Genomic DNA, 144179 nt, shown 5'->3' on the forward strand with positions numbered 1-144179 from the left:
AATTATATATTCAAAATAAATATTAAATAATGTAAATGCGTATAAAAAATATATATACAAAGTACATATAAAATAATGTAAATTCGTATCAATATAAATCAACAAAATACCAATAAAATAATATATATTTGAATGAAAATAGATTTACAAAATACACATAACATAACTAAAATTTGTATTGAAATATATACAAAAATACATAAAAATAATTTGAGTTTGTATGAAAATAGATATTCAAAATACACATAAAACTAGGTAAATTTCTTTTGAAATATATATACAAAATACCCATAAAATATTGTAAATTTGTGTCAAAATATATAAACAAATACACATAAAATAACTTAAAATAACGTAAATATGTATCAAATATATATACAAAAAACACATTAAATAATGTAAATATGTATAAAAAAATATATACAAAACACAAATAAAATATTGTAAAATAGTATCAATATAAATACAGAAAATATTAATAAAATAATGTAAATTTGTGTGAAAATTAAGATGCAAAATACCTATAAAATAACGCATTTTTATAAAAATATATATACGAAAAACATAAAATATTTGATTTTGTATTAAAATAAATAGATATACAAAATACACATAAAATAAGCTAAATTTTAATTGAAATATAAATACAAAATACATAAAATAAATTAAATGTTTATAAAAATAATTATACAAATACACATATAATAACGTAAATTTGTATGAAATATATAAACAAAATACACATTAAATAATGTAAATACGTATAAAAATGTACAAAATACACAAATAATCATGTAATTCGTATCAAAATAAATAGACAAAGTACCAATAAAATAATATAAATTTCTGAGAAAACATATACATAATACATAAATAACGCAAATATCAATAAAATTATATATAATATAATATATTTTATACATATTTAAAATATTTAATGTATATTTTGTATATATATTTTATCAAATTTACGTTATTTTATATGTATTTATTGATATATTTTCATACAAATTTACATTATTTTATGTGAGTTTTGTATATGTATTCAATACAAATTTGCCTAACTTTATGTGTATTTTGCATATTATTTTCAAACAAATTTAAATTATTTTTGTGTATTTTTTGTATATATTTTTATACAAACTTTAGTTATTTTATTTGTTTTTTATATATATATTTTCCTACAAATATACATTTTTTTATTGGAATTTTGTGTATTTAATTTTTACAATTTACATTATTTTATGTGTATTTTGTATATATATTTTCGACATTTAAAATATTTTATGTGTATTTTATATATACATTTTCATAAATATTTACGTTATTTTATTGTGTGTATTCGTATATATTTTGAAACAAATTTTATACAAATTCATGTTATTTTATGTGTATTTGCATATATATTTTCACACAAATTTATATTATTTTATATGTATTCTTACATATATTTTATTACAAATTTACCTTATTTTATGTTTATATTGTATATTTTTTTCATTAAATTTTAATTTATTTTATGTGTTTTTTGTATTTGTATTTATGTTATATTAGTTTATCTTTAGGTTACATAATTTTATGTTTATTTTGTATAAATATTTCAATCAATTATCAATTATTTTATGTGTATATTTGTATTTGTATTTATTTTATATGTATTTTGTATATATATTTTCATCCAAAATTACATTATTTTATTGGTATTTCTTAATTTAATTCGATACAATTTAGATTATTTCATAGGTATTTTGTATACATATTTTTATACTCATTTACATTATCTAAAGTGTGTTTTGTATATATATTTTTATGCAAATTTATTTTAAGTTCATTTTTGTACATATATTTTTATAGAAATTTGCGTTATTTTATGTATATAGTTTTATATAAATTTACGTTATTTTATGTGCATTTTGTATATTTATATTTATACAAATATACATTCTTTTATTGGTATATTGTTTATTTACATTAATACGAACTTACATTATTTTATGTGTATTTTGTATACATTTTTTTATTCGTATTTACTTAATATTATGTGTATTTTGTATATGTATTTTTATAGAAATCTACGTTATTTTATGTGTATTCGTATATATATTTTGAAACAAATTTACATTATTTTATATGTATTTTGCATATCTATTTCAATACAAATCTACCTTATTGTATGTGCATTTTGTATATTTATTTAATACAAATTCAAATATTTTATATATATTTTGGTATCAATAATTTTATAAAAAATGCGTTATTTTATAGGTATTTTGCATCTTAATTTTCATACAAATTTACATTATTTTATTAATATTCTGTGTATATATTTTGATACGATTTTACATTATTCTATTTGTGTTTTGTATATATATTTTTATACATATTTACATTATTTAATGTGTATTTTGAATATATATTTCATACAAATTTACGTTATTATATGTGTATTTGTTTATATATTTTCTTTCAAATTTACATTATTTTATGTGTATTTTGTATATGTATTTCAATACAAATTAACATAATTTTATGTGTATTTTGTGTATTCCTTTTCATACAAATTTAAATTATTTTTGTGTATTTTTGTATATAGTTTTATACAAATTTAAGTTATTTTATGTACGCATTTACATTATTTAATGTGTGTTTTGTATATATATTTTTGTCCAAAGTTACTTTATTTTACGTTCATTTTTGGACATATATTTTTATAGAAATTAGCGTTATTTTATATGTATTTGTATATGTTTTCTCATACAAATTTACATTTTTTATTGATATTTTGTTTATTTAGTTTGATACAATTACATGATTATATGTGTATTTTGTACATATTTTTATACGTATTTACATTACTTAATCAGTATTTTGTTTATATATTTTTAAACAAATTTACGTTATTATATGTATTTTTATAAATATTTTGATACAAATTTACATTATTTTATGTATTTTGTATATACATTTCAATTCAAATTTAGCTTATTTTATCCGTATTTTGTATATCTATTTTCATACAATTTAATTACTTCTGTGTATTTTGTATATAGTTTTATACAAATTTACGTTATTTATGTGTATTTTGTATATTTATATTTATACAAATACACATTCTTTTATAATATTTTGTTTATTTATTTTGATACAATTTACATTATTTTATGTGTATTTTGTATACATTTTCTTATACGTATTTACTTCATTTTATGTGTATTTTGTATATATATTTTTATACAAATCTACGTTATTTTATGTGTATTCGTATATATATTTTGAAACAAATTTACATTGTTTTATATGTATTTTGCATATCTATTTCAATACAGATTTACCTTATTGTATGTGTATTTTGTATATTTATTTTAATACAAATAAATTTTTCATGTGTATTTTGGTATATATATTTTTATAAAAAATGCGTTATTTATTTGGTATTTGCATCTTTATTTTCATATAAATTTACTTTGTTTTATTAATATTCTGTGAATTTATTTTGATACGATTTTACATTATTGTGTTTTTATATATGTTAATTTTTTGATAAATTTACATTATTTTATGTATTATTTTGTATATATATTTCAATACAAATTTAGTTTATGTATATTTTGTATATCTATTTTCATTCGTATCAAAATAAATAAACAAAATAGCAATAAAATAATGTAAATTTGTATGAAAACATATACAAATACACATAAAATAACATAAATTTCTAAAAAAATATATGTACAAAATGCACATAAAATAAAGTAAATTTGCATAAATATATATACAAAACACATTAAATAATGTAAATGCGTACATAAAATAACCTAAATTTGTATAAAACTATATACAAAAATACACAAAATATTTAAAATTTGTGAAAAGAAATATACAAAATACTCATAAAATTAAATAAATATGTGTTGAAATACATATACAAAATACATAAAATAATGTAAATTTGAATGAAAATATATAAATACATAAAAATAACGTAAATTTATTATAAAATATATGCAAGATACACATTAAATAATGTAAATGTGTATAAAAAAATATATACAAAAAAGAAATAGAATAATGTAAAATCTATCAATATAAATACACAGAATATCAATAAAATAATGTAAATTTGTATGAAAAGAAAGATGCAAAATCCCATAAAATAGCGCATTTTAAAAATATATATACCAAAATACACAAAAATATTTAAATTTGTATTGAAATAAATATACAAAATGCATATACAATGGTAAATATGTATTGAAGAGATATTCAAAATACATATAAAACAAAGTAAATTTGTTTCAAAATATATATACGAATACACATAAAATAAGTAGATTTCTATAAATATATATACAAAATACCCATGAAATTATGTAAATACGTATAAAATATATATACAAAATACATATCTAGGTAAATTCGTGTCAAAATAAATAAACAAAATGTCATGAAAAGAATGTGTATTTGTATGAAAATAAATAATAGTAATAAATTTGTGTGAAATATATATGCAAGATACACATTAAATAATGTAAATATGTATAAAAAATATACAAAAACAAATAGAATAATGTGAAATCGTATCAAAATAAATACACCGAATATTAATAAAATAATGTAAATTTGTATGAAATAAAGATGCAAAATTCCCATTAAATAGCGCATTTCTTAAAAAAATATATATACCAAAATACACATAAAATATTTAAATTTGTATTGAAATAAATATACAAAATGCACATACAAAAAGGTAAACTTGTATTGAAAGAGATATGCAAAAATACATATAAAACAATGTAAATTTATTTCAAAATATATACGAATACATAAAATAACGTGGATTTCTATAAAAATATATACAAAATACATAAAATTAAGTAAATACGTATAAAAATAGATATACAAAATACACAGAATAATGTAAAATTGTTTAAAAAAAAATAAACAGAATATATATAAAATAATGTAAACTTGAATGAAAATAAAAATGCAAAATACCCATAAAATAAAGCATATTTTTATAAAAATACATATACAAAATACATACAGCATAATTAAATTTGTATTAAAATTAATATACAAATTCATATACAATAAAGTAGATTTGTATTGAAAAATATGCAAAATACATAAAACAGTGTAAATTTATTTCCAAAATCTATATACGAATACTCATAAGTCAACGTAGATTTCTATGAAATATATATACAAATACACATCAAATGATGTAATACGTATAAAATATATATATAAATACACATTAAATAATGTAAATTCGCATCAAAATAAATAAACAAAATATCAATAAAAGAATATGTATTTTGTGTATGAAAATAGATATACAATATACCCATAAAATAATGTAAATTTGAATGAAAATATATAAACAAATACACTTAAAATAACGTAAATTTGTATTAAATATATATAAAATACACATTAAATAATGTAAATATGTATAAAAATATATACAAAACACAAAAGAATAATATAAAATCGTATCAAAATAAATACAGAATATTAATAAAATAATGTAAATTTGTTATGAAAATTAAGATGCAAAATACCCATAAAATAACGCATTTTTTATAAAAATATATATATAAGACACACATAAAAATATTTGAATTTGTATTAAAATAAATATACAAAATGCACATACAATAAGGTAAATTTGTATTGAAATAGATATGCAAAATACATATAAATCCATGTAAATTTTTTCAAAATATATATACGAATACATAAAATAACGTAGTTTTCTATGAAAATAAATATACAAAACACATAAAATGAGTAAATACGTATAAAAAAGGTATAAAATACACATAAAATAATGTAAACTAGTATGAAAATAAATAAAGAAAATACTAATAAAAGAATGTGTTGTATAAATATAAATATACAAAATACAAATAAAATAACGTAAATTTATATAAAACTATATGCAAAAATACACAAAACTAATTAAATTTGTGTAATAGATATACAAAATACCTTGTATTTTAGCCTTATTTATTTTCATACAGAGAATGAGAGTATTTTGTTTATTTTTATATATTTTCAAACAAATTTTCATTATTTTTATGTGTATTTTATATTCAATACACTACAAATACACTTTTGCATCTTAATTTTGTTTATTAATTTAAACAATTTACCTTATTTTTTGTATATCTATCTTCATAGAAATAAAAATACTTCTGTGTATTTTGTATATGAATTTTATATAAATTTACGTTATTTTATGTGTATTTTGTATATACAAATACACACATTCTTATTAATTTTTTGTATATTATTTATTTAATGCAATTATTTTATGTGTATTTTGTATACATTTTATATTTACTTCATTTATATATTTTGTATATATTTTTATAGAAATCTACGTTATTTGTAATATATTCAATATATATATTTTTGAAACATTACATTGTTTCTATGTATTTTGCATATCTATTCAATACAAATTTACCTTATTAATGTGTGTTTTTTCTTTTATTCCATTAATTTTTATGTGTATTTTAGTATATATATTTTATAATTAAAAAAAATGCGTTATTTTATGGGTATTTTTGCCTCTTTGACCTCGCCACAAATTTACGTATTTATTAATATTCTGTATTTATTTGATACGATTACATTATTCTATTTGTGTTTTTTGTATATTTTTTTTTTTACAAATTTTACGTTATTTTAAGTGTATTTGTTTATGTCTTTCATTCAAATTTATTTTGTATGTATTTTTATATGTATTTCAATACAAATTTACCTAATTTATGTATTTTGTATATTTATTTTCATACAAATTTAAAATATTTTGTATTTTTGTATATAGTTTTATACAAATTTAGGATTTATTTATGTACGCATTTACATCATTTATTATTATTGTTTTGTATATATATTTTTTTATCCACCAGTTTTTCTTTATTTACCTTCATTTTTTTGGACATATATTTTATGAGAAATTAGCGTTATTTTATATGTGTTAGCATATGTTTTCTCCTTACAAATTTACATTATTTTATTGCTATTTGTTTATTTAGTTTGATACAATTACATGATTATATGTGTATTTTGTACATATTTTTTATACGTATTTACATTACTTAATGTATGTTTTATTTATATATTTTAAACAAATTACGTTATATATATATTTTTATAAATATTTGATAAAAATTTACATTATTTTATGTATTTTGTATATATTTCAATTCAAATTGTATCTGTATTTGTATTTTTTTTTTTACAGCAAGAACCAGTTCAAGGCTTTCAAAAACAAGCATTAATAAAAAAAAAGCCCGCTACTCACTGCTCTAAAAAGAATCCAAGAATTGGCCGAAAGATGAGGTCAGTTTCGGGAGGAGAGGTGTCCTGTTCACCCTCCTCTTGAAAGTTTAAATTGTAGAGCCGGAGGAAATACCAGATGAAGGAAGAGAGTGTTCCCAGGATTTACCGGCGTGGGGATGAAAGAGTGAAGATGCTGGTTAACTCTTACATAAAGAGGTTTGGACAGTATAGGGATGACATAGTAGAAAGTCAGGTGCAGCGGGGCGCAGGAGGGGGAGGCATGCGAGTTAGCAAGTTCAGGGGAGCGATTCAGCGTGGAAATATCGATAGAGATAGAAAGAGAGGCAACATTGCAGGCGGAATTTAAGAGGTAGAAGACTATCAGTATGAGGAGGAAACGTGATGAGACGACATAGCCTCCACTCTGTCAGAAGAGCTGTGTGAGTGGAGCCCCACACATAGGGATGCATACTTACTCCATACGAGGGCGGACAAAGGCCCCTGTATATAGGACAGCAACTTCTGGGGAAGAACTGGCGGAGACAGTGGTGCCAGCCTCAGGGAAGCGTTAGTAAGAGATGAGATATAGGAAATTTCAGTTGAGATTTGCAGGTTAGAGGATAACAGACCGAGAATGTTTAGTGTTGAGGAAGGTGATAGCTGGGTGTTGTCAAAGAATAGGGGATAGTTGTTTGGAAGATTGTGTCAGTGGATAGATGGGCTTGTGTTTGAGGCGTTGAAGGACACCAGGTTCTTCTTGCCCCAATCGGAAATAATAGTAGGGGAGCTGAAGGCTGAAAGCGTTCTGCAGTCTCCAGCCTTGAGTCGATGGATTCTGAATTGGGTCTTCTATTAAAAAGGGATTCGAATAATGCAGAGTGGAATCATCCAGCGTGGGAATGGATAGGACAGTTCGTTTTTGGAAAGAGATCGTGGTGAACAACAGAAAAAGAGTGGGGGATGGGACAGAACACCAGCAGGACACCACTGTTAATAGATTTGGGGAAGAACAGTGACCGTCTACCGAAAAGCAGAAATAGAACGGTCCAGGAAACTACGGAATAAAGGTACTGCAGAAGGATAGAAACCAAAGCCAGGAGGGTAGTTTAAGCAAAAGATTTGTGCCAGACCCTATCAGCTTTTGATATGTCCCAGCGCAATAACAAAAAGGATTTCTGAAACGGCTAAGAGGATGACCAAGAGTCAGTTAAGAAGGCTAGGAGATCTTAGTGAACGCCTCTTGCGGAACCCATACGTCCAGATAGAAAGGTCAGAAGTGGAAAGGTGCTTTTGAATCTTCCGGTTAAGTTGATTCAAAAGCTTTTAGATCAAACAAGAAGAGTAAAGCAATAGGACAGTGGTTGAAGGTTGGGCAGTCGCCTTCTTGAGTACCAGGCTGTATGAGGAAAGCATACTTCCCAGCAGAGAAGGTAGATGTTGACAGGCAGAAGGCGAAAGTTTACGACCAGGCAGGGTGACAGCACGGAGGCACAGTTTTTAATGACAATAGGCACTCCATCGGGTCCATAAACCTTCTGAGTTGAGGCAGAGAAGACGCAAAACATCATTTTGAAGAATCTTTATAACCAGGCATAAAGGAGTCAGGGAGGATGAGTGGGAGGAATATGCCCAGAATCGTCCAGAGTGGAGTTTTTGAAAAAGTTTGAGAGAAAAGAGTTCAGCCTTAGAGACTATAGATGAGACGGCAGGTGTTGCCGTCAGGACTGAGTGGGGAAAGATGAAGGAAGTGAAGTTGGAGGAGATGTTTTGGCTAGATGCCAGAAGTCACAGGGAAGAGTTAGAGAAAGCAAGGTTTTGACATTTTCAATGTGAAAAGATTTTTGGTTAGTCGGAGAATAGATTTGGCACGATTTCATTTGAAATGTAAAGTTCATAATTAGCATTAGTTTGAAGACTCTGGTACCTTTTGCAGCTACCTCTCTATCATTGACAGCACGAGAACAAGCGTGCAATTCTAAACCAAGGCTTTTTGGCATTGAGGAGTAGAAGGAAAGAACGAGGAATGTATGCACTCCATTCCAGAGACAATCACACTCTGTGATGCATGAGCACACACAGAGGTCTCTATCCTGGAAGCAATAATCATTCCACGGGAAATCGGAAAAAGTACATCCTATAGGTCGTCCCACCGAGCTTTAAGCAAAATGCCAGAAGCATCATACTCTTCAAGTGGGTCAGAGGTGTACAGGCGATAGGACAGGATGCAGAAATAAAGATTGTGATCGGAGAGGAGCCCAACGGAGAAGAACAGTTTGACAAGGAATAAGCAGAAAGGAGTTTGAGGTGAGGAAGGAAAGAGGTCTAGAATGTTGGGCCGATCTCCAAGACGGATCCAAGAACCACGTGTAGGGTGCTGGACCAACTCGCTCTAGGTCGTTGAGGATAGCAAAGTTGTGAAACTTGTTCACCAGGATGAATCAGTGAAACAGGATGAAATCAAAGCTGGTGGGTGAACATTAAATCTCCTAGGATGGAGATTTCAGCAGCGAAGGAAGAGATGGTCAATATCCACTTTAGAATTCAAATAGTCAAGAATTTTACATAGTTGGTGCAAGGAGTTGGGTGAGATAAACAGCACAGATAACATTTAGTAATAGAATGACAGTGAAGTCTTAGCCAGATGGTGGAAAATTCAGAGAGTCAGGTCGTGGGCACGAGAGCAAGTGATGTCGTTGCGCACGTAAACAACATCCAGCTTTGGTTAAATGCAGGATAGAGATAGTAGGAGAACAAGTGAGATTGCTGTCAGTAGCCCTCAGAAACTGTGTTTCGGTAAGGAAGAAGGTGAGGTTTAGGGAGGAAGGACTCTATGTACATGACACTACTACTTACTATACCCTTGTTCTACTCTACTTATCAAGTCTTCTCTCTCTTGACTTTTAACATACATATCCGCTTTCCTTTACGTCCTCCTCTCGTTTCCTCTTTTCTACTTATTCTCTACACTTCCTTTATGTGTTCCCATTTTGACTATTACAATTTAATACTAAGTCACTATATGTTCACTTATCCGCATATGCTCACACATCATTTGTTCATTCTTCTTCTTATTATTATTTTGACCTTTCAAGCTTTGCCTGAACTAGGGAATTCTCCTTCTCAAGACTTATACTACTTCACCCATGCTACCTACTTCCATTGCACACAGGGGTGGCTTATACATTTCATCCTACTCCAGCCTAGGTGTTTTTTCTTTTCTTTTTTCCCGTGATTTTGCTTTTCTATGCACTTTTGTAATGGCAGTGCACTATTGCAGAGCGTTGTAAGCAGCAACATAGTTGCCAGATACCATCTGACTGGTTGTGTCTAGTATAGGGATGGAGGATCGGCTTGTTGAATGATAGTAAATATAACGACAGCAACAGCGTTATGGATGTCAAAAGATGTTTAGAAACAGTGACAACCTTTAATCAACCTCTAACTGTATCCCCACTACAGCAAGCGCGCTTCCATTGTGTACTTATATGATTTTTACCTGTGAATATTTATCACTCCTTATACTATATATCTTATTTATTTCTTCTACCTTTATGCCTCTAATTTGATGATGTTTATAAGATATTAATGTTATATACTGTCCTTTTTTTATCACAGAAAAATATATCTTCCTAAAAGATATGAACCATTAAAACAGATCAAAATAACATTTTAGTTGGAGAACCAACTGCACTAGGTCTACTTTAATAATAATAATAATAATAATAATAATAATAATAATAATAATAATAACTACAAGAAATGACAATATTAAACAAAAATAAAGAAATTATTGCACCGTGGAACCGTAGCAGCGGAGACCCACCAAATACTTTCCACAAATACCATTGGCCCACTAAGTAGTAGTAGCAGTAGTAGTAGTAGTAGTAGTAGTAGTAGTAGTAGTAGTAGTAGTAGCAGCAGTAGTAGTAATAGTAGGGGTGATGGTGGTGGTGATGGTTGTGGTGCTGGTAGAAGCAGTAGAAAAGAAAGTAACAGCAGTAGTGGCTGATTTGTAGTAATGGTAGCACTAGTTGTGTTGGTGTTGGTAGTGAAGTGAGAGCTTCACCAGTAGGGGAACAGTTCACAAGAAGAAAAGCAAGATCATAACTGTTAGTGTGAGGCAGCGCATTACCCACCAGGGCCCCGGGCGAAGAAGACACCCTTCATGTCCTGCTCATCGGGGTTGTAGCCGTGGGCACCTATATACACGAAGTCGTCATTGCGGGGCGGCAGCTGCTTATCGGAGTGTGAGGCCAAGACAAAGTTTCCTGTTGGGAGGCGGGACAGTCAAGGGCTATAGGTTGACGGAAGAGCACTGAATCTCGCCTTTAATTAAATATGACCGAAATTGGTTGACAAAATGTATACTTAACAGATGGTTGTATGTGAGTGTATATACATGTGTATGTGTTAATGTGTATTAAGTGAATACAAAAGTTGCTTCAAATTTCTAAGAATAGGAATGCGAATACGAATTCCATGAAATACTAGGAACTCGAGTCTAAATTCGAATTCCTATTGAAATTCTTCATGAATACATTAATGAACTTTTTTACTTTTTAAAAAATATTTGGTCCGACATCTTGGAAAAGTAATACTTATCCTGTCAACAATATAGGCAGAATTCATCCGTCTAACTCAAAGCGTGAGTTGCTGCTTGTAGCTAAGTTCACAATTTCACGCTCCAAATCCTAACTCTGGAATTCCATTAGCTCACTCACTTAAATGTTCAAGGCAAAGCTGACACAACTATCAATCTGTGGGTGACAGAGGACTTAAAACGAGAAGACAGTCGCTGATCCGTCCGTATTCGGGACAGTAAAACAGACCATTACCGACGAGTACTGGACCCGCTGAGTGAGCAGAACCATAATGTTATATTTCTCTCTGCGTCCTATCTGAAGGTAACACTTTGCAGCCAAATGATTATTTTTTTCTGCTGGTGAATTTATGATTATTCGTCACGGTACCTGAAGAATAAAATACTTCGCCCAAGTATTCGAATACGAATGAGAACATATTTATTTATGATAAGAATAATTCGAATACGAAAACCAATACCTCCGAATACTGGAACTCGAATACGAATACCGAATACGAATACTTCGCCCCTGCCATAATATCTGTGCTGGCTGAATATAATGATTCTGGCTTTGGTGATTTGTAGCGGTTTCGATAGAAAGGCGTACAGCGGTGCAGTTTACTGGACAAACGGCCGTTTTCTTAAACAGTGTAAACCTAGGATACCATATTGTTAGTTAGCTAGACACCCACAAATGGATTTCATAAACGCATCTGACGCCGTTCTGTGTACGGGTAGAATCCAACATTATTGGAACATTCGTATGCTGACCTACCACACAACATGGGGCGACCATACCCATCCGAAAGAGACGAAATGTAAGAAATGTATTAATTATATTTAAAAAAAACATGAATAATCAATAAATGTTATTATTCTGCTTCTGTTATTATTTCACTTCTCGATCTTTTTCAATCAGTAACTCTGTAATCACAACAAGTACAAGATTTTAAAACAACATGCGTGGTCGCGCGTGTATTGAAGTAAGAAGTCGATTATAACTACAGTTTATTATGATTAAGATGAATGAGATCACTACCTTTGGATGAATTCTTCCTCTGTGAGGTACGTCATTGGGTCCCTGCGATCCCGTAAAACTGTGCGGGGTAATCTAATCCGTCGAATTTCTTCAATTTGTTCATCATCAAGCTCTTATGAGGTGAATGACTACACGAGAAAGTTCCAAGGCCTGAAATATTTACCGGTGATACATGATAATCGAGTACTTACACACGTACCTATTTGTAATATATAATAGCTGAAATGATGCATTCAGGCCTTGATATACAGACTATTTAGCTGAAAAGCGCCGAGTTGTGAAAGTCTCTCTCGTGATCGAGGCTCAAGACAAGCGATTGGTCTTTGAGGCGTTTTCAAGACCCTGTGGGAGCGAACTCCCGGTGTTGGAGGCATCTAACACAGCAGTGTCTAATTTCCATGCACAATTTTTATCCAATTCAATGTATGGTCACAATTTGAGTTATTTCGAAAGCGCTTTTAGTATTTGCCCAAACTGTTAACTCGCTTAAATTTCTAACAATGCCTTCTAACCTTAAGTATGGCGTCTGTCCTGGACGATTTGCAGCTCAATACTTCCAGCTGAGTAGAACTTGCCGCCTCTGCGTTCAAAGATTACAACTTCAGAAGGCTGTGACTGAATGGAAAGTCAAACATAATGATCTTGAAAAGAAATTTGAAGCCCTTCAAGAATTTGTTGCAAGCAATGTGGCAGTGACTCCACCATCGATGGTGGAGAGGCCCTCCGCCGAGACTGTGCCCTCTCCAGACGAATCTCCTGCTTCACGGGAGGACGTGTTACCTGCCTCACATGTTGACTCCCAGCCTGTCTTACAGGCTAACCCCCAGCCTGACTCACAGGCTAATCCCCAGCCTGCCTCACAGGCTAACCCCCAGCCTGCCTCACAAGCTAACCCCCAGCCTGCCTCACAGGCTAACCCCCAGCCTGCCTCACAGGACAACCGCCAGTCTGCCTCACAGGCTGACCCCCAGCCTGCTTCACAGGTTAACCCCCAGCCTGCTTCACAGGCTAACTCCCAGCCTGCCTCACAGTACAACTTCCAGCCTGCCCCACTTAACGCTTCTCTTCCTGCTTCACAGGACGTCGGGTTCCAACCTGTAAGGAATGGAGCGAAACTGAAGCAGGGACGCAAGGATTTACTGACCCCCACTACCTTCAATAGGTTCCAGGTGCTGGTAGACACCATGGAGGATGAGTTTGAGACTCGCTTAGTTGGGGACTCCATGTGCGTGGCCAGCTGGTTGAGTTCTGTGGTCGTTCATCAAACGGCCGCAGAAAACGTTACTGCTATCCAGGTGCCAGACTGGACGACATCACCGCAGCATGCGATGATGTCACGAGAAATGCCGACCCAAACACCCTCTTTGTCATTATCCCTGGGACAAATGACGTAAAGACAACCCGTTCTGAGGAACTGTTTGAGAAATACCGCCGCATGATCAAGCAGTATAAACGTAAAACGGATGCCAGTAACATTATAATCTCAGGAATCCTCCCGAGAGTCGGTGCCGAATCAGCTTTTACGGTAAGGCCTTCAACACAAACAACAGACTTCAGTCCTTTTGCTCACAAGAAAACGTCTAGTTCGCTAACTTGTGGAATAGTTTTTACTACGATTCAGACTTGTTCCTTGCTGATGGCATCCACTTAAACCCTGTTGGAGCAGCCCGTTTCGGGAGGCTGCTCTGTGACCAAGTGGCTCTTCGAAAGCCAAAAAACGCGGAGGCGAGAACACCAGCAGCTCCACCGTAAGGGAGCACTCAACCCGCGAAACCCCCGACTCGAATCACATTAAAGCTTGCTATGTAAACGCTCGCAGCCTACGTAACAAATTTGAAGACTTAGAAGTCCTCGCAGCTACAAATCATTATCACATCATCGGAGTCACAGAATCTTGGATAGACACTTCAAATAGAGATTTCATCGCGGAATATAGATTACCGGGTTATACCATCTTTAGTCATGAAAGAGAGAATAGACAGGGTGGAGGCGTTATCTTTTATATCCACAACTCTCTCCATCAAGTATCCGTGAAAACAGATATTATAATCAATGTAGACACGGTCTTCACTGAAATCAAAAATAAATCTTGTAAAATAGTAATTGGACTTATCTACAGTACAGACCGCCAAGGCAGACTCTTGATATCGACCACGCATTAAGTGAATTATTATTAGAAACAAGTAGCAATTGCGAGGCAGTAATTGTTGGGGACTTTAACTTGCCAGTGAAAAGATGGGGTGAACCGTTGAACTTTCATACAGGGCTCGACCTGTACGCAAATTTACTAGAAAGTGATTTACATCAACACGTTCAAGAACCGACTCGAGAAAATAATATACTTGACCTTATCTTTTCAACGACAGCTGATCTAGTTAACGAGGTAAATGTTGGTCCAATTTTTAGTTCTAGCGATCACCGAACAATCACATTCACCATCAATATGAAAGAAAGTAAAGTAACTTGGGCTGGAGTAGGTAGGAAGACACCTACCGAACGGGCGCAAGCCACTCCCGGTGAGAAGGAGGTGAGAAGGGAGCTGAAGCCCTCCAAAGACCCTTCCCATGTCCTCACTAACCGTTTCCCTATTGTCTCACCAACACCGGAGAGTAGTTCAGCATGCTCTCTAAAGACAGATCCTCTCTTTATCCACACCACACTACATTCACACAACATATACACCTTTTCCCAAAATTAAAATTTCAAAATGGCGCACATACACCAAGCCTCGGAGTCCCCGCCTGGGGGGGGGACCACAAATTCCCCCAGGGAGGACTCCCCTTCTGGCTGCCGACCCGAGAGGTGTCTTGATAACTCCTCGAACCTCTTTCTTCTCAATTTCTGCAACATTCGCGGTCTTCGCTCTAATTTTCATTCTGTGGAACATCATCTCTCCTCTAAACCTCACCTTCTCTTCCTTACCGAAACACAGGTTTCTGAGGCTACTGACAGCAATCTCTACTCTGTTCCCTCCTACTATCTCTATCCTAAATTTCAATCCAAAGCTGGATGTTGCGCCTACGTGCGCAACGACATCACTTGCTCTCGTGCCCACAACCTTGACTCTTCTGAATTTTCCACCATCTGGCTAAGACTTCATTGTCATTCTATTACTAAATACATCTGTGCTGTTTATCTCTCACCTAACTCTACCAACTATGTAAAATTCTTTGACTATTTGAATTCTAAAGTGGAGCACATCTTGACCCACTCTCCCTTCGCTGACATCTCCATCCTAGGAGATTTCAATGTTCACCACCAGCTTTGGCTTTCATCCTCTTTCACTGACCATCCTGGTGAACAAGCCTACAACTATGCTATCCTCAACGACCTAGAGCAGTTGGTCCAGCACCCTACACGTATTCCCGACCGTCTTGGAGACCGGCCCAACATTCTAGACCTCTTCCTTACCTCAAACCCTTCTGCTTATTCTGTCAAACTGTTCTCTCCGTTGGGCTCCTCCGATCATAATCTTATTTCTGCATCCTGTCCTATCGCTCCTGTTCACCCCCTGGACCCACCGAAGAGGCGATGCTTCTGGCATTTTGCTTCAGCTCGGTGGGACGACCTGAGGATGTACTTTTCCGATTTCCCGTGGAATGATTATTGCTTCCAGGATAGAGACTCATCTGTGTGTGCTCAGCGCATCACAGAGGTGATTGTCTCTGGAATGGAGGCATACATTCCTCGTTCTTTCTCTACTCCTCACGCTAAAAAGCCTTGGTTTAATCACGCTTGTTCTCGTGCTGTCAATGATAGAGAGGTAGCTCACAAAAGGTACCAGAGCCTTCAAACTAATGCTAATTATGAACTTTACATTTCTGCCCGAAATCGTGCCAAATCTATTCTCTGACTAACCAAAAATTCTTTCATTAATAGAAAATGTCAAAACCTTGCTTTCTCTAACTCTTCCCGTGACTTCTGGCATCTAGCCAAAAACATCTCCTCCAACTTCACTTCTTCATCTTTCCCTCCACTCATCAGTCCTGACGGCAACACTGCCGTCTCATCTATCTCTAAGACTGAACTCTTCTCTCAAACTTTTCTAAAAACTCCACTCTGGACGATTCTGGGCATATTCCTCCTACTCATCCCCCCTCTGACTCCTTTATGCCTGTTATAAAGATTCTTCAAAATGATGTTTTCTATGCCCTCTCTGGCCTCAATCCTCAGAAGGCTTATGGACCTGATGGAGTGCCTCCTATTGTCCTTAAAAACTGTGCCTCCGTGCTGTCACCCTACCTGGTCAAACTCTTTCGCCTCTGCCTGTCAACATCCACCTTTCCTTCTTGCTGGAAGTATGCCTTCATACAGCCTGTGCCTAAGAAGGGTGACCGCTCCAATCCCTCAAACTATCGTCCTATAGCTTTACTTTCTTGTCTATCTAAAGCTTTTGAATCAATCCTTAACCGGAAGATTCAAAAGCACCTTTCCACTTCTGACCTTCTATCTGATCGCCAGTATGGGTTCCGCAAGGGGCGTTCTACTGGTGATCTCCTAGCCTTCTTAACTGACTCTTGGTCATCCTCTCTTAGCCGTTTCGGTGAAACTTTTGCTATTGCGCTGGACATATCAAAAGCTTTTGATAGGGTCTGGCACAAATCTTTGCTTTCTAAACTACCCTCCTACGGTTTCTATCCTTCTCTCTGTACCTTTATCTCCAGTTTCCTTTCTGACCGTTCTATTTCTGCCGTGGTAGACAGTCACTGTTCTTCCCCTAAATCTATTAACAGTGGTGTCCCACAGGGTTCTGTCCTATCTCCCACTCTTTTTCTGTTGTTCATTGATGATCTTCTTTCCAAAACGAACTGTCCTATCCATTCCTACGCCGATGATTCCACTCTGCATTATTCAACTTCTTTTAGACCCACCCTTCAGGAACTTAACGACTCAAGGCTGGAGGCTGCAGAACGCTTAGCCTCAGACCTTACTATTATTTCCGATTGGGGCAAGAAGAACCTGGTGTCCTTCAACGCCTCAAAAACACAGATTCTCCACCTATCCACTCGACACAATCTTCCAAACAACTATCCCTATTCTTTGACAACACCCAGCTATCACCTTCCTCAACACTAAACATCCTCGGTCTATCCTTAACTCAAAATCTCAACTGGAAACTTCATATCTCATCTCTTACTAAATCAGCTTCCTCGAGGCTGGGCGTTCTGTACCGTCTCCGCCAGTTCTTCTCCCCTGCACAGTTGCTGTCCATATACAGGGGCCTTGTCCGCCCTCGTATGGAGTATGCATCTCATGTGTGGGGGGGCTCCACTCACACAGCTCTTCTGGACAGAGTGGAGGCTAAGGCTCTTCGTCTCATCAGCTCTCCTCCTCATACTGATAGTCTTCTACCTCTTAAATTCCTCCGCAATGTTGCCTCTCTTTCTATCTTCTATCGATATTTCCACGCTGACTGCTCTTCTGAACTTGCTAACTGCATGCCTCCCCCCCTCCCGCGGCCCCGCTGCACTCGACTCTCTACTCATGCTCATCCCTATACTGTCCAAACCCCTTATGCAAGAGTTAACCAGCATCTTCACTCTTTCATCCCTCACACTGGTAAACTCTGGAACAATCTTCCTTCATCTGTATTTCCTCCTGCCTACGACTTGAACTCTTTCAAGAGGAGGGTATCAGGACACCTCTCCTCCTGTATTTGATCTTCCTTTCGGCCACCTCTTTTGTTTTACTTTAGGAGCAGCGAGTAGCGGGCTTTTTTTTTATTGTTGTTTTCTTTTTTTGTTGCCCTTGAGCTGCCTCCTTTGTTGTAAAAAAAAAAAAAAAAAAAAAAAGTCCTAGTAAAGAAAAGGTGCCTGATTATCAGAGAGCGAGTTTCGTAAGACTCCGATCAATTCTAAATAATTCTGACTGGACTGAAATCTCGGCGGAAACAGAAATTGATAAATTTTGGGGGGTCTTCACCACAATATTGAACAATGCCATAAGTATATGCGTACCCTATCGTAACAGACGTTCAGCTTTTAAGAAGAAACCCAAATGGTGGAATAACGAAATTCAAAATAGCCTATCTCTTAAAAAACGCGTATACAGTAGATACATATCAACTAAGAGTGAGACTTACAAACTAGAGTTGGACAGAATTCGCCGCGAAACCAAGAAATTAATAAAACGAAGCAAGAAAAATCTTGAAGAATATAAAGTGGAAACGAGTAAATCTAATCCTAAAGAATTTTTTAGCTATGTAAATAATAAAAAGTCACTCACTTGTGGTATCGGACCGCTTGCTAATGATAATGGTAACCACACGAACGATGAAAATGAAATGGCTACAATCCTAAACAACTTTTTCGCATCCGTATTTACCGACGAAGATTGTTTATCACCTCAACCGCCGGAGGTTAGAAGGACCGAAAAGATGTTAAGTGGCGTGCTCATCGTAGAAAGTGACATTTTACGCACAATTGAAAAGATTAAAGTAAGCAAAGCTCCTGGTCCAGACAAAATTACCCCTAGGGTCTTAAAAGAAATCAAACATCAAATTTGTAAACCGCTCTCCATCATATTCAATAAATCTTTAACAGCTGGAAAAGTTCCGTCGGATTGGATACTTGCAAATGTCAAACAAATTTTCAAAAAGAGGGACAAGTCTCATCCAGCAAACTATCGACCAATTAGCCTGACATCTATTTTTTGTAAGTTAATGGAGACTATCATTCGCGACAATATGGTGAAATTCTTCGAAGAAAATAATATAATAAATAATTCGCAACATGGCTTCCGTAGTAAACGTTCGTGTTTAACTAACTTACTTGACTTTTTTCATTCTATTTTTGAGGTGTTTGATGAAAGCAGATCAGTAAATATCATATATCTGGATTTTCAATAGGCATTTGATAAGGTCCCCCACCAACGATTGCTCAGCAAACTATTGGCGCACGGTATCTCGGGTAACATTCACAATTGGCTTTTGGACAGGCTCTCTGAGCGGAAACAGAGAGTAGTTCTAAACGGTGTTACATCTAACTGGCTCGATGTCAGAAGCAGCGTACCTCAAGGATCAGTGCTTGGCCCCATGCTCTTCCTAATTTATGTTAATGATATCGATGATGGCTCACTTGCAAAGTATCAAAATTTGCTGATGACACAAAAATTGCTAGTAAAGTAACTGCGACACTCAACGAAGAAGCTTTACAATAAGATCTAGATCGACTCGCACTTTCGGCCAATCAATGGCAAATGAAATTTAACGTTGACAAATGTAAAGTGTTGCACATCGAAAAAAATAACAATCGCGTTCGGTACGTAATGAATGGAAGACAACTTTCTGCAGTAAGTAAAGAAAAGGATCTTGGAGTCACTATATCAAGTGATTTAAAGCCCGGTCAGCATTGTTCAGAGGTAGTTAAAACTGCAAACAAATTGGTTGGCCTCATCGGACGAGTCTTTAATATTAAATCGGAAAAAGTAATATAAAAACTGCATAATTCGTTGGTTCGACCCCGTCTAGAGTACTGTGTACAGTTTTGGTCTCCCTATTATAGAAAAGACATAGAAACATTGGAACGGGTTCAACGAAGAATAACAAAGATGATTCCTAGGTTGAAAAATTTATCATATGAACAAAGGATTAAAGAAGTAAATTTATTCAGACTATCAAAACGAAGAATGCGAGGCGATCTAATAGGAGTGTTTAAAATGTTTAAAGGATTCAGTGATATTAATGCGGAAGATTACTTTACAATTGATCGATCAAATAGAACAAGAAGAAATCACAATTTGAAGATAAGTGGTAAAAGATTCTCATCGCACGAAGCTAAACACTTCTTCTTCAATCGAGTTGTTAATGTTTGGAACTCTCTACCCTGTGATGTCGTTGATAGTGCAACAGTTACGGCCTTCAAGAATAGATTAGACAAGTATTTTGAATCCAACCAGCAACTAAGATATTACTCATTGTCGTAATAACGTTAAGTTCTTTCGAATACTGGTGTCCTTGTCCGCTTTTATCGCCCGGTTAGTGGTAGCAGTAATGGTAGTTCTTTCCTCTTTCCTACATAATTTCCATGCAGCTTTTCCATGCTGCATGGTTCTTTTTCCTTTCCTGCCAGCTTTGGCTGGAGGGATGGGGGTGGGGAGGAGCCTTCGCCTTTGCTGTCCTTCATCTTCCACCTTTGATTAGATAGTTAGTGAAGCTTGTCACAAACAGCCTCGTAAGGACCAGCAGGTCTGCTGTTGTTTGTTCTTCCTTTGTGTGTTCTTTGTATTTCATACATTCTTTTCTTTTCTTTCTACTCAAAGATTTATACAGCTGGAAATCAGTAATGTCGATCTAGTAAAACTCTAGTTTAACGCCACACTCGGGCAAATCATTTGTAGGTCAGCAGCGGGGAAATGGGTATATTTTACTTTATTCTCCGTCTCACAGCGGTACTTGTCACATTTCTCATCGGTTAAATGTCATTATTCTATGCATTTTGAGCCCCATATATAGGCCTATGCGTCACAAATTGCTAGAATCGCCCTAGCGATTTAAAAAAAAAGTTAGTGGGTTTCTTATTGGCGCCTCGGGGCGCCATGCGGGAGAACGTAACGTGTTGGTATTTCACGGGTAACTGACTCATAATTAGGTTAGGTTAGGATTTCCCATGCTGTTTTTCGTGCTAAAACAGCATTGTAGTCGGATGGTTTCCTGTGCACGACCGGATTGTCTCTTATCTGCTTCACTAGAAACAGTTTTTGTGCATAAGAAAGCGGGGAGGTCTTGTTTCTTGTAGCCATTTTCAAAGACTGCGGCGCTATATTAACATCAGCTGCCACACAGGCCAGCCAACCTACTAGGGCGGGAGCTACCAACCTTTGCGAATCTTCCGCAATTCTGTGGTATGTTAGGTCACGAGTGTGGTTGTCTAGCTAACAACACACTGCTGGGTGTGCGAGTGTTTAAGAAATCGAAACATAACTTCGGGTACTAGTACACCACAGTGGTGTGTTGACCTACGAAACGAAATTTTAGAAGTTTAAGAAAACGGGGGAAAGTGTACAAGGAGATGGTGTGGACGTACTGGCGGTGAAGTGGATTCTGCTCCAACCCGCGGCGCGGCTCAGCGGGTGGGCTGACTCGTGTGCTCGAGCTCCGTGGCAGTGTACCGAGACCTCGGTGGTGAGAGCTCGAGCTTGGTGAGCGACGGGTCGGAACCTCAGTGATGTGAGCCGCCACAGATTATTTTTTTCTACACTGATAGGCAACCGGTATTACCTGCACGATAATGGTAGCAATCTCTGTCTGTAGTCCTGTTGTTTTTAATATATGGGCCTGACAGCTAAGAAGGTGAAAACATATACGCGCTACGCGGTACAATGTTGATATATATATATATATATATATATATATATATATATATATATATATATATATATATATATATATATATATATATATATATATATATATGAGCAACAATCTTTGCTAGTTTTTTGTGCCAGAAAGTTTTCAGGCTTATACTCATATCTTAGAAGCACCTTCGCCAGCTGAGAACCCGGAGTATGTGCATTGTCAGTGGCATTATTAGTAGAGTTTTATATGGCATAATGTTAGGTGCCATGGCATTACACTTTGCCGATGTATGTTCTCGTCCTAAGTCTCCTAGGCGTTCGTATATGTGTTGCAGAATACCATGTGTATTTTAGACATGAAATGTAAGGACTAGTTAGATATGGTCGAGCACTATACTTTTTCGCTCTCTTTACTATTATTCATTTTCCTTTATTTTCCTTCCCAACTGGGCGCATACTAGGGTGACCAGTCGATACTAAAGGATTTGGATAAGCCTTCAATAGATATGGCCTGCTAATTAAAGGTGACATATTTAGGCAAAATATCTTTCAACACATGTATTCATGAGTGTGTGGGAATTTCTTTGATCAGCCAATACGAGCATGCATGGCGGGGGTGTTGCCTCGTCCTCTTTACGACACCTAACCCCAGGAATCTCTCCGAGCAAGTCTCCGTGCAGGCCCCCTTTTAATCCTAAGAACCTCATAGCAAAATCCATCGACTTCCTCATGCTACCAGCTTTGTGGGTATCCCACTGGCCTCTTCCACTCCGGGTTGTCTCTCACAGAAACAACCCGGTGAGCAGACTCGATTTCTGGGCAGCGTGCTACATGCCCATACAGCAGGAGTTGGAATTCACGGAATATGCAGTTCAGAAGCCTCGATTCAGTCTCATTAAGTAATCGCCGAGTCGACACAAAGTAATTCCTATGATTCTTCTTTGGTACTTATAACCGAAAACATTTATCCACCCCTTGAAATCACTATTTGGTTTCCTTGTCTCACAGCCATTGAGAGCACAAGCGACTCGAAGCAGCGGATCTTTGTCCTTCTGCACAGGTATCGAGAATGTCATACTCCTGCTGAGTGTGTCTATATGCCAAGTCAATTCATTGTAAGACTTCTTGACGATTCGTTATTCTGCACTACGCTATAAAGATATGAGAGAATTTCCAAGATATCAATATCTTTGCCACACGCAGGAACGGACTATAATGTTTATTCTAGTAAGCATTCAAACACCTCTACCTTGGTCTTGGGGCCGTATTCTTAAATCAAACTTCTGTAACCACAGTCCCCACACATCCGACAATGATATTCTTAAACAACCATCGTGCCCGTGGCTACCACAGTTCCGACAGTCACGAAGGGTGTATTCTTATACGCCACCTCTGGGACCGTGGTACCGATCAGAGCACCAAATTGTCGGGAGACTTTGTCGGGTCCGTCACCCCTTCTCACAAATATTGTGGGGCGTGTTATTTTGTGCCTGATTTGCATGTTCACAACGTCTTTGAGGATACTAAACGTTCAGAACACTTACGCTACTCTCCCCGAAGTGTTAAGAGCAAGTTGAGGAAAAAGCAGTGCCTCATATTCATCAAAACAAGCAAAGAAGAGAGATCGTCTTCGCTGCCCCACCAGGGGGCGCAAGCCCTCCCTGGACCCCCCACGGATCCCAACGGGATACTAATCATCTATGCTCCGCCGGTAAAACTACACAAGTACAACAGTATATGAGACATTAGAAAGAAAATTATTCTCTTGGGGTTAAAACTAAATAAATAGTGATGAGTTGAAGTTAAATAATCATTCCGTAATGTTTATAACACATTTTACATATAGCTACCATTTGCAGAGGCTATGAAATGAGTACTAAAATAAACAATTCCATCTTGTAGAGAAAAACCTCCTGAACACGATGGTGTATACAGATTTTTCATAAAACGCCAAATAAGCGAAGCACGGAACTATTTATAAAAACATATCGCATTATCCCTCGTTGGCTCCGACGGGGGTGGGTGCGAGGCTATACTGGTTTGCGGCAGTTTGCGGGCCTCGTTGCCATGACAACTCTCGCCTCGCCTTGCTTTTCGTGTGGCCACAGAAACTCCCCTTGCCGCTCTCGCTAGCTTTCTCCCTCCCTGTGTGGCCGCGGCCTCATCAGCCAGTGCCATTGTAGAGTGATGCTATAGTTCCCAAGCCTCCTTTTTCTTTTTTATCATTGCATGAATCGTTCTTTTGTCAAGTACTACTGCTTGGTGTCTCTACAAGCTCCAGAAGTAGAGCAACTTCATTTTGGGATGAATATCCGCTTAGTTTCCTCCATTGTTGACTTGAACACAGCGCGCAGGGTATCAGGTGCAGTCGGCGTTTTGACCGTCAAAACGTTGAGATGGACCAAACAACAAGGGACATTGTTACCAATTAAATTTTCTCGCGCAGCCAGTGTTACCACATCCCACCCGACAAATCCGAGTGTTTAAAAATATGCAAATTGTGACAACCCGAACATTGGTGTGCGTGGGGACTGTCGTTGTCGTTGCCGATTTCATGAGATTTATGAATACGGCCCTTGGTCCAGGAAACCTGGTGTCCCAAAAGCTTCGCTTCCTCGTGCAGTGCCGTGCAGTGCAGAGACATTACCAGTACCTCCAGGGACTTCACGAGGATTATTGCGTCAGCATAATCGAAAGATCGGCCTCGGCAAAAACTAGGTCAGTAACCTTGGTATTGTCGACAGATGCGCCACAGTGATTATGATCTACGACTCTGAATAGTACCCGGCCATACAAGTGTTGAAAAATGATGGAGCAAGAACACAGCCTTGCCTTATTTCCGAGTTTACATAAACGAAGCGGGACCACACACACACACACACACACACACACACACACACACACAGCGCTCCGATAGCTCAGTCAGTTAAAGCGCTGCGCTGCCAGGCTTCGCGACGTGGCAGGCAGAGGTTCGAGCCCCACTCAGGCCGGTTTTATTCCGCTGAGAAGGAGTGGTTAATGTCCCCCCTTAATCAAGGGAAAGGAGTGTGTGGTGTGTAAGGTCCTGTGATAGCACCTAGAAATCGACTAATGAGCCTTGCTCTAATCGGGAGGGTACTTGCTGGCGATTGCGAGTCGAACTCGTGATCAGGCGGTGTTGAAATACATACACTTCACAGCCGTCTCAGTTTCAAAGCCAGGCAATAGACCAACGGTCTTTGTAGAAATCCCACGGAATTCTAGAGGAGATCCCAGATTGCCCCGCGATGCACTGATCAAAAGTCTACTTGAGATCGACATGGCTGCAAGGTTCCGCAGTGGAAACTGACGACGGCGCTTCCCTATTACGTGAATCACTAGGATTCGGTTATTTTGTAACGTACCAGGTGTCACCTCGGACTGCTCACGTATCTACAGCCTCAGTAGGCAATAGCTGGGCAAGCACCTTGCCTGGCACACTGAGCAGTGTAACATCGCATTAGTTATTGCAGTCCTGCCGCTCCCCTTTCCCTTTGCACATAGGGACAACCAGGCCCCTCTTCCAGTAAAGAGGAATGGCACCAGATTGCCATACTGCAGTCTATTCTACAACACTCGGATCATATCGGGTCCTCTTGCTTTGAGCAGTTCTGCACGATTCTTACAAATACTAGCTGCATTTCCACCCCTCAACCTTGCCATAGGCCATCTGACCTCGTCAGAAGAGGGTGGGCTTTCGTCAATTGGTGGATCAGCATTTACGTACCACCTACAACCCAGCAACTGGAGGCTGCCCGCTCGGAGGGTCCGCCGTGTCCATCTGCTCAAAGCACTCATCCCAACGAGCCCTCTGCCCATTCGTGTCTGACACGATAGAGGGTTGATTCACACAATATGTAACGTGACCAGCACGTAACGTACGTACCTTGCCGGACCGACAAAATATTGTTCAGTGATAAGCACATTGTTGTATCCATATTGCAGCGGCCCGGTACGTCACTGCTGACAATTTTCAATCATCGTCGAGTGGTGGAAGATTACCTACATGCTGCACAGATCTTTAGCCAACCCTACTTCAGTGAATCTGTTCAAGTGGAGCATCGGGGGCGGTATGGGCCAAGCAAGTCATACATCACGGCAGCCACTATAAATAAAATTCGCCAGCTGAAGTATCGGGCTGGGGGCCTCCAAGAGACCCTTCAAGAGAACCTACCGGAGGTAGAGGCAGCATCTAAAAAAAGAAAAGATCGCTGGCGAGAATACTTTGGTGGTCCTTGTCGATTTTGGCCCGGTCCGGATCCTGTTTGTATTGGTATAGTGTGAAAATGGTTCCGTTACCAACCGAAATCAGCACAGAAGTTACCTTAGTTGAGATCCAACTCTAGTACGATGCAGTACTAGTATATTTTTGATGGAGATGAATTAGTTTTTCTCGTGTAGAGCATTACACACAAGACCTCTTCCTTACCTCTAACCCTTCTGCTTACTCTGTCAAATTGTTCTCTCCGTTGGGCTTCGCCGATCACAACCTTAATTCTGTATCCTGTCCTATCGCTCCTGTACACCCTCTGGACCCACCGAAGAGGCGATGCTCCTGGCATTTTGCCTCAGCTCGGTGGGACGACCTGAGGATGTACTTTTCCGATTTCCCGTGGAATGATTACTACTTCCAAGAGCGAGACCCTCTGTGTGTACCCAGCGCATCACAGAGGTGATTGTCTTTGGAATGGAGGCATACATTCCACGTACTTTCTCTACTCCCCATGCTAAAAAGCCTTGGTTTAATCACGCTTGTTCTCGTGCTGTCAAAGATAGAGAGGCAACTCACAAAAGGTACCACAGCCTTCGCACTCCCACTAACCATGATCTTTACATTTCTGCCCAGAATCTGCCAGATCTATTCTCCAACTTACCAAAAACTCCTTCATTAATAGAAAATGCCAAAACCTTGCTTTTTTCTAATTCTTCCCGGGACTTCTGGCATCTAGCCAAAAACATCTCCCCAACTTCACTTCTTCATCTTTCCCTTCTCTCCTTAGTCCCGCCGTTTCATCTATCTCTAAGGCAGAACTCTTCTCTCGAACTTTCTGTAACAACTCCACTCTGGACGATTCTGGGCATATTCCTCCTACTCATCCCCTCTCTGACTCCTTTATGCCTGTCATTAAGATTCTTAAGAATGATGTTTTCTATGCCCTATCTGGCCTCAATCCTCAGAAGGCTTATGGACCTGATGGAGTGCCTCCTATTGTCCTTAAAAACTGTGCTTCCGTGCTGATACCTTGCCTGGTCAAACTCTTTCGCCTCTGCCTGTCAACATTTACCTTTCCTTCCTGCTGGAAGTATGCCTTCATACAGCCTGTGCCTAAGAAGGGAGACCGTTCCAATCCCTCAAACTACCGTCCTATAGCTTTACTTTCTTGTCTATCTAAAGCTTTTGAATCAATCCTTAACCGGAAGATTCAACAGCACCTTTCCTCTTCTGACCTTCTATCTGATCGCCAGTATGGGTTCCACAAGGGGCGTTCTACTGGTGATGTCATTGCGTTCCTAACTGACTCTTGGTCATCCTCTCTTAGCAGTTTCGGTGAAACCTTTGCTATTGCGCTGGACATATCAAAAGCTTTTGATAGGGTCTGGAACAAATCTTTGCTTTCCAAACTACCCTCCTACGGTTTCTATCCTTCTCTCTGTACCTTTATCTCCAGTTTCCTTTCCGACCGTTCTATTTCTGCAGTGTTAGAGGGTCACTGTTCTTCCCCTAAACCTATTAACAGTGGTGTCCCGCAGGGTTCTGTCCTATCTCCCACTCTTTCTGTTGTTCATTAATGATCTTTCCAAAACGAACTGTCCTATGCATTCTTACGCCGATGCCTCCACTCTGCATTACTCAACTTCTTTTAATAGAAGACCCACCCTTCAGGAACTAAACGATTCCAGGCTGGAGGCTGCAGAACGCTTAGCCTCAGACCTTAATATTATTTCCGATTGGGGCAAGAAGAACCTGGTGTCCTTCAACGCCTCAAAAACACAGTTTCTCCTTCTTTCCACTCGACACAATCTTCCAGATATCTATCCCCTATTCTTCGACAACACTCAGCTATCACCTTCTTCAACACTAAAACTCCTCGGTCTATCCTTAACTCAAAATCTCAACTGGAAACTTCATATCTCCTCTTTCACTAAATCAGCTTCCTCGAGGCTGGGCCTTCTGTACCGTCTCCGCCAGTTTTCCTCCCCCGCACAGATGCTCTCCATTTATAGGGGCCTTGTCCGCCCTTGTATGGAGTATGCATCTCACGTGTGGGGGGGCTCCACTCAGACAGCTCTTCTAGACAGAGTAGAGTCTATGGCTCTTCTTCTCATCAGCTCTCCTCCTCTTACTGATAGTCTTCTACCTCTTAAATTCCGCCGCCATGTTACCTCTCTTTCTATCTTCTATCGATATTTTCATGCTGACTGCTCTCCTGAACTTGCTAACTGCATGCCTCCCCCGCTCCAGCGGCCCCGCTGCACACGACTTTCTACTCATGCTCATCCCTATATTGTCCAAACCCCTTATGCAAGTGTTAACCAGCATCTCCATCCTTTCATCACCTTCACTGATAAACTATGGAACAGTCTTCCTTCGTCTGTATATCCTCGTGCCTATGACTTGACCTCTTTCAAGAAGAGTGTATCAAGACACCTCTCCACCCGGAATTGACCTCTCTTTTGACTACTCTTTACTTTTACCTTTTATAGGAGCGGCGAGTGGCGGGCTTTTTTTTGTACTCTTTTTATTGCCCTTGAGCCGTGTCCTCTGATGTAAAAAAAAAGTGTTTTGTATGACATATCCCACAGACATTGCAGAACTAATGTAAAGGAGAGAATCTGGGTTGCTTTGTAATCTTGAAAAATTGATGGATTATTTTTTTCATCCTGCAGTTCTTCTTAAAGTAGGGTCGTAGTTCCTGGGGGGATACGGGGACTATAGCCCTCCAATTTTCTCTATATCGGTCTAAAAATGCCCTAAAAGTGCTTATTTAGAAGAAAAAAAAACTTTCCCACCTGCGCATGCTCGCTTCGCTCGCCACCCTCCCTCCGACCTCGAATCCATGATGCTCCCTAGCTCCCCCCCCCCCAAAAAAAAAAAAAAATCTTCCAAAACTACGGGCCTGTAAATTGCAGTCTTGTTTTTTCTTCTCTTTAAGGATTTGTGTACCTAAAGTCGCCAATTGTTTTTATTTTCAACTTCTTAATTTTCATCTTCCAGAAGAAGTGCTGTTACTGCCAAGTCATGTACACTAAATTCTTTAACATAGGTAGCACCGAGATGTTATCTTTTCGGGTGCAAGGACAGAATCGTGCTGTGACCGTCACCGTACTGCCGGAGACCAGACGGTGGCCATGCTGTCTGCTGCTGAACGGTCCGGTCACGGTCCATTTACGTGCTGGTACGTATGTAGTGTTAATCAATTAACCCATAATCGTCCGATGTTCGAATAACGCTGCCGTGAGCGAGGCTCGGAGCGATGAGTGTTCAGAGCTCAGTAGGAGGATCGGAGGTCAACTGTAGGGAGTAGGCAGGTATACGTCTTCCGAAACGGGCGTAAGCCACTCCCGGTGAGTTATACACAGGAGGCGATGATATACTGCAAGCCTATCAAAGTCCTCTCCATGCCCTAACCTTTCCTTTCACTGTTGGGTCACTAACACTAGAGAACAGTTCAGCATGCTCTCTAAACACATATTCTCTTACTTTTCACATCAAATCACTTACACACGACATACACATCATGGTTCCTTGACGTTTTTCCGACGGAATTTTGTCGGCAGACATTTCGCCAACGTCTATGCCTATAGCACCGGTAGGCTTGCTTAAGGGGCCTGGGCCGAGATTCAGAGAGCTGTTAGCAGCCTTGCTAACCGATTAACAACGTTGGTATGCGCAATAGCAATGGTTTCGGCATGCAGAGAGCCAAACGGTGACGTCACGAGGTTGCTAGAATAGCAACTGCCTCGGGGCAGTTGTTAATATAGCAAGGTTTCATACCTTCACGTTTTTTAAACTTAAAACAACTCAAGAGTATAGAAAGCATATCTATAAAAAAAACTTTGGTATGTCATTCGCAAACACGAGTAAATAACAAGAGATGGGGCAATTTAATTAATTAATTTCTTGCCTTCCGGGAGGGAGGAGGCGGCGGCGGCCCGATGTTGCCAGACTGTCGTACTCAGCCTCCTATGATTGCCAATTTCCAACTCCAAAACTGTCTCCTTGACCCCTATAACTGCCTTCAAATATGGTTATCGTTAAAATGGTTAATTATTGGTGCGTTTTTGGCAAAAGTTATGGGTATGGCTCAAAAACCGGTAAATACGAGGCTCTGAGTACGACAATCTGGTAACGGTGGGGAGGAGAAGGGGTTCGTGTCATCCTCCATACACGCAGATACAACTGACAGCGATTTTTGAAACTTAGTGGGCTTTTTGCGGGCGCCTCGGGAGGCAATGTTGGGGCTGGGAGGGAGAGCGTAACACCCAGGGAGATCGAATTCAAAACAAGCTGAAACTACCAGAAAAAAATAGTTTCCTTCGGAATAGACACTGGTGAAAGACCGAAAATTACCATTTTATGTGTGTGGAAGAACAACAATTTATCCCAACCAAGTAGTATAATTTATTTCTTGTAACATAAATAGGGTATACCCATTGCAGGGTTTTCTCCCACAGCCCGCTGGATGTCACTACAAGGGATGGCATGGAGTTTGGAGGAAGAATACAAGGAGAGGGCATGACTGCAGTTTTTTGGCCTTCTGTGACGTCATGCCCTTTCCTTGTATTCTTCCTCCGTGGGCGAGACAATGTAAACACAGCTGAGACGAGACAGCCTTGTGATTGGCGCAGCTCGCTGTAAAACTCACTGTGATTGGTTGTTGACTTCCCGCCAGTTGCCTTTCCGTCAAAGCAAGGTATTAACAACGTTGCTATGACTCTTTTCTGAATCCCGAGTTTAGCAAGGTTGTCGAGCAACAACGCTGTAAGTGTTAGCAAGTTTTTTTAGCAATGTTTTCTCTGCATCTCGCCACTAGATGGTGTTCGGCCCCAGCCCGTCATGGCGCAGGGTTGATGGGTGGTCTTCAGGACAGTATGTGGGTAGTTTTAAGCCACTCGGCGGTGACTGAAAAATCCGAGGTGGTAGCGTGGGGATTCGAATTCGCGTCGTCCATCACGTGGTGAATGTGGGCCCAGCACGCTACCACTCAGCCACTGCCTACCCCTTTAATTGTCACCGAATATTACCGAATGGACGCTTCGACGAATGACACTTTTTTTTTTTGCCGAATGAACTTTTCGTCGAGTCTTTATCACTCGCACATTATGCCGAACGGACATTTTGTGAATGAACAACACAATGAAAATGAGATGAGATATCTGATTTTTAAAGCTCATACTAAAACTGACAATTATATTTATTTAATCATAATCCTCTTTATTATGTAAAATGAGAAGGTTGTATGGTGAAATACCAAAAAAATACATATCAAGTCTTGAAAAAATAAACTATTTATGCCTGAATTAGTTACTGTATCTTTATTGTACTATTACATCTTCGTGGAACAAAAAAGATAATTATAAGGTGTTTCAATTTCAGTGCGCTTAATTTTACTGATGTGGAAGCAATTCAGATGCAAGCCCAGCCGTTACATCTGTCTTTAAAGATGGACTCTTCCCTCAAACTTTCTCTGAAAATTTCAGACTGGGCAATTCACAGCATATTCCTCTCACGCATGCCCCGTCTGTTATTAATTTTTTAATGATGATATTTTCCATGCTCTTTCTGGGCGGAATCCTCAGAAGCTTTATGGATCTGATAAAGTGCCTCGTATAGTCCTTGAGGACTGTGCTTCCGTGATGACACACTGCCTGGTGAATTTTTTCCTCCCTGCCTTTCAACATCTATCTTTTCCTCCTACAGGAAGCACACCTACATACTAATGTGCCTAAGAAGGGAGACTTCTCTATTCCTTCAAACTATTCTTATAATTTTGCTTTCTTGCCTTTCGAAAGATTCAGAGAAAAAGCTTTAAGAGGAAGCTGCAGTTGAGTGGTCAGCGCGCTAACGTGGTGATCTCAAGGACTTGGGTTCAAGTCCCACAGCAATAGACTGACAATTTTCAAATATCACCGAATGGCGGAAGATTACCTACATGTTGCCCAGATCTCCATTCAACCATAACTTCAGCGACTTCGGTCAAGAGGAGCAGTTGGGGGCAGCATGGGCCAACCAAGTCATACATCGCGGCAGCCACTCGAAAAAAAAAATTCACCTGCGCCACTAACAGGCTGTGGTCTTCAACCACGCCAGCCTACTAGAGCTATAGGCAGCGCAAAAGAAAAAGAATTAACAGAAAAGTTTTGGGACATCTATCAACTTCAGACCAGGACGGATTCACTATGGACGTTCTATTATTGATCTTCTTGCCTTTCTAGCTGACTCCTGATCATTATCTCTTAGCCCGATGAAACTTTTGTTGTTGCCTTAGGCATCTCAAAAGCTTTGGACAGACTCTGGCACATATCTTTGCTTTTTTTAAACTATCCAAAGGATTATATCTATCTTTCCAGTTTCCTTTTATGAGAATCTGTCTCTGCTGTAGCAGACGGTCACTGTTCTACCCCGTCTATCCTTATCTGGATTAAAGAATTCTTCTACTAAACACTGTTTGCAAAGTAATTGCCATTGCGCCCTTTTTGTTTTATCTTTTTTCGCTCCCTTGAGCCATATCCTTTTCCGTAAAAATAAGAAAACCCCCGCAGGGCAATGTTCTATCTTTCACTCGCTTTCCACTATCTTCCACTCGTTTTGTTGTTTTCAATACAAACGGTTTTATCCACTCTCATGCCGATAAGTCTACTCTGCATAACTCTACTTCGTTCAGCAAAAAGCCTTCCCACTGGAAATACAGGACTCGAGGATGGACGGTACAGAACACTTAACCTCTAGCTATGCTATCAGTAAAATTTTATGAATGGAACAGAAGGAACTAACTCCCCTATAATGTCTCGAAAACTCAGTATCTCCACCTGTCAACGCTAAACAATCTTGTAAACACCTGCCCTCTATCCTTCAACAATACTCAACATTTCTCTTCTTTTACATTAAATATTTTCAAGTGGATGTTTCATGTTCGATCAACTTCCTCGAGGTTTGGCGTCCTGTAACGTCTCCGCCACTTCTTTTCTCCCTCTCAGATAAAATCCATATAAACGGGCCTTCTCCACCCGCGTGTATAGTATGAACCTCGTGTGTGTGTGTGTGTATGTGTGTGTGAAGGGGATATTCCACACACAAAGCCTTTTTGAAGAGAGTAGAGTGAAAGGGTCTTCGTCTTATGAACTCTTTTCCTCTTCCTGACAGTCTTGTATTACAGCCGTTGTCACTTTTACACTTTTGGTTGGGCAGGAGGCAGATTTCCACTTCCTCAGCCTTTCTCTTGAAGTTCGCTCTGACCCTGCCACCGCGACCCCACCCCATCCCATGCACCCTTCCCTTCCTACACACACCTGCACATCCCAGGAGACAATAGGAGGAGTGTAGATTAAGAAGGGGAGGCTTGAGAGAGAGAGAGAGAGAGAGAGAGAGAGAGAGAGAGAGAGAGAGAGAGAGAGAGAGAGAGAGAGAGAGAGAGAGAGAGAGAGAGAGAGAGAGAGAGAGAGAGAGAGAGAGAGAGAGAGAGAGAAGAAATTTTGGGGCTGTCAAGACGGGGCCGAGGAGGGGCGGGTAAGGCAGTTAGGAGGAGAGTGAGGTGGCTATGGACGATGAATTGGTAAAAGAAATTAAAAAATAGAAAAAGTTTCGTTTAGTCGGCGCAACATCTGTGGTCATATGCCGGAGAGAGACAGACGGGGAAGGAATAATAGGAGAAGGGAACAGATCCCAGGAGACGGGACACAACCCCCGATTAATACCTGGTACCCATTCCCTGCTGGGTGAACAGGGGCGTAGGGTATTGGAAAAGCCGCCCAAATTTTTCCACTCCGCCCGGGAATCGAACCCGGGCTTTCTCGGTTGTGAGCCGAGTGTTCTACCCACTGCACCACGAAGCCCCGAAAAAAAAAAAAATAGAAAGATAGAGATCCCAGCTCAGGTGTAAAAGGGACAACGGCTGTGACTTACCTGTAAATTGCCCCACAATGTTGCCTCTATCTTCTATCGATATTTTTATGTTGCAGACTGCTCTTTAGAACTTGATAATTACATACTTCTACCCCTACCGTGGACCCACTCCAAACGACTTTCAACTCTAACTCACTCTTGGAAACATGGAAACATGGAAATGCAGGCAACAGAAAGCTTATTGGCTCATTACGAGGTCGCCCGCTTGGGGCTTGAGGAGCAGATGAAAGCACCTCGATATTGAGGAGCAGATGAAAGCACTTAGTTATTCAGTTTACTCCCGACGCAGCGAAATGACGGTCGATTCTATATTTGTAGGAGTTGATGGTATTTGCATTTACTACTTCTGAGGGAAGATTGTTCCAGTGGCGGATGACTCGGTTTGAAAAGAAACTCCTCTTAAACTCAATCTTAAACTATCCAAGTCCCTTATGTAATAGTAAACCAGCATCATTATTTCAAGCACTTCCTCTGGTAAAATATGGACCAACCTTCCTTTGTCTGCATATCCTCCTGCCTACGACATGAACTCTTTCAAGAGCAGAATATTAAGACATTTTTCCAGTGGGAACTAACCTCTCTTTTAGCAACTCGCTTCTTTTTTTGTTTGTTTGTTTGAACATCACTTAGTGGGCTTTTTTGTCTTTTATATATTTGGTATCCTTTTCTTTTGTCTTGAGCTGTTTCAGTTACTGTAAAAAATAATCGCGTTGAAATGACCTCCGACATCCTCAGTGAGACGTTGTCTTTCCTCAGGTGAGATTTAGTTCAACGCGATGGAGTCCTATATAGGCTCAGATTCTTGACCACTCTTCGATCCTCCTCGATCTCAGGCGTTTTCCACTTCACTCCATTGCAGCTTGAGGAGTTTACGTCTGAATGTATCACATAAATCTGTTGGGTCTTCAAGGGTGCTGACTGCGCTCAACCGATTTCAAACTGCCACTGCATACTCATGAACACACATATCAACAAGTAAAAGAAAAGCGAATCCAATTAAAAAGTGTGTGCGAAATCTTAAAACTGTGTATCTGACGACGAGGACGATCGGTGGGCGGGAGTGTTGTGAGCCATGCCATCAGTTACTCAGCGGCGAGGGAGAGACAGAAAGCGTCAGTGTAAGAACCATGACACGAGGAAAACTTCAGGAGGAAAGACAAACACGGCAGGTAGCTGAGAGGTGACAAGTAGGTTTCTTAACTTTGCTTGCACGGATGCGACCGAAAAAAGGTTCAAGCTACTGTTATTTGGTGGAGGTTCCCCGTTCCTGTTTTGACTCGAGACAACAACTGTGGCAAATGACCTCACACTTCTTCTCTAACAAACTGATGCTTCCCCAGCAAAACCTGCCATGCCAAGTCTTTCAGTCTCTCGAAATGGAACACAGTGCGGTTCTGGAGGATCCTCGAACGAGTTCTTTCAAGCATGTGGTCAGTCTCAGCTTCTCCTCCATCATTGTTATACAAAGTACATGCAACGGTGCAGTTTTTTTTTTTTTTTACCTTTCGGCCTATGGTGCCAGCAGGCTTTCTTGGTGGGGTCTGATGGTCAGCCCCAGCCTGTTATGGTGCAGGCAAGTGTTTATAGTGGCGCCATCTTGCTTGGTTCATGTTGCTCCCCGGAGCTCATCTTTGAACCTCTCTTTAAAGAATCTACAGCTCGGGTTGACAGATGGTCTTCAGGACAGCATGTGGGTAGTCTCAGGCCACTCGGCGGTGACTATATAAAATCCCAGCCGCGGCGGCGGGCAGGACTCAAAACTGCGTCCTTCTGGACGCGGTGTCAACACGCTAACCAGACACCGCCTCACCAACTTCACGATACTAAAAACTGTGATTTTCAACCTTCTGGATCTTGCAAAATTCGGAAAGAGAGAGCTGTTAGTGTTCTTAGTACCAGAACCACAGGTACCAACACATATCTCATTGCCAATCCAGTGTCAACAGTAGCATTAAGGTCTGCCATAACGATGAATATGTCCCGGTGCGGGCAATGGTCTAATGAGGCGAGTTTGGCGTAGAACCTCTCCTTTTCAGTTTCACACATTTCAGTAGGAGTGCACACTGCTTCAGCCTCACTCGCATTATACACTCATCAACCGGAGCAACCTCAACCACAAATGGCAGCAGTTGGCTGGAGATGCCTATGGCTACTCCCTTTAGGTGGGCCCTATTGCTCATGCCGTATTAGTATTAGGTGTATCCCGCACTACTGATTTTCCCACGGCAAGGCCTATTCGCCTCAGAGTCATACTATATGTTCACCTTCAGCCTTCTGAGCTTATTCGTTATAAGGAGAGCTGTTGGTGATCCTCTGAGAAACTTGGGTTCTCCATCTGCTACATCTGCCCCACCCCGACCACTTCCAAAAACAAAAAGAGGGGGTAAGGAGCCATTCATCCTTCGAAATGCACCCGTCTTAGACGTTAAGCTCACACGATGTTGATACATCGAGGAAGTTTGCTGCGCGGCCAGGTTCCCTAGCAGAACCGGATTGGGGTCGAGGCACACGCCGCGACTCAGACCTCTCCTTTTTAACTTGTTTTTAGCGAGGATAGGTTTCACTAAGAGGGATTGCAGGCCTCTCCCGAATCAACAAAGGCTGGAGTGACTGCTAGTCGTGAGGGAATAAAGAAAAACTTAAACGGGAAGGAGAGGAAATGAAAGAAGCAGCTCGGGAAGGTTGAGAACGCTGCACTTCTCATCCAGATAGACCAGAGTTTATTTATCTTGTACTCTTTAGCTACCTCCACTGTTGTGATGAAATATATCTCAAATAATTATTAACATTTTGAATCATGAGACGAGTTACCCCATAATACCCCTTGGTCTTCCTTCACATGCCCACACTTAGGCTGCGTTTCCACCAAGCGAATCGAATCGATTCAATTCATGTAGAATCAAGACGATTCATGATTCGTCCTGATTCGCTACACTAATTTCAATGTAATCGTTTCCACCAAGGGATGCCATAGCTGCTCTGTGGATCCAGTTAACTCCACCAACATTTTGAATTGTTCTGTAGTCATCCTAAAGAATTCATAAAACTTTTCTGGATTATTTACCAAATCTGGGAACAGATGTACAAAGCTCCCAAATTCAGGTCTTTTAATATTGATTTCATGGACCCAAACACTTTGCTGACGCCTACGCCGACGCTGCCTCAGCCACAGCAACGCTGCTATATCAGCGACAGCGTTTTTTTGTTTGTTTTTTACGTTGTTGCCTATTGCGCCGGTAGGCATCTTCCCGGTGGGGCCTGATGGTCGGCCCAAGGCTTCTTCCAGGTGGGGCCTGATGGTCGGCCCAGCCCGTTCTGGCGCTGGCGAGTGTTTATAGTGGCGCCATCTTGCATTGGCTCATGCTGCCCCCCGGAACTCGTTCTTGATTCGCTTGGACGGCTTCCTCTAGAGTCTGGGTTGATGGGTGGTCTTCAGGACAGCATGTGGGTAGTTTTAAGCCACTCGGCGGTGACTGAAAAATCCGAGTGGTAGCGTGAGGATTCGAACCCGCGTCGTCCATCACGCGGTGAATGTGGGTCCAGTATGCTACCAGTTCGGCCACCGTCCATTCTCGTGAAAGCCAGGCTTGGTACTGCCTTTTGAATGTTGATTCAGACTCACCTGAGTCAGTCAGTTGGAACGATGCTGATTCAAAATGAATCGAGTCAAATGATTCTTCATGAATTGAATTGATTCGATTCGCTTGGTGGAAATGCAGCCTTACCCTCTCACTCTTTCCTCTGTAGTTATAATATTCTCTACCGGAGACACTTAAACAATGAATGCTAAATTTAAACCTTTTTTCCGTTCATAAACTGACAAATCAGTATTTTGAATGTTGCGAATCGGATATGCGTTTTCTTGCAGCTCTGTAAATTTTCCATTCCTTTAATAATATACCCTGTTCAGCTATTTTCACTAGAATAATCTATTTACTGATACAGTTTATATTTGCTCGCACTCTTAACCCGTGCAGTGTTTAGTATGTACAAGTACCTACAGTGTTTAGTACGTACTTGTGCGTTTGCTGTTTTAACAGCTAAGCTGCAGTCATTTATGTGTTTTACCTTTGATTTATCACTCCAGGAGTATTAAAGAATACACTGGAAATAAATGCAATGTTTTTCATATATATGCCTAGTTATTAAGAAAATTCATGTAAATCTGCCGCAACGTTTCAAGCATATGTTGCGTGTGCTATATTCATATTTCTACATATACGGTTATACTACTAGTACAAACTATAATGAGTAGAGCCTCCGAATATAGATATTAGACTTCAAAATAATCGGGAATGAGAACAGGTAATTGGAGACTGCATATAGAATGAATTTTTCAGCTCCGCCTTGCCCCGTCCACTGTTGCCGACTGAACATCTAACCATTTTATGATAAATTATTTTCCATATATTTCTATGTATTTGTTGTGTAAAATATTATTATATTATTTGATCGAAGTCTATAAATGGAAGAAGGGATTTAATAAAGGGGATGTCAATAAGATTTTGATAGTAAAAGAGCCGGGTAGGACGCGTAGCAATGGTTTTAAATTAGACAAATTCAGATTTAACAAAGACATAGGCAAGAATTGGTTCACCAATAGAATGGTGGACGAATGGAACAGGCTTGGGGGCCATGTTGTGGGTGCCAATACCGTAGATACATTCAAGAAGAGGTTAGATAAAGCCATGGATGGTGAGGTAAGGTGGGGTTGAGTGTACAGGAGCTGCCTTGTATAGGCCAATCGGTCTCTTGCAGACTCCTTACGTCCTTATGTTCTTATGTTATCATATTTACCATGTACATAAAGAAAGTGTGCAAAAGAAGCATAATAGCAGCATACAAAACTCTAAAAATAAATTTCGGATTTTTATGTGATATCTTGACCTCCGAGAAAGGAGAAAATAATGCATATGGGGTAGGCGGTGGCTGAGTCGGCAGCGTGACGGTACCGCGTTCAGGACGACGCGAGTTCAATCCCCGCCCGGTGCCACCAAGCTGAGATTTTTCAGCCGCCGCCGAGTGGCTTAAAACTACCCACATGCTGTCCAGAAGACCACGTATCAACCCGGACTCTGGATTCTACGATTAAAGATGAGCTCCGGGATAGCAGCATGAGCCAATGCAAGATGGCGCCACTATAAAACACTGGCCTGCGCCACAACGAGTTGGGCCATATCATTAGGCCCCTCCAAAAACAAGCTTACCGGCGCCACAGACGAGGATGTAAAAAAAAAATGAAAAAAATAAAAAATCTCAATGAAGCGACACCTCGAGAAATCACCTGAAAACGATACATACACTAATAGATTTGTAATTTTCTGAAGACTTTTGGAGGTAATTAAAACCAATACGAAAAAATGCAACCTGCCATGACCCATTTCTTTACCCAAAGTTGACACCAAAGTGTTAAGGTGAATCTTGTGCTTTGAACTTTTTTTTTTTTTTACGTCGTGGCCTATTGCGCCGGTAGGCTTCTTCCCGGTGGATCCTGATGGTCGGCCCAAGGCTTCTTCCCGGTGGATCCTGATGGTCGGCCCAAGGCTTCTTCCCGGTGGATTCTGATGGTCGGCCCAAGGCTTCTTCCCGGTGGATTCTGATGGTCGGCCCAGCCCGTTCTGGGGCAGGCCAGTGTTTATAGTGGCGCCATCTTGCATTGGCTCATGCTGCCCTCCTGGAGCTCATCTTTAATCCTAGAGTCCGGGTTGATAGGTGGTCTTCTGGACAGCATGTGGGTAGTTTTAAGCCACTCGGCGGCGGCTGAAAAATCTCAGCTTGGTGGCACCGGGCAGGATTGAACTCGCGTCGTCCTGAACGCGGCGCCGTCACGCCATCCATTCAGCTACCGCTTCCTCTAAACTAAAGAACATGTGAGCCGTTACACTTACCCTTGTCGGCGAGAAGGATGACGTCGTGGATGTACGGACTGTCCTTGTAGTGAAAGCTGTCAGGGATGTCGACGTGTTTGTACGCCCTCACCCCGGGGATCTGGGACACTTGGGCGTACACCTGCCGGGAAGGACACACACACACACACACACACACACACACACACACACACACACACAAAACATACACACACACACACACACACACACAGACACACACACAATCTTGATATGTCATATTGTATAGCAACATGTATATTTTACATATTCTCAGTCACTTCTGTACTATGTTCATATTGTTTTCTCATAATCTTAACTTCAACTACTACTTCTTCTACTACTACTACTACTACTACTACTACTACTACTACTACTGCCACTACTAATGATTATAATAATAATAATAATAATAATAATAATAATAATAATAATAATAATAATAATAATAATAATAATAATAATAATAATACCACTACTACTACTACTACTACTACTACTACTACTACTACTACTACTACTACTACTACTACTACTACTACTACTACTACTACTACTACCCTATTCCACCTCGGGTGACACCAAATATGAAGAAACTTCATTAAAATATGGAAGCTCTGTTGGGGGGTCCGTTTAGCAGTATAAACCCCGTTCACACTGTGCCGACTCTGGGCCACGACAACCCAGCGACTTTTCCATTTGACAAGTTGGTTCCCACGCTCCAAGAAGGGGGGGGGGGGGAGGTTTCATTGGGGTCTTGGTGTCGCCAACTAGTTGCCAGCATGTCGTGCTAACCCTCACGACTCCAGGCTCCTATCACGACGTCGGCGCAATATTCGGCAACAGTCTCAAGACCTCTTTCAAGACACGCCCGACCCTTTCACATCAACACCCAAGACCTCGTGTACCCTAGAGTCGTGGGTAGTCGTGGCCCAGAGTCGGCATAGTGTGAACGGGGCTTAAACACCTCATACACTTTATTCACTCCTTCACTGTGTTCTATCCCTTCTCTTGTCATTCCAAGTACTTCCTCCACTTTCCTCCTATACATCTCCCTGCGGCCACTGTCACGCAGTTTCTCACTTGCTAGTTCCTTCCTTCCTTTTCCCTCTTCCCACTCCCTCTAAATTCCCATTTCTCTTTCATTCTAGTTTTGGCAACTACCGTAAAGTGATCAAATCCATTAAACATTCCTCTCACAACTTTTGCATCTACTATATCCTGTCTCAACCTCTTATCCACAGCTATATAATCTATTACATTCCTCATGTCACCCCTTGCCCATGTGTACCTGTAAACTAGCTAGTGCTGGAAGAAGGTGTTTGCCAAGAACAGACCCCTCTCAGCACAGACATCCACAAGGTATTGTCCATTCTCGCTCACTCCATCCACATCCCACTACCCAACCACACCACCAATCTCCCTGTTTCCAGCTTTTGCAATCATGTCCCTTAACACAAGAAGTCTCCTTTCACTTCCAAAGATTTTTAAACTTTTTAAACACTATGTTTAGTCCTCCCAGAATGCCAAGGAGTTGGCAGACGGCCTTCTCAACGATCTTCGCAACCGTCTTGGTGGCAGCCTTGCAAACTGTCGCCGAATTCTATCCAGTATTTTAAAAGGATATTTTAGCCGTAGACATTGGCGCGAGTGTTCTCTCTTTACTATCTGTACTCTTTACCTCTACCACTACTACTGCAGGAGGCGGGAGGCGGTGGCTGAATGGCTACCGTGACGGCCCCGCGTTCAGGAGCTCCAGGGGGGACGCGGGTACGAATCCTAGCCGCCGCACAGCTGAGGTTTTTCAGTCACTGCCGAGTGGCCTAAGACTACCCACATGCTGGCCTGAAGACCACCCATCAACCTGGGCTCTAGATAATCTCTCCAAAGAGAGGCTCAAAGATGAGTTCCGGGGGGCAGCATGAGCCAACACAAGATGGCGCCACTATAAACACTCGCCTGCGCCAGAACGGGCTGGGCCGACCATCACGCCCCACCGGGAAGAAGCCTACCGGCGCAATAGGCCGCGACGTAAAAAAAAAAAAAAATACTGCAACTACTACTACTACTACTACTACTACTATTACCACCACCACTACTACTACGACTTCAGCAACATTGACAGTTACTACTTGTACCACAAGAGGTACTCACCACGTCCACATTACCCGCCGTCACTTTGATGTTTGTGAAGGCGCCCTTGTCTGCCACGTTCTCGACCAGGCTAGTGTCCAGGTAGTTGTCGATCTCGTGACGCTCAATATTGCCGGGTGCAGTGTTGGTCATGCCATGGTCACTCACTATCACGATGTTCACTGTAAAAGGGGAGCATAAAGACACCTTTCAAACTCACTTTAACGGGGGTCACCGTAAGAAAGGATCATCAAGACACTTTTTGGACTGAATGGATAGCGTGACGGCGCCGCGTTTAGGACGACGCGAGTTTAATCCTCGACCGGTGCCACCAAACTGGGATTTTTCAGCCGCCGCCGAGTGGCTTAAAACTACCCACATGCTGTCCAGAAGACCATCTATCAACCCGGACTCTAGATTCTAGGAATAAAGATGAGCTCCGGGAGGGCAGCATGAGCCAATGCAAGATGACGCCACTATAAACACTCGCCTGCGCCAGAACGGGTTGGGCCGACCAGAAGTCTGGCCAGGAAGTCTTACGGCGGATTGGTCTGGCCCACGGTGTTATGGACTCGCTCAACACGAGTATATGGCGTTGTCGGTACCTGTGCAGAAGGACAAAGATCCGGATCTTCAAGTCCCTTGTGCTCCCTGTCTTACTCTATGGTTGTGAGACATGGGCACTAAATGGGGACTTGGAGAGGCGGATTGATGCCTTTGGTAATAAGGGTCTACGCAGAATCATAGGATATCGCTGGAATGACTTTGTGTCAAACCGGCGACTACTCCGTGAGACGGATTCGACATATGTTACCTGCATAGTCCGTCAACGCCAACTCCGGCTATACGGGCACGTGGCACGTTTTCCGGAAGCTGATCCTCCTCATCAGGTTGTCTCTGTAAGAGACAATCCTGAGTGTAGGAGGCCAAGGGGACGCCCACGGAGTTCGCATTATGCACCTGTTCGGGTGCCCTGCGCATTATTCGTCCAGATCCAGATAGATCCTGCCGGGAGGTACTCGGGTTGGGAAGGGGGCCTGCATGGAGACGCACGGAGGGTCCCCCGGGCTTGGCGTCGTAGGGTGGGCGAGGCGACGCGCCCCCCGGCGTATGCCCCCATTGATTGATTGATTGAAGCTTTATCTAATAAAATGGATTTTCAATATGAAAAGAGAAAAAAATAAGAGATTAAAAAAAAAAAAACCTAATAGTCAGGCAACAGACGTTTACTAAAATAAGTTGTTAAAGTGAAATGACTGCAGAAGTGTGTTCTTAAAACCAAAGAAAAATAAAAGAGTAGTGATATGGTAGATTGCAACTAAACTTTCTGACCCTATACTTCAGCTCATTGGGACGATCTAAGGATATACTTTTCCGCATATCCATTTTTTTTTTTTTTTTTTTTTTACGTCGTGGCCTATTGCACCGGAAGGCTTCTTCCCGGTGGATCCTGATGGTCGGCCCAAAGCTTCTTCCCGGTGGTCGGTCCAACCCGTTCTGGCGCAGGCGAGTGTTTATAGTGGCGCCATCTTGCATTGGCTCATGCTGCCCTCCCGGAGCTCATCTTTAATCCAAGAATCTAGAGTCCGGGTTGATAGGTGGTCTTCTGGACAGCATGTGGGTAGTTTTAAGCCACTCGGCGGCGGCTGAAAAATCACAGCTTGGTGGCACCGGGCGGGGATTGAGCTCGCGTCGTCCCGAACGCGGCGCCGTCACGCTATGCATTCAGCCACCGCCTCCCCCATGGAACGATACCGTGTCCAGGTCAGTGACACTTCTGTGCGTGGTCAGAGCATTAAGGAGGTGATTGCCTCTGGGATGGAGGAACACATTCCACACACTTTCTCTACTCCTCATACAAAGGAGCCCTGATCAACTCACGCTTGTTCTATAGTGCTCTCTAAGACAGAGAGGCAGCTCAAAAATGATACTTAAGCCATTGAACTCATGCTAACTGGAAATATGCCAAATCTCTTCTTCGACATACCGAAAACTCTTTCATTAATAGACAGGGTAAAATCTTGCCAACTCTAATTGTGCCAGGACTAATGGCATCTAGTAAAGAATACATCCGACAGTAATATTACTATTACTCCTTCCAAACTCCATAATCCTTAGGACACTACAGTCATCAATTCTGTCTCTAAAGCAGAACTCTTCGTTCAAATCTCTTATGAAAATTTTATTCGCGAAGATTCAGGGCATATTCTTCCTACTCATCACCCCTTCGACTTCTCTGTGCCTTTTATCAACATTCCTAAGAATGTTGCTTTCTATGCCCTCTCTCCTATTAATCCTGGGAAGGCTTATAAACACTATGTAGTTCCCAAGAGTCTTCCAATTGTCCTCAAAAAATGTGTTGCCTTGCTGGCGAAACTTTTAAGTGTCTGTCTTTCAACATCTATTTTTCTTTCCTGCTGGAATTATTCCTTCAGACAACCTGTGCCTAAGAAGTTTGGCTGTTATACTTTGCTTTCGTGTCTTTCTAAAGCTTTTGAACCAATACCAATAAGTTCTTAATTAAGCATTTATCAACTTATAACCTACTCTATAATCACCAGTGCTGATTCCGCAAGGGTAGTTCTTCAGGTGCTCTTCTTCCCATCCTAACTGATTCCTGGTCATCCTTTCTTAGCCGTTTCGGTGAAAGTTTCCTAGTTGCCTTATTTAGACGTCAAGAAAGCTTTTGAGAGTTTGGCACAAATTCCTGCTTTTGAGAGTGCGGCACAAATTTCTGCTTTTGAGAGTCTGGCACAAATTTCTGCTTTTGAGAGTCTGGCACAAATTTCTGCTTTTGAGAGTCTGGCACAAATTTCTGCTTTTGAGAGTCTGGCACAAATTTCTGCTTTTGAGAGTCTGGCACAAATTTCTGCTTTTGAGAGTCTGGCACAAATTTCTGCTTTTGAGAGTCTGGCACAAATTTCTGCTTTTGAGAGTGCGGCACAAATTTCTGCTTTTGAGAGTCTGGCACAAATTTCTGCTTTCCAAAAAACCCTCCCACGGATTCCAGCCCTCTCTGTACTCTAAACTCAAGTTTCATTTTCGGCTGATCTATCTACGCTCTGGCACTCCCTGTCCTACTTCTTAATCTATTAATGATGTTCCTGATGACTCCATTCTATCTCCCGCCCTTTTTCTTTCATTAATTATCTTCTTTCCAAAACAAACTATCATTCTCTCATATGCCGGGATTCTATCCTGCATTACTGAAAAATTATATATAGTACAAAAGACCTTTCCAGCAGAAATTACAAGACTCAGTGCTGGACGTTAAAGAACGCTTAAACTTTGACCTTACAATTATTTATGATTCGGGCGAAAGGAAATAGTTTCCTTCAATGCTTCAAATAATCAATATCTCCAACTACCAAATCGACACAATCTTCCAGACGTCTATCCGCAATTCTTCGATAACACAACTGTCACTTTGTTCTAAGTATAACAGGTCTGTCCGTCTGTCTCAGCCAGAAACTTCGTATTTCTTTCAGCTACATACACTGACAGTTATTTGCAGGACCATTGCGAGCAGGCTTTTATTCGCTTTTAGCTTTATTTCGCATTTGAGCTATCTCCTTTACTCGAAAAATGATACCCACCGCTGTCGACGAGGCCCCTCTCCTCCAGCCCTGCCATGAGCTGAACCAACACGTCGTCCAGGTCACGGACCGCCTGCCGCACCTCTTCAGACTCGGGACCAAAGTTGTGTCCCGTGTTGTCGGCGTGCTCCGTGTACACCTGAAGGACAAACAACAGAAACAATGAGAGACAGCGCAACTACTGCTTTTATGTTTTCATTTTAGGGACATTAAGTTCTCTCTCTCTCTCTCTCTCTCTCTCTCTCTCTCTCTCTCTCTCTCTCTCTCTCTCTCTCTCTCTCTCTCTCTCTCTCTCTCTCTCTCTCTCTCTCTCTCTCTCATCCAAAACAAATGACGTGCGGGGTAAGCAGTTTGACTGAAGGAGTTAAGTTGTTAAATTGGATGGCAAATATGTTCACGTGAATAATAAACAATCAGTTGACAGTCACTCGTACTATGATTCGGCTGTTACAGCCTCTACTTAAGGTATGAGTGTTCCTCCACAACAGGAAGTTGTTACACCTTCTTGTGCTGCTGTGATCAGTGTTCAAGACAACCTGGAGCAGGATAGTTGTAGTGCATTTTGAAAAGCTGATTAGATAAGGAAAGTTATTGTGTGAGAACAGAGAAACTGGACAAAAACACCGAGAAGGGTATATTTAAAAAAAAAAAAATAACTTGTTTTCCTCGATGGACTAGTCAAAGAGGCCAATAACAATGGCAAATACATGACAACCATGAACACTGCAATGAGAAGTACTACTCAGTGACACTGGTCATGGCTGTAAAAAGGAAACTGCCGAGCATTGTCAAAACAGTACGGCAGCATTCCAAACTCGCTTATACAAGAGTACATCACCAAGAAAGAAAAAGATGGCGCCACTATAAACACCTGCCTGCGCCAATACGGGCTGGGGCCGACTACCATCCAGGCCCCTCAAGCAAGCCTACCGGCGCCATACGTAGACGTAAAAATAAAAAAAATCAAGCGATATGTAAGGTATACAGAGAGAGAAAAAAAGGAGGGAAAACAGCTTGAGGAGTTGCTGTTTGCCCGCTCATTGTAAATGACCATGACTTTTCACAAGTAGATTTGATCAATATGCAGAATATGAAAGATGGTACTTACCGTTTTTAAATTCATTGCATGGCATATTTCTCTAAATTTTTATCATTCGCCCAGTGAAAACCAAAACAGCGTTAGAAGTAGCCCATGAACTCCTGAAAATATTCCTTGAATTTGGTGCTTCCCATGTTTTACAATCAGATAATGGTAAAGAATTCACTTCTCAAGTAACACATGATTTGCCATTGGTGTGGCCAGAACTCGTGTTGGTAAATGGCGTCCCAGGCATCCTTAGCGTCGGGGTTCCGTTGAACAAGATAATGCAGATTAAAAAATGGTTTATGATCCTGACGCGCGGCTCTATTATGCACTGGATAATGAAAATCAGCACCACTTGCTTATAAACCTGGCACTCTGTGAAGCCTCAGCGGGAAATAAACCACGATGCGATCTAAAAACTAAGCTTCCAGCGGAAATGTTCATGAAGGGTAGGCGGTGGCCAAAGTGATAGCGTACTGGACCCACATTTGCCGCGTGATGGACGACGTGGGTTCGAATCCTCACGCTACCACTCGGATTTTTCGGTCACCGCCGAGTGGCTTAAAACTACCCACATGCTGTCCTGAAGACCACCCATCAACCCGGACTCTAGAGGAAGCCGTCCAAGCGAATCAAGTACGAGTTCCGGGGGGCAGCATGAGCCAATGCAAGATGGCGCCACTATAAACACTCGCCTGCGCCAGAACGGGCTGGGCCGACCATCAGGCCCTACCTGGAAGAAGCCTTGGGCCGACCATCAGGCCCCACCGGGAAGATGCCTACCGGCGCAATAGGCAACAACGTAAAAAAAAACAAAAAAAAAAAACAGGGGTAGAAGAAGACGAGCTTGAGTGTCTTCCCGACGATACTTCAGAGACCGCTGACCCTCAGACTCCCATAGGAGGTGATCCAGATGAGCCTACACTACCATCATGTCCATAGGTAGTGGGGTATATTCAGAGTTGCCAGCCAGCGGGTGTCGCCAGCGAATAGGTTATCGTGCCCCCAAAAGCTTGAAACGTTTTTATCAAATATCGTAAAATACCTGTGCTTCTCTGTAACTTGTAACAATTAGACTTTAGTTCAATAAGTGACACTGGTTTTAATAAAAATGTAGCTGATCATTCTCGTTGCTTTATCTATTGGCAAACGTGAGATAATAAATGCCGTGCGGAAGTCTATCCTCATCAAAAATCGTTCTTGCATGAAAGCCCTGCGAAATTAAGCAAAAAAGGTCTTTTTTTTTAATTATATTTAGATTACAATATTTGCTGAGTACCTGATGGGTGTATCAGTGTCGCCTTCGGGGAAATTTATTATAAAAAAATTAGGGTGTCACGCATCTCGACAACCCCCCACCCCCACCCCCAACACAAGGAAGTCTCCATGTGTCTCCGAGAGGTCAGCGGCATCCACTCCCAGCATATTATACTCAGGCTTCAACTGACTGCTGGTTGTTGTGTGAGATGAACCAAGAACTTGGGTGGATGCCTGCCGTTACCAGGAGCGTGGGCTGATCAAAGGTGGTGGCGTTTAAGGCCAGGAGTTGAGGGCGGAGTGAGGGCGGAAGCCAATGTCGCACACGGACATCAAACAATGGAAGCTGCGCTTTCTGTCGATATGCTTGACGCCCCAATGTTTTTGTTAAATTTCGCCGAAGGCGACACTGATACACAGCAAATATAGTAATGTAAATATAATTTTTTAAAGCCCTTTTCTGTTTGATTTTGCTGGGCTTTTATGTAAGAACGATTTTTGATGAGGATAGGCTTCCGCACGTCATTTATTTTCTCTCGTTTACCAATTAATAAAACAACGAGAATGATCATCTGTGTTTTTAAATACAAAGGCACGTATTGTACTGAAGTGTAATTGTTACAACTCCCAGAAAAACACAGATAATTCACGATAATTAATGGAACATTTCAAGCTTTTTGAGGCACAATAACCTATTCGCTGACAACACCTGACAATTCTGAATATATCCCATTGTGAAATTATTATATTCTTAATAGAGCTACATTACTTGACGACTTTTTTTTCAGCCACAACGACAAACTACTTATTCTACTCAATGAGTTAACCTTTACCTTTTCATGGCTAAGAGTGGTTTTGTGAAATGACAGATCATCAGTCTGTAAGTGTACTCAAGCTTATCCCTTTACTCTCCAAATCCCTTACGCGAGAGTTAACCAGCATCTTCACTCTTTCATCCCTCACGCTGGTAAACTCTGGAACACTCTTCCTTCATCTGTATTTCCTCCTGCCTACGACTTGAACTCTTTCAAGAGGAGGGTATCAGGACACCTCTCCTCCCGAAATTGACCTATCTTTCGGCCACTCCTCTAACTCTTTTTAGGAGTAGTGAGTAGCGGGCTTTTTTTAACATTTGTTACCTTTTTTTATGCCCTTGAACTGACTCCTCTGCTGTAAAATAAAAATATCTAATAATAAGCCTCACCATCTTCCTGCGAATACATTTACTGAAACCAAGCAGCGAGCAGCTGAAATACAGTCAGCCTTTCAGACAATTGATACTAAGCTTCCTTGCCAGGTGGTCCTTTTTTTTTTTTTTTTTTGCGTCGTGGCCTATTGCGCCGGTAGGCTTCTGGTCGGCCCAGCCCGTTCTGGCGCAGGCGAGTGTTTATAGTGGCGCCATCTTGCATTGGCTCATGCTGCCCTCCAGGAGCTCATCTTTAATCCTAGAATCTAGAGTCCGGGTTGATAGGTGGTCTTCTGGACAGCATGTGGGTAGTTTTAAGCCACTCGGCGGCGGCTGAAAAATCCCAGCTTGGTGGCACCGGGCGGGGATTGAACTCGCGTCGTCCTGAACGTGGCGCCGTCACGCTATTCATTCGGCCACCGCCTCCCCTACACGACCAAAATGACCACAGATAAAATAATTATGGACGTAGTATTTTCTTCGTAATGCTGCGTCACCTTTGTTCATGAGTCCTAAGTATTATTATTAGTTAATATTATTATATTTTTTTGATTTTTATTAATTTATATATTTTTCCACAGTTAAAGGAAGCAGTTCAAGGGCAAAAAACAAAACAAAACAAAAAAGAGGCCCACTAGTACTGCTCCTATAAAAGAGAGTAGAGAAAAGTGGCAAAAAAAAAAAAAGGGTAGTTTCGGGTAGAGAGGTGTCTTGATACTCCTCTCTTTATGTGGGTCAAGTCGTAGGCAGGAAGAAGTACAGACGAAGATAGGGTGTTCCAGAGGTTAATATACTTAGTAAAAGGGATGAAAGAATGAAGATGCTGGTTAACTCTTGCATAAGGTCCTTGGGCAGTATATAGGGATGCACAAGAGTAGAAAGTCGTGTGCAGTGGGGCCGCTTGCAGTGTTAGCAAGTTCAGAAGAATAGTCAGCATGAAGATATCGATTGTAGATAGAAAAAGAAGGAACATTGCGTCGGAATTTAATAGATTGAAGACTGCCAGTATATAAGAGGAAAGGAACTGACGAGACGAAGAGCCTTTGACTCTAGGCGGTGGCTGGAGGAGGCGGTGACTGACTGGTCAGCGTGCGGGCGCCGCGTCCAGGAAGACGGGGGTCGGCGTCTTGCCCGCCGCTACAAGCTGACAATTTTCAGTCATTACCGAGTGGCCTTAGACTACCCATGCTGTCTTGAAGACCACTTCTGGATTCTCTCTACGTAAAAGAGGATCAAAGATGAGCTCCGGTGAGCAGCAAGAGCCAAGCAAGAGGGCGCCTCTATAAACACTTGCCTGGGCCATAACGGGCTGGTGCAGCCCATCAGACCCCACTAAGAGAGCCTACCAGCGCATAATCGGGACGTAAAAAAATGTCCAAAAGGGCTGCGTATGTGGAACTCTCCAAACATGAGATGCTACTCCCATAAAAGGCGGACAAGGTCAGTGTATAATTATGAAAAGCATCTGTGAAGGGAAACAAATGGTGGAGTTGAGTCTGGGTTGCAGCCTGGTAAGTCGACAACTGAGCGTATCCAAGCGCTTCGTGTACTGGTGGAGCGTCGACGTGAGTTTCAACAGGGGCTGTTTGCAGCCTATGTCGATCTCAAAAAGGCGTTTGACTCAGTGCATTGCAAGGTACTCTGGGATCTTCTGCGACTCCGTGGGATTACTGCAAGGTTTGCTGACTGGCCTGTGTTCTGGGGCTGTGAACAGTGTGAAGTGTGGAGTAGGTTTGTCCAGTTTTCCCGTGAATGCAGGAATGAGACAGGGCTGTGTCTTTGCCACATCGGTTTTCACCACTTGTATGGACTGGGTACAGAACGGAGTTGTGGAGCAGTCATTGTGGAGCATCCATTGTCAATACCAGGGTCACAGACCTTGTTCTTGCCGACGATGCATTAATCCTTGCGGAGTCGCTTGAGGATTTGGTGATGGCTCTCGAGGTACTGCACGAGACGGCGAAGCCTTTGGAACTTCGGGTCTCCGTGGCCAAGACCAACGTATATCGACTCCAATGGCCTCGAGAACACCAACTCGAGCTGTCATTCACGGAGACATGATATGGCAGCGGCGCTCTTCCTCCCCATTGTAGGTCCCCTGCATAGGTGTGCCGACTGCCAAGCGTCTTTAAATAGTTTCCAGATGTGTGTGTGTGTGTTGAGAGAGAGAGAGAGAGAGAGAGAGAGAGAGAGAGTGTGTGTGTGTGTGTGTGTGTGTGTGTGTGTGTGTGTGTGTGTGTGTGTGTGTATGGAGAAAGAGCCTCTCTCTCTCTCTCTCTCTCTCTCTCTCATATTCAGTTACACCTTGTGTGCAAAGGGAAGGGATCGGCAAGGACGAATGTAGGGCGTAAAAGAGATGGAGAAATAGATGTGTGTGTGTGTGTCTGTGTGTGTGTGTGTGTGTGTGTGTGTGTGTGAGAGAGAGAGAGAGAGAGAGAGAGAGAGAGAGAGAGAGAGAGAGAGAGAGAGAGAGAGAGAGAGAGAGAGAGAGAGAGAGAGAGAGAGAGAGAGAGATTTACATAGAAAATCAGACCACAGAGACCCCATGGTCCAGACTAGGTGGTCCGTCCTTAACATTTCTATGACGTTAGTGTGATAACATATGTCAAACTTACTTTTGCACATAATTTGAAATAGAGTAAAAATGTCCTTTTCCCACTAGAAAAGAACCAATTTCAAAACATGCATAGTTTCCCTCCTAATGGAATAACTCACCGCAGGATGACTTCTCTCTAACAGCGTGTACTACTCTACTCTGTTCAGGAGCAGTAAGTAGCGGGATTTTTTTTTCATTATTGTTTTTTTTTTTTACGCCCTTGCACTGTCTCCCTTGCTGTAAAAAAAAAAAAAAAAAATCCTACCTGTACGAAATCAAATCCCTCGTCGAATTTCTCCAGTGCTCTTTGAATGTTTGTTTCGAAAATTTCTTTGCCAGGGATTTTGACAAACGGCTCACAGAACTCCGTGATGACGCCATCCATGGGTACGTCGCAGCGGGACCACAGGAATTGAGCTGTTCTCAGGCCGGCCTTCTCGGCGGTCGTCCAGATAGGCTCAGACGTCCACCACTGGCAGAGAAAGAGAGAGATTTACATATATTTACATAGAAAATCAGACCACACAGACCCCAATGTCCAGACTTGGTGGTCTGTCCTTAAACCTAAGTGATTTTACATTAATCAGAAGGCTCCAAAACGTTGCATTTCTACTCTAGTTGATATTAAGTTGAGGGAAGTGACGGTCGAGCTTATTTTTGAAGGAGTCAATCGTGTTACACTGGACCACTGATGGTGGAAGCTTATTCCATTCTCGCACTACAACGTTGGTGAAAAAAAATTTGGTGCAGTCTGAATTTACTTGTCTACATCTGAGTTTTACGCCATTGTTCCTCGTGCGCAAAGTGTCATCGATCATAAACAATGTTGATCTGTCTACATTCGTGAAACCATTAAGTATTTTAAAACATTCGATCAGTTTTCCTCGTAGGCGACGTTTCTCAAGAGAGAACATGTTAAAGGTAGAAAGCCTTTCTTCGTAGGATTTGTTGCGCAAGGAAGGGATCATTTTCGTTGCCCGACGCTGAACACCTTCTAATTTAGCAATATCCTTTGCATGGTGGGGAGACCAAAACTGTACCGCATATTCTAAGTGGGGTCTGACTAAACTATTGTAGAGCGGGAGTATTACATCTTTATTCTTGAATAAAAAGTTTCTTTTAATGAAGCCCAACATTCTGTTCGCTTTATTTGCTGCATCGATGCATTTCTGTGAGAATTTGAGGTTTGACGCGATTTTGACCCCCAAGTCCTTGACGCATTGAATGCTTTTGAGTTTAACGCCGCGCATTTCGTAATCGAACTTCTTATTCCTCGTTCCAACTTGAAGGACCTGGCACTTGTCTACGTTAAAGGGCATCTCCCATCTATCCGACCAAGCTGAAATTTTGTGCAAATCCTCTTGGAGGCTTTGCCTGTCTTCGTCAGTGAGAACCGAGTTACCAATCTTTGTGTCGTCTGCAAATTTACTAATGCGGTTATTGAGTCCAACATCTACGTCGTTGATGTAAATAATGAAGAGCACTGGGCCAAGAACCGAGCCCTGAGGGACGCCACTAGTGACCGGCGCCCACTCTGAGTTAAATCCGTCAATCACTACTCTTTGTTGTTTATTGCTCAACCAATTCGCGATCCATTGGTTTACTTGACCGTCAATACCTATTTGCTTTAATTTGTAAAGTAATTTATGATGCGGGACTTTATCAAACGCTTTCTGGAAATCAAGATAGACTACGTCCAGTGATTTGGTTACGTCATAAACAGTGAAGAGGTCGTTATAAAAGGTTAATAGGTTTGATAGGCAGGATCTTTTGTTTCGGAAGCCATGTTGTGAGTCCCCAATTAATGAGTGGCTTTCAAGGTAACTCACAATTTTGTCTCTAATTATGCCCTCAAGTAGCTTACCTACAACCGAAGTTAGACTAATGGGCCTGTAATTACCTGGTACTTTTTTGTCTACTTTCTTAAAAATCGGTGTCACGTTAGCCTTTTTCCAATCTGAAGGGACGATGCCTTGTCGCAAGGTCATATTGAATACGGTTGTGAGGGAGGAGAGTATTTTGTTTCTTTCAGCAGAGAGAGAGAGAGAGAGAGAGAGAGAGAGAGAGAGAGAGAGAGAGAGAGAGAGAGAGAGAGAGAGAGAGAGAGAGAGAGAATTTACATAGATATACATAGAAAATCAGACCACACAGACCCCATAGTCCAGACTAGGTGGTCTGTCCTTAAACCTAAGTAATTCTACATTGATCAGATGGCTCCAAAACGTTGCATTTCAACTCTAGTTAATATTAAGTTGAAGGAAGTGACGGTCAAGCTTGTTTTTAAAAGAGTCATTCGTGTTACACTGGACCACTGACGGTGGGAGCTTATCCCATTCTCTCACTACAACGTTGGTGAAGAAAAATTTGGTTCAGTCTGAATTTACTTGTCTACATTTGAATTTTATGCCATTGTTCGTCGTACGCAAAGTGTCATCGATCATAAACAATGTTGATCTGCCTACATTCGTGAAACCATTAAGTATTTTAAAACATTCGGTCAGTTTTCCTCGGAAATGACGTTTCTCAAGAGAGAACATGTTAAGGGTGGAAAACCTTTCTTCGTAGGATTTGTTGCGCAAGGAAGGGATTATTTTTGTTGCCCGACGCTGAACACCTTCTAATTTAGCAATGTCCTTTGCATGGTGGGGAGACCAAAACTGTACCGCATATTCCAAGTGGGGTCTGACTAAACTATTGTAGAGTGGAAGTATTACATCTTTATTCTTGAATAAAAAGTTTCCTTTAATGAAGCCCAACATTCTGTTCGCTTTATTTCCTGCATCGATGCATTGCTGTGAGAATTTGAGGTTTGATGCGACTTTGACCCCCAAGTCTTTGACGCATTGAACGCTTTTGAGTTTAACGCCGCGCATTTCGTAATCGAACTTCTCATTCATTGTTCCGATTTGAAGGACATGGCACTTATCTACGTTAAAGGGCATCTCCCATCTATCCGACCAAGCTGAAATTTTGTGCAAATCCTCTTGGAGGCTTTGCCTGTCTTCGTCAGTGTGAACCGAGTTACCAATCTTTGTGTCGTCCGCAAATTTACTAATGCGATTATTGAGTCCAACATCCACATCGTTGATGTGAATAATGAAGAGCACTGGACCAAGAACCGAGCCCTGATGGACGCCACTAGTGACCGGCCCCCACTCTGAGTTAAATCCGTTAATCACCACTCTTTGTTGTCTGTTGCTCAACCAATTCGCGATCCATTGCTGACTTGACCGTCAATATCTATTTGCTTTGATTTGTAAAGTAATTTATAATGTGGGACTTTCTGGAAATCAAGATAGACTACGTCCAGTGATTTGGTTACGTCATAAACTGAGAAGAGGTCGCTATAAAAGGTCAATAGGTTTGATAGGCAGGATCTTTTGTTACGGAGGCCATGTTGTGAGTCCCCAATTAATGAGTGGCTTTCAAGGTAACTCACAATTTTGTCTCTAATTATGCTCTCAAGTAGCTTACCTACAACTGAAGTTAGACTAATGGGCCTGTAATTACCTGGTAATTTTTTGTCTCTTTGCTTAAAAATCGGTGTCACGTTAGCCTTTTTTCAATCCGAAGGGACGATTCCTTGTCGCAAGGACATATTGAATACGGTTGTGAAGGAGGAGAGTATTTCGCTCTTTGTTTCTTTAATTAAGCAGTGTAGAATATACTTTGTCAGGTCCAGGACTTTTATTTGTTTTAAGTGATTGGAGGGCTTTAAGGACTTCATCGATTGTTATTTCAAAGTTAGGCAATGCATGCTCGGGATTTACATTAGTACTGGTGTTGGTTGTTGTGGTGGGAGGACTGTTAGTATTAAACACCAAGGAAAAGTAATTGTTTAAGAGGTTTGCAACGTGTTGGCTGTCAGTCACTAGTGCACCGTCGCTGTTTGTTAAAGGTCCAATTCCACTTCTGATTCTGAGAGAGAGAGAGAGAGAGAGAGAGAGAGATATTTGCATTGAAAATGAGACCACACATGGTCCAGACTAGGTGATCTGTCCTTAAATCTAAGTATTCTACATTAATCAGATAGCTCCAAAACTTTGCATTTCTACTCTACTTAATATTGAGTTTAGGTATGGAGAAAGTTCGCCCCGTGGATTAAAATTGCATCTATGGTTATGAATAATTTGTATATTGTATATATTAGTACCTTTGTTATCATATGAAAATTGCAAGCTGATCAGATGAAATGAAAAATTAAGAAAATTATTTTTCGTTTTTTTTATGAAAAATTTGAATTAATTTTTCTCAGCCATTTTTTTTACTGACTTTCTTGTGACATGCACATCTGATAATTCATTGTCATTCTAACAATTTGTAAAGATGTTTTTTTTTTAAATTGTTTTTTATTTACGGACCTCTCCGAAGTGTTAAATAGGTGTTATCACTCTAATATAACATAACATGGACAATTGTGTATGAGGGCAGAGACAGTGAAGCGTGTAGCTAGCGTACTGCTGACGCAGCGCGCGACCTTCCTGCCCCGTGAGTGTCAAGTCAGCACCCAGCCACACCCCCAGCGGGGTCCCGCCCCGCAACTCCACACAGCCTATATTCTCCACTGGGGGGTCTCTCTACCTTTTAACCGTTCGAGACACCCCATCGTGTACCTACGACCCAGCCTGTCGTAGGTGCGCAATTTTCTTCGCCAGACAACTTTGTGACAGGAGGGGTGACTGTGGTGGGCGTACATACTCTACCCGCCGCCAATCCCATCCCCGCTACCAGACGGGGACGGCAGACCCTGCCACCCCTGCAGCCCTGCCCTTGTCACCGGCGAGGCGAATGACGCGAGCGTGCTGAGTAGTGGGGTATCGAGCTGTTGTCTTCGAGGTTTTTAATACATTTTAGCTGACACTACATTGATACGGTTTCAGTAATTACACCTCTTGTAACATGATTTCAGGTGAATTACTATTATGTTCACGTGTTTAGGCGTGTGGGGCCGTATCTAATCTATTAGACTTTTCAGCTGTTGATTTTTCTGGCGTGTGGATGTTTAATATTTTTCTTGAGTAACATTGTTACGCATTTTATGTATAATCATCATTTTATTTTCTCCTTTCTTTTGTGTATTTTATTACACAGTGGAGAAGTTTTGTCTTGCTACGCCTCACTCATTATTCTTTTTCCTCTTTTTTATGCATTTTAGAAGCATCGGGGAGGAGTGAGCACACACTTAGCGGTGAATGATTATTACTTTAATTATTTTTGCAGCGATATTTTTTGTCGTCTGCACATTCATGAAACCAGTCTGTTGATATGAGTAGAGTACCGAGTTGAAATGGTCGTTCTGAGGCTAATATATGCCCCACTGGCGGGACTTTTTCTTGATAATGGTCCCGCAGCTTACGGGTTAAGTATTTTTAAACATTCGATCACTTTTCCTCGGAGGCGACGTTTCTCAAGAGAGAACATGTTAAGCTAAGTTTATATACACCTAGTCAAGTCATACACAGGTTTGTGGGAGGAGACACGGCAAGGAAGAGATCATTTTTAGGGGCAGCGAGTAGCGGGCTTTTTTTTTATTATTGTTTTCGTTTTTTGTGTGCCCTTGAGCTGCCTCCTTTGTTCTAAAAAAAAAAAAAAAAAAAAAAAAAAGAGGCGTCGTTTATGCGTGACACTGCTTTGAGCCAATCTAGAGAATGTAGAAACAGGGATTTAGAGAAAACGAAGAAAGGCGGACTAATTTAAATCAATCACTTCATCATGCCCTCCCTCACACCCCACACCGCCGTTTGTAGGCAATGGAATTACAGTCACGCAATAGCACAATAAAAAGATATATTTTTTCGTCAGTGGCTTGCCTGAATGCGCTGTGAAAGGAGGCGAGAATGCACATCCAGAGTACACATACGGGGCCTCAGCTTTAGTCACCCCTGAACTGGCGGGTATTTTTTTTTTAGCTTCAAGTGACGTCATCCCGCTGCTCCGCCCCAAAACCGCCTCCTGAGCGTACCGGTCGCAGTTTTGAAGCAGAGTGACTTGACTTGGTATATATAGACTTAGATGTTAAGGGTGGAGAGCCTAGCTCTCGTCGTAGGGTTTGTTACGCAAGGAAGGGATCATTTTTGTTGCCCGACGCTGAACACCTTCGAATTAAGCAATGGCCTTTGCATGGTGGGGAGACCAAAACTGTACAGCATATTCCAAGTGGGGTCTGACTAAATTATTGTAAAGCGGAATTATTACTTCTTTATTTTTTATTGATTTTTTTAATTTTTTTAATGAAGCTCAACATTGTGTTTGCTTTATTTGCTGCATCGGTACATTTCTGTGAGACTTTAAGGTTTGACAAAATTTTGACACCCAGGTCCTTGACGCATTGAACGCCTTTGAGTTTGACGCCGCATATTTCGTATTCGAATTTCTTTTTTCTTGTTCCAACTTGAAAGACCTGGCTCTTATTTACATTAAAGGACATTTCCCATGTATCTATTGGACCAGGCTGAAATTTTATGCAAATCCTCTTGGAGGCTTTGTCTATCTTCGTCAGTGACAACCGAGTTACCAGTCTTTGTGTCGTCTGCAAATTTACTAATGAGATTATTGATTCCCACATCCACGTCGTTGATGTAAATAATGAAGAGCACTGGGCCAAGAACCGAGCCCTGAGGGACGCCACTAGTGACAGGCGCCCATTCTGAGTTAAATCCGTCGATCACCACTCTTTGTTGTCTGTTGCTCAACCATTTCGTGATCCATTGGTGGAAGGGACAGTAGTGTGTCAATACCTAGTTGCTATAATTTATAAAGTAATTTATGGTGTGGAACTTTATCAAACGCTTTCTGGAAATCAAGATAGGCTACGTCCTGTGATTTGGTTACGTCATAAACTGAAAAGAGGTCGTTATAAAAGGTCAATAGGTTTGATAGGCAGGATCTCTTCTTACGGAAGTCATGCTGTGAATCCTTTTAATGAATGGCTTTCAAGGTAACTCACAATTTTGTCTCTAATTATGCTCTCAAGTAGCTTACCTAGAACTGAAGTTAGACTAATGGGCCTGTAATTACCCGGTATTTTTTTTATCTCCTTTCTTAAAAATCGGTGTTACGTTAGCCTTTCTCCAATCCGAAGGGACGATGCCTTGTCGCAAGAACATATTGAACACGGTTGTGAGAGAGGAGAGTATTTTGCTCTTTGTTTCTCAAGCAGTAAAGGATGTACTTTGTCAGGTCCGGTACTTCTATATGTTTTAAGGGATTGGAGAGCTTTTAGGACTTCATCGGCAGTTATTACAAAGTTAGGCAATGCATGAACGAGATTTACGTTAGTGCTGTTGTTGTCGCTGGTGGTGGTGGCAGTGGTGGGAAGACTGCCAGTATTAAATACCGATGAATAGTAACTGTTTAATAAATTCGCAACGTGTTGGCTGTCAGTCACTAGTTCTCCGTCACTGTTTGTCAGAGGTATAATTATACGTCTGATCGCTTTCCTGTTGTTTATATAACTGAAGAAGGATTTCCGATTATTTTTACAGTTGGCTGCAATGTTTTCTTCATATCTACGCTTTGCCTGACATACTAATCTTTTTACTCGCCGCCAGGCTTCATGATGAAGTCGTATGTTTGTGGCGTGTTTCGTTCTTTCTTCAGCCTGTAAGACAATTTTCCCTCCTTAACCGAATGTTTAATTTCGCTATTAAACCGAGGTGGGTTTTTATTAGTGTTACTTCGCTTCTCGCACAATGGGACAAATGTGTTCTGCTGAGTGAGTAAATGATGTTTAAAGTTTAGCCAGGCTTCCTCTACGTTGCGATCATCTGATAGTTGCATTTCTGTTATTTTTTGTCGGATTTCTACGAAATTTGCACTTTTGAAATTGGGCACCTTTACTTGATTTTAAGTCACTGTTGTTTGAGCTCTAATGTCGACGCGCACTAATTTATGATCGCAAGAACCGAGATGTTCTCTTTCCGCGACATTACTGATTAGGTAATCTTGGGTCGCTATAACAAGGTCTATGTATGTTATTTTCTCAAGTTGGTTCAGTAACCATTTGGCTTAGAATCCTTAGATAATTATCTTCTAAAAATTTGTCATTCAATATGACTCACCTTCTGTACCCGACAGTGTCAACCAGTCAATATGAGGGAGATTAAAGTCAACAAATATCAGTGAGTCGCTGCTATTAAGTGACTGCCTTAAAACGCTGCATGTAATTTCAACATCATCTTCGACTGATCGCCCCGGAGGCCTGTAGGTGACGGATATATTTAGATTAATTTTTACAATGTTTACTCGCACGTACAAATGTACAACGTTACTGTCTCTTTGTGTTCTGTCAGTGGGTTGCAAATAGCTTTTGACGTAAAGGGCGACACCACCACCTCTACGGTTGACACGATCTTTGTTGAAGAGTCAGTAGCCATCTATGTTGAATTCTGAACTTAAATCAATATTTGTGGTATCTATAAGGGTTTCGGTTATAGAAATTACGCCAAAATTTTCTGTTGAAACATGACATCTCAATTCATCAAACTTTTTCCTAAGGCTACGAGTATTTAAACTTAATAAGACTTTTATATTATCTTGGGAGAGAGAGAGAGAGAGAGAGAGAGAGAGAATCAAAATCAAAATGTATTTCTATGAAAATAGATAATGAGTTGGTAGATTTTATGTCACTGGGGAGTGGGCCCAGCCACTTGTAGGTACCTGGCTCCCAAGCAAGTGTTACTTTTGGGTACAAAAGTATTATTATTATTGCTTATTTGTGGTGACAGTGTTCGTATTTGTCGCTCACTCCCGCCAGTGGGAACAACCAAGCATGGTGTCTTAATCCCCGTTCACACTGTGCCGACTCTGGGCCACGACTACCCACGACTCTAGGTAAGTGTTGATGTGAAAGGGTCGGGCATGTCTTGAAAGAAGTCTTGAGACTTTTGCCGAATGCTGCGCCGATGTCGTGACGGGAGTCTGGAGTCGTGAGGGTTAGCACGACATGCTGGCAACTAGTTGACCGAATGTCCTAGACAGTCGGCAAGACACCAAGACCCCCAAAAAACCTCCCCCCCTTCTTGGAGCGTGGGAACCAGCTTCTCAAATGGAAAAGTCGCTGGGTTGTCGTGGCCCAGAGTCGGCACAGTGTAAACGGGGCTTAAGTTTATATATACCAAGTCAAGTCACTCTGTTTCAAAACTGCGACCGGTTCGCGCAGGAGGCGGTTTTGGGGCGGAGCAGCGGGATGACGTCGCTTGAAGCTAGAAAAACAAATACCCGCCAGTTCAGGGGTGACTAAAGTTGGGGCCGTATGTGCACTCTGGATGTGCATTTTCGCCTCCTTTCACAGCGCGTTCAGGCAAACCGCTGACGAAAAAATATGTCTTTATTGTGCTATTGCGTGACTGTAATTCCAATGCCTACAAACGGCGGTGTGGGGTGTGAGGGAGGGCATGTTGAAGTGATTGATTTAAATTAGTCCGCCTTTCTTTGTTTTCTCTAAATCTCTGTTTCTACATTATCTAGTTTGGCTCCAAGCAGTGTCACGCATAAACCACGCCTCGGCCGTGTCTCCTCCCACAAACCTGCGTATGACCTGACTTGGTGTATATAGACTTAGGGCTGAACATGTCGATCGGCGGGGGTTTGAATAAAGCCGATCGGGTGGTGCGTGTCTAAAGGCGCGTCCACACCAGGAATCTTTGTATGACAGCAATGTATGCCAGACGTTTCCCAAGTGTTTCGGTAAACCACTGGGATACATTTGAATACCCTCGGGAAATAATGTTTCCTGTCCACACCTCAGGGTTGCTCTCAGGATGTCGGTGTGTGCGGAGACTGCTGCAATGGGCTCTGTGTTTTACGTATTATTGCATTCACTGGAGAGGAAGGAGAAGACAAGGAAACGCGTATGGGTGAGGTCGTTTATAGAAAGTTGAGCATTACAGAAAGACTTACTTTTGGCGGAGCCGAGAGTTAATGGAGCAGAGTTTAATTAATTAATAATTTCCTTGGAAGGTCAACCATTGATTTTGAAGAACTATTACGAACGGTGGCTCCCAAAATACCACGAATCGATACCAGGCACAGAAAAGCCATTCCAGCTCCCATCAGCCTGCAGCTATAATCTGACAGGCGGAGATCCTTTTACGAGCCTCATTAACACATTTGAAATGTCAAAGCTGAGTTTCCATACAAACTTTCCTGGTGTGGGCGGTCCTGAGAAACAGTTGGGAAGTATTTGAGATTAAAATTTTGTTTTTCATCCTGGATGGAAAACATGAGAAACTTTTGCGCGCTCTCGCGCGCGTATTTGTGGGTGTGTTTGTGTGTCTGTGGGTGTGGGTGTATATGTATATATGTATATGTGTGTGTGTGTGTGTGTGTGTGTGTGTGTGTGTGTGTGTGTGTGTGTGTGTATATATATATATATATATATATATATATATATATATATATATATATATATATATATATATATATATATATATATATATATATATATATATATAGTCACACACACACACCTATAATTAGCTAGATATTAAAGTATGTGAATTAATGATAATTATAATCCCAATCCCTTTTCTCCGTGAGTGAGGTGTGGGATATGTCTTGATCCCCACACCCCTGAGGGAGGTCCCTCCCAGTGGTCAGGGTGTGCCCCCCTCCTCTCTCTCTCTCTCTCTCTCTCTCTCTCTCTCTCTCTCTCTCTCTCTCTCTCTCTCTCTCTCTCTCTCTCTCTCTCTCTCTCTCTCTCTTCCATAAATATATAAATGAAATTTGACTGGAATATAAAAATAGTTTATACTTTACTATCAAGACTTGAAAATCACACACACACACACACACACACACACACACACACACACACACACACACACACACACACACACACACACACACACACACACACACACACACACACACACACACACACACACACACACACACACAGATCGACGCTAAAGTGCACTTGCTGATGTCTGGAGGGTACCTGCTGGCGATTACGAGTCCAACACTTGATCAGTCCTGATGAATTACACATATATATTCTCTCTCAATGTATCTCAATTCTTTCCTGAATGTATCCAAGTTGTTTCTCAACTGCTTCCCGAAAAACTTGGGAAACGTCAGGGATACATTGTTGACATACAAAGATTCCTGGTGTGGACGCGCCCGCCCGACTGTAATCACTTCCGACCTCGCCCTTCCGTGCCTTATCTTTCATCTATTACATCTACTCTACATTTCAGCGGCGGACAAACGCTGTTTTTCGCAAATATCTCTTAAACGAATCATTGGATCAGTATGATATTTCAGCACACTACCTTTAACACCCGGACCTAATTTATGGCTGATATATCATATTGCAATATGTGTTATGTTAGGATTTTACTGACTGATATTAAGCCTAATCCAGTCATCATATCTAAGGTGTTATACAGAATCGGACGAGTGTGGGGTACTCGTCTAACCCCTCCACCAACGCCCCGAACAACCCCCAGACCACTCCTTCCCTACCCCAATATCGCAGTATCCCCCTCCTCGTTTCCCTCTTCACCCGCCTTCTCACACCATCCCCCTTCCGCAAGCCGAGGCTATGACTTTTGCAGAGGCAGGGTATAACTCATTGACTGCCGAGGCGCACCCAGGTGTTGTACAGTAATTATCAACGTGAAATACGTTTTGCCTCCATGGAATTGTATCATGCTCTTAGTTAATAAGCATATCTATACATATACACCTACATAACATTCTAATATATAATACAGTGATGGGAGAAATAGGGAGGGACACAAGAGTGATGAGGAAGGCGAGGAGCTAGGGGGAGGAGAGGAGGGATAATGAGAGCGAGAAGGGGGAGAAGTAGTTGTGGTTAGGAATAGTTTGGGAGGGGGTTGGGGGGGGGGTGACACACTTTCCTTCGAATGCGTCAACATGACTCGTCGGTTTTGTGACATTTTTCACGAGTAAACTCATCACATAACACATATAGTAATGTGGTATGTTAGCCATAAATTAGGTCCGGATGTTAAATGTAGTGTGCTGAAATACCATACTGATCCAACGATTCGTTTAGGAGATATTTGCGAAAAACAGCGTTTGTCCGCCGCTGAAATGTATAGTAGTATAATCGAAAATGATCTTACATAGCGAATGTTTCATCTCATATAACGAAGGTTCGTTATGCGGGAAAGGTTCGTATCCCTCGGATATAATGGATTATCAGATATTACGTCACCTCCTTTCCCGCAAATGATTGGCTAGACTCACTCTAGAGCGAGGGATTACTGTTTTGCTCCATAGATTTTCTCATCTAATTCACTATTCCCAAGTGATTTAAAGATATTAAGGGTACTTATGTTGCCGTCAATCTGCACGTAGGTGTCAGGTGGGATATGTGTCGAATCCCTCCTGTTCCAATAAACATACATTGGCACTATCGTGAGCAATCCTCTGCAGCCCACCAAAGACTCACGTGGAGGAGAAGCGGCAGCGCCTGTATCCTCTCCACTCATTCTCATGGACCAATGACTGACAAGTGTCATCCATAAATAGCTTCTCACTCCCTCCCCCAACCCCCCCCCCCCTTCTCTCTCTCTCTCTCTCTCTCTCTCTCTCTCTCTCTCTCTCTCTCTCTCTCTCTCTCTCTCTCTCTCATACAATAATTCACGTTATGATGTTCGTTCGGATATAATCTGGATTAATAAAGGGGAAATTTGGTAAGCGAGAGTCAGCTTTGATTCTTCTATCAATATGAATGACATATATTAACTAGTGTGTGTGTGTGTGTGTGTGTGTGTCATATCATAACTAGTGTGTGTGTATGTGTGTGTGTGTGTGTGTGTGTGTGTGTGACATATCATAACTAGTGTGTGTGTGTGTGTGTGTGTGTGTGTGTGTGTGTGTGTGTGTGACATATCATAACTAGTGTGTGTGTGTGTGTGTGTGTGTGTGTGTGTGTGTGACATATCATAACTAGTGTGTGTGTGTGTGTGTGTGTGTGTGTGTGTGTGACATATCATAACTAGTGTGTGTGTATGTGTGTGTGTATAGACGCAGAAGTATACAGAGGCAGGGGAGGGATTAACAGATGGACATGGAAGAGGAAGGAAGAAGGAAGGAAGGAGACTGGGGACAAGAGACAGAAAGAAATTAAAGTGATGATAAGCAAGGGATAGTGATCATTTTAAGCAGAGAGAGAGAGAGAGAGAGAGAGAGAGAGAGAGAGAGAGACCAGGGTTACTCAACTATTATGAGCAAAGGTTCAGTTAGAGAAGTTCAAATGTATGAAGAGGTCTGGATAAAAATTGTAGCCGGACCCCAGACTCCAGGAGTAGATGATTATGATTAAATAATATGAAGGTCCCGGCGATATATTCTTGCAAGTGTATTTCCTCGACCCTACTCTAGGGCCTTCAGTCAGTCGAGGAAATACAATTGTAAAAATCCATCTCCCGGACCATGTTGTTTAATAATATTTTTCCACTCCCGCTGTGGGAGCGGTGAGTAGCGTTTTTTGTTTTGTTTTTGTACCCTTTTCGTTGCCTTTGAGCCGTATCCTTTGATGTAAAAAAAAAAAGAAAAAAAAAGTTATAACACTCAGAACGTCCGGATTCGGACCGCGGACCGCCAGTTGAGTAGCCTTGCAACAGACCAACAATCCTTGCAGGAATACCAATTAAGGAGTCACCGGAGATTCTAGAGTGCCTCGGACGCACTGAATCAAGCTCCTTCTTGAGATCAAAATAGGCTGTAAACATCCTTGGTTGAAACTCGATCGTACCGGCGCTCCACAATTACGCAAAGCTCTTGAACACGGTCAGTTGTCAAATTACCAGCCGCGTACCCGGAACTCTCGAATACGAATACGAATACAACACATTCCAACGAATACGAATACGAATTCGAATACACTGAACTGTTTTCAAATCGAATGCAAATACGAATATTTCTTGAAAGTATTCATGAATACATTATACATTCATGATTCTTTGCACTGAAAAATACCTTCTTGACGTAACTGGGTATGACACTGTTCTAAAGCTATGCAATAGTAACATGAGTTCGTGAACCTGTGCTATACACGACCGTTACACGTCCGCCCACGAAGCTGGAGTTGTAAGGAACAACGGCTGTTGTTTCTGATAATAAATTTTGAAGTATTCGTCAGATTATTCGCAGAATATGAATATCTTTCCCTGTATTCGAATACGAATGAGAATACTTTGATTTCTATGAATTGTTACGCCAGGGGGTATATTTTGGGGGGTATTTGTTTTATTTGTGTGAGGGGGTGCTAGTTTGGGGCGCGGAGGATTGGTGATGGCCGGCGGCGCGGGGTGCATCGCGGCAGCCGGGCCGGGAGCCGCCGGCCGCGCCGCGGGGCAAAGAGAGGTCCGAGCTGCCAGAGACGAGAGACGTGCGCCGCTGCCCTTGCGTGCCTTGCCCGCTTTTGTGAGTCCTGTGCTCTGTCTGTGCCCCTCTGAGTACTGGGAGTTATTGTGCCTTGTAAACCAGTGTTTTGTTCGTGTTAGAGCTGTTAAGTAAAGTGGAAAACCCGTTCTGTGAGCCTCTTTGCCCTGCCTTGTCCACTCGTGGTGTGTTGGCGGCCCTGGGAAGTGTGGCCTCGTGGTGTGTCTTGCTGTTCTGGGTTGTTCACGGCCCGTTGTGTGGTGGTCTGGGGTTGAGGCACACCGCCTGCCCGTGCTTGGAGTGTGGTGTGCGGGCCGGTAGTGTAACAGAATGATTATTCGAATACAAAAACGAATACACCCAAATACGGTATTCGAATGTATTTGAATACGAATACCAAAACGAGTACTCCATCCCAAGCTGTGAGTCAAGTGATTAGTTACTTGAGGAGGCGGATTGATGTGTTTCGTAATAAGTGCCTACGCAGAATTATAAGATATCGGTGGAATAACTGAGGCCGGTGATTGCTCCGTGAGACTGGATCGAAGCCTATTACCTTCATGGTCCGTGAACACCAACCCCGGCTATAGAGGCTTGTGGCACGCTACCCAGAAGCAGATCCTCCTCACCAGTTTGTTTCTCTCTTAGTCTATATATACTAAGTCAAGTCACTGCTTCAAAACTGCGACCGGTACGCGCAGGAGGCGGTTTTGGGGCGGAGCAGCGGGATGACGTCACTTGAAGCTAAAAAAAAAAATACCCGCCAGTTCAGGGGTGACTAAAGTTGGGGCCGTATGTGCACTCTGGATGTGCATTCTCGACTCCTTTCACAGCGCGTTCAGGCAAGCCACTGACGAAAAAATATGTCTTTTATTGTGCTATTGCATGACTGTAATTCCATTGCCTACAAAGGGCGGTGTGGGGCGTGAGGGAGGGCATGATGAAGTGATTGATTTAGATTAGTCCGCCTTTCTTCGTTGTCTCTAAATCCCTGTTTCTACATTCTCTTGTTTGGCTCCAAGCAGAGTCGCGCATAAACCACGCCTCTGCCGTGTCTCCTCCCACAAAACAGCGTATGACTTGACTTGGTGTATATAGACTTAGGTTTATGTAAGAGATAATCGAAAGGAGGGCAAGGGGACTTCCACAGAGTCCGTGGCATAGGCAAGTCAATAGATCCTGCCATGAGGGATGAGAAATGGCACTGAGGGAGACTTGACAGAGGAACACCCGTCATTAGGTGGTCGAGGCGACTCTCCTCCCTGGAATAGGGGACTTCGTGGTGCAGTGGTTAGCACAATCGGCTCACAACCGAGAGAGCCCGGGTTCGATTCCTGGGCGGAGTGGAAAAATTTGGGTGGCTTTTCCGATACCCTACGCCCCTGTCCACCCAGCAGTGAATGGGTACCAGGTATTAATCAGGGGTTGTGTCCCGTCTCCTGAGATCTGTTCCCTTTTCCTATGATTCCTTCCCCTTCTGTCTTTCTCCGGCATATGACCACAGATGTTGCGCCGACTTAACGAAACTTTCCAACTTTCCTCTCTGGAATATGCCCCTTTTAATTAATGGATTAATTGTGTCGGTCATTGTTCTTCTAAACTTATTAAAACCGGAGATCCACAAGGCTCTAGTGCATCACCACTACCTTTATCACTCACGGGTAATCTTTCTTAGACCGGTGATTGTATCCACCTTAACGCTGATGACTTGCATTTATAAGGGTCATTTTACAGACAACCTTTCGAGCGGAGTTTTTTTTTTTTTTTTTTTTTTTTGCGTTTCCGCTTTCTTTGTAGAGCCTGTTGGTCGGCCCCATATCGATTTGGCGCATTCAAGTGTTGTAATGACGCATCTTGCTTGGCTCATGCTGCCCCCCAATCTCATCCTGATTTTCAGAAAGAGAATCTAGAGTTCGGGTTGATAGGTGGTCTTCAGGACAGCATGTGGGTACTCGTAGGGCATTCGATGGTCTAAAAAAATCCAGCTTGTGGCGGAGGGAGGGACGCGGGCCCATGTCCTCCTGGACGCGGCGCCGGCGCGCAAAGCACTCAGCTGTCCCCTCTCCATAACAAATATCTATATACATACTTACCCACCTACGTATCTATATATCTGCATACATACACAAATAGGGAGACAAAGAGACAGACAAACAGACTAGTGAACAAAATAAATAAAACTGAAATAAAACCGCCTTCTGACAACTAGGCATATAAGTAGACACTACTGTCCGTACACATGGAAGAACAGAGGCCCAGACAGTGGCAACACACACCTTAGGCTTTCCTGTCGAAGCGGTGTCAAAGAGAGAAAAATTGTCCTTAACGTCAGCATCATAAAAGTAGTTGCCGACGATGTCATGAGTCTCGGCGTATCTGCCCGTGGACAAAGTGGTCCAAGTGGGGAATGAGAGACTCGGAAACAGCGGGTCAGTCCACTCAGCCCGCACGCCCTCCTGTAGTATTCTGCTGAAGCCCGGCAACACGGTGGCGTCCTGTTGGTCCACGTAGTCCCACCTCAGCCTGACAAGGTGCATACATGGGAAAATGAGAGACAGGACCCGGATACAAGAATCGCCTCAGGCGACATTTAATGTAACAATATATATATATATATATATATATATATATATATATATATATATATATATATATATATATATATATATATATATATATATATATATATATATATATATATATATATATATATATATATATATATATATATATATATATATATATATATATATATATATATATATATATATATATATATATATATATATATATATATATATATATATATATATATATATATATATATATATATATATATATATATATATATATATATATATATCAGTGGTGGGCACCGATCACTTTTTTGCTGTTCCGATCCCCGATCATTCGATCAGTTTGGGCAAGTCATCCGATTCATTTTTTAAGTACTGCTGTTCCGATCATTAAAACTTATTATAATTACTATTATTTTTTTTAAATAATAATTACAAGAAACACTTATTTAAGGCGTTCTTTAAGTAATAATTTCAAATAAGTAATAACTTAATTATTTGCTGATAAATGTCTTTATTTTTCCTCTTTCTTTTGGTACATAGGACATTGTAAAAAAAATGTTATCTTAACTTCTTATTTTTAGGCATTTATATAAGTCTACTCTTTTTATTCAATTTCTGAATGTATGAAAAAGGAATTATGTTCGCTATTTTAACTTTTGTTTGAAATTGATTTAGATTTTTGACAAACATTTTTCAACTTTTTAATATTTTGTCATCGATATCTAGGAAATATTTTTTACTACATAATAAAACGAGCGATAGTGATCATTAATCTCCTATCCTTCCTGATTAAATAGCTTTCTGAATAAAAGCTATTGGTCCATAAATAAATTAGTTACAAGAACATAAGCAATAAGGTTTTGATTATAAGTGAGCCGGTGTTGTGTCATCTGTCATCCACGCATCCTAAGACATCCCATCCTGATCTGCGCATGCGCGGAACCCGATGTTTACAAACACAGTGTTGATATCGTAGTTGGTCCAGGCAAGATGGCGGCAAGACAGCATGGCAGCTTTTTATGGGAAAATGGCCAAATTCATGAATGACATGGATCCCATAATTCAGATAGCCTACCATTAAATGGAGAGAATCTGAGAAACATGACCATCAATCAGAAGAGAGTGTAGGTTATCTCATTTATCACATATAACGACATACAAGGGGTGTAGGTTCGACATACAAGGGGTGTAGGTTATCTCATTTATCACATTTACCGACATACAAGGGGTGTCGGTTATCTCATTTATCACATTTACCGACATACAAGGGGTGTAGGTTATCTCATTTATCACATTTACCGACATACAAGGGGTGCAGGTTATCTCATTTATCACATTTACTGATATACAAGGTTTTAGGTTACCTCATTTATCACATTTACTGACATACAAGGGGTTTAGGTTATCTCATTTTTCACGTTTACTGACATACAAGGGTAGGCGGTGGCTGAGTGATTAGCGTGCGGGGCCAGCATTCATCACGCCATGGACAACATCGATTCGAATCCCCACGCTACCACCTGGGATTTTTTAGTCACCGCCGAGTGGCTTAAGACTACCCACAGGCTGTCCAGAAGACCACCTATCATCCCGGATTCTAGAAGAAACCGAACAAGCGATTCAAAAATGAGTTCCAGGGTGCAGCATGAGCCAAGCATAACTAGCGCTACTATAAAAATTGCCTGCGCCATGACGGGCTTGGGCCGACCACCAGGCCCCTGAAGAAAGCTTACCGGCGCCATAAACAAAAAAAAGATACCTCATTTATCACATTTACCGACATACACGGGGTGTAGGGTACCTCATTTATCACATTTACCGAGATACAAGGGGTGCAGGTTATCTTATTTATCACATTTACCGACTTATAAGGGGTGTAGGTTATCTCATTTATCACATTTACCGACATACCTCATTTACCTCATTTACTGACATACAAAGGGTGCAAGAAGAAACTTTCATATTTCAAGCAATTTTCAAATTAAAAACATACGTCAACATTTATTTTTAAAAAGATAAAAAAACAAACTCAGGTGGGACATATCGCGATAGGCAGTCGACAAAGACGCGGTACCGTGTCGCAATTCATCCACTCTTTGTTTGTAAACAAATCCCGCGCATGCGCATATTGGATGGGACGTCTTAGGATACGTGGATGGCGGATGACACCACACCGGGCTTAAGTTGGATAAGTTCAGGTTCAACAAAGACATAGGCAAGAATTGGTTTACCAACAATGGTGGATGAGTGGAACAGACGTAAAAGTCATGTGGTGAGCACCAACACGATAGATACATTCAAGAAGAGGTTAGATAAGTTCTTGAATGGGAGGGGTATGGGACGCTAGTTTGGTGCCGTGGTCTGGGCGGCATGCTGCGCTGTCTCGCGAGACCTCCTTCCTCCTCCTCCTCTTGTTGCGGGGGCCGGGAGCCCAACGGGTGGGTGGGGGGGTCAACTGAAGGCAAAGCTCTCCCCCCGGTTAAGAAGGTGGGGGTGTCGAGGCGGGGCGAAGCCCCGCATTTTAGCTTAGGTCTTGTTGGTTTCCCGAAAAGGAACTGACGCTGCCACCATTAGAGGGTGGTAACACTGCAACAGAAAATGCATAACTGACAACTGGGGCAGGCCACTCGGTTACTGGAGTGAGCGGAAGCCCACTACTGCAGCCCACACCACACTGTCATGGCGTCGTGTAACAAGTCCCGCCAAGCAAATAAAGTGACTTTGCGCCTGCGCCTCTCGTTCACGATACCTTACCAGGACGTCCCTGTCCCTGTCCCGTCCCTGTGGACCCCCCAGAGGGTATGGAAGCCCTGTGGGCGAGGCTTACCCCCCCCCCTCCCACCCCCGCCTCGCTGCCTCAATCATCCTCTGCCTGGTCTACCACCCTCCTCCCGCCGCCACGGCCATCCAGCTCATCACTCACATCATTGACACCATGGATGACCTCCGCTCAAGATTCCCCTCTGCAAAAGTAGTAATATGTGGTGATTTTAATCAACTCAACACCTGTGAAATAGAAGAGCAGCTGAACCTCACTCAGGTAGTGGATTTTCCCACTCACGGGAGAAACACTCTTGACCTCATCCTCACCGCCCTCACCCAGCACTACCTCCCCCCCCCCAGCCACTCCCTCCCATGGGACGCAGCAACCACGCCTCCATTCTGTGGTCGCCGGCGCCTTCCACCTCACGCCCCACACGCACTGTTGCCAAGACCTACAGACCCGTGATGGATTCAGCAATGCGGCAGTTTGGTCAGTGGATCACACGGTACCCCTGGAATGAGGTGCTCACTGTTGAGGACGTTCAAGACAAGTGGAGTAACTACCAACAAACTATCACCACAGCACACCATCACTTCTTCCCAGAAAAATCTCTGCGAATCCACCCATCAGATGCCCCTTGGATTACACCCAGGATTAAGCGACACATGCAGCAACGCAACTCGGCATTCTTCACCAACCCCTCCCTCTTCAAGCATCTCCGGAACAAAGTGATACGGGAAATCAAGGCAGCAAAATTAACATACTACCCTAACAAGATACACAGGCTCAAGCAGGAAAACATCAGCAGGTGGTACTCCAAGATCCGAGACCTGTGTGGATTAAGCAGGACCACCGCCCCCATCCCGGAAACAGCTGAGGTCATTAACAGCCACTTCGCCGACATCTGCCAGTCCCTGCCCAGCCTAGACTTCACCTCACTCCCCGCCTACCTACCCACATCTGCACTACTCCCTTTAGTTCACGAGCACGAGGTTGCCACCGCGCTACTCAAGCTCAAATCGAGACGCTCCACTACTCCAGCTGACCTCCCTATCAAGCTTTACCAAGAATTCTCCACAGAATTAGCCACCCCTCTGTGCTCCATCATCAACGCCTCCCTCCATCAAAGTCAGTGTCCCGCAGCCTGGAAGACAGCCTATGTCACCCCCGTCCCGAAAACAAGCACACCTCAGTCCCTCAGCGACTACAGGCCCATCGCCATCACCCCAATCCCGAGCCAGCTCTGTGAAGGCTTCATCTTCAGATGGGCCTATACTCACCTCGCCCCCCTCATGGACCAACAGCAATTCGGGAACATCACGTCCTCCTCCACCACTCACTGCCTCATTGACCTTCTCGATTACATCTATAGAAACCTCGAAAAACGCAAAACATCAGTGGCCCTCACCTTCGTAGACTTCCGGAAAGCCTTCGACCTCGTTCGCCACACCACCGTCATCACCAAAGCCTCCAGCTTCACCCCAGCCTGGTGTCCTGGCTCACTAACCTCCTCTCCCACAGGAGTCAGGTCGTAAGGCATCAGGGAGCGACCTCCCACCCTCAGCATCTCACCTGTGGGGTCCCTCAGGAGACCAGGATGGGTCCATTATGCTTCCTGATGCTTGTAAATGACGCCATGACGGACACCAGTGTTCGGTGGAAATATGTGGACGACACCACCCTCGCCACCACCATCAACAACGACAACCCGGATTACAGCCACCTTCAGCTCCTCCTTGACCTTGACTCGCCTGACCTCCTCAAAGGGACGGACGTTGACCTTGCTGTTGCGGCATCAAACCTTAACCTTGCTTTTCACCTCGTCTGGTGAAACGACACTTGTTATTTTGTGTGTGAATCGACTCCGTGTGTTACATTTTAACGTCACAACTTTTCAAATCCGTTCATCCACGTTTTTTAATTAACCGTTACTTAAATAGGCCCGTACGCCTTCTCAGAAATCGAACGACTAACTGTGCTTGTTTACTTGTCTTATTTAGCACCACTCAACCTAATTAATTAACGTCTAACTCAGTGCTGTGACTCGTCTAACTAGTGTTTGAAGTGTTGCGAGGATTACCTTACAGTGAGAGGACTTCCCTGCAGATCCACTTCCCTGCTGATCCACGAGCGGTTAAATTATATATCGACTTTTTTGTGTTTCCTGTTTTTCCTCAGTAGGATTACAACTACACGACCTAACACAGCACCCAGTGAAAGACAGTGAGCTTCTTGTGTCTAACTAACGTAGAAAATCTGTCACTAACGTTGAAGTACAAAGCTTGACCCGTACACCAGCACACCTGTTTTGAAAAGGAGGAAAAGTTTAATCCCCCAGAGAATTTTAATCCCGGAGGGAAAACACGTGTGGGCCCCCATAGACGCCACACCTCAAACTCTCCCGCGTGACTCGACCGATTGAAAGCCGCCTCCCTCCAGGTGTTCACCATAGCCCACGCAGATACAAAATTCATCTTAACTGTAAAGCTCACCGTTATATCGTCTTGCAACAGTAAATAAAAAAGAAGTAATCATGCCGTCCAACTATTTCAATTGCTGTAATTGTTCAAAGAAATATGCTGCGATTCACTACCAAACCAGCGACTCGATGTGTAGGTACTGTGTCTTAGACTTACGTATTCAGGCACTACAAGCAACCAACGAGGATCTACAACGCTCCAATGCGTTACTTTGGGACACCATGATGTCATTCCCTCAACTCCCTACTCCTCCTTCTTCTTCTTCTTCTTCTTCTTCTTCTTCTTCTTCTTCTTCTTCTTCGTTCTCCGAAATTCTGACCCGATCACATACCTCCTCCTCAGCCCCCCCCATTTCTCATCCCTCCACCGCCTCCTCCCTTCCCTCCTCCACCTCATCACCACAGGCCGCCAACACCCCCCCTTCTTCACCCTCCACCACCAGCACCGCCATCACCCCCGCCCCCTCCCCCACCCATCCCACCATCACCACCACGACCTACTCTTCCTCCTCCCCTTCCTCTTCCTCACTCTTCTCTTCCGCCCTTTCCTCCTCCTCCACCTCTGCCCCCTCCTCCACATCCTCAACATCCTCCTCCTCTACTCCCCCCCAGCCAACCCCTTCCGCCTCTTCCTCCTCCTCCGCCAAAGCCGCCTCCTCAAACATTTCTTCTCCCCCCTCCCCCCCCTCCTCAACCTCCTCCTCCTCTACTCCGCCCCAGTCAACCCCGTCCGCCCCTTCCTCCTCCGCCTCTGCCACCTCCTCCTTTCTCCCCCCTCCTCCACATCCTCAACATCCTCCTCCTCTACTCCCCCGCAGTCAGCCCCCTCCGCCTCTTCCTCATCTTCCCTTGGCTCCCCCTTGTCCCTCTCCTCTACCAGCCCTCCTAACGCCTCCACGTCCAGTCGCCACCACACTCCCACTCCTCACTACTCATCCATTAGACGCCACTAGACCATTCTTCCTGCTGTGGTCTGCGCAGATCAGACACAGTTTTGGGGCACAGACAAGCTGAAAACATCTGTTTGACTTGTAGGGGCTGGTTAGAGGTCAATTAACGGAATTCTGCGGCAGGAATACAGAGACGCGGAGGCGTTATTGTATTCCGGGAGCCAAACTGGACGACATTACTTCAGCTGTCGATGCTGTCACGGAACTCGCGAAGGAAGACACAGTTTATTTGATTCACGCGGGGACAAATGACGTTCAGTTTACTCAAACTCAGGCCCTAATATCAAAATACAGTCAGGTCATTCGGCGTTACAAGACCAAGTCCCCTCACGTCATTGTTTCTGGAATTCTACCCAGAATCAGCGCTTACGCCGGCTTCAACAGCAAAGCGAGCAACATCAATACTAGTTTGAAGGAAATTTGTGACGACGAAGGCGTGGCGTTTACAAATGCCTGGCATCACTTCTTAGAGCGCCCAGACTTGTTTTGGAACGATGGACTGCACTTGAATGAGGTTGGGTCGGCGCGTTTCGGGAGGCTTCTGGACGAGGCAGTGAAAAGCTTGTCGAAAAGCCTTTCAAAAAACGGCGGGCGAGGACGGGGCAAAGGCAGCCCTTGATCAACCAACCCGTAGCGTCAGTGCGACTCACAAGAAACTGTGTAACTAACGACACCTCCGACAAGCGAACTGGTACAACTCGTCACGGCCACATTTCTATCATGTACACAAATGCACGTAGTTTAATACCCAAAAAGGACGAAATTAGGGCGTATATTGCAACAGAGAAACCAGATGTGGTAGCCATCACAGAGACTTGGGCCAACTCTACTCATCTAGAATCCGAACTGTCATTCCCTGGGTACGAAAGCTTCCACAAAAGTCGAAAACACAAGAAAGGAGGAGGAGTAGTCTGCTACGTAAAAAGTACACTCCCTGCCATAAAAATAGACAAACAGGACGCAGAGAAATACGATTCTGTCTACGTGGAAATAACCGCAAATAACAAGAAACTAACACTTGCAACCGTATACAGGCCTCCGAAACAACAGGCAGCCGATGACACTGCCCTCTACGAAGAGATTCACTCTGTAACACAAAGCAAGGAAGCAATTATAATTGGGGACTTTAACTGCCCTAACATTGACTGGGGACTGATGACTGGAGATCAAGAGGGTAACAGGCTTATAGAAATGGTGGAGGATTCGTTCCTCACTCAAGTTGTAACTCAACCAACAAGAGAAAACAATCTGCTGGATCTGGTATTAGTAAGCGACCCCGACCTCATTCGCGACTGTACAGTTGGTGAGAAACTTAATGGGTGCGATCACCACTTAATCCGTTTTAATATCAATATATGTCACAAACTCGTAGATAATCCGTCAGTGATACCAGATTACAAAAAAGGAAATTTCAACTTAGCCCGTGCGCTGCTTCCCCCTACGACCTGGGACCAACTTGGCATCACCGACAATACAATCGACAACGCGTGGAACGTCTTCAAAGATAAGCTGTTGCAAGTAGAGAAGGCTACAGTGCCTACGAAATCCAGGCGAGTAAATGGGGCCGTAGATCCACCGTGGATGACCAGAGAAATAAAAAGGGCAGTAAACCTAAAAAAAAGGAATTATAATTTGATGAAAGAGAATGCTACGGCCGAAGCCAGCACACAGTACCACAACAGCCTCAGAGCTTGTTGCAGCCTTATTCGGAGTAGCAAACGCAACTATGAAAAGCAAATAGCGCGCGAAATCAAAACTAACTCCAAGAAATTCTTCACGTACATAAGATCGAAAAAGAAAGTAAAATCCAATATTGGTCCCCTGACAGACGAGACTGGATCTGTAACTCAAGACAGTAAACAGATGGCCAGAATCCTCAATAGTAACTTCGCATCCGTATTCACAGTCGAGGACATCGAAACCATTCCCGAGGGTCCTGACCCGCCGAGTGAGATCACACCGCTGGAAATTGACTCAATATGCGACCAAGAAGTAAAAAAGTACTTGGACAAACTCGACACGAACAAGTCAACGGGACCCGACAGTTTGTCCCCGCGGTTATTAAAAGAGCTTAAACAACAAATACTTCAACCACTCACTAACATATTCAACCGGTCAGTCCAACTAAACAAGGTTCCGGAAGACTGGAAGATGGCGAACGTAACACCGATTTTCAAAAAAGGAGACAAAAGCGTTGCATTAAACTACAGGCCCATAAGTTTGACATCAGTGGCAGGAAAAATACTCGAAAAGATTATTAGAGATAAACTTGTTAAGTTTCTAGAAAACAATAATATAATCTCCGACACCCAGCATGGCTTCAGAAACAAGCGCTAATGCCTAACGAATTTATTAGACTTCATCCAAGGTATATATAAGAACTGGGATGCCCACATTCCCAGTGATGTTATATACCTGGACTTTCAGAAAGCCTTCGACAAGGTACCGCACGAGCGACTCCTTAAGAAACTGCACTCGGCGGGCATCGGAGCCAATCTGATCGCGTGGATAAGAGATTGGCTCACCGACAGAAAACAACGAGTACTACTCAACGGACAGCCTTCCGATTGGCTTCCAGTCACTAGTGGAGTGCCTCAAGGGTCAGTGCTGGGACCCATCCTCTTTATCATATATATCAATGACCTAGAATCAGGACTGAAATCCACAATATCGAAATTTGCAGATGACACCAAGGTGGGTGGAGATGCCCTCACAAAGACCGATTGCGAAATCATTCAGAAAGACCTCAATCACATTATCGAATGGTCGGAAAAATGGCAAATGTCTTTTAATGTTGACAAATGCAAAGTCATGCACATTGGGTCCCAAAATAGTAACCATACATACACCATGAATGGGAGACCTCTGCAAGCGATGCAGGAGGAAAAGGATCTTGGAGTCACTATCAGCAGTGACCTGAAACACGCGAATCACTGTAAAAAAGCATACAACAAGGCCAACATTATGCTCGGGTTCATAGCGAGGAACTTCGAGTGTAAAACCCCAGACGTGATGCTATCCTTGTAGAATTTCATGGTAAGACCGCACCTCGAGTATGCAGTGCAGTTCTGGTCTCCCAATTACAGAAAGGACATTGCTCTACTGGAAAGGATTCAACGACGCGCCACAAAGATGATTCCAACCTTCAGGGCTCAACTGTACGAGGAACGACTCAAGCGACTCAATCTCTTTACATTGGAGAAAAGACGCCTACGAGGGGATATGATTCAAGTCTTCAAGTATCTAAAAAAGTTCAATAACGTCGATTACTCCAAATTCCTTGAACTGCAAACCAACTCAAGAACTAGAAATAACGGTTTACCCATTCAGTCGAGTCGATGTAACACAGACATTGGAAGGAGTTTCTTTTCAAACCGAGTCATCCGCCACTGGAACAATCTTCCCTCAGAAGTAGTAAATGCGAATACCATCAACTCCTTCAAATATAGAATCGACCGTCATTTCGCTGCGTCGGGAGTAAACTGAATAACGAGGGGCTTCCATCTGCTCCTCAATATCGAGGTGCTTTCATCTGCTCACCAAGCCCCAAGTGGCGGTCGAGCAGATTAAATCACCCAAGCGGGCGACCTCGTAATGAGCCAATAGGCTTTCTGTTGCCTGCATTTCCATGTTTCCATGTTTCCATGTTTCACACTTGACCACCGACAACAAAGTCACCCTCAACACCAACAAGACTACAATAATGCACATCCACACCTCCTCAGACACCCTCCCCCCCTCCCTGTGTTTCCATCGACGGGCGTCCCCTCCAGATGGTTCATTCTGTCAAGCTCCTCGGCCTCACCATTGACGACAAACTGACGTGGGGCCAACACGTCAGCTCCCTCATAAAGTCAGCCACATACCAGCTATACCTCCTCCAAAGACTGAAGAAGCTGGGGACACCCGCGCGTGAGCTGGCGAGTGTGTACTCGACCTTCATACTCCCTCGGCTTACGTACGCGTCCTCTGCTTGGTCATCTTCCCTCAACGCCATCAACTCGAACGGGTGCAGAAAAGGGTGGTGCGGCTGATCCTGGGGACCGGCTACACCACCTATCAGGAGGCCCTCCCCGCCCTGCAGCTCACCACCCTTCAGGCCCGCCACCAACACCTCCTCCAGCAGTTCGCCACCAAACTTCTTCACCACCCACGACATAGGAACCTGCTCCCGCCGGTAGCTCCCCCTCCCCGCCACAATGTCCGACACCACAACAAGCTGCTCCCCATACGTGCGCGTACCGACAGGTATAAGAACAGTACAATACCAACAATAGTGAAAATCCTGAACACATAGACTCTTTACTCCTAAGTTACTTTTAAGTTTGTAGTTTTCATGATATCCCTATATAATATGTATATTTTCAGCTCTAGAGCTGCTTCTCCCTAAATAAACCGTATATTATTATTATTATTATTATTATTATTATTATTATTATTATTATTATTATTATTATTATTATTACTATTATTATTATTATTATTTAATAAATTAACGATCAATAATTATCGCTTAATTTTATAAATTAAGACACTTATTGAAGTAACTATTTAGCAACGTGTATAAAAATAACTGTAAGAAGTCCGCAATCACTTGTTACCATGACAACGTTGACCACTTTCTTTTCTGTGATCGGTGATCGGAAAATAGTTTGTGAAGTTCCGATCTCCACAGTCCGATTACCTTTTACAAAGATGATCCAATCTTTGCATCCCGATCGCCAATTGCTGTTCCGATCAGATCGGAAGATCGGACGATCGGACTGATGATCGGAAGTGCCCAGCTCTGATATATATATATATATATATATATATATATATATATATATATATATATATATATATATATATATATATATATATATATATATATGCACACACACACCCACACACACACACATAAATATATATATATATATATATATATAATATATATATATATATATATATATATATATATATATATATATATATACTAATTTACATGTTATTTTATACAGAATTAAAGTAATTTTACCAATAAATAGCAATAAAAAATAATATAAAACACAAACCATTGATAGGATGTACTGATACCCGGCACCGATACCGATACCCGAATATTTGACCGATACCGATACCGATACCGATACCTGTGCACCGATTTCTTTTATACAACAATTCCAGCAGCTAAAGGGCAATATCAAATGTTAAGAAGAAAAAAAAAGACCCACTACTCGTTGTTCCACCATGAAGTGAAGAAAGCGAGGGAGGAGGCGCCTCGTGAGGTCTAGTTGACTCAGCTACTTAGCTTTAACTTAATTGCAGTACATTTAGACTGTGAAGAAATCCCCAGACCCTGGCAGCGTTCCCCGTTGCGGGGCGACCGTCTGACTGACTGAGGCAGGCAAATGAGGCGAGTGGAAGGGCTCCGCCAATCCCGCGCCGAAGCTACTAAACCTGTATTGTACGCGTCCGCGGTACCAAAGGCTGTACTGTATACTAAGTATTATATATTTGCATTCAAAGTAATATGAATCTTATCGTTTAAAGTGATGAGAATTAAATCGCGGGAAATTCCAAACTATTAAGTATCATGATAATAGATAATTACACTTTTCTAATACTTTTTCAACAATTTAGAAAATCCAATTTCTATTGAACAAAATTATTTGCAACGAGTGACATGCGACGTACAAAACTCCTTCAGGTATCGGTAGTATCGGCAGAAAATCAGCCGATATCGATACCGATACTCTTTAAAATGTGCCGATACCACCGATACCGATACATCGGTACATCCCTACTACAAACCAATGTGTTACGATTGTTACGGAGGCTCCCGCAACCGCTAACTATGCTCGAGGTGTAGGCTTCGCACCGGGGTTTAGCAGCCGCAGATTTCCTATTTTTGAGGCACGGGACATCAACGTGAAGCTAACCCAACGTATCGTCCGAGATGGAGGGTGAACGGGTGTCAGTCACGTCCAGGAGGGCATACGAGCTGCCGAGGCTCGCCCCACGTTCCTATTATGAGCATAGTATCCACCGTTCCTGTTTTCTTCTTTGCAGCACCATCCCCTTTAACCATCTTTGTGGGGTACATTGTTAAAGCACAATTAACGCAAACTGTACTGATGAAAACACAAAGATCGCACACCAAAGCACAAATGCAATCAGACACGAGCGCACGGGTGCTATCTCTACTAGTTTCCAACACGGACTGAGACTAGGGTTGCCAACTTGCCACCCTTTTTATAAAATACGGAATGCCATTTGTTCCGTATTTGTTTGTCTGAATGGTTAAGGGGAGCTGCCGGTTTTTACCCTTTTTCTTTATTCAATGGGTTTATTGTCATGATTTGTATACCAGACACAAATGACACCATACGCATAAGATTTAGCCCCCAAAAAACAATATCACCTTTCCATTTTTTACCAATGACTATTTTTTGGAAAATTTGAAGGTTTTTTTTAAAAGGCTTTTTCTACTATGATAATTGCTCTACATGGGAACAATTACTAAAGTACAAGAACCATGTTTAGGCTAATGAAAATATAGCGAAATATTGTACGTGTTAATAATCATTAGTTTGCGGAATATAAATTTTCAAACTTTCATGCGCATAATTTCCCCCTAAAAAAATTCAGACATAAATACACCATAACTCACTCACTTCATATATGAGAAAAAAAAACTCACTATAGTTTGATTCTTACAAGTCTAGGCATGGTTTTGGTGTTGGTTTCATTGAAATCGGTTGAAAAATGATGGAGAAATTGAAATGCAATGGTATATAACTTACATTTTGAGATATGGCCAGGTAAAGTTTTGGATGCGTAACATTCAAACATAGCGAAGTGATATCATGGCATTTATCCTTTCATTTATTTGTAATGATACATAAAAAAAATATATCTTCATGCTCAGTCATATATTTTGATGTCCAGGCACAAAATATTCTGTCTGTAAGGCTCCTGGTTCCCCTCCCCCCTGCCTCAGCTTGAGGCGGGGTATTAGCTCACAAAGGAGGGGTGTCACAGCTACCAAGCTACTCACTGTTGCCAAGTTTGTTCCAGAATGCTCGTGGAGCATATGTCACCTCCTTCCTCTTCTCTTTGATGTTCTGGGATCTCTTCTTCCTCATGCTTTTCCTTTTAGTATCTTTTTCTTGAATTTTGAGTGAGCAGTTGAGGGCTGTTGATTTTATTCCAAGATGTTGCAAGAAATTTACTTTGTTGTATCCAAAATTATAGTGAAGGATGGTGATTTGAGAAACAAATTGGACTTTGATGCTCCAGCAAACCTGACTTTCTGACACCGCCAGATCTTTGAATGGAAGCTTTCATTTGCGTTCTGAGTGAGCCCCTGAACGCATTGCTCCAGTAGATCTTTAGTTGCCAGGGACTCATAAACTTGTCTGACCTTTTTCTCACTTTCTGCATCAAGATCTATTACTAAAGATGACCTTTTGAATTTGATCTCTCTTCATTTTGTGAGTGCAGCTTGGAGCAGCACCATGAGTGTTCTCCTGCTGGCAAAGTCCATGGCGTGGACGTGTCTTGGTGCTGAACACGTGATGGAATGTGGCCATGACTGCTTTCTGCATTTCCACAAATGGTTTATTTATATTGTTTCTTATTTCTTTCCGTAGTATGATGTCAGGGTAGCAATGGTGGTGTCAGACAGTTTGTTCTTTCCACCCAGGGTACTCAGTCTCCTCCTTTTTCCAGTCTTCATTACAGTCTCCACTCTGTCTTCGTCTCTCAGCTTCCTCAGTCGTGTTCCCATCCTCTTCTGAACGTGATTTATACATTCCAATTTTGTGACTTTGAGTTCTTCGTTGGGCTCACGTCCATTGTTGATGTTGAAATGGCAAGGAAGGTGCTTGCATCACCCATCACCATCACTAACCATATTTCTGTATCTCCCAGGGACTCTGATCTTGCAAACATCCTCAGTGCTGCTGCTTTTTCCATGGCTGCTGAAGATCCCTCATAGTTCTTGGTGCATTCTTCATCGTGCAGGGTCCTCCAGACATTGAATTCTTCTTCAGAAAATTTTCCATCTTTCAGTTGTCCCTCTTGATGCTGCACATTTGGCAAAACTTTTCTGCACCTCAATATCAACGACAAAGCCAGTGCAAACTTCACTGATGACTCCCATGCTAACCTGTGAAGTATGCCCTCTCTTCATCCACGAGCCACTGTAGGAAATGTTGAAGCTGAGTCTTCCATCTTCATCAGGAACAGTGTCCCATGTGTTGCATGTAGTGCCGGCGGATAGCCTCACATACTTTCTTCTGCTTCACAGTGAAAACAAATACATTTCTTGATAAAGATACTTCAGATGCCTGTAATATTTATTATTTCCCATTACAGGCATGCCATATAACCCTTGTATTCTTCTGTGTGCCCGCATATCCAAAATCTTCTATGACTGACTCGTGTACTGCGGCGACATTTCTTCATGTAGGACAGATGAAGAAGTGAAGTTGGAGGAGATGTTTTTGGCTAGATGCCAGAAGTCACGGGAAGATTTAGAGAAAGCAAGGTTTTGGCATTTTCTATTAATGAAAGAATTTTTGGTTAGTCGGAGAATAGATTTGGCACGATTTCGGGCAGAAATGTAAAGTTCATAATTAGCATTAGTTTGAAGGCTCTGGTACCTTTGTGAGCTGCCTCTCTATCATTGACAGCACGAGAACAAGCGTGATTAAACCATCTTTTTAGCGTGAGGAGTAGAGAAAGAACGAGGAATGTATGCCTCCATTCCAGAGACAATCACCTCTGTGATGCGCTGAGCACACACAGAGGGGTCCCTATCCTGGAAGTAATAATCATTCCACGGGAAATCGGAAAAGTGCATCCTCAGGTCGTCCCACCGAGCTGAAGCAAAATGCCAGAAGCATCGCCTCTTCGGTGAGTCCAGAGGGTGTACAGGAGCGATAGGACAGGATGCAGAAATAAGATTGTGATCGGAGGAGCCCAACGGAGAGAGCAGTTTGACAGAATAAGCAGAAGGGTTTGAGGTATGGAAGAGGTCTAGAATGTTGGGCCGGTCTCCAAGACGGTCGGGAATACGTGTAGGGTGCTGGATCAACTGCTCTAGGTCGTTGAGGATAGCAAAGTTGTAGGCTTGTTCACCAGGATGGTCAGTGAAAGAGGATGAAAGCCAAAGCTGAGGAATATTGAAATCTCCTAGGATGGAGATTTCAGCGAAGGGAGAGTGGGTCAAGATGTGCTCCACTTTAGAATTCAAATAGTCAAAGAATTTTACATAGTTGGTAGAGTTAGGTGAGAGATAAACAGCACAGATGTATTTAGTAATAGAATGACAATGAAGTCTTAGCCAGATGGTAGAAAATTCAGAAGAGTCAAGGTTGTGGGCACGAGAGCAAGTGATGTCGTTGCGCACGTAGGCGCAACATCCAGCTTTGGATTGAAATTTAGGATAGAGATAGTAGGAGGAAACAGATTAGAGATTGATGTCAGTAGCCTCAGAAACCTGTGTTTCGGTAAGGAGGAGAAGGTGAGGTTTAGAGGAGGAGAGATGATGTTCCACAGAATGAAAATTAGAGCGAAGACCGCGAATGTTGCAGAAATTGAAAAGAAAGAGGTTCGAGGAGTTATCAAGACACCTCTCTGGTCAGCAGCCAGAAGGGGAGTCCTCCCTGGGGAATTTGGTCCCCCCAGGCGGGGACTCCGAGGCTTGTTGTAGGTGCGCCATTTTGAAATTTGAATTTTGGGAAAAGGTGTATATGTTGTGTGAATGTAGTGTGGTGTGGATAAAGAGAGGATCTGTCTTTAGAGAGCATGCTGAACTACTCTCCGGTGTTGGTGAGACAATAGAGAAACGGTTAGTGAGGACATGGGAAGGGTCTTTGGCTTCAGCTCCTTCTCACCTCTCATATATACCTCACTGGGAGTGGCTTGCGCCGTTCTGGTAGATGTCTTCCTACTTATATATATATATATATATATATATATATATATATATATATATATATATATATATATATATATATATATATATATATATATATATATATATATATATATATATATATATATATATATATATATATATATATATATATATATATATATATATATATATATATATATATATATATATATATATATATATATATATATATATATATATATATATATATATATATATATATATATATATATATATATATATATATATATATATATATATTCGCCTAGTAGGCGTGTGGTTTTATATATATATATATATATATATATATATATATATATATATATATATATATATATATATATATATATATATATATATATATATATATATATATATATATATATAGAGAGAGAGAGAGAGAGAGAGAGAGAGAGAGAGAGAGAGAGAGAGAGAGAGAGAGAGAGAGAGAGAGAGAGAGAGCTGGGCGTTATCGCGATAAGTTATCGCGATACTTTATCGCTGATAACAAAATCGGGTTATCGGCCATCCGCTACTTATTTAAATATATATCGGTATCTTCGTTACTTTTGTAACCAAACTAGCGATAATCGCTACTTTTTTCCACCTCTCAAAAAAAAAAACGTTGTCTCCTCCCTACTGCGCATGCGTGGCCCGGGCGCCCGGTGTTGTTTGAAAAAAACTTCGGGGTATGAAATATCTTCGGTGAAGAGATTTCATACTTAGATCATCAACATTAAAACACTTGGTTATTTTTTTATGTTAGAGTCAAAAATCAATATATCAAAGAGAAAAATCATTTAACTTTGCCCCCAAAATGATTATTCACTGCCTCAAATTTGATATTCCACATTCGTTTGTGAGCATGCCATGGTATTGAAGGCACCCGGTGTTGTGTTATTTGGTGTCCCATCGTCAAAAGCTGGCGCTTTTGTTTACAAACACTGGTCTCTCGTGAACCAGTAATGGTAGCCCTCCACAGTCTCACAAAGCTTTTTAACACATTAAGAGTTGATGGAAAGCTGAATCAGACAAACAGTACCACCATCCTCGCTGTTTCTAGAACGAGACTCTGTACATATAAATACATACAACTCGTACAGAGTGTCGTTCTAGAAGCAGCGGGGATGTTGGTAGTGGTACTGTATGTCTGATTCAGCCTTCCAGCAACTCTTAATTACAGTTAAAAAGCTTTGTGAGACTGTACAGATCTACGCTTGCTGGTCTGAGCATGCGCAGTTCACGAGAGACCATAAGAACATAAGAACATAAGAACGCAGGAGTCTACAAGAGGCCGGTAGGCCTGTACGAGGCAGCTCCTTTGACCCTAAGCTCCCGTGTATCTAACCCCACCTAATATCGCTGTCCATGAATTTATCTAGTCTATTTTTGAATGTGACAATTGTATTGGCACTCACCACATGACTGCTAAGCCTATTCCACTCATCCACCACCCTGTTAGTAAACCAATTTTTGCCTATGTCCCTGTTGAATCTGAATTTATCCAGTTTAAACCCGTTACTTCGTGTCCTACCCGGTTCTCTTACCAACAAAACCTTATGAATGTCTCCCTTATTAAAGCCCTTCATCCATTTATAAACCTCGATCATGTCTCCACGCACCCTTCGCCTTTCTAGAGAATGCAAGTTTAACTGTTTGAGTCTTTCCTCGTATGCCAAGTTTCTCAACCCCTGAATCATCTTAGTCATCCTCCTCTGCACCGATTCTAACATTTTGATATCCATTCTATAGTAGGGTGACCAGAACTGAACCGCATAGTCAAGATGAGGTCTAACTAATGCTAAATATAGTTTGAGGAAGACTTCGGGGCTTCTGTTGCTTACGCTCCTTGAAATAAATCCCAGTACCCTATTAGCTCGATTTCTAGCTTGAATGCATTGTGCCCTTGGACGGAGATCAGAGCTCACTAAGACCCCTAAATCCCTCTCGCACCCAGACCTACTTATGAGAGTGTCATTTAAGCAATAGTTATGTGAGGGGTTGCTCCTACCTACACTCAGAATACTGCACTTCCCTACATTGAACTCCATCTGCCATTTATCCGCCCAGTTATATAATCTGTTGAGTTCACCTTGGAGAATACTAGCGTCCTGATCCGACTCAATTACTCTACCGATCTTGGTATCATCTGCAAATTTACTAACATCACTACTAATTCCTGTGTCTAAGTCATTGATATAAATAATAAACAAAAGTGGACCTAATACCGAACCTTGTGGGACCCCACTCGTAACACATCCCCAGTCAGATCTTTTACCATTGATTTGCACTCTTTGCTTCCTATTGCCAGTGTTTGCAAACAAAAGCACCAGCTTTTGACGGTGGGGACGCCAAATAACACAACACCAGTTCAGGCATTTCTAGTATTACCGTCCATAGGTACGTGTCAAAGCGTGGTTTTCAGGTTTTGTAAGTTTTCTAAAATACAGATAATGAAAATTTGAATTCATCTATGATTTTTTATTTGAAATATCAATATAGTATCGTTTTCGTCTATCGGAATTGTGGATTTATATCGGGTATCGGTTATCGGTTATCGCCTATATTTGTGTCTCCAGTTAACGAATATCGGTTATCACCGATAAGGTTTTCCATTATCAGTTATCGGTTATCGGAAATAAGGTTATGTTATCGTGCCCAGCTATGTATATATATATATATAGATATATATATATATATATATATATATATATATAGACATACATACATAGAGACATATATATATATATATATATATATATTTATATATATATATGTGTGTGTGTGTGTGTGTATACATATATATATATATATATATATATATATATATATATATATATATATATATATATATATATATATATATATATATATATATATATATATATACACAAAAATGTAATACAATGAGTTTCATGTGATGAGTAATGGGGGAAGTGGGGAAGGGTGATGTGTGTGTGTGTGTGTGTGTGTGTGTGTGTGTGTGTGTGTGTGTGTGTGTGTGTGTGTGTGTGTGTGTGTGTGTGTGTGTGTGTGTGTGTGTGTGTGTGTGTGTGTGTGTGTGTGTATGTGTCTGTGTGTGTGTGTGTGTGTGTGTTGCGGTGGAGGGGTCATGTGATCATGGAGATGTTAATGACCCTCACAAGTGTCGGTATCGCACTAAGCCGATATCTGTCCGTGCGAGTATTGACCGGGACGAGAATATTGTGGTGTCTTGGTGGTCTAGTGGGGGGACGGAGGGCGGGTGGGAGTAGATCTCTATGACGGAGGTTATGGAGGAGGGACTTGCCGAATTTCGTTAGGTTTGTCTGGTATCGGTCCTGTAGGGTGGGCATATTCAGCTGGGTGAGTGGATGCTCGTAGTTAGTGTAAGAACTGACCAGAATCTGTCTGCAAGCACGCCTTTGCACTCTCTCTAATTGGCGTTGCTGGGTCTTGTTGATGGAGGAAGCCCAAGCAGGAGAGGCATAGAGGAGTCTGGGGAGGATGAAAGTGGTGTACAGGTCATTGAGCGTCCTTTGGGGGGTTCCAAGTGCCTTCATGCGCCTCAGCATGAAAAGTTTGTAGGAAGCCGCCTTGATAATGGTGGTGACGTGCTTGCCCCAGTTCAACTTGCTGTCCAGGGTGACTTCAAGTAGTTTGGTGGATTCAATCACCTGCAGCTGGTGAGGGCCAACCTCCAGGGCTGGCGGTGGGATGGCAGTGGTGGTGTGAACATGCATCACCATCGTTTTGTTGGTGTTGATGGTGACGTGGTTATCTTGCGTCCAGCTCTGCAGTCGGTCCAGAATGTGTTGTAGGGGCGTGTAGGCAGGGGCTGTGTTGTTGATGGAGATGCCCACTGTAGAATCATCCACGTACTTCCAGCGATGAGTGGCGTCTAACAGTGCATTGTTGATCAGAATAAGGAAACAAAGAGGCCCCATGCGCGTCCCTTGTGGCACCCCATCAGAGAGGGGCTGGAGGGTGGATGTGCTGCCCTGATGACGCAAAGCTTGGTGCCGGTGCGTCAGGAAGTCCGCCAGCCAGGATGTCAGGTGGGAGGGCAGGCCGATGTTTATGACCTTGGTGATGACAGTGGTGTGGTCAACCAGGTCGAAGGCTTTCCGAAAGTCAATAAAGGCGAGGGCAGAGGAAGTTTTTCTGGTTTCCAGGTTTTTTTAGAATGAAATCAAGGAAACTAATGAGGCAATGTGTTGTGAAGGAGGCTCTAACGTTGCCGAACTGCCTCTGATCAATTTTGTAATGAATAGTATCATATGCCCAGCTGAATACAAAGTCTTCACAAAGCAGGCTCGGTATTGGAGTGATTGCAATGGGTCTTATAGTTCATTAAGTGAGGTGGGGTTGGTGACTTTGGGAATGGGAGTGATGAATGAGATTTTCCAATCTGTGGGGCATTTGCTCTGAGTGAGAGAGGCATTTATGATGGAGGCAAGGGGGGTAGCAAGTTCATAGGAAAACTCCTGATAAAGCTTTATGGGTAATTCTAGAGGTGTTGTAGACCTTTTGAGTTTGAGAGATCTGAGTTTTTCGGCAACTTGAAACTCTTCCACGGCGGGAGGATTAGACGGGGAGGGTAGGTAGACGGGGAGGGAGGCAGGGTCTAGGGGGGAAGGCTTTGACAGATGGAGGAAAAATGAGAGTTAATCAGCTCAGCTATCTCAAGGGGGAAGGAGGAGGAGGGGAGAAAAGGGAAAGCCGACGACGGGTTGCCCAGGCCACACAAATGGCGTATCTTGGAGAACAACTTGCTGGTGTCATTGCCCTCCAGGTGTTGTAGTTCTTGGGGGTAGTACTTCTTCTTCGCCACTGCGATTTCCCTGATGACTGTGTTGCGAAGGACCCTGTATCTTGCTCGGTCCGTGTGGAAGGCGCGGTTCCTTTGCTGCATAAAGGCTTTAATCCTGGAGGTCATCCAAGGCAGGTCGGCTGGGTGGGTGTGTTGTGTCTTGGTGGGGAAGAAGTGGTGATACGCCTGAGTGATGGTGGCGAGGTAGTTGTTCCACTTCTCCGTGACGTCACGAATGGTAAGGACTTCGACCCAAGGATAGCCCACCAACCACTGCCCAAACTGCCTAATCTTGGAGTCAGGTGTCGGGGCGGGTGGTCCTCTTGGTAGTGGGGCTGATATGTGACAAATATCAAGAAAGATGTTCGCATCTGGCAGGAAGCATGAAAATTGCTATAATAAGGTTTAAATGTATGCTGATTCCGACTAGATCTGGTGCCATTTGATTGGATCAAAGTAACCTGCTCAAATTTGAGCTTTTTGGTGAAGGGGGTCTTTTTCCACTTTGTATCGATTTCCGACTGTTTCTATGACGTAGCTGCAGTTGCTTCTAGATCTGTCATCTTATTCTGGTTACAGATATCATTTAGCAGCATACATTACTGACAAGAGGGTACACATGCCTCTAAAACGTTGTATGGCTTTCATTTTTGTCCGATATATTTCACCATCACAGGACCGTCAACCTGGTATGCTGTGAAGACCTCACAAAAGAGCAGCAAAGCTGCTGCCATGAAGAGCGATGTTCAGCTCTTCTCAAGGTTGTACATCTCATGCCAGTCTCGAGATGGAGACCTTGACTCGTTCTTCGAACACGAGAACCATCCGTGGCCACCATCACTCGCTGAGAACAACACGATGCGCCATGCGAGCAAAGCCGATCTGATGGACTGTCTTGAGGCATTGGCACCACGACCAGTCGATGCACCTGAGGTTGATGTTACAATTATTGATGGAGCAGCTTTAATGTACATTTTGGATCCCAAACAGTCCAATAAAGTCGTCCGAACATTTGGTGAATTTGCGCAGTTGATCTTCCTCCCCTACATCTTAACGAAGCTACAGTCTGTGATCCGGTTGGATGTAGTATGGGATGTTTACAAGGACGGGAGTTTGAAGTCGTGTACTCGAGAACTACGTGGTACGGGTGAACCTCTCAGAGTTGCTGCCAGCACACGACTACCGCAGAACTGGAAAACGTTCCTCCGGGTAGACTCCAACAAAACAGGGCTATTCAAATTCCTCGCGAGTGAGTTAGCATCATGCCACCTACCAGAGGGTAAACTTGTCCTCACAACCTGCCAGGAGAAGGTTCTCTCCAATCCAGACATGGATGTACATGGACTAACCCCATGTACACAAGATGAAGCAGATGGTAGAATGCTCCTGCATGCATCTCATGCATATCAACAAGGTCAAAAGAGAGTTCTCATCCAGGCAACAGACACAGATGTTGTTGTTCTAGCCATAAGAACAGCAAACATCCTTAAGGACTGTGAGTTGTGGGTCGCATTTGGTCATGGGAAACACTTCCGGTACATAGCTGCACACAGCATTGCAGATGAGCTGGACGATGAGTCTTGTCAAGGGTTGCTGTTTCTACACGCTATCTCAGGTTGTGACACAGTGTCAGCATTTTGTGGAATAGGCAAAAAGACTGCATGGGAGGTATGGAGAACATCGGACGTCTTCAAATCACTGTTCAGTAGACTATCCCTCCCACCCAGCACAATGTGTGATGCTGATTTGGTCACGTTGGAGCGATTCGTTGTACTGCTCTACCAACGTACGTCACCACTCCTGAGAGTTAATGAAGCACGGAAAAGACTATTCGCTTTTGGAAACCGGAAGTTAGAGAACATCCCTCCAACCCGCGCTGCATTGATGCAACATGCTAAACGTGCAGCATTCCAAGCCGGCCATGTGTGGGGTCAATCACTGGTCGCAAATGTCATAACCCCCTCTCCGGCAGACTGGGGCTGGGAGAATGTTGGAGGTACCTGGTCCCCAGTATGGAGCTCCTTGGGAGAAGCATCAAAAGTGTGTCGCGAACTTGTCAAATGTGCCTGCAAAAGTAACTGCACGGGCAGGTGCAAGTGTTATAAATCAAACTTGCCCTGTACACAGTTGTGTGCATGTGGCGGACAGTGTATTAGACATTGAACATGTTGAATGGACATTGGACTTGCCATGGGACAGTAACCGGTGTATGGTGGGAGGATCGTATATTCATATGACAGTGGTTTGATTTGCGTTGCATTGTTTGTGAAATAAAAAGTTTATGCTACATCAATAACGGTCCATACCTTACACATATTATCTCAACTGGCATTTACACTTGCAATATTTTGAGACATAGTACCATATTTAATGAGTAGGAAATAGATTTTCATTAATGGTGACACTAATTTTCATATTAGCATAGCACATACACATTCAATCATCCAAACAATAGTTTTATAGTGATCTGTGACCATCAAAACATGGGTATAGACACCTCATTTGTGCGATTATCTGTAGTTATTCGCCGATATATGGCAGAAAATAGATATTTCGGCAATGGCCGCATTAATTTGCATATTTGAGCAGGTTCCGTTGCTCCAATCAATTGGCACCAGATCTAATCAGACTTGGCATACCCTAAAACCCTTATATACCAATTTTCATGCTTCCTGCCAGATGTGAACATCTTTTTCACATATCAGCCCCACTATATCACCTTCCTCAACACTAAACATCCTCGGTCTATCCTTAACTCAAAATCTCAACTGGAAACTTCATATTTCATCTCTTACTAAATCAGCTTCCTCGAGGCTGGGCGTTCTGTACCGTCTCCGCCAGTTCTTCTCCCCTGCACAGTTGCTGTCCATATACAGGGGCCTTGTCCGCCCTCGTATGGAGTATGCATCTCATGTGTGGGGGGGCTCCACTCACACAGCTCTTCTGGACAGAGTGGAGGCTAAGGCTCTTCGTCTTATCAGCTCTCCTCCTCATACTGATAGTCTTCTACCTCTTAAATTCCGCCGCAATGTTGCCTCTCTTTCTATCTTCTATCGATATTTCCACGCTGACTGCTCTTCTGAACTTGCTAACTGCATGCCTCCCCCCCTCCCGCGGCCCCGCTGCACTCGGTTTTCTACTCATGCTCATCCCTATACTGTCCAAACCCCTTATGCAAGAGTTAACCAGCATCTTCACTCTTTCATCCCTCACGCTGGTAAACTCTGGAACAATCTTCCTTCATATGTATTTCCTCCTGCCTACGACTTGAACTCTTTCAAGAGGAGGGTATCAGGACATCTCTCCTCTCGTATTTGATCTTGCTTTCGGCCACCTCTTTTGTTTCTTTTTTAGGAGCAGCGAGTAGCGGGCTTTTTTTTTTATTATTGTTTTCTTTTTTTGTGTGCCCTTGCGCTGCCTCCTTTGTTGTAAAAAAAAAATATATATATATATATATATATATATATATATATATATATATATATATATATATATATATATATATATATATATACATATATATATATATATATATATATATATATATATATATATATATATATATATATATATATATATATATATATATATATATATATATATATATATATATATATATATATATATATATATATATATATATATATATATATATATATATATATATATATATATATATATATATATATATATATATATATATATATATATATATATATATATATATATATATATATATATATATATATCTTACAGAGGCTTCTGGCACTTAGCCAAAAATATCTATTCCACTTTCACTTCTTCATTTTTCCCTCCTCTCCTTAACCCTGATGGCAGTACCGCCGTCTCATCTATCTCTAAGACTGAACTCTTCTCTCAAACTTTATGTAAAAACTCCACTCTGGACGATTCTGGGCGTATTCCTCCTACTCATCCCCCCTCTGATTCCTTTATAATTGTTATTAAGATTCTTAAGAATGATGTTTTCCATGCCCTCTCTGGCATCAACTTTCAGAAGGCTTATGGACCTGATGGAGTGCCTTCTATTGTCCTTAAAAAGTGTACTTTCGTGCTGACACCCTGCCTGGTCAAACTCTTTCGCCTCTGCCTATCAACATCTACCTTTCCTTCCTCATGGAAGTGCGCCTTCATACAGCTTGTGCCTAAGAAGGGTGACCGTTCCAATCCCTCAAACTACCGCCCTATAGCTTTACTTTCTTGTCTATCTAAAGCTTTTGAATAAATCCTTAACCGGAAGATTCAAAAGCACCTTTCTACTTCTGACCTATCTGATCGCCAGTATGGGTTCCGCAAGGGGCGTTCTACTGGCGATTTTCTTGCTCTCTTAACTAACTCTTGGTCATCCTCTCTTAGCCGTCTCGGTTAAACTTTCTCAGTTTCGCTAGACATATCAAAATCATTTGATAGAGTCTGGCACAAATCTTTGCTTTCAAAACCACCCTCCTACGGTTTCTATTCTTTTCTCTGTACCTTTATCTCCAGTTTCCTCTCTGACCGATCTTTCACTGTTGTAGTAGACGGTCACTGTTCTTCCCCTAAACCTATCAACAGTGGTGTTCCTCAGTGTTCTGTTCTATCTCCCAATCTCTTTCTGCTGTTCATTGATGATATTCTTTCCAAAACGAACTGTTCTATCCATTCTTATGCCGATGACTCTACTCTGCATTTCTCAACTTCTTTAGACAGAAGGCCAACTCAACAGGACCTAGACGATTCCAGGCTGGAGGCTGCAGAACGCTTAACCTCAGACCTTACTATCATTTCCGATTGGGGCAAGAAGAACCTGGTGTCCTTCAACGCCTCAAAAACTCAATTTCTTCACCTATCAACTCGACACAATCTTCCAAACACCTATCCCCTATTCTTCGACAACACTCAGCTGTCACCTTCTTCTACACTAAATGTCTTCGGTCTATCCTTAACTCAAAATCTCAACTGTAAACTCCATATCTCCTCTTTCACTAAATGAGCTTCCTCGAGGTTGGGCGTTCTGTATTGTCTCCGCCAGTTTTTCTCCCCCGCACAAATTCTGTCCATATACAGGGGCCTGGTCTGCCCTTGTATGGAGTATGCATCACATGTGTGGGGGGACTCCACTCACACAGCTCTTTTGGACAAAGTAGAGTCAAAAGCTCTTCGTCTCATCAACTCCCCTCCTCATACTGACAGTCTTCTACCTCTTAAACTCCGCCGCCATGTTGCCTCTTTTTCTATCTTCTATCGATATTTTCATGCTGACTGCTCTTCTGAACTTGCTAACTGCATGCCTCCCTCCCTCCCGCGGCCACGCTGCACTCGACTTTCTACGCAAGCTCATCCCTATACTGTCCAAACCCCTTATACAAGAGTTAACCAGCATCTTCACTCTTTCATCCATTACACTGGTAAATTCTGGAACAGCCTCCCTTGTCTGCATTTCCTCTTCCCTATGACTTGACCTCCATCAAGAAGAGTGTATCTAAACACCTCTCCACCCGAAATTGACCTCTCTTTTGGCCACTCTTTACTTTTGTCTATTATAGGAGCGGTGAGTATCCGGCTTTTTTTCTGCACTTTTTGTTTGCCTGTGAGCCGTATCCTTTGTTGTAAAAAAAAAAAAAAAAAAATATATACATATATATATATATATATATATATATATATATATATATATATATATATATATATATATATATGTAAAATCGGCGCCTGCTCGCAGAACCAGGCCCGGTGTGGTGTTATCTGCCATCCACGTATTCTAAGACATCCCATCCTGATCTCCGCATGCGCGGAACCCGATGTTTACAAACACAGTGTTGATATCGTAGTTTGTCCAGGCAAGATGGCGGCAAGACAGCATGGCAGCTTTTACGGTTAAATGGCCAAATTCAAGGATGACATGGACCCCATAATTCAGATAGCCTACCATTAAATGGAAAGAATCTGAGAAACATGACCATCAATCAGAAGAGAGTGTAGGTTATCTCATTTATCACATTTACCGACATACAAGGGGTGTAGATTATCTCATTTATCACATTTACCGACATACAAGGGGTGTAGGTTGTCTCATTTATCACATTTACCGACATACAAGGGGTGTAGATTATCTCATTTATCACATTTACTGATATACAAGGGGTGTAGGTTATCTCATTTATCACATTTACCGACATACAAGGGGTGTAGATTATCTCATTTATCACATTTACTGACATACAAGGGGTGTAGGTTATCTCATTTAATCGCATTTACTGACATACAAGGGGTGTAGGTTATCTCATTTAATCGCATTTACTGACATACAAGGGGTGTAAGTTATCTCATTTAATCGCATTTACTGACATACAAGGGGTGTAAGTTATCTCATTTAATCGCATTTACTGACATACAAGGGGTGTAAGTTATCTCATTTAATCGCATTTTCTGACATACAAGGGGTGCAGGTTATCTCATTTATCACATTTACTGACAAACAAGGGGTGTAGGTTATCTCATTTATCACATTTACCGACATACAAGGGGTGCAGGTTATCTCATTTATCACATTTACTGACATACAAGGGGTGTAGGTTATCTCATTTATCACATTTACTGACATACAAGAGGTCTTGGTTATCTCATTTATCACATTTACTGATATACAAGGGGTGCAGGTTATCTCATTTATCACATTTACTGACATACAAGGGGTGCAGGTTATCTCATTTATCACATTTACTGACATACAAGGGGTGCAGGTTATCTCATTTATCACATTTACTGACATACAAGGGGTGCAGGTTATCTCATTTATCACATTTACTGACATACAAGGGGTGCAGGTTATCTCATTTATCACATGTACTGACATACAAGGGGTGCAGGTTATCTCATTTATCACATTTACTGACATACAAGGGGTGCAGGTTATCTCATTTATCACATTTACTGACATACAAGGAGTGCAGGTTATCTCATTTATCATATTTACCGACAAACAAGGGGTGTAGGTTATCTCATTTATCACATTTACCGACATACAAGGGGTGCAGGTTATCTCATTTATCACATTTACCAACATACAAGAGGTCTTGGTTATCTCATTTATCACATTTACTGATATACAAGGGGTGCAGGTTATCTCATTTATCACATTTACCAACATACAAAGGGGTGTAGGATGTTTCATTTATCACATTTACTGATATACAAAGGGTGCAGGTTATCTCATTTATCACATTTACCGACATACAAAGGGGTGTAGGATGTTTCATTTATCACATTTACTGATATACAAGGGGTGCAGGTTATCTAATGTATCACATTTACCGACATACAAAGGGGTGTAGGATGTTTCATTTATCACATTTACTGATATACAAAGGGTGCAGGTTATCTCATTTATCACATTTACCGACATACAAAGGGGTGTAGGATGTTTCATGTATCACATTTACTGATATACAAGGGGTGCAGGTTATCTAATTTATCACATTTACCGACATACAAAGGGGTGTAGGATGTTTCATTTATCACATTTACTGATATACAAAGGGTTTAGGTTATCTCATTTATCACATTTACTGACATACAAAGGGTGAAGGAGGAAATTTTCATATTTCAAGCAATTTTCACATTCAAAAAGATAAAAAATAAACTTAGGTCGGACGTATCACGATAGGCAGTCGACAAAAGACACGGTACCGTGTCACAATTCATCCACCCTCTGTTTGTAAACAAAGCCCGCGCATGCGCAGATCGGATGGGATGTTACTATTCTAGCTCATCCTTATGCTATGCTAATCCCTTATGCAAGAGTCAAAAAAAAAAAACGCCGGTTAATCGCTGTTCCTGTAAATGGAAGAAAGCTGGTGTAGCCAAAAGAGATCAAATTTGGTTAGCGAGGCAAGATTCGCCACTCTCGAAAGTGTTCAAGTCAGAGGAAGGAGGAAATGCAAATGAGGCCTCTTGCAGAGTTTACAAACGAAGGAGATAAAAGAATGATCACAATCAGAACCCAAAATTATAGTAGCATACACAGCCCTATATTCTTTTGTTTATCCTGATTTAAACTTATTACGGCAATAGTTGCCTTTCTCTCACAGTAAAGTAGGCAGTTGAAAGGCAAAAAGGGCTCATTTGCATTTCCTCCTTTCTCTGACTTGAACACTTTCGAGAGTGGCGAATCTTGCCTCTCTAACCAAATTTGATCTTCTCTTTTGGCTACACCAGCTTTCCTCCATTTACAGGAACAGCGATTAGCCGGGGCTTTTTTTTTTCCCCTTCAACTGCCTTCTCTGCTGTAAGAGAAAGGCAACTATTGCCGTAATAAGTTTAAATCAGGATAAACAAAAGAATATAGGGCTGTGTATGCTACTATAATTTTGGCTTCTGATTAATATCCTGACTAAAACCTTGGTCTCGTTAGTAACCCCGTTCGCTGCGATTGGCACGGATTTAGCCTTTACTGGTAGCCTGGTAAAATACACTCCCAGGTCTTTCTCTGCCTCTGTGGTGGATAGTGGAGTGTTTCCCATGTGGTATTGGTGTGCTGGATATCCCCTCCCAAGGTGCAGGACTTTACATTTTTCATCACTGAATTGTAGGAGACACTTTTTGTTCCATTCCTGTAGCTTGGTGAGGTCTTGTAGGAAATCCGCAGTCAAGGGGTTAGAATTGTAAGAACATTAGAAACAACGACAACAGTAATTACCCGTCCATCATTATGTACAGCAGCTTGTCCCTCTCGCTAACCACCGGGACGCTTGCTGTCACCCAGGCCCACGCCGCTAGCCAGGCACCTGCTGCCCACCATGCACGGACGCACATCATCTGGGAACAGAAAGGTCGTGTGATTATTATTGTCATTGGGGAGGCGGTGACTGAATGGATAGCGTGACGGCGCCGCGTTCAGGACAACGCGAGTTCAATCCCCGCCCGGTGCCACCAAGCTGGGATTTTTCAGCCGCCGCCGAGTGGTTTGAAACTACCCACATGCTGTCCAGAAGACCAACTATCAACCCGGACTCTAGATTCTATGATTAAAGATGAGCTCCGGGAGGGCAGCATGAGCCAATGCAAGATGGCGCCACTATAAACACTCGCCTGCGCCAGAACGGGCTGGGCCGACCATCAGGCCCCACCGGGAAGAAGCCTTGGGCCGACCATCAGGATTCACCGGGAAGAAGCCTACCGGCGCAACAGGCCACGACGTAAAAAAAAAAAAAAAATATATATATATATATTTTTGTTCAATATCTATTTTCAAATCCAACAAATAACCATCAATGAGGAAACTCTAGAAGCAGTAAATCAATAGGTATTCTTAAGACAAATCTTGCAAAAGACGTATAAGATTAGGCTGAACGACTTTTGGAAAACAAAATAACAAACAGGCCGAATGACTTTTGAAAAATAAAATAACAAGTAACATGAAGATATCTTTACTGATGAGTTTCAGGCGAACGGTTTTCAATCAATGCGTTCTCCCCGCCATGGTATATATATATATATATATATATATATATATATATATATATATATATATATATATATATATATATATATATATATATATATATATATATATATATATATATATATATATATATATATATATATATATATATATATATATAAATATATATATATATATATATATATATATATATATATCACAGACATGGACATTGGTCAAGTCCCTGGAAAAGAAATGGAGAAGTGCCCAAAGAGGAATGAAGAGATCCTTGTTGGGTATATATCATTATTATGGACGAGAAATCCAGCAAATGGATAAAAACAAAGGTAAAAAAGTAAATAAAAATGAGAAGATTCAAGAAATGGGAATGGTCAAGACACAAATGAAGAAGAAAAAACAGAGACAAGATTTGATAGAGTGGGAAATAACTGATATAAAAATATCCAATAGAAGATCCTTCCGCAGCGGAAATGATAAAAAGTGAGCCAAACGTTTACAGAAAATTTGCAAAATGGAGGCATAGAACAGAAACGACTGAGAACGCTTAGAAGAGGCCTATGTCCTGCAGCGGAATCATCAATTATTGTCATTATCATAATAATTATTATTATTATAATTATTATTATCATTATTATTATAACTACTACAACTACTACTACTACTATTACTATTACTTCCAAATGTGTAGTAAAGTTCTATAATGTGTGAAGGTCCAAAGTCTCACTACTAGTCTTAAAGGTCACAGGGAAACACAAAGTAATTTGTAGGTTCTTGTTGTGGCAGAAAAGTAAAGGTTCTACACGTGTGAGATCGGGTAGCGTTCTTTACTTGTGAAGGGTACATGGTAACTGACGCTGAAGCCTGAAGAGTGAAGAATGAAGATGCCCGGGGGCTACATCGAGTTGCCAGTTTACATAGGCATATTCCACATCAAAGAGTATAGATATAGCATTCCCATTTGAGACTGACCGGTGGGGTGTCGGCCGATGCGGGTCAGCCCCGCCCCACAACTCTGCCACACACTCAAGACCTCTCGCTTCTTCTCATATGTCAGCTATTTACTGCCTTTAAATAAATTTAGTTAAATAACACTGGGGAACAAATTGAAATAAAAATTTTGGTGCCTCAGATGTTAGACCTAATTTTGGGTATATTCAGTTCACTGAATACGATTATAACTTCAATTTCTTTGTAGCAGCTCTAGTTTTTTAATTAATCACCTATAAGTAAATGTACCTCTCGTGAGCATGTCAGTGAGCGTTATCGTATAAGATATTAGCACAGTGCGTATAAAAGGTAGCGAATTGGGGTTTTTTTATTTCATTTTATCAAACTAGTGATGAAAACGTCTGTAAAACTTGTGTTGAACACCTTCGACAATGGACAAATGGTAAAAGGAATTGCCTCAAGTTTGGCATCCCTATGGTCTGGAGAGAACAGAGGAGCCACAATGAAGACTGTTACTTCTGTCGGGTTATCATAGAGGGCATTAATGGACGTAATCGGAGTAAATGGACGTATACTGACCTAGAATCAGCAAAACGGCCTGTTGCACATTCAGATCAAATACCCTAAATCTATATGTACAGTCGACGATAGAGAGTAGTGTCACGGTTTTCAGAATGTTTAGCCTGGTGGCGGTATCTGGCAACTATACCACGGTGGCGCATTCACTGGTGATGTTAGTGACGCGTATCAATGTGTACAGTGTGTGTGTGACAGTGAAATTATAGTATTGTATAATATTATATTATATTTTAATATGATGTAGTTAGAAATATACCAGATTACATGAATTCAATTTAGAAATGCGATAATGAATGTCTTCTACATGATGATGATGATGACGAGGTAAAACATCACGAACAGTCTGAAACACTTTTTCTTATTAAACTTTGAAAATACCGTGTGCAATGCTGTCCTTCACAGAGGCAGGCAGTGACTAATGCTCCTTACCATCAAACAGCAAATAGGCTTGAGGGTCTGTTTAACACGCAGCCTTAATTCCCGTCACTATAAGGCCTCAAAGACAATTCAGATCATCAAAAATCTAAAATCATTTCTCCGTGAAGATTACGTAATATCTAAGTATAAATGTGTGTGTGTGTGTGTGTGTGTGTGTGTGTGTGTGTGTGTGTGTGTGTGTGTGTGTGTGTGTGTGTGTGTGTGTGTGTTGAGTGCGAGCGCGGAAAAGCCCGCGGTCGACGACGCCATCATGTGAACGTTTATGGTCTATTATTACGTATACATTTTTTAATAAAGAACAAGATCTCGGCTGTCAGGGATTTATTTTTGAAGTTAAAAGGCATAACAATCTCCCTTAATAAGTGCAGTATATTTTTAAATGTATCATAGTTTGATAAACAACTTAGAATTGCTCTTGACTAAATCTGGCCGAAACTAAAAGCTCGTGTCAAAATGTAGCGACAGAGCCTAAAGAAAAAATATTTATCAAGCGTTAGCGACGGGCACTTTTGATAAATATCTATCTTAAAATTATGGAGAGTGCACCTGTGACCACCGATCACCACAACAGTATGATTTCGATAGGATGTAATAATTTTCATGTCGCGTGGAGGAGTTGCCAGATGTCGCTTTCTGAACGAAACTTACTGGACAGTGTGACACTACTCTCTATAGCCAACTGTACCAAGTCAAGTCATACGCAGCTTTGAGGGAGGAGACACGGCAGAGGCGTGGCTTATGCGTGACGTTGCTTGGAGCCAAACTAGAGAATGTAGAAACAGTGATTTAGAGAAAACGAAGAAAGGCGAACTAATTTACATCAATCACTTCAACATGCCTTCCCTCACACCCCACACTGCCGTTTGTAGGCATTGGAATTACAGTCACGCATAGCACAATAAAAAGCCATATTTTTTCGTCAGTGGCTTGCCTGAACGCGCTGTGAAAGAAGGCAAGCATGCACATCCAAAGTGCACACACGGCCGCAACTTTAGCCACCCCTGAACTGGCGGGTAATTTTTTTTACCTTCAAGTGACGTCATCCCACTGCACCGCCCCAAAACCGCCCCCTGCGCGTACCGGTCTTAGTTTTGAAGCAGAGTGACTTGACTTGGTATATATAGACTTAGGAAATACCTGTCCCATCATTCGTTCATCTGGAAGAGCTCTCTGAAGATGAATCTTCAACTTCAGCTGTAGACAGTACTCATAGGCAGTGTGACAGTGATTTTGAAGAAACCTCATCAGGTGCACAACTATTTAGTCAGTTTGAGCTTAATGACCTCGGGTAGGCGGTGGCTGAGTGGTAGCGTGCTGGGCCAACATTCACCGCGTGATGGACGACGCGGGTTCGAATCCCCACGCTACCACCTCGGATTTTTCAGTCACCGCCGAGTGGCTTAAAACTACCCACATGCTGTCCTGAAGACCACCCATCAACCCGGAGTCTAGGGGAAACCGTTCAAGTGAATCAAGGAGGAGTTCCGGGGGGCAGCATGAGCCAAGAGAAGATGGCGCCACTATAAACACTTGCCTGCGCCATGACGGGCTGGGGCCGACTACCATCCAGGCCCCTCAAGAGAGCCTACGGCGCTATAGGTGCACACGTAAAAAAAAATAAAAAAAGATATGGAGCTAATTCTCTCAAAGAAATCAGCAGAATTTCTGGCATCAAGATTAGCAGAAAAGAACTTATTGCAACAGGGAACCAAAATCACATACGATCGTAACCGAGAAAGAAAGAGATTTACTCCCCTTCTTCTCTGAGGAAAATGATTTTGTTTTTGGTAGCAGTGTTAAAGCCCGCTAATGAAAATGGGCATACCAAAATATGTTCCAAGTCAATGGCGGCTGTTCATAGACAGTTCGAAACGGAGTCTAATTTATGTGCTATTGCACAATGGCAACTAATATGGATCGATTCCAATTGGTCACTCAACTAAGATGGCTGAAGAGCAAAAAATAATCACCATGGTCCTACAGAAGATATCATACCAGGATCACAAATGGTTAATCTTTTTTGATCTGAAAATGGTGAATTTTCTTTTGGGTCAGCAAAGTGGGTACACCAAGTATCCTTGCTTTATCTATCACTGGGATAGCAGATCTAAAGATGAGCATTGGGTGAGAAAACAATGGCCTCAAACAGAAAGCATGGTGGTCGGAGAAAAGAATGTAACTACAGAACCACTGGTTGATAGAAATAGGATAATCTTACTTCCGTTGCACATTAAACTAGGTTTAATGAAACAGTTTATAAAAAGCTCTGAACAAAGAAGGAAGCTGTTTTGACTACATATGTAGAAAATTTCCAACACTGAGCATGGAGGAGCTAAAGGCAGGCATTTTTGACGGACCGCAAATCAGGACACTTATGAAAGATCCAAATTTCAAAGCTTCAATGAACAATGCTGAGGCAGATGCATGCTCTTCATTCACTCTTGTTGTAAGGAATTTTCGTGGAAACTTTAAAACAGATAACTACTCTGAACTAGTGGAGAGCATGTTAACATTCTTCTGTCAACTTGGCTGTAAAATGAGCATCAAATTGCAATACCTCCACAACCACTTGAGTTCTTTTCCGGAAAACCTTGGTGACCTAACTGAGGAACAGGGTGAACGATTCCACCAAGATTTAAGAACAATGGAAGAAAGATACCGGGGACTCTGGGATATCCACATAAAGGGGGATTACTGCTGGTCTATTTAACGTGATTGCCATGGGGCAGCCCACCGCAAGAAATCTTTGAAACGCCGCTTTTGTGAAATGTCTGAGTAAATGAGTGAATCAGTAATAATTTTCTATGCTTGATTTACTATTATGTGATTCGTTGATGTAATTTGATAAAAAAAAAAAATGAATAGTATATATAAGAATGTATTTTATTACTTAAAAATGGAAGTGTAATAATAGATACACCAATCCTAGTGCCCTAACGGCTGCATGCGTAACAGTTAGAGGTGTATCATATCTCAGAAAATAGAGCTGATGGAGAAAAAATGATAACATTTTTAGAATCAGCGACCAAAATTTATCTAAGAAATTATCTAATATCTAAGGCACCAATTTATGTGTTCCCCAGCGTAATTGAATACTCCAATAAGGTCATATAGTGTTAAGATTGTTTCGTTTTAGAGCATCTAGCCAAAAACATCCCCAAATTCACTTCTTCATCTTTCCCTCCTCTCCTTAGTCCTGACGGCATCACCGCCGTCTCATCTATCTCTAAGGCTGAACTCTTATTTCAAACTTTCTCTAAAAACTCCACTCTTTTTTTTTTTTTACGTCGCGGCCTATTGCGCCGGTAGGCTTCTTCCCCAGTGGATCCTGATGGTCGGCCCAAGGCTTCTTCCCGGTGGGGCCTGATGGTCGGCCCAGCCCAGCCCGTTCTGGCGCAGGCGAGTGTTTATAGTGGCGCCATCTTGCATTGGCTCATGCTGCCCTCCCGGAGCTCATCTTTAATCCTAGAATCTAGAGTCCGGGTTGATAGGTGGTCTTCTGGACAGCATGTGGGTAATTTTAAGCCACTCGGCGGCGGCTGAAAAATCCCAGCTTGGTGGCACCGGTCGAGGATTGAGCTCGCGTCGTCCCGAACGCGGCGTCGTCACGCTATCCATTCAGCCACTCTGGACGATTCTAGGCATATTCCTCCTACATATCACCCCTCTGACTCCTTTATGCCTGTTATTAAGATTCTTAAGAATGATGTTTTCTATGCCCTCTCTTGCCTCAATCCTCAGAAGGCTTATGGACCTGATGGAGTGCACCCTATTGTCCTTAAAAACTGTGCTTCCGTGCTGACACCTTGTCTAGTCAAACTCTTTCGTCTCTGCCTGTCAACATCTACCTTTCCTTCCTGCTGGAAGTACGTCTTCATACAGCCTGTGCCTAAGAAGGGTGACCGTTCCAATCCCTCAAACTACCGCCTTATAGCTTTACTTTCTTGTCTACCTAAAGCTTTTGAATCAATTCTTAACCGGAAGATTCAAAAGCATGTTTCCACTTCTGATCTTTTATCTGATCGCCATAGCTGGGTGTTATCGCGATAAGTTATCACGATACTTTATCGCTGATAACAAAATCGGGTTATCGACCATCCTCTACTTATTCAAATATATATCGGTGTCTTCGTTACTTTTGTAACCAAACTTGCGATAATCACTACTTTTTTCCGCCTCTCACAAAAAAAAAAAACGTTGTCTCCTCCCTACTGCGCATGCGTGGCCCGGGCGCCCGGTGTTATATGAAAAAACTTCGGATTATGAAATATCTTCGGTGAAGAGATTTCATACTTAGATCATCAACACTAAAACACTAGGTTATTTTTTTTTATGTTAGGATCAAAAATCAAAAAGAAAAATCATTTATCTTTGCCCAGAAAATTATTATTCACTGCCTCAAACTTGATATTCCATATTTGTTTGTGAAGGCACCCGGTGTTGTGTTATTTGGTGTCCCATCTCAAAAGCTGGCGCTTTTGTTTACAAACACTGGTCTCTCGTGAACTTCGCATGTTCAGACCAGTAAGCGTAACCCTGTAGTCTCACAAAGCTTTTTAACACATTAAGAGTTGCTGGAAGGCTGAATCAGACATACAGTACCACCATCCTCGCTGTTTTTAGAACGACACTCTGTACATATAAATACAACTCGTACAGAGTGTCGTTCTAGGTAGAAACAGCGGGGATGGTGGTAGTGGTACTGTATGTCTGATTCAGCCTTCCAGCAACTCTTAATAACGGTCAAAAAGCTTTGTGAGACTGTACAGGTCTACGCTTGCTGGTCTGAGCATGCGGAGTTGACGACAGACCAGTGTTTGTAAGCAAAAGCGTTGGCGGTGGGGAAGCCTTATAACACAATACCGGTTCGGGCGTTTCTAGTATTTTCGTCCATATGTTACGTGTCAACGTGTGGTTTTCAGGTTTTGTAAGTTTTCTAAAATACAGATAATGAAAATTTGAATTCATCTATGTTTTTTATTTGAAATATCAACATAGCATCGTTTTCGCCTATCGGACTTATCGCTAGCAAGTATTGAAATTGTGGATTTATATCGGGTATCGGTTTCGGTTATCGCCTATATTTGTGTCTCCAGTTAACGAATATCGGTTATCACCGATAAGGTTTTCCATTATCAGTTATCGGTTATCGGGAATAAGGTTTTCTGTTATCGTGCCCAGCTATGCCAGTGATCGCCAGTATGGGTTCCGCAAGGGGCGTTTTACTGGTGGTCTCCTTGCCTTCCTAACTGACTCTTGGTCATCCTCTTTTAGCGGTTTCGGTGAAACCTTTGCTATTGCGCTGGACATATCAAAAGCCTTTGATAGGGTCTGGCACAAATCTTTGCTTTCCAAACAACCCTCCTACGGTTTCTATCCTTCTTTCTGTACCTTTATCTCCAGTTTCCTTTCTGACCGTTCTACTTCGGCTGTAGTAGACGATCACTGTTCTTCCCCTAAACCTATTAACAGTGGTGTCCCCCAGGGCTCTGTCCTATCTCCCACTCTCTTTCTGTTGTTCATTAATGATCTGCTTTCCAAAACGAACTGTCCAATCCATTCTTTCGCCGATGCCTCCACTCTGCATTACTCAACTTCTTTTAATAGAAGACCCACCCTACAGGAACTTAACGACTCAAGGCTTGAGGCTGCAGGTCGCTTAGCCTCAGACCTTCCTATTATTTCCGATTGGGGCAAGAAGAACCTGGTGTCCTTCAACACCTCAAAAACACAGTTTCTCCACACATCCACTCGACACAATCTTCCAAACACCTATCCCCTATTCTTCGACAACACTCAGCTATCACCTTCTTCAACACTAAACATCCTCGGTCTATCCTTAACTCAAAATCTCAACTGGAAACTTCATATCTCTTCTCTTACTAAATCAGCTTCCTCGAGGCTGGGCGTTCTGTACCGTCTCCGGCAGTTCATCTTCCCCGCACAGATGCTTTCCATTTATAGGGGCCTTGTCCGCCCTTGTATGAAGTATGCATCTCACGTGTGGGGGGACTCCACTCACACAGCTCTTCTGGACAGAGTGGAGTCTAATGCTCTTTGCCTCATCAGCTCTCCTCCTCTTACTGATAGTCTTCTACTTCTTAAATTCCGCCGCCATGTTGCCTCTCCTTCTATCTTCTATCGATATTTTCATGCTGACTGCTCTTCAGAACTTGCTAACTGCATGCCCCCTTCCCTCCCGCGGCCCCGCTGCACACGACTTTCTACTCATGCTCATCCCTATACTGTCCAACCCCTTATGCAAGAGTTAACCAGCACCTCTATTCTTTCATCCCCTTCACTGGTAAACTTTGGAACAGCCTTCCTTCGTCTGTATTTCCTCCTGCCTATGAATTGACCCCTTTCAAGAAGAGTGTATTAAGACACCTCTCCACCCGAAATTGACCTCTCATTTGGCTGCACTTTACTTCTATCTTTTACGGGAGCGGCGAGTAGCGGACTTTTTTTGTCCCCTTTTTGTAGCCGATGATTTAAAAAAAAAATACCACGACACCTGACAACCTTGTCACTGTGCTCAGCCGTTGTCTAGTGTCATGGTATTTATACAAAAGCTTTGTTATTACCCTAAAAACGAAACAATCTTAACTCTATATGACCTTATTGGATAATCCAATTATTTAATCAAATTCATTGGAAGGTAGTAAATTGCTGACATATGAGAGGAAGCGAGATGTCTTGAGAGTGTATGGCAGAGCTGCGGAGCGGGGCTGACCCACATCGGCCGACACCCCACCGGCCAGTTTCAAATGGGACTATAGTTAAGAGGAGACATTTACATGCTCCTCTGTGGGAACGAAACCTGTAACTGGCGCGACTGTGGCGCCACAAGCGGGGCGCACGTAACTTGTGATGGCAGCTGTAGCTATGTGCTGGAGCCCAGCACACCAATGTTAGGCGAATGTTAGCACTTATGTGGGTTGTAGCAATATGTATTGCTTCTTTATTGTTATTTACATAACGATGCACTGGTTTGCAAAGCTTACTAATATTCTAGAGTAAATAACTCAGTAGATAATACACACGAGTTTCGTTCGTCATTGACAGCTGCACGTGAGTGTCGCTGGTCACACACAGCTCTTATCTACCTCTCCACTTGACATACGGCCCTCGACTATGGTTTGGATCTTTATCTAAACCTTAGCTGGGCGTTATCGCCATACTTTATCGCTGATAACAAAATCGGGTTATCGGCCATCCGCTACTTATATATATATATATATATATATATATATATATATATATATATATATATATATATATATATATATATATATATATATATATATATATATATATATATATATATATATATATATATATATATATATATATATATATATATATATATATATATATATATATATATATATATATATATATATATATATATATATATATATATATATATATATATATATATATATATATATATATATATATATATATATATATATATATATATATATATATATATATATATATATGAAATCTCTTCGGTGAAGAGATTTCATACTTAGATCACCAACATTAAAACACTAGGTTATTTTTTATGTTAGACTAAAAAATCACTATATCAAAGATAAAAATCATTTAACTTTGCCCCAAAAATTAGTATTCACTGCCTGAAATTTGTGAACCCGTTGTAAAGAGCGCAAACATATACCAGCAGTTTGTGTAACACGTGACAGCGTGGCGCGTGGCCTCTCAGCTGCGTCTCGAGTGATGGAGTGAGTGCCAGTGTTCCGGTTCCCAGTGCTTCAGTGCTTCTTTACTGAAGTGACTGTTAAAGTGTTAATGGTGACAAGTAAGAATAACTGAATAAGTAGTGATGGGCCAGTTCACGAGAGACCAGTGTTTGTAAACAAAAGCGCCAGCTCTTGACAGTGGGGACGCCAAATAACACAACACCGGTTCAGGCGTTTCTAGTATTACCGTCCAGATATACGTGTCAACGTGTGGTTTTCAGGTTTTGTAAGTTTTCTAAAATACAGATGATGATAATTTGAATTCATTTATGTTTTTTTTATTTGAAATATCAATATAGTATCGTTTTCACCTGTCGAACTTATAGCTAGCTAGTATCGGAATTGTGGATTTATATCGGGTATTGGTTATCGCCTATTTTTGTGTCTTCAGTTAACGAATATCGGTTACCACCGATAAGGTTTTCCATTATCAGTTATCGGGTATCGGGAATAAGGTTTTCTGTTATCGTGCCCTGCTATGAATTCTAAAACTATTAGCAAGATTAGTTTGTTTTGTAACCACCTGTAGAGTGTAACACATGTGCTGCCTCTTATAGTAGATTTTCTTTTTTTAAGGGCTCCTGTGGCGCCAGTAGGCTCTCTTGAGAGGCCTTTTGGACAGCCCCAAAGCCCGTTAGTGGCACAGGCGAATTTTATTTATAGTGGGTGCCGTGATAATTAACTCTGCTTGGCCCTCCCTCGGTGCTCCTCTTGACTGAAGTCGCTGAAGTTTGGGTTGACTGAAAGTCTGGACAGCATGTAAAGTAACCTAACCACCACCACACCAGTACAAGCACCCCCCTGTCCCTGGACTAACCTAATCACCATCACCACCCCCCTCCCTAACCTAACCTAACCACCATCACCACCATCACCCCCCGCCCTAACCTAACCTAACCACCATCACCACCATCACCCCCCGCCCTAACCTAACCAAACCACCATCACCACCACCACCTCCCTCCCTGACCGAACCTAACCACCACCACCACCACCTCCCTCACTGACCTAACCTAACCACCACCACACCAGTACAAGCACACCCCCGACCCTGGCCTAACCTAATCACCACCATCACCTCCAGCACCCCCCTCCCTAACCTAACCTAACCACCACCAGTACCCCCTCCCTAACCTAACCTAACCACCACTACCAGTTCCCCCTTCCCTAACCTAACCTAACCACCACCACCAGTTCCCCCTTCCCTAACCTAACCTAACCACCACCAGCACCAACCTCCCTAACCAAACCTAACCAAACCACCACCATCTTCCGCCACTCAACGATGACTTGAAAAATCAGAGTGCTTCGGTGGGACTTGAACCTAGATTTGTAGGGAGCAGGTAGGAAGACACCTACCGAAACGGGCGTAAGCCACTCCTGGTGAGGTATATATGAGAAGCGAGGAGGATGCTGAATCCCTCCCATGGCCTCACTTTCCGTTTCCAGAGAGTAGTTCAGTATCCTCTCTAAAGACAAATTCTCTCTCTTTCCACACCACACTACATTCACAAAACATACACATCATCTCCCCAAATTTTACAAATTCAAAATGGCGAAAATTAGCAGAGCCTCGGAGTCCCCACCTGGGGGGGCACAAGTTACCCCAGGAAGGACTCCCCTTCTGGCTGCCGACTTGAGAGGTGTCTTGACAACTCCTCAGACCTTTTTTTTTTATCATTTTTTGCAACATTCGCGGTCTTCGTTCCAATTTCCATTCTGTGGAGCACCATTTCTCCACAGAACTGACAACTCCTCTGAACCTCACCTTCTCTTCCTCAACAGGTTTCGGCGGATTGTTATAGTAGAATATCAATGTATTATTATTATTATTATTATTATTATTATTATTATTATTATTATTATTATTATTATTATTTAATATCACCACGAATTAGGCATACAATTGTCAATGGAAAAAACCCACGACAGATAGATCACGCCACCTTATAGGAATGTCGCCCGTCAGTGTTTACCGTCTCAGTTTGTATACAAAGCATTTCATCAAGCTTGGAGGTCACCTTGACATACGTGACCAATTGTAACTTAATTATTTTCGAATCTGTAACTCGTCACTCCTTCACGAGAGTCCGAGTGACACACACCTGCAGTCTCTCTCGCTCAGACGCTCCTGTACATATAGGCTTAAGAATATATTCGCCTTAAGGAAGCTGAGTCTTAATCAACGCCTTTAAACGCCCCCCGGTACACCGTTACATTAATTGGCGGCAGCCGGTGTCCCAACGCGCAAGAGCCCTTCGCTACCTCGTTCTCCTGCACGACCTCCAAGCCACGAGAACTCACCAACAACTCCGGGGACAGGCGTAGAAGGAAGGAAGGAGTCACAAGCCAACTACAGGCCTACAACAGGCCTACGCAGCCGATGGCGAGGGCCACAATCTACAAGCCGCCCCACCCGCTACAAGCCAGCACTGCTACAAGCACTACAAGCCACTCCCAGCTCACTCCAAGCCCTCCGCGTTACGCAGAAGGAGGCACAACCCGCAACACAGCGGCAACACCGCCGCTGCCGGGAGCATCGGCCCAAACCTCTTCCGGCAAACAGTCAACCAGGGCAAACGCGGACGTCTCCCGGTGACTGCAAGCAGTTACCTACCGTTCCTACAAGGCGCCTTCTCAAGAGGTTACACACCCAGGTCGCCATATCTACAACCGCTGCCCCCACAACTCTCAAAATAACAAGAGCATCCCAGCCGTCCTACGTCTGGCAGCAGTGTTCCGGCGCCCGCCCTGCCACACACCTGCCCGACTACATCGTCAGCAGTTTCCAGCAGCCATTACGGGGGTCAGTCTCCACGCCATCTCTCAACCTTCTACGCGCTCCTGCCGCGGCCAAGGTCTTCCAGCGCGACTCCAAAGGCTCCAGGTACCCCATGGGCGACGACATCCTTCGTCACCAGCTCTACGTCAGTTGAATTTTCTCGGTATTGTACCTGTTTCAAATATTTTCCCAAGTGCAAACTCAGCAAAGTGCATCAGAGGCACGACTCTTTTATTTCTCAAAGTAACTCATCTCTCACCTGTAGTTTTTGCAAACAATCAGGACATTCCGAGAATTCTTGCTTCGCGAAACGTAGGGACTCAACACACTCAAGACAGGGGTCTGAGAGGAGATAGGGGGATACAGCGGCGGACATCACTCATCACACAGGAACCCTAGGCCAAACCATCAGCGGAAGGCTGCCTTTTGCCATGTCCACGGGAATTGTTTTCATGATTCAGACAGTTGTTATGCCATACAAAAGGCCAAGGAGGAACAGAAGAACAAGTCCTTGACGGACAGTAAACCACACTCCTCCTCTTCTCAGAATAAAAAGACATGACTTCGTGACAGCCCCAAGGCGTACATCCAAGTATCCCTTAAGGACGATACTAATTGGGAGCAACTTGACTCAGTCATTGCCGCCTTGGGACGGACAAGCATAATTGCCCTCCCTTGCAAGGTGGACAAAATTTCACTCACCTTAGCGGTTGACACAGGTGCCACAGTCAATGTCATATCCGACTCCGCTTACAGGTCACTGACACGACAAGCGAGTGGGGAAAATTGGCCGCTCCAAGAGAACGACCTGAATGTGGTAGGCGTGACGGGCACCACTTTGGGAATCCTTGGGCGAGTACCACTAACAGTCAGCTTACATGAAAAAGTATGTCCCTTTCGAGATTTCTTTTATGTCTCTAGCAGGTTTGCTTTACCTGTGGATGGGATCTTAGGATTAAACGCCATGAAAGACCTACACATAACCATAAACCCTGAAAGCAACGCGATCGTGTATCAAGGCCGACGCATACTGGAGATGGTAAATCCATCGCCTCTGTCAACTGTAATCTCACCCTCAGAGGTGGAAAATGACCGACCCACCACAGACTCAGGGACTGCCACCGCCCAAGTGTCACCTCTTACGGTCAAACCACACGAAAACATTGCAGACTTGTGGCGGACAGTAACGGCAGTCGTAGTAGGTCCTCATATAGTTCCGGATCGTGCTGCAAAACTTGTTAAAATCCGTTTGCCTAACGCCCCTCCGACGGGCAGTGATGTGTGTATCGACGGAGTTCCTCACATACACCGCGTGACGGTGGAGGTAACTCTTGCGACAGTCAAGGAGGGAGGTTTTGCAGAGGCATTGGTAATAAACACGTCTGGATCCCCTGTATCCTTAAAACACGGTGTTCGATTATGCCAGTGTCTAGTGTATGGGAGAAATGTCGCCCCGGAACCAGCTGAATACCCTTCAGCCCAAGTCTCAGGCATAACCTCGGCGTGTCAGGCTTCTCCCGAACAAGACACAGCTAATTTAGAGGCATTCCTAAAAGTTGCACATTATTCCGAAATTAAGCCAACCTTAGTCCAGCTTCTGGAACATTATCGGGGGGCGCTTGCTCTACCAGGCGAGCCGCTTGGAGTTACGCAGTGTGCTGAACACCACATTAAGTTAAAACCCAATACAAATCCTGTATATATCAATGCGTACAAGCTCCCTCACAGTCAGAGGGAGGTGGTGCAACAACTTATCTCTGAAATGTTAGAACAAGGTGTCATCAAAGAATCGAATTCCCCGTGGAATTCACCCTTGAAGAAAGACGGCTCTTATCGCCCTGTGATTGATTTCCGGCGTGTGAACACCGCGACCGTGGATGATCATTTTCCGCTTCCCGTTCTTAGAGATCTTCTGATGTGTCTCGGTAGAGGAAATAAAGTCTTTACGAGTCTTGATCTGGTCAGTGGCTACTGGCAACTGCCCATGGCCCCCGAGTCACGTGAAATAACGGCTTTCAGCACGTCTCATGGCCACTATGAGTGGACGAGGATGCCGTTCGGGCTCAAAGGAGCTCCCTTGACCTTCCATAGGACAATGAACAGTATTTTTGGTGACTTGCTGGGCAACTCTGTCTATGTGTATTTAGACGACATCATCATAGCAAGTAAAGACGTGCATGCACACATGGAAACACTAAAAGCAGTCCTACACAGACTTCAAGAGGTCGGATTAAAGCTCAAAATCACCAAATGTGAATTTTTAAAGCCTCGTATCAAGTTCTTGGGGCATGTCGTGGACGAATTCGGCATCCACACAGTGGACGACAAAATAAAGGCTATTGCCGAGTTCCCTCAGCCAACGTCTGCGGACAAGGTACGGTCTTTCTTGGGTGTCGCAGGGTATTACAGGCCTTTCATTAAGGACTTCGCAGCACGCGCGAGTCCCCTAACCCATCTTTTAAAGAAAGACGTACCATTTCAGTGGCTCCCAGCTCAACAAACGAGCGTTGAGGATTTAAAGAAAGCGCTTACAGGCTCCGGTCCTTGTCTTTCCGGATTTCAAGGACCCTTTCAGCTTTGTACCGACGCTTCGGCTAGTGGAGTAGGAGCCGCGCTGATGCAAACAGATAAGTCCGGCAAAAAGCATGTGATAGCGTTCGCCAGTCGAGTACTTACAGCTCCGGAAAAGAACTATTCTGTTACCCACCTAGAGGCTCTTGCCATTGTGTGGGCTCTGAAGCATTTTCGTGACATAGTGATGGGGCACAAAAATGTGGTGTATACGGACCACGCGGCCATAACTGATCTTTTCAAGGGAAAAAACCTACACGGTCGTCTGGCAAGATGGTTCTTAACGATCCAAGCATACAATCCGGAGATAAAATACATCACCGGGAAAACAAATGTGGTCGCAGATGCCTTATCTCGGAATATTCCGATAGGCGCGATTACCACCCCATAGGTCATCCACAACTTCACTTCACCTGAGCTACACACTGCTCAGCGAGACCACCCTGTGTGGAAGAGGTTAATTTACGCCCTCGAGTCGGGAGACGAATCAAACCTTCCTGAATTGCCAGTTCCCTTTTCACAATTCTTCCTATCAGAGGACAACCTCCTTTGTAGGTCATGGCCAACCAAACCGGTACCTATAGACCAACTGGTCATCCCAGACAAATACGTCCCCGTGACGCTTAAGCTGGTCCATAATACACCCATTGCGGGTCACCCAGGAAGAGACAAGACGCTATCTGTCACCGGACGAAAATTCTACTGGTCTACATTACGGGTTGATGTAGAAAAACATGTCGCACATTGCGTCGTTTGTGCTAAGCACAAGGGGTCCGTCAAAGGGTCAGCACCTATGTTGCAATACCCAGTACCAGAGGCGCCATGGGATGTTGTTAATATAGACTTACTACAGCTCCCCCAGAGCCAACATGGCTCGCGCTACTTATTGGTGTGCGTCGACCAGTTCTCTAGGTTTCTAGTTCTAGCGCCTCTCAAGGACAAGACAGCCACACGCGTGGCCCATGCCCTCGTGACTCACGTGTTGTGTCCACATTCGTCTCCTCGAATGCTTTTGAGTGACAATGGCACCGAGTTTAGGAACTCAGTATTGAGCGAAATATGCGCTCAGTTTAACATCACGCAATCCTTCATCACAGCTTACCACCCAGCTGCTAATGGGTTGGCGGAGAGGGCTAATAGGAAAATCTTACAGGTCCTCAGGCCTATCGTGAACGATCTCCACGATAACTGGGAGGATTGGCTATCGCATATAGCCGCTTCCATAAATACGTCGGTAAACGACTCTACGGGGAAGTCTCCCTACTACATCTTATATGGGGTGGAGAAACATCTTCCGTACGACTTCCTAACAATCCCACAACAACCTCTCTACAACATTGATAGGTACGCACAACAGCAGATGCATATGTTTTCCAAGATACACTCAGAAGTTAGGTGTGCGTTAAAAGCTACGAAGGTTGAAATGATCTCAAAACAACACAAACAGGCCGTCCCGGTGAATTTCAAAGAGGGTGACACAGTCATGATTCAGCAAGCGGAAAGAAGTTCGAAACTGGGGGCTAAATTTGTGGGTCCTTACCGAGTTGTTCGGAATGTCAGGGGAAATCGGTTCGAGGTTCTCGAGTCGAATAGTGGAGTCAGTCTAGAAGTTCACAGTGATCGTCTGAAAGTAATTCCCTCACCTTTGGAACTTGATATTGGTACTTCCCCCTTAGAGTCAAATGTTCAACAAGATAATCCCAACACCCATAGCTATAACTTGAGACCACGGGTTTAAATACTTCATTCACACCACTTTCAGATCATGATGTTGCGTTTTCTGACCATCTTGTTGTCCCTCGGCTCCCTGCTTGCAACAACACCCATCCACCTGAAACCTGGTGCCCTCACGGCACACATAGGAGAGGTCTTCCTCATAGAAGATGTGATCCTCGTAAAATATCCATATACTTCCTTGACCAACACCACGGACACAATCAGGATAGTCTCAGAAAAACTACTCGGCATGGCAGACGCCATACGGGCTACCATGACTAGGGAATCAAAGGCACCTTCTAGTACCAACTCTCTGACTCTTTTTCAACTACTGGAGGATAGGATTCTGTTCTTACGGGGAAAAGTTGATGAGGTAGACATGGATTATAGTTTTCACTCAGTTCACTCTCGGGTAAAGAGGGGATTGCTCAACATCGTTGGGTCCGCCTCAAAGTTCCTTTTCGGTACGGCTACCGACGAGGACGTTCGCGATTTGCGGGACCACTACGCTCATGTACTTTCCTTTGCTGCTCGAAATCGCAGGGTGAACAACGCCAACTGTAGAAAACTTGCGCAATTGCATACTAACATTGAGGAACTGCTAGAGCAGACAAATAAGATGGTAGAGGTTATCAACATAGTTGTCAAACAGATCGACCAGGTGAATCAGTTTCTCCTCCTAGATCAGGCACTGCATGTATTGGAAAACGTCATTAACTCCGTCGCAACGGCAAATCAGCAGGTTATTAGCAACATGGTTGATGCAGCGCATGGTAGAGTCACACCTGCCTTGTTCCCTCTACACGATTTGAGAACGACTGTCCAGATCGGGTATCAAAATTATAGCCTCACACCTTTATTCATCCCAGACATGAGTCAATATTTTTACCCCTTGATTGAGTCCAGCCTCACCCCTGATGCCATAATCATTCATGTTCCATTTCAGACGGCGGACTTGTTTGAGGCACACGAAATTGTCCCGTTCCCTTTTTCAGCAAAGGACAGTGTGTTAGCCCTGGACACGTCCCCGTCTCTTGTTCTAATCGCGAAGGATTTCGCTCTGTATTCAACGGGTAGCTACTCACTCTTGCAGTATTGCAAGGAGACGGTCTTCGGGCGATTCTATTGATCTGCGTCTCTCTTTGCCTTCCTTCCAGTTCGGGGAGGGGTATGCGAGATCGCCCTCACCCGCGTGAACGCGTCTGACGCTCTTTCCCTGTTCCCCTACAAGCAGCTAACACCAACGCCTGTTTTCCATAAGAACTTTCAGGGTCTGCATTATTTTTATTTCCCTCAGTCATTCTATGTATCGGTCATCTGCCCGGAGGGTACCACTTATCAACGGGTTACTGGTCATTATGCCATAGCGGAAGCATGCTATATCCGCTCCACTAACATAACAACGTACCCGTCCCGGATCCGTCTGGTTTTCACGGCCAATATTTCCCATCGAGTGTTTCCTCTACGGTCTCTCGATGACATTCATTTCTCCAGCATCTCGTATGTGACTAATTCCCTTAATTCATTGTCTTTCGCAAACAAAACAGAGTTTGCGGAAACCCTGGAGGAAACGCTGCCTGATTATTTGCAACTCCCCTACCTGTACCCTGGATTTTTGGTACCAATGTTTCTGATGTTCGTCAGTCTCGTCGTCATGTGCTACCTTATTCGGAGAAACTCTGTCCTGCACGATTATTTGGTTGTGCAGACACGGCGACTGGATGCAGGGAGGCCACTGGCAAGGTAGTTTTTCCTTTTCTCAGACAAGTCAGGGGACAGAAACCTGGCTGCTCCTATGCTTAACATTGTACTATGTTTCACTACTGTATTTTTTTTAGGAGCTAGATCAACGTTTCATTGTCTGTAACTATGCCAGTTGATAGCTTCTTATACATGTGTCCTTATATTTATCTTTTGAGAGGTTTCTTATGTTTCATGTTACACACGTTGTGGTTTCCCTCTCACTATTTATATTATAACTCCACATCTGTTCTTACATAGCCAGTGTTTTAATGTAATTGTATCATAGGCAGTCTGCTTGACAAACTCCCACTATGTATGTTCATGGTAACTAGACTGCTATTTAGATTTTTGTATATCGCGAGGCCGCGATCACTGGTAGGTGACCGAGCAGTGTTATAGTAGGATATCAGTGTATTATTATTATTTAATATCACCACGAATTAGGCATACAATTGTCAATGGAAAAACCCACGACAGATAGATCACGCCACCTTATAGGAATGTCGTCCGTCAGTGTTTACCGTCTCAGTTTTGTATACTTCGCACTCCGATGGTGCGTGGAGGTCACCTTGACATACGTGACCAATTGTAACAATTATTTTCCAACCTGTAGCTCGCGACTCCTTCACGAGAGTCCGACTGACACACAACGACAGTCGCTCTCGCTCCGTCGCTTCTTGTATATAAAGGCTACGAATATAATTCGCCTTAAGGAAGCTGAAGTCTTAATCAACACTCTTTAAACGCCCCCCGACAAGCCCGTTACAGACTTTCTAAAAGTAGCAGAAATAATACTATAGTAATAGTTATTATTCGATTAATGTAAGGGGTAACGAGAGGTACAGAAATGCATGAGCCTATGTACGGCCGTGGTGTTAAAAAAAAAAAGTCTGATTAGGTATAGATGTTGGTGGTGCTGTTGGTGGTGGTGCTAGTGCTGGTGAAGGTGGCAGAATCGCTGTTGTTGTTAACGGTAGTTGTGAGATGGAGGCAGAGTTTTTATTTTTTTTAACGTTCGGCTTCCTTGATGGAGCCTGTTGGTTGGCTCCAGCCCATTAGTGGTGCAGACAAGGGTCTATTCTTGCGTGTCCTTAGCTACCATCCAGAGCTTCACTTTATTATCTCTAGGGAGTTCCGGGTTGATAGGTGGTCTTCAAGACAGTATGATGGTAGACTAGGCCACTCGATGATGACTTAAAATTGTCAGATCGTAGCGGCGGGCGAGACTTATTTTAAACCCGCGTCCTCCAGAACACCGCGCCTACACGCTGACCCCTCAGCCACCGCTGGTAGTGCTATTGCTGGAGGTAGTCGGGGTGAAGGTGGAGGACGGGGAAGGAGGTGAAAGTGATGGTTGTGTTGGAGGTGGTGGTAGTGTTGAGGCTGCAGGAGATGGTGTCAGTGGTGTTGCTGGAGGTAGTAGGGGTGAAGGTGGAGAATAGGGTGGGGAGGTGGAGCTGGTGGTTATGTTGGGGGTGGTGATAGCGGTGATAGCGGGGGGAGGTGTTGGCAGTGGTGTTGCTGGAGGTAGTCAGGGTACAGGTGGAGGGTAGGGGGGGGGGGTCTCTTTGTAGGCTGTGTACGTGAGGCTCAGTGCGACTCATGCCTTTCTTTTGCCTCTTTGTCTGGCTAGTCTTTCAGCTTTGAGGAGGAGGAAATGCAAGCAGACAAGGAGGGCAAGGACCGGAAAATATTCGTGAACTTGAAAAAACACGAAAAGATAGAGTGTGTATTTTTAAGCTGGAGTGAGTGTGCGGCCAAGTGTTGTCGGCGGCGGGGGGTCGCAGGTAGCAAGCGTGTTCCCGACCTAAAGGTAACCTTTTCCAGGTGAGACGCATGTGGGTGGGAAACACGGCAATGACCTACACGAGGGCGGCGCCAGGAGAGGGGGGAGGGGTGCCGCCTTTCATAGCAGGTGGCAGGTATGTTTCTCGCCAACAGGTAACCTCCTCCAGGTGAGGCGATGTCGTCGGAGGGAGGCACGTCAGTGACCTACATGAGGGTGGCTTCAGGGGGGCTTCCCTAAAGTTATATTACCGATACACCGCGAAGCTTGGGCGTGACCTTGATAACTTACAAACCAGGAGCATCTTTTTGACGGTAAACGAGACAAACGAAGAGGCCATATAATTAAAAGACCAACCTTGTTAGTGCTCCTGTGAATAGATATATGAACAGACAAACACACAAACTTAGATTCACAGTTGACTTGATACTCCCCGATCCAAAAATAGTGAAAGTCATAGGGATGAATAAATGCCGTGTTAGAGGGAAAACCAATGTATGCTTTGTTAAATTAGCTATTCAGTATTTCCCCATCAACACGCTGGTGGACAACAGACTGTGATGGGTTATAAGCAAGAGCCAGGACCTTGAGCCCACAGACACTTAAGTTGGGGGCAGCGAGGCGGCGTGGTCATTGCCTCATTTCCAAGTCAAATCGCTGTTAGGAGGCCGGTGGCCTTTGAATCACGCCCTGAGCTGCTGCCCTCTCCTGAATGTGTTCTCAAGGAGGCTTAGGTCAGGAAAGTTGTCAGAAACTCCGGTGGCAGCAAATAAGCTCGTCTGTCCAACTAAATGCAAAGCGACATTTTTAGGCTACTGATGGTGGAAAAAAAAACATTGGTATTGTATAAATGAACTTGCTGCCGAATAACTGCCGCAGAAAAGTTATATTTGCCAACTTTTGCTACATTTCACTCATTGTTGTTGTCTACGTTACGTTGTTTTCATCGCAACACATGGCACATGAGTCATAAACACCTTCAGTCAAAAAAAGGCAATACAATGGTACTATAACAAATAAATAAGGCAAATCTTCTGAAAGACATATACCAGTCCTATGTGTTTTGTCATTCAGTCGCTGTCTACTTGGTCTTTATCTACTCAGTGTTACTGCCCACTTAGTCTATGTTAACTCCAACACACATATTAGATAATTACTTTCCGTTAATGCCAACCTTTACAAGGAACACCAAACCAAACAACTTCATATTTACTTACAAATCTTCCCGAGGTAGTGCTTACTCGTGCGTGTGCGTGGTTGGCATCAAAGCTACTTGTTTTGGGGAGGAGGTAATATTCATCACACCAGAACATCAAAGCCTAGCGCCGGCCGGTGAAAGCTGTTGGTGGTAGAGATTGTTCTAAATGCTAATCGGTTCACGGTTAGAGAAACTCATATCCGCCAGGGTTACTTTATTTGGACAAACTTACAAAGGTCATTGACATGGACAAGACACTTAAAAGAGGTGATTATGTGTATGTGCGTTTGTGTGAATGTTGTCTGTGTAGGGTAACATTTAAGTGTTGGTGTATGTGTGGAACAATGTGTATGAGTGGACAACAAGAGGGCATGGACGGACAGTCAGAGATAAACGAGGAACAAGAAAGGTTAACAATGAAGACGCGACAAGACAGACAGAGAGACAATGGAAATACACTTAATGAGTCTGCTCTGCAGCGCCCATTTTCTTAGTGTCACTGAAGGGAAGGAGCACGCAGTTTGAGCGGTGACTGCTACAGAGCTTAGGAAGGCAAGATGATGGTGGTGCGGGTGACTTAGTGTATCAGTGATGACGGTGAGCAGCAGAGGGGAGAAGAAGAAGTGAAGGAAGTAGGAAGAAGTAAACTAAAGACAAAAACAATGTATGAAGGACTGTGATACATGTAACAGATTTGCATGGTGAGGAAAACGTTAAAGCAGCAACGAGGATAGAACAAGAAAAATGAAGATGACAAGGTAAAAAGAGATGATGGCACGGATGATAATAAAACAATTGTTGAATTTATGAACGACAACGACCACAACAGCAACAATAGTGATGGCCGGAAACACGCTGATATAGGGCACCGTAATAACAACTATAGGACGGTATATCATCAAACTGTCAAAAGTTGAACCTAAGTCCTTGAGCTCCACCCAAGCAAGAAAGACTGAGCTATTTCCATTCCAATTTAAAACAATTGAAGGAGAAAATAAGAGAGAGAGAGAGAGAGAGAGAGAGAGAGAGAGAGAGAGAGAGAGAGAGAGAGAGAGAGAGAAGCGGGCGTGACAAGGGCAGCTCGCTAAAGATTCAAGGGCGCCCCACACACACACTGGCGGCGCGGCTGCTGCACAAAGCGAAAGTAAATACAGCCTCCACCTGAGCCGCGCAAGTGCCAGGTGAATAATTTGCGAGGGTGTGGGAGCTCATTAAGCGAGCGAGTGGTGATTATATCGTAGCAGTAAGGTCTTCCCGAGAGTGAGGCCTCTTGGACTACTGATGGAGTGAGGCCCGAAGCAGCAAAAGGCGTGAAGGGTCTGGCGCCTGGCGGAAGGATGACGATGTTGGTGTTGCTGGTAGTGGTGGTGTGAATTGTGAGAAAAGCAAGGAACTGCGATCTGATATTTTGGAAATCTAAGAGAAGCGTGTGTGTGTGTGTTTCATGGTTATGTGCATGGAGGTATTAAGGGTGGAGAGGCCCAAAGCGCCGAGCGAGCTGTACTGGTGAGTGAAGCTAGTTTTCGTGGTCTCAGCTGTCAAATCGGCCGCCATATTGTTCAAGACGTGAGGTACGAATACGAGGGTGGAGCACGCCTAACATGGAAGGCACTCTGGCTGCTGCTTGTGCTACATTGGACAAAATTAATCACGTTCTTATACCTGACACACGCTTATACCTGACTCACCCTGATGAAATCTTCCACATTAAGGGCGTAGTGATCTCACCTGACCTCGTCTTACACACCCTCCCACCAAGCCCTTGCCATTACTGGTTAGTGTCTGATTTGTGAAAAGATTGGAGCAATGAGCCTCCACCCTTATGCACATCATGCATTAATACATTACTTTCAAGTATTTGGTCAGATTGCTGGTGACGTAAGGTCAGGCAAGGTGATGATAATAACTGCTGTAAGACACATCTTAACCTCAGTAGGAGACATGAACAGTAGTTTCATTATCTCTTCGTACACCTGTCTGTGAATCAGCTTCGTAATTTATTACTGTAAATATACTGTAACAGGTAAGAAAATACAGTACATGATATCCAAGAAGCACGGTAATGTATTCATCATCACCAAGAAATGCGGTGAGGACAATTCATCACCAAGATGTGCGGTCTCCTTTACAAATACAAGTTAGAAAATTGTAAGCGGCAAGCATGTACTGCCAGTCTGCCACACGAACCCTCATGAAATGTCACATGCGGACGCGTGGTACTCATGGGAGTACATTTATGTGGCCACTCCTCCCCGGCTTTAACAATATGGCCGACCGACAGTTTAGTGGCTTCAAACCGCGAGACTTCATGCCCCCTCCCCCTGGTTCTGTGAAAAAAAACAAGGGAACAACGATATCATAACACTGTGGTCAAACCCGGAAAGTCAACGATTTTTAAAACAGCATACTTTTGGAAAAAGCTAAATGTTTTCCTGGAATAGCCGCCAACACACACACACACACACACACACACACACACACACACACACACACACACACAAACACAGCCAAACAAATAACTTCAGTGTTATGAGAAACCAAAAGTTCACAAATTTACGCCGCCCACAAATTCATTCCCCTCCCCTCCTCTCCCTTTCCGCTACTCCCTACCCTCATCTCCGTCACATCCACCCCCCACCCCCCCACCCTTCCTCTACCTCTCCTCCGTACCCTTTCCATACTCTTCTTTTTCCCTACAACCCTTACCTGCTCTCCCTCTCCTTAAGTCCCTCCTCTACTCGTCCCCTCCTCTGCGGATAGCAGTGGAAAATGTCAAAGGAGAATAGTAGGTGTGGAAGGGATGCGAAAAGTTAAATTAAGGAGGAAAATGAGGAAAAACAGGGGACGAATGAAAAGAGGAGTAAATATATTGTTGCTGGAAAATTCTAAGAAAATGTAACTAACAATAATTACATTAAATTATATTCTATTAATATTTTATTATCTACATTATTATTTTTTTTAATATTTTAGATGGAGTAGTAGGAATATTAGAGCTGAAAATATGGAAAAAAAACAGCAAAACAATAATAAAAAATACAGGCATTCAGGCCAACTAAGGTAGACCCCAACAGACATAGGCTAGATACACAGAAAGAGGAAAGAAGGCAGAGCAATGCATGCTGACTAACGCAAAAGTGGAAAATCATATTATTTGATTAAAGAAAACACTCAAAAATAACGCATTCAGTGCGTCACAAACATGAATGAGAGAGAGAGAGAGAGAGAGAGAGAGAGAGAGAGAGAGAGAGAGATTTGCAAACATTAACATAGAGATGAAGACCACACAGGCACCATGGTCCAGATTGGGTGGTCTGTCCTTAAAACTAAGTGATTCTACATAAAATGGATAGCTCCAAAACTTTGCATTTTTAATTAAGTAAATATTAGTTGAAGGAAGTGTCGGTCGAGCTTGTTTTTAAAGGAGTCAATCGTGTTGCACTGGGCCATTGAAGGTGGGAGCTTATTCCATTTTCACACTACGATGTTGGTGAAGAAATATTTGATGCAGTCTGAGTACATTGTTTTCATTTAAGTTTTGTGCCATTATTTCTCGTTCGCAAAGTGTCACCGATCATAAACAATTTTGATTCATCCACATTCATAAACCCATTATGTATTTTAAAACATTCGATCAGTTTTCCTCGAAGGCGACGTTTCTCAAGAGAGAACATGTTGAGGGTGGAAAGCCTCTCGTTGTAAGGTTTGTTGCGCAAGGAAGGGATCATTTTTATTGCCCGACGTTGAACACCTTCTAATTTAGCAATGTCCGTTGCATGGTGAGGAGACCAAAACTGTACCGCATATTACAAGTGGGGTCTGACTAAACTATTGTGAAGCGGAAGTATTACATCTTTATTTTTTAATAAAAGGTTCATATTAATGAAGCCAGCATTCAGCTCGCCTTATATGCTGCATCGATGCATTGCTGTGAAAATTTGAAGTTTGACGCAATTTTGACACCCAGCTCTTTCACGCATTGAACGCTTTTGATTTTAACGCCGCGCATTTTGTAATCAAACCTTTTCTTTCTTGTTCCAACTTGAAGAACCTGGCACTTATGTACATTAAAGGACATCTCCCATCTATCAAACCAAGCTGAAATTTTATGCAAATACTTTTGGAGGCCTTGTCTTCATAAGTGATAACCGAATTGCCAATCTTTGTGTCGTCTGTAAATTTACTAAGGAGATTATTGATTTCAACGTCCACATCGTTGATGTAAATAATAAAGAGCGCTGGGTCAAGAACCGAGCCCTGAGGGACACCACAAGCAACAGGCGCCCACTCAAAGTTAAATCCGTCGATAACCACTATTTGTTGTCTATTGCTCAACCAATTCGCAATCCATTGGTGTCTTGACCGTCAATACCTAGTTGCTTTAATTTATAAAGTAATTTATGATGTGGAACTTTATCAAACGCTTACTGATATATATATATATATATATATATATATATATATATATATATATATATATATATATATATATATATAAAGAGAGAGAGAGAGAGAGAGAGAGAGAGAGAGAGAGAGAGAGAGAGAGAGAGAGAGATTCACATATGAAAAATGATGTAATTGTGAGGGAGGGGAAAACTGATCATAATAATACATTTAGGTAAGAACATAAGAGCATAAGAACATAGGAGTCTGCAAGAGGCCGGTAGGCCTGTACGAGGCAGCTCCTTTGAACTCAAGCTCCCGTGAATCTAACCCCACCTAATATCACTGTCCATGAATTTATCTAATCTATTTTTGAATGTGACAATTGTATTGGCACTCACCACATGACTGCTCAGCCTATTCCACTCATCCACCACTCTGTTAGTAAACCAATTTTTGCCTATGTCCCTGTTGAATCGGAATTTATCCAGTTTAAACCCATTACTACGTTTCCTACCCGGTTCTCTTACCAACAAAACCTTATGAATGCCCCCCTTATTAAAGCCCTTCATCCATTTATAAACCTCGATCTTGTCTCCACGCACCCTTCGCCTTTCTAGATAATGCAAATTTAACTGCTCGAGTCGTCCCTCGTATGGCAAATTTCTTAAACCCATAATCATCTTAGTCATCCTCCTCTGAACCGATTCTAACATTTTTATATTCATTACATAGTAAGGTGACCAAAACTGAACCGCATAATCAAGATGAGGTCTAACTAATGCTAAATATAGTTTGAGGAAAACTTCGGCGGTTATGTTCCTTACGCTTCTTGAAATAAATCCCAGTACCCTGTTTGCTCCATTTCTAGCTTGAATGCATTGTGCCCTTGGACGGAGATCAGAGCTTACTAAGACCCCTAAATCCCTCTGGCACCCATACCTGCTTATGAGTGTCATTTAAGCAATAGGGTTGTTCCGACCTACACTCAGAATACTGTACTTCCCTACATTGAACTCCATCTGCCATTTATCCGCCCAGTCATACAATCTGTTTAGTTTATCCTAGAGAATAATAGCGTCCTGATCCGACTCAATTACTCTACCGATCTTGGTATCATCTGCAAACTTACTGACATCACTACTAATACCTGTATCCAAGTCAGTGATATAAATAATAAACAAAAGTGGGCCTAATACCGAACCTTGTGGGACCCCACTCGTAACACAGCCCCAGTCAGATCTTTTACCATTGATTTGCACTCTTTGCTTCCTATTGCTAAGCCACGCCTTGACCCAGTTCTAAAATTGACCCTCTACTCCGTGAGCCTGTAATTTAAGCAACAGGCGTTGGTGAGGAACTTTGTCAAACGCTTTACTAAAATCAAGATAGATTACATCATAATTTTCATCTTTGTCTTCCGCCTCAATACTTTATTGTAGAAGAGCAAGAGATTGGTGAGGCATGACCTACATTTCGTGAACCTATGCTGCGAGTCATGAATTAAGCTATGTTTCTCTAGATGCTCCCGAATGTTCCTGGCTCCTGGACTCCAGCATCTTGCCAATAACCGATGTTAAGCTAATTGGACGATAATTTGAAGCAGCTGACCTGTCCTCCTTTTTGAAATTCGGCGTCACATTAGCTATTTTCCATAGGCTGGGCACATAACCAGTATTTACCGACATTTTAAAGATGTCGGTTAGTGGGTCACTGAGTACATCTCTGCATTCCTTTAATACCCTCGGAGATATCCCGTCAGGACCTGTGGACTTATTATTCTTAAGCTTATCTATCTCATCCTGGACTACTTGCCTGGTAGTGATTATATCCCTCAATGTATTGTCATCCCCGCCCTCGTACACCTGAACCCTTTCCGGAATAGTCGTTCGATCCTCTTGTGTGAATACTGAAAGGAAGTAGTCGTTCAACAATGTGCTCATATTTTCGTAATTTTGCACTAGCTCGCCTGTGTTTGTTTTCAGCGGTCCAATTTTCTCCCTTGTTTTTGTTCTATACATCTGAAATAAGCCCTCAAGATTACTTTTCGCCTCATTTGCTACTTTAATATCATAGTTCCTTTTTGCTGCCCTAGTGTTTTCTTCACTAGTCTAGATAGTTCGACATACCGGCCCCTGAGATGTGTTTCACCATTCTTTATTTTCTGATAAATTCCCTTATTTAACCCTATCTCGTGTTTTAGTCCACGAGTCATCCACTTAGGATCATTGTTTTATTTTCTAAGTGTTCGCTGTGGTATATGCTGCCTTTGCCCATCTACTGTTACTCTAACTAAATTATTGTAAGACATTTCTACCCGCTTCTCCTGGCTCTCCAACCCACAGTTCTGGCCCTCATGGATCCCTGAATCTTCCCAGTTTACCCCTTCTAGATTTCTTCGAAGCCCCTCGTAATTTGCTCTTCTAAAATCTGGCACTAACACTGGATTTAGTTCGCGGGTTACCGCCCATTCCAAGCTAAAACGAACCGTTCTGTGGTCACTATTTCCTAACTCCCTTCTCACCTCCAACTCACGCAGCAAGTTTCCATTATTAGTTGGGACTAAGTCGAATATGTTATCTCCTCTGGTAGGCTTAGTAACTACCTGCTTTATGAAATAATATTGTGTAACTTCAAGAAAATCCTCGGCTTCCAGGCCACCCACTAGATCTTCCCAGTCTATATTCCTATAATTAAAGTCCCCCATTACGAAGACATTCTTACTCCTACTCGCCCTGCCAATCTCTTGTAGTAGTATACTCGTGTCCTGCCTATGAAGGTTGGGTGGCCTATACAGAACCCCTTGAGTTAGTTTTTCTTTCCCTTTGTAAACGTCCACCTAAACTGATTCTGAATCCCTGTTAGTTTTGACTGAATTGTTAACTGAACACTTAAGTGAGTCTTTAACATATAGCGCAACTCCACCTCCCCCTCTTCCCCTTCTGTCTTTGTGAAATATCTGATTACCCGTTATTTCAAATTCCGATCTAAAATTTATATTGGCAGTGTCTATCCATGTCTCAGTGATCACTATTATGTCCACATTTTATACACAAGCCTCACCCCTTATTATGTCTATTTTGTCTCTGAGGCTCCTGCTGTTAGTATACTAAAAGATTCTTAGCACGCCCTCTATTGCTCCTCTACAATTACTACTAAGCTGCCTGGTTGTATTATGAGCTAGATGTCTTCTCCCATTACTCCTCCCCCCTTCGTCTATACTAAAAATCCTTCAGGGTACTAAGTGCTCGCTCAGGGGAGTCTGAGAGAGCCTGAACACCCTTGAACGTCAAGTGTATCCCGTCTCGGTCGTAGGGGGCGTCGTTGCCAAAGAAGAGGTCCCAATTGTCAACGAACAGCCATCCATCAGCATGTCTGCTGTTCACTGCTTTCGCCCTGGACAACCATCACCAATGGCCCTCCTCGGCAGGGCGCCACACACTACTGGCGACCCACCAGCGTCCCGTATCCTACCTAACAATACCCTAAAACGCCGGAGACGGTCCTCGGAGGAGGAGGAGGAGGAGGAGGAGGAGGAGGAGGAATTATAAGGCAGATGCTCTATAACCACATCAAAGAGGAAGGGTGGATGAAATAAAGCTTCATTTTCGATTAAGATAAAGTTGTAACTTGTGGCCCAAAACGTTTGTTCGGGGGTGACGGAGGTAAAAAGAAGGCGGAGGAGTGGACGGCGGAGATAACAGACTAACGTACTAGCTGATAAGGGGAAAATAGAAGAAAACATCTTCCAGAGGGTAAAGGTAAAGTGAAGGAGGAGGAGATTTAATTTATCGTTAGGGACGTTTCGGGGTAAAGGAAAGACTAGCGACGCAGAGAAAAAGGTGTTGCGAGATCAGCTTTCATTTCATTGTTTCAGTCTAAATAAAGGACATATGAGGAGGAGAAGGAGGAAAAATAAGAAGATAAAGAAGGAAGATAACGAAAACAGGGAAAAACGGGTAGAAATTAAAAGACAAGACGACCATTGTATCGCAGGAAAAAAGGAGGATACTGTAGAGATGGATAAATAAGAAACACTGTGCTTGATAAATGGGCAAGAAGAAAATTGGAGACAAAAGCAAACAGGAAGCGGAGCAAGGAGAGCAGAGGACGGAGGGAGACGAACACGAGACAGACAGCTGGAGAAACGTATTAGAGACGAAGAGAGAGGAGACACGAAGAAAAATGAGAATAAGGAAAAGAACTGCACGAAACAAATTAATAAATGAGGAAAATGGAAACCTGAAAAGATAAGAGACATGAGTGTCTGTGTGTGTGTGTGTGTGTGTGTCACCTGGGAAGTAAATACGGGAAGGGGGAGGAAGGTACAGGAGGTAGAGTAGGAAGGTTTATACACAGAGGGAGTGTAGGAGAACCAAAGCGTAATATCATATAACTTAAACGTGATAAAACCGTGCAAATGACAAGCGTGATAGTGAATAATCTTCTCTACCTGGGAACGCCTGAGCACACTTGAAGCGAATGCCACCAAGCAAGAAAAAGGTAAATAAGCGTACTTCAGCACAAGATGAATAGGGAACAGCGTTAGCAGAACAAAGGAGGCGCTGTTGGGCAGCACGTTTGCCTGTTGCCTCTAGGGGTGAAATAAAAGAAAGCAAAAAGAGGAGAGGGAGGGAGGGAGGCGAAGTGAATTATTTTATCAATACAGTTGTGCGTACGAGACGGAAGGTTAGTGAGAGAATGGGTGAGGCCAAAATCTAAAAGACTTTTTGTGAGGCCAACGATAGCACTGAGGGAAGACGAAGACGAGGATGAGAACGAGGAGGACGAGAACGAGGAGGAGGAGGAGGAGGAGGAGGAAGAGGAGGAATAAGACATTCGAAGATCCTCATGGAGGGCAGGTCATTAACATGCATGAACGATTAATAGCATCTCAACACACACACACACACACACACACACACAGCCCGAGTTCAACTTCGATGGATGGGTCAACGGGTTACGGGGGTGGTGGTGGTGGTGGTGGTGGAGGGGATGCTGTAGGAGTCTTGGCTCAGTGAAGTGTTGGACGACTGTGTCCCCGTCATGCAGGGTTGTTTTGATTTAAATCAAATTATTTAAATCGTGATTTAAATCGATTTAAAATAGACTAAAAAAATCATGATTTAAATCATGATTAACAACATTTGAAGCAGTTGTACAGGAAAAGTATCAAGTCTACTTGTCCTGTACTAATCATTTAGTGGTCCCGTAGCAAGTCAGGCATCAGTGAATCATTGCCATATCTTACAAGAAAATATTCAAAAGCATTAAAAAAATATAAGTATTAGTCCTACTTATGATTTTTATGTGAAAAACTCATCTCCGGTAATGTATATTAAACTATGGTTTCATTAACATTGGCCAAGTTTGATGCAAGAAAATGGCCTCATAAGATTGAAACAAATAACCAGTGGAAACAAACATTTGGGCAGGCGGTGGCTGAGTGGTTAGTGTACGGGCCCCGCATTCACTTTGCTATGGACGACGCGGGTTCGAATCCCCACGCTACCACCTGGGATTTCTCAGTCACTGCCGAGTGGCCTAAGACTACCCACATGCTGTCCTGAAGACCACTATCAACCCGGACTCTAGAATAAACCGTCCACGTGAATCAAGAATGAGTTCTCGGGGCCAGCATGAGCCAAGCATAAATGGTGCCACTAAAAAAATTGCCTGCAGCATGACGGGCTTGGGCCGACCATCAGGCTCCTGAAGAAAGCGTACCGGCGCTAAAGCGTAAAAAAAAATATTATTAATTAAAAAAAATCATTTAAATAAAAACAAATCGATTTAAAAAAAAAAATCCGATTTAAATCAAATAAATCGATTTTTTTTTTTTTTTTTCAAAATAATCATGATTTTTTCCAACCTGTCCACGCATGTCCGGAGTTTGGTGCAGGTGACGGAAACTGACGGCTTAATGGGAAAAACTTTTGGCATTACTCTTTATGATCATTTAGTTATGAACGTGCGTGTCCAGACAAAAAATACTCGCATCCCCCCCCCCCCTCCCCCTCCCACACAAACACACACAAATATAGCATTCCACGGCCCATTTGATAAATTGCCTCTGAATGACGTTTGAGTTGTAAAGACAGACTGCAGGAATATATAAATAATTAAGTGAATATATATGAAAGAATATATAAATAATGTATGCCAAAGTACCGTCACGCATGAATCACTTTAGTCATGTAACTGTTGTTAGGAAACTCCGGCAGACGCGGCAGTGAATACATGAAACATAATGAAGCAAAAGTTGATGCCAAGTGGCCATGAGTGTGTGGCGGCAGGGGGTGAGAGCAACTGCGCGCGCGCACACACACACACACACACACACACACACACACCGACAGCACAGTCGGTTAAAGCTCTGCGCTGTCAGGCTTCACGATCTGAATGGAAGAATTCCGAGCCTCGCTCAGGTGTAGATTATTCCGTTGACAAGGAGTGGTTACTGTCCCCTCTGGAGCAAGGGAGATAGGGTGTGTGGTGTGTGGAGGTCCTGGCAGTATCCAGTGATCGACTATAATGAGTTTGCTCACGTAGGGAGGGAATTTGTTTGCGATTGCGAATCTAACTCGGGATCAGGCCGTGGGTTGGGGTGAGGTGGGGTGGGGAGAATTACACACACACACACACACACACACACACACACACACACACACACACACACACAAACACTGATAGAAAGACTAAAGGTCAGGCGTTCAGGTCAATACAGTAAAGGAAGACATGAAGAATGACAGGCTCGCTCACTCCCCCACATTGAACGTCTGATTCACGCAATATTCTAGCTCGACCTTCGCCAACGCCACGCGGATCATGAAAAACACGACATAAAATATTTCACAACGCGGCGTTACGGACGCACCTCTTTTCTGGCGCCGCTGTTGGTTTTGCTGCTGCTTTGATTGCTGGCTCTGTTGCTGGCTTTCTTTTCCTTTGCTCTGTATTGTGCTTTCATATCGTAGGTTTAAAGGTCGAATCATGCTTCCACATAAGTCCTTGACGCTGTTATTGCGGCCAGTGTTTCTTCCGGTCTTAATACAATTATTATTGTAATGTTGTGTTCCTTGCTGTCTGGCTATTGTTGTTGGCCTGGTGTCCCCTGCTATCGTTCCGGGAACGTATTTCTTTCATGACCGTTGCACGCGTCGTATCTGGCAGGGTGGCGTTGGTGCTACAGCTGGTGATGGTCCTGGGCCCGTATCCTCGTCAACTATTAATACTAAACTTGGTATTAACTTTCGACTTTGGTATTAACTTCACTCTCAAAGTGTATCCTCACCTACTATTAGCCTAATACCTACTATTAACTTCGGTATTAACTTGGGAGTGCTGGCGAGGACTTCCAAACATTTAATAGGAAAGTTAATAGTGAATCCCAGACCCAGACCCATATCAACATGGCCGCCGGACTTCCTCGCCCAGCCCGCCTCCACAATTTAGAGTTCGATAGGACTCTTTGGAACTGTATAACGATGGTGAACTTGTCAAGAGATACATATTAGACCGTGCAGGAATGGAATATGTGAATGATTTGGTGAGAAGAGAGCTACAAGATCCAGCTCAAAGGGAGCATTCCCTCACCCTGGGGTTGAAAGTGATTTTGACTTAAAGATACTTGGCTACAGGAAAAATGCTGCAGTGTTCAAGTGATGAGTTAGGGGGTAAGCCAGAGTAGTGTAAGCAGGGTGATTGCGGAAACTCTGGCAGCCCTCAGTGACCCGTAGGTAGTCGGGAGGTTTACCCAGTCTCCCCTTGATAGGGCGGAGATCCGTGAAAAGCAAGCAGAATTTTACTAACTTGCCGGTGTTGTGGGAGTGATAGACTGCACCCATGTGAAAATAATGGCACCAAAGGAAAACGAAGCAGTTTATGTGAACAGAAAAAAAAAACACTTACATAGCTTGAACATACAATTAGTGTGCGATGCCTTTGTTATTGATTAAAATGTGAGATATTTGAGTTAAGGAAAACGAAACATGGGAAAAAAACTTTTATTTGTAGCAGAAAGGTACACACATGCAAATGAAAAAAAAAAAAAAGACATAAAAATTGCATTAAAATGTAATTTAAAATATGATTTATAATTATTGTTGCTTTAAAATCAAGTTAGAAAACAAATTACTCCTGCCGGTTATTCGTATTGAGATAATGGTGGTAAGAAAGCTTGTTAGTGACGTCTGTTAGTGTGAGGGAGGAGGAACGAAAGGTCGAGGTGACCACATCGCGTACATCATGACTTATGAGTGAAGTAAAACGAGGTTACTTGGTTTCTGTTTACAAAGTTCCACGTGGAAAAACACTTTATTGTGAATTCAGTGTATACTTTTCTGGAGTATTGTGTTTACTGAGTAAATTGGTGACCAGTCTGTTGCTATTTGTGTCTTGTTTGAAGATATTCATCATTGGATTCAAAGCTATGGTATTAATGTGCAATAGTCGTCATAGGAAAATACGTAGTAGTTAATTATATATGACAACCTATTTATTTTCATGAGATCATGGTATGACCACTGAAAAACATAACTTTTCTATCTTGGCTCCATTACAAATTCAGTATATAATAACTCATATATTCAATAAAGTAGCGGAATCCAGTTTTCAGCATCTTTTATTATTATGCCAATTAGCACTCAGCTTGCAAACACGCTTAGGTGTATGTTGTCAGCTTGGGTCGGGCTTAGGTGAACACTTTACCAAGTGACCAAAGATTACTCAATGCTGGCAAAGCTATGGTATTAACGTGCATTGGTCATCATACCAAAATACGTAGTAATTAATTATATATGTCAATCTATTTATTTTCATGAGATCATGGTATGACCACTGAAAAACATAGCTTTTTTTCTTAGCTCCATTACAAATTCAGTATATAATTATTCATATATTCAATAAAGTAGTGGAATCCAGTTTTCAGCATCTTTTATTATTATGCCAATATTCTAAGTACTCAGCTTGCAAACACGCTTAGGTTTATGTTGTCAGCTTGGGTCGGACTTAGGTGAACACTTTACCAAGTGACCTAAGATTACTCAATGCTACCATATAGGTATACTACATCTTTGATTGTGAGTGCATCAGAGAGCACTGGAGAGCAGCATGAGTCTAATTAGGTGCTAATGAATATCCTGCCTGCATCACAGACTACATAAAATGCAAATATGATCGGTGCCTAAAGGTGTTATAAGCTAATGATGGTAAATATATATATATATATATATATATATATATATATATATATATATATATATATATATATATATATATATATATATATATATATATATATATATATATATATATATATATAAAACTGTCTGCCCTAATGTCCCTCCCACTTTTGAAGTCCAAATGACGCCCCTGATTGTAACAACGTATCTTGCAACACCCACGACTGGGTGCCGGTGCGAATCTCCTCATTTAACACAGATAAATTAATCTAGGCTCTAGGCAACTCAGAAAAATCCAAGTTAGAGAGTGCTGGCTGTGGGGACTGAACCAGTGACCTTTGACATACAAAGCCATGTCTGTCAGTCGAGCCAATAAAGGTAAAGGTAAAGTTAGGGCATACGCTGTAGCAGCGCGTGGCCTCGGTGCTCATCTCCGTAACAGTGGTCCTTGAGCCTGTGGTGGGAGGGGGCCCATTACCTCGGGACACAGGGTCAGTGTAACATCCGATTTACCACAGTTTCCCCAGGTTTCCCCAGGTAGTCATTTATCGACCAGCCCGAGAGGGAGGATGATCAGCTGGGTGAGCTGCACGCCGACTGCCCGGGCCGGGATTCGAACCTGGTCCCGCGAAGAAGCCAGGCATGCTGACCACTAGACCACGGAGGCGTATTGGAGCCCAATCTCAAGTGAACCCACTCACAATGGCACACAATTTTTTTTCTGGTAAATTTTGTGCTTTGAATGAATTTGCTAACCATTTCTGTCGAAAAACAGCAAATATTATTTTTCAGCCCTTCCACCCTAACCTCCTCAGTAATAAAAAAAAAATGACAAAATCATGGCCTTGAGGCAGTAATATTCAACACCAGCATCAAAAAAATATACTGCTGCCCTATGAAAGGCATCTTTTAACTCCGATGAAGTAGGTGGTGACTGTGGTAGAGCAGCTTCATTGTCATCCCTTTGCAGTGGCAGGTGTCATCGGGCCAGCAGCTGATTAAGCAGTGGCTGGTGTCATAGGGCCAGCAGATGTTGAAGCAGTGGCTGTTGCCGGACCAGCTGATGGTATCTTTTCCACAAGTAATGAAAAATGTGCTGGGATGGTCTCTAGCAATACAGTAGCGGGGCTGAAAAAAGCGTCATATATTAGTCATGATTAATGCATGTAATTTAACCCCTTAACTGCGGATTTCCTACAAGAAAACATCACCAAACTACAGAAATGGAACAAAAAGTGGCTGCTACAATTCAGTGAAGAAAATGTAGTCCTGCACCTTGGGAGGGGATATCCAGCATACCAATACCACATGGGAAACGCTCCACTATCCACCGCAGAGGCAGAGAAAGACCTGGGACTATTATGTTACCAGGCTGCCAGTGAAAGCCAAATCCATGCCAATCGTAGCGGATGGGTTAAATAGGTACGTAGTTGAAGAAAACGGGTCTTAAAGGTGAAATATTACTTACTAACATAAATATTCCACTATTTGTTATTGGTTGTAAAGTAATTGACTGATAAAGTGTGTATCTACAAAGAATATGAATTTAAGAGTGATTAATAAATTGTTTTAATGAGAATACAAAAGTTTTTACCAAAAACATACAGGACAGTCAATATTTCACTCATACTTGACTGCTGCTGCTGTTGCTGCTGTCCTATCCCTAGCACATCATCAGCTATGACAATGGCTCCGGTACCATGAGACTAGCAGCCTATGATGTCATACACCAGTTTATCTACCACAGTTAATGTCATAGTTAGGTAGGCGCCTGCGTATCTGTGGTCCCACACGTGTGGGGCACTCAGGTGCTGGGGGAAATGTCATTGTTTTGAAAGGGCAGGGGTAAATCAGTGTATGCTGTGAGGCCTTGGTGTGTAAGTTCCCTGTCTGAACTGCGCAGCTAATCCCCCATACAGTGGGGGCAGTGAGGGCCTTTTTTTTTACTCCCTCAGGAGCTGTGCAGCTGAGAGAGTGGTGTACATGAGTGTGAATGTGTGAGTGAGTGTGTGCCTGTCTTGGCTACCACCCTTCATTGGGGGAAGATAGCCAAGGTATTTAGATAGATTGATAGTCATTGACAGATGAACATTAAAAAAAATTATATATCAAATATGCAGTTCACTGATATGAACTTATTAACTTTAAGCTGAAATAAAGGCATTGTGGCCGTATAGCTGCATTCTGTGAGCACATAAAAAACTAACTAATATAATTTTTACATTTAAAGACATAACAACTAAAAAAAATTACCAGTCTGCCGCGGCTCATTCATGCACTTGGCAATGCGAGGCTTTGATTTATGTTGTACGTTGTACCAACGCCTCTCACAGTCATCCTGCGTACAGGGTCCACTCCCAGGGAAGGCACTGTCAGAGTATAAATGTTAAGCAAGTTTCTTAATCGTTTCACTATGGCATGCTATTTATTTCCCATACCTTCTCCAATAACATTTAATACATGCTGTGATGGAAAGCTAAATCAGTACCGGTATTTTATTTACATGCATCATAAGACATTAACTTTTTACTTGTTATGAACATGGCCATAAATACTACTTTTTATTACCTACTTTTCTAAAATGCTTTTCTCTAAGTAGGATGATATTACACAATACAGTTATACAAAACAATTCAAAGCATTAATCTTAATTCCATTCTTTTGAGTACTTCTAACCAAACATTATATCACCAGAAACTGTTTGACCAATGCTATCAAAATAATATTTTAATCTTACTTTACCATTCTCATCAAATCTACCTATTCCGATATAGTCTTAACATATAATACTTGTAAAAGTGTTGAGAGTATGGCATGCCCAACCCACCCACCCCCCAAAAAAAAATATAAATAAGGAATAAATAACAGGTAAATATAACTTGACTCTCTTATACTAACCCCCTTTCCACCCTAACAAACTTGGGGACCTACCATGTTAGGATAGGACGTGTTAGGTAGGACAGGTTTAGCAGGAGTTGGTTTAGTTATGTTAGATTGTTGAGGGAGTGGGGGTTGCAGCAGAAATGGTCATGATTATGCTATTCACGTGGAGCAGTAGGATGTTCTGTTTGGAAACTCTGTGGTTGTGTTTCTATACAAAAATACCCATTTGACGAGGTTAGGTTAGTTTGCAAGTTACTTGAATCATGAATATGTGAATATGCAACAAAGAAAATAAAAGCGTTAACCTTAATTTCATTATCTTGAGTACAATACAATCTAACATTATATCACCATAATCTGTTTGACCAATGCTATAAATATACTATTTTAATCTTACTTTACCATTCTCACGAAACCTACCTATTCCCATATAGTCTTGACATAAAGTACTTGTAAAAGTGTCCATAGTCTGGCATGCCTAGCATCCCCCCCCAATAAGAAAAAAATAATAAACAAATAAAAATAAATAAAGAAAAAAAAAGGTCAAATATGCCTTAACTATCTATACCAACCCTCTCTTCCCCCCGAACAAACTTGGCATGTTAAGTTAGGATGTGTTCGGTAGGACGGGGCAGGTTTGGCATGGTTAGGTTTAGTTATGTTAGGTTGTAGAGGGAGATGGGGTTGTGGCTGAAATGGTCATAATGAAACTATTCAGATACAGAATGAAAAGGTATTTTCTGTTTGGAAGGTCAGTGGTTGTGTTATTATGCAAAAAATACCCAATTGATTAGGTTAGGTTAGTTTGTAAGCTAATTGAACCATGAATATGTAACTACCAACCTTGTTACAGCTTCTGCCTCTTCAGTCCACGCTTTCTTCTTATCCTCAGGGGTGATACTCTTCCCGTAATACCCTCTGATTATACGTCTTTTTTCATGACTTTGATGTAAGAAGACCGTTTCATCTGGCGACCAATTAAACTTACTCCTTTTCTGCGCTGGTTCTCCGGCCCGTAGATGTGCTCATTGGTGCAGATGACGTGGTTATGGTGCGGTAATTTCAGCAGACCAAGTTGTGACGCAGGAGGGGAGATAAGGGTATTGACGAGTGACGAAGTAAAAGCAGGCTTTGAGGTTGCTTCTATCTGCTCAATATTTTCTTGTGTTTGCCATTTATTATGTTTTTGTTGTACATTTATACATGTTTTCTTTATTTTTCTTTTGAAATATTTACTTAATTCATGTCGGATGTTTACGTTTAGCACGGAGGCGTCCTTAGCAACGAGCCTGCCATAAAGAAGAAGAAGAAGAAGATAATTGTAGCCAGGATTTGCTAATACTTACACTCAAAGTTGACGAGGATAGCTATTACTCTTAATAAATTGAAACTATTAACTTTGATAGTAACTTTAAGAGTAAAAGTTAATAGCTCGTGAGGATACGGGCCCTGGTGCTGTTTCGGTTTTCCCTCACGTCCGTCGTAGCCCTTTTATCAATAATCACATATATTCTCCTTGCAGTGAGACGGCCTAGTAACGTTTTCCACGCCCGCTTGAATGAGAGCCGGGCGGGGCGGAGAAAATGGCGGGGATGAAGTGAAACAGGCTACTTTTAACGGGCGGGACATGGCTGGATGTGGATATGGTTGGGACGACGGGGCGAAGAGTGACGGAGGAGAAACTTAAGATGGATAGTGAAAGGTTGAATGGGGAGGAAGGGACTGGAGAGTATGGTAAACGAAGCTTGTGAACACTGTGGAAGGGGAGACGAAAGAGGAGATGTAGGGGGTTGGGAGGGCGGTTGGGGCAAGACCTGGTTGATGGCGTAACAAATCGGACGACAGAGAAACATACAAGTTAGGAAAATAGAAAAAAAGACAATAAAAAAGTTCAGGGCTAAGTGAGTAAATGAATAGCCGTATAAATGGAAAGAGATGGATGGTGTGAGTAGGAGTGGAGGAATGGATGAAAAATAGGAAATAAGAAAGAGCAACACGCCGCCTAGTATCTCCATTCTCATCGCTCAGGTACAGAGACGAGACTTGAAATCAATTAGTCAATCATATGGGGCATACGCCGGGGGGCGTGTCCCCTTGCCCACCCAACGACGCCAAGTCCGGGGGTTCCCTCGGGGCAAGTCACCATCCAGGTATCTCTTGGCAGGATCTATCGACTTGCTCAAGCTACAAACTCTGTGGGCGCATCCTTGGCGTCCTCCACTCAGAATTGTCTCTTACATAGGCAACCTAATGAGCAGTATCGGCTTCTGGGTAACGTGCCACATGCCCGTATAGCTAAAATCGGCGTTGACTGGCTATGCAGGTAATATATGTCGAATCAGTCTCACGGAGTAGTCATTCCAGTAATATTACATTATTTTCCGTAGACACTTATTAACAAAGGCATCAATCCGCTTCTCCAAGTCCTTATTTGGTGTCCATGTCTCACAGCCGTAGAGTAAGACAGGGAGAATAAAGAGACTTAAAAGATCCGGATCTTCGTCCTTCTACACAGGTATCGACAACGTCATATACTCGGAATGAGCGAGTCCATAACACCGTGGGCCAAGCCAATTCACCGTAAGACTTCCGGGCAGGATTCATCATTGTTCTGAAGTACGCTACATGTGAAATTTTCCATGATCTCAATGTCCTCGCCACACACATGTACAGACTGTACTGTTTCATCGAGCATGCCTCCAAACATTTGTACCTTGGTCTTGTCCCAGGAGACCTGAAGTCCCATGGGCTTCGCCTCCTCCTGCAGTGCCTCGAGAGCTGTCATCAGAACCTCCAGGAAGTCCGTAAAGATGACTACGTCATCGGCAAAAACAAGGTCAGTGACCCTGGTATTGTCAAAATATGCTCCACAATGATTCTGAACCATATCTCTGCCTAGAACCCAGTCCATACAAGTGTCGAAATGCGATGGGGCAAGTACACAGTCCTGGCTCCCTCCCTCATTAACGGGAAAGAAGCTGTACAACCCCCGCCCCTCCCCCTCTCCCTCCCCACACACTTCACAACACTCTCAGTCCCAGAATACAGGCCAGTCAGCAAACCAATAGGCCTTGCAGGAACCCTACGGAGTAACAGATATCAGAGTGCCTCGCAATGCAATAATTCACACACCTTGAAATTGACATAGGCTGCAAGCATCCACTGTCGAAACTCACTTCGACGCTCCACCACCACGCGAAGCCCAAGGATACGGTCTGTTGTCGGTTGGGTGGATCAGAATCTGATACCTGCAACTCAGTAACTGTAAGCTGCCAACCCAAAGGGTCAGCCGTGTAAAACTTCTCAAAGTACTCAGCCCGACGAGCCCTCTACCCATCCATGTCCGACACGAGACAGCCATCAGCTATTCGGATAGTGCTCACCTGAGAGGGAGGGTCGGAGCGGAGCTTCTTCAGGGCTCGAAAGGCTAGTCGGAGGTCATTCGCATTTAAATGGTCCTCGGCTTCCTCAGCGAGACCCCTGACATACCTCTCCTTGTCTGCTCAGGAGAACTCTAGTCCTACGCGACAGACCCATAAATTGGTTAAGATTCCCAGGAAGTCTGGCAGCGCGAGTCCTCAATATTCTTCAGCGTTTCCACCAAGGCAAATCCACTCCTTGATCTCGGGCGCTCTCTTATGCACTCCTTGGCAGCTCGAAAAGTCTCACGTTTGAAGGTATATTTCTACAGGGTCCTCAAGGGTGCTGAGACTTGAAAAGGGGAAAAAAAAAGGTAATGCTACGTCAAGAATATGATAGCTGAGTGCTGGGAGGAGGAGGCAGGCGAGGAGGGAGGCAGGCAAAGAGGGAGGCAGTCAAAGAAGGAGGCAGGCAATGAAGGAGGAAGGCAAGATGGGTGACAGTCAAGGAGGGCGATCGTTAGGTAAAAATTTTATTGGCTCTCGGCGTCTTCTCGCGGTGGGAATCGGCTGCAGCAACACGGCGGAGAGGAGCGTAAAGATGCCTAAATATTCAACCTGGTGAAGGGCCGACGATGGGAGTGCAGGAGGAGGAAGGAGGACGAGAACACATGGAAACATGGAAATGTAGGCAACATAATGCCTTTTGGCTCATTACGAGGTTGCCCGGTCTGGTGATTTATTCTGCTCAACAGTCACTTGGTGCCCGCAAAGCAGATGAAAGCACTTCGGTAGGAGGAGGAGGAGGAGGAGGAGGAGGAGGAGGAGGAGGAGGAGGAGAAGGAGAAGAAGGAGGAGGAGGAGGAGGAGGAGGAGGAGGAGGAGGAGAAAGATAAATGATGGATAGTGGAAGGCTGTACGATACATCACACCGCTGCTAAATAATAAAACGAGAGAGAGAGAGAGAGAGAGAGAGTTGGGAAGGGGAAGGGAGTGATTGAGTGAATCATTAATATTTTTTCCATGCACCAGGAACGCGTTGAAGATTACACGTGAATGTTGGAAAAGGGCAGCAGAATAAATATTTGCCAGTTCCTTTTCAGTTTTTTTCTTTCTTTTCCTCGGTAGTCTTACAATATAAGAGGGGAAAAAGAAAAAAAAAGAGGAGAGAAAAAGGAGAAGAAGAAGAAAGAAGAAGAAGAAGAAGAAGAAGAAGAAGGAGGAGGAGGAGGAGGAGAAGGAGAAGGAGAAGGAGAAGGAGGAGGAAGAGGAGGAGGAGGAGAAGGAGGAAGAGGAGGAGGAGAAGGAGGAGGAATACATAGGAAGAACAGACATCAGAAGACCTATCGGTCTATGACGAGGGTGTCTGTTTACTACCGCTACTACTAGTAAGCTACGTGTGGTAGGACAAGACAGAATAGATGAAGGCTCCTCCCCACCCACCTCTCCCTCCGGCAACGTGCCGGCAGGAAATAGTTAGAAGAGAACACCATGTATCTTTAAGGAAGAAAGGGCCATGGAAATTTTACAGTAAAGAGAGAAATAAGAGGAAATTACTACCCTTAACTTACACTACTGGTAACCTAAGCTGTGGGGGAAAATGACTTCATTACAAAAGAACATAAGAACATAGAAATACAGGGAGGCTGGAAGAGGCTGAGTGGCCTACACAGGGCAGCCCCAGAATCCCCCCTAATACTCACGATGGGTGAGGTGTAGTTTCAGGGGCACAGGTGGAGGCTTCATCCTCGTTTTACCGGCGGTACTAGGCACGGCACCAGTAACCTGTCACCTGTCACCCGTCAGGAGGAGGAGAACGAGGAGGAGGAGGAGGAACACAAAAGAACACAAAGAAAGAACAAACAACAGCAGACCTGATGGTTCTGACGAGGCTATTTGTGACAAGCTACACTAACTAGATAATCAAAGGTGGAAGATGAAGGGCAGCAAAGGCGAAGGCTCCTCCCCACCCCCCCATCCTTCCAGCCAAAGCTGGCAGGATAGGAAAAAGAACCATGCAGCATGGAAAAACTGCATGGAAATTATGTAGGTAAGAGGAAAAAACTACTACTACTGCTACCACTAACCGGGCGATAACAACGCACCAAGACACCAGTATTCGACAATGAGTAATATCTTAGTTGCTGGTTGAATTTGAAATATTTGTATAATCTATTATTGAAGACCGTAACTATTGAACTATCAACATCACAGGGTAGATAATTACGAACATTAACGACTCGATTGAAGAAGTGTGTGGCCTCGTGCGACGATAATATTTTACCACTTATCTTGAAATTGTTATTTCTTCTTGTTATATTTGATCGATCAATTGTAAAGTAATCTTCCGCATTAATATCACATGATCCTTTAAGCATTTTAAACACTTCTATTAGATCGCCTCGCATTCTTCGTTTTGATAGGCTGAATTAATTTACTTCTTAAGCCATTATTCATAAGATAAATTTCTCAACCTAGTAATATTTTTTGTTACTCTCCGTTGAACTTGTTCTTACTTTTCTAAGTCTTTTCTGTTAATAAGGAGACCAAAACTGTACACAGTACTCTAGATGGGCTCGAACCAGCGAATTGTACAGTTTTACTATTACTTTTTTTGCGATTTATTATTAAACGACCACAGAACTCAACCAGCTGGCTACGCACCATGGAGTCCCCAACTGGGAGTTAGCCTGTGAGGCAGGCTGGGAGTTAGCCTGTGAGGCAGGCTGGGAGTTAGCCTGTGAGGCAGGCTAGGAGTTTGCCTGTGAGGCAGGCTGGGGGTTAACCAGTGAGGCAGGCAGGGTGTTAACTAGTGAGGCAGGCTGGGGGTTAACCAGTGAGGCAGACTGGGGGTTAACCAGTGAGGCAGACTGGGGGTTAGCCAGTGAGGCTGACAGGGAGTTAACCTGTGAGGTAGGTAACTCGTCCTCCCGTGAAGCAGGAGGGTCGTTTAGAGGGGTCACAGTCTCGGTGGAGGGCCTCTCCACCATCGATGGTGGAGTCACCGCCACATTGCTAGCAACAAATTCCTGAAGGGCTTCAAACTTCTTTTCAAGATCATGGTGTTTGTTTTTCCATTCGGTCAGTTTGAAAACAGAGGCGACAATTAAGTTCTACTCAGATCGTAGTACTTAGCTGCAAATCGTCCGGAACAGTCGTAACTCTTACGGAGTGTCGAAGGCATGGTAAGAAATTGATGCAGGTTCACAATTTGGGCAAATATCAAAAAGTGCTCTCGAAATTACTCGAAGTGTGACCATATATTGAATCGGATAAAGAATGTGCATGGAAATTAGATAATGCTGTGTTAGATGCCTCCAACACTGGGATTTCGCTCCCACAGGGTCTTGAAAACGCCTCAAAGACCAATGGCTTGTCCTGAGCCTCGGTCACGAGAGAGACTTTCACAACCCGGAGCTTTCAG

The 144179-nt window shown here is 42.4% G+C and overlaps 1 protein-coding gene and 1 long non-coding RNA gene across 3 annotated transcripts; one reads left to right on the forward strand and one right to left on the reverse strand.

Moving 5' to 3' along the window:
• Positions 1-11254: 11254 nt before the first annotated feature.
• LOC126992542 (glycerophosphocholine cholinephosphodiesterase ENPP6-like) lies at positions 11255-98800 on the reverse strand. The gene is made up of 7 exons (XM_050851359.1): positions 98657-98800; positions 68728-68974; positions 52356-52562; positions 45968-46106; positions 42393-42553; positions 40242-40362; positions 11255-11564 (listed from the first exon to the last, which is right to left on the reverse strand). Exons 1-7 carry the CDS (start codon positions 98773-98775, stop codon positions 11425-11427), a joined length of 1134 nt encoding a protein of 377 aa, XP_050707316.1. The 5' UTR covers positions 98776-98800; the 3' UTR covers positions 11255-11424.
• LOC126992548 (uncharacterized) lies at positions 96087-97007 on the forward strand. Of its 2 annotated transcripts, none has more exons than XR_007746641.1 (3): positions 96087-96192; positions 96618-96785; positions 96828-97007. It is a non-coding gene; the product is annotated as an uncharacterized LOC126992548 (long non-coding RNA). The 2 variants fall into 2 exon arrangements; XR_007746640.1 differs by lacking the exon at positions 96087-96192 and adding an exon at positions 96339-96533 and having other exon boundaries at positions 96828-97005.
• Positions 98801-144179: the final 45379 nt, after the last annotated feature.

This window comes from Eriocheir sinensis, chromosome 7, assembly GCF_024679095.1.
Source record: "Eriocheir sinensis breed Jianghai 21 chromosome 7, ASM2467909v1, whole genome shotgun sequence".
Classification (NCBI taxonomy): domain Eukaryota; kingdom Metazoa; phylum Arthropoda; class Malacostraca; order Decapoda; family Varunidae; genus Eriocheir; species Eriocheir sinensis.

Coding starts and splice junctions, on each gene's coding strand:
- LOC126992542 (XM_050851359.1), bottom strand. CDS start 98,775: ATGATGTGCGTCCGTGCATGGTGGGCAGCAGGTGCCTGGCTAGCGGCG. Junction 42,554..45,967: donor GAGGGGCCTCGTCGACAGCG/GTGGGTATCATT, acceptor CCCCTTTTACAG/TGAACATCGTGATAGTGAGT. Junction 40,363..42,392: donor CGGCGGGTAATGTGGACGTG/GTGAGTACCTCT, acceptor CCTTCCCGGCAG/GTGTACGCCCAAGTGTCCCA.